Source organism: Amphiura filiformis, unplaced genomic scaffold (assembly GCF_039555335.1).
Source record: "Amphiura filiformis unplaced genomic scaffold, Afil_fr2py scaffold_47, whole genome shotgun sequence".
NCBI lineage: Eukaryota > Metazoa > Echinodermata > Ophiuroidea > Amphilepidida > Amphiuridae > Amphiura > Amphiura filiformis.
In genome coordinates this window covers 424,446-568,624 of record NW_027305511.1, presented here as the reverse complement: position 1 = coordinate 568,624, position 144,179 = coordinate 424,446, and the positions used below count along the sequence as shown (strand labels likewise).

The 144,179-nt window shown below is 36.5% G+C and overlaps 3 protein-coding genes across 6 annotated transcripts in view; 2 read left to right on the top strand and 1 right to left on the bottom strand.

The window, feature by feature from the left end:
- The window catches only part of LOC140144262 (FRAS1-related extracellular matrix protein 2-like), a 17,079-nt gene extending 10,817 nt beyond the window's left edge, over positions 1–6,262 (top strand). The window contains exons 8-11 of the mRNA XM_072166082.1: positions 937–1,050; positions 2,766–3,005; positions 4,172–4,455; positions 5,706–6,262. Coding sequence (XP_072022183.1) covers positions 937–1,050; positions 2,766–3,005; positions 4,172–4,455; positions 5,706–5,756 — 689 coding nt within the window. The 3' untranslated portion in view covers positions 5,757–6,262. The remainder of the gene's footprint in view (positions 1–936; positions 1,051–2,765; positions 3,006–4,171; positions 4,456–5,705) is intronic.
- A 71,555-nt stretch (positions 6,263–77,817) lies between these two features.
- On the top strand, positions 77,818–117,314 carry LOC140144277 (phosphatidylinositol 3-kinase regulatory subunit alpha-like). The gene is made up of 21 exons (XM_072166096.1): positions 77,818–77,951; positions 84,333–84,850; positions 85,747–85,812; positions 89,029–89,174; positions 89,740–89,874; positions 91,595–91,697; positions 92,280–92,396; positions 94,563–94,649; positions 95,124–95,222; positions 97,407–97,616; positions 100,164–100,365; positions 101,490–101,596; positions 103,886–104,000; positions 105,718–105,819; positions 106,933–107,107; positions 107,893–108,012; positions 108,401–108,519; positions 109,122–109,298; positions 109,818–109,886; positions 110,184–110,345; positions 116,027–117,314. Exons 2-21 carry the CDS (start codon positions 84,538–84,540, stop codon positions 116,229–116,231), a joined length of 2,829 nt encoding a protein of 942 aa, XP_072022197.1. The 5' UTR covers positions 77,818–77,951; positions 84,333–84,537; the 3' UTR covers positions 116,232–117,314.
- Positions 117,315–129,343: 12,029 nt separating this feature from the next.
- Positions 129,344–144,179, bottom strand: part of LOC140144282 (mitochondrial ribosome-associated GTPase 1-like) — a 23,296-nt gene continuing 8,460 nt past the window's right edge. For all 4 annotated transcript variants that reach the window (XM_072166102.1, XM_072166104.1, XM_072166100.1 and 1 more), the window contains exons 4-10: positions 143,621–143,710; positions 139,229–139,376; positions 138,745–138,806; positions 138,345–138,441; positions 137,336–137,417; positions 134,785–134,891; positions 129,344–133,015 (exon numbers count right to left, since the gene is read on the bottom strand). In XM_072166102.1, the coding sequence (XP_072022203.1) occupies positions 132,921–133,015; positions 134,785–134,891; positions 137,336–137,417; positions 138,345–138,441; positions 138,745–138,806; positions 139,229–139,376; positions 143,621–143,710 (681 nt within the window). In that variant the 3' untranslated portion in view covers positions 129,344–132,920. The remainder of the gene's footprint in view (positions 133,016–134,784; positions 134,892–137,335; positions 137,418–138,344; positions 138,442–138,744; positions 138,807–139,228; positions 139,377–143,620; positions 143,711–144,179) is intronic.

The window sequence follows — 144,179 nt, the reverse complement described above, 5'->3', positions numbered from 1 at the left end:
TCCGATTCCTGAATTAGAGCGCAGGCTTGGGTACTCTTGGGATTTTTTACTTCAAAACATTTGATTTTGGCCATTGCAATCTATGTGTGTTCTGGGACCGTTTGTCAGAATCTGCACAGATAGATATAACAGGGAGATATAATTTTGCACAGGTAGATATTTGCTAACATAGGAAAGTTTATTCTAATACACTCAGCCTCGTTCCGATGTGCTGCATCGAATGCCCATGCAGCTGTCAACAAAGCTCGATGTATGTGATATCACAGACCCCCGTATGTGAAATCACTAACCCGTCTTTGAAATTACAAGTGCCCCCGAGGTGATATAAGTCTTGTTAATAACAAGCTAGTGTATTCACTCGAAAGTACAGCCGGGAGGTTGAGAGTGCATATACACAATGCCGAAGGCAATGGCAGGTCAGTAACAATGGAGAGATGGTTTACCAGTCTCGGACCAAGACGGCTTACGACCCTTCGCCTCATTCGTGACTAAACAAATCATCTGTGGCGCCCTCAAAATGAAAACAAAAACAAAAACAAAAAACGATCACTCAGTGATTATTTATGAATAGTATGATTAACGACGTACATGGAACTATTTCAATTGGCTGAATTATTTCCTGGAAAAACAGTGGCATGAGAGACTGGAATTATAATAAATAAACATGATTTTTATTTGCGACGACGAACTGCGAACCTTGGTAAAATAAATCATGTAATCTGCAGTGACGCTAACTCCGACCAAAAGCCACATTTCCTGACGGCAATTGAGGCTAAATGGATGGCGGTATATGCAGCAACAACCCCTCCCCAACTCTGAACATGACTATAATGATTAACAGTGGTACATGACAACAATCATAATTACAGGTAGTAACTTGAACTATGATGTTACACCGTTATGTAATTCATTTTTTTAAAACTATGATCTACACAGGTACCTTCTTCATATCTATACCAGAGACTAGCCGAGTGGTCACAGAGGGAGCAGGTGTGACAGTACCAATTACTGTCACTAGACAGACAGATACAGATAGTACTGCAAGTATTTGTAAGTCAAAAGTTGTGACAAACAAATTCGTAACATTGATGTACGCCATACAATATCTCTTCTCGAATGTGCAAGTTAAAGCATTAACAGTGTAAGTTTTTTTAATAATATGGGCTGTAATTTGTAAATCAAGCATAACATTATCATCAGAAGAATTTGTGAAACATTATGTGTACATTGAGGAAAATAAAGCACATTGTTTTTTGGGTTATTTGTTTTTGTTTTTCTTGCTTTTTCTTTTTTGTTTTATTTTACAGTGTGCAAGCTAACGGTGTCATTATATGTGACGTGTCATGTCAAAAGCAGACACTTTTGGGCAGGTGATCAATTTCGAGGTTTTTACATATCTTAAATAAAGAGATATTTAGTTCATAAGCTATGGGATTATAAAATTGGAAATTGAGAGATCGGCGTTTAAAACAGAGTATTGACAATGTTGAGAGTAGGAAGTACCTTGAAAAATGTCTCAAAAATTCAAGATGCCAGTTATATTCCGGTCTAAAACTATCAGACAATATTTTTAACATTAATAACATCACTAATTCGCAACAAACCCAAATTGTTAAAAAATCACCCCGGGCAGATTTTTGGTTATTTCTGCATTTACGATCCTGCCCAACATGGCACGTCACATATAATGACGCATTGCATATTCACCAATGCATTGCATACTGCAGTGAATTCTATATATCTAATTATTTCCACAAAAGTGGTATATTTGAGTGGTGAAGAGGAATCATATTAACTTCTGCGTTGCAGTGTTATCGATAAGTGGCATACAATTGGCAAGCTTAGAATTTAAGCTTAAAAAAAACAAGTTTAATAATTATTATGTAAATTTCATGCAAATTAGCTCATGCATAAACAATGAGCTCATCCCCAGATATGATGAAAAAAAGTGTATGAGTACATCAATGTGGCATCAATGTCTTGTTTATACATAATAAAAAGAAATCTTAAGAGTTAATTTGGAGTATATTAAAAAAGTTTATGGACAATTTTGGACTATTTTGGGGGCAAAATTTGGCCTAAAATGGTTAAAACCTTTTAAACAATTTTATGATGTGTAAATGGTAGTTATATTATGAAAAAAGGTTTTTTGTTGATAGAGAAGTGATAAATTATCAAAACTGTTCTCGTATAAAACCTTATTCGTGTAAATATTTTTACATGCATATTAAGTTATTTTAATGGCGGGGTAATAGAATATGGTCAAGGCTCTATTACAAAATTTGATTATGATTATCTTTTATCAACATTAATCTTTGTATATTACTGTATTTTTATACACTGATAACATTAGCTTTTGTACTTGTATGCATGCATTTTTAAGTTGATGTGTGAAAGCGGGGTGTGCATTTTTTGGGTCTTGTGCCTGTTCGGGTCACATGCACCAAACATTCAGGCTGTATCAAAATGATGTGTACCAACCAGTTTTGGTGTTTATTAAAAAACATGCTTCTTTCAAATGCAACATGGGGTCTTCTTAAATGTATTGTGTTGTGAATGTTTATAACTTCTGTCAACAAATTATGTGGATCCCATGTTGCATTTTGACGTGGCAGTCATGTCCATAATCACTGGAACTATTGGGTACCAATCATGTTGATACAACCTGTTGTATTGTATTTTCTTGTGCAATAAAGGTAATATACATAAAAATGCACAACATTTGTAGTAACCACTGAACGATAGCATGTTCCATTTTGTAACAGGGGTCGAAACTTCAACTCTTGGAACTGGCAGAGGTTTTGCTACACCTGGTGAAGACTACATCCCCTTGTCGAGAATGGTCACCTTCCTACCAGGAGAAACCTCACATTCTATATCTTTGATTATTAATAACGATGACAGACCTGAGATAATAGAACGTTTGATAGTGTCATTGCCTCGGGTGGATTGTAGCATCAATGGTGTCAATTCAGTGGAGATAAATATCCAGGACGACGATGACGGTGAGGGCTTTGACTTATGTTGGTTTCATACTTTCCTATCGCATTGACGTCAATTTTGCTTCACTGCACAGTCGCACCAGAAATGCTAGCGGCGACCACCGGCAAGCCAATATATCGATCACGCCACCGCTTTGGGCAAAGCGGCAGTTCACTAGGAGTTGAATTGTAGTTAATTCGGGAACGGCGCCACTCTGACGTATGACATCGGGGTACGATTTTTGGCCAATGACAACAGTGCAATGCAGAGCGGCAACAATGACTTTCGAAGTCATGCCGCTGCCGCTCAGTGCCGCGCCGTTTCGCGTGCAGAAAAGTGCAAGCGACATGATGAAAAGTCACGACGCTCAGCGGCAAGCGAGAGAAAGTATGAAATAAGCATTTATCCAATAACTGAGATTTATGAGGTTCTATCTGTCTCAGTGCCGTTAAAAAATCATACTCAATACCTTGTATTTTAAATATTTGTATGAATTGTATTATGAAGCCATTATTTCCCAAATTTGCATGGGCGCCCTCACATTATGACGTCATAGCGGCATTATGTGGGGAACGTTTGTACCTTTTTTGGTATCACTGGATGGAAGAGACCCATGGCTATACATCGATACCAAATATAATGGCATAATGACGTTTATATTTGAAAATTAGGGGGGTTGCAACAACCCCCTCTTCGTAGTCCGTGTTACAAAATATGGCTCAGTAGTTCTAGGGTTTAAGGTTCGTGACAATCATATTTTAAAAATAAATGCCAGCATATAGGCCTAAGTTACCATTAATCAAAGGCCCATTCAGTGATCCCAGCGAAAGTGTAAAAAAATAAATTGTTTATAAATTGCCTAAAGGTGAAGGATAAGTCATTAAAATTGGCAAAAAAACCCCGCAGTATTGACAAAAGTTAAAGTAGAGAAATTTCAATTTCATGTAAAATTTCTCTTTTGTCTTAATACATGGCTTTCGGCTTAACCACTAGCAGGCTATATTGGCACATCTATGACACCAACAAAGGTGCCAAAGTCTGTATTTTGATGATTTTTACGATCCTCCGGATGAGCAATCACTGAATGGGTCTTTAATACATAGCTTTGATGCATGATATTTGACAAGTAAGACATATTCCACCACTTGCTATCACGTTACGGAAAACCGTCTTTCCTTCTACTTAACAGGGTTGGGTATTGGCGCTATTTTCATCATCATCGGTTCCCTTCTGGCTGGTCTCATACTTATTGGGGGCGCCCTATTGTGCCTTGTTATTCGTCGAAGAGCTCGAGGCCTTTCCATTGTTACTGAACCCCCGACTGTACCTCAAACAGGACTAGACCAATTCCCACTGGTTCCACTGGGTTATGGAGGGAATGCTTATGGTCTTCCACGTAATGGATTTGGATATCCAAGTACCGAATTTGGACTGCCAAAGGATGGGTTAGTTGGATACAATAACGGGTTTGGGGTAAGTATGGTTTTGAGACATGTTAACGTGCCATTTAGAGAATAAACGATAGAATTTTTATTTTGCCTATCCTCTACCGTGTGATAGACGACAGGCAGGTCCAATATTTTGAGTAGTGGATGCCGGCGCAGCCGGTATCCACTACGATAAAAATATTGGACCTGCCTGTCGTCTATCATAGGTAGAGGATAGGCAAAATAAAAATTCCTATCGTTTATTCTCATTCTTAGTCAGTTAAATATTATTTTAATAACTGTAAACAATTTTGTTAAAGCAAAAACTAAGTTACCGTCATAAAAACTCCCCTCATGATAAAATGAACGAAACTTGTTTACAACTTTACGTATTCTGTTGCGCGTACTGCTAGCGCGTTCGCGTATTCCGCACTAGTCTACGCATCCAGCGAGATACATACGCGCATCTCTACACGCGTTTTACGGATTATCAAGACGCATGATGACGTGGGGTCGTCTACGGCCTGATAGACGGCACCCAAAATCATGCGATTGTCCAATCAGAAATGTGTCTACGAACTAGACCACTCCCACTGACTAAGAATGTGTCTTATTAGTTAATCAGTTAGAAAAGGGGGGTACATGCCCCCTCGGAAATCAATCTAATAGCTCTCTGTCTTGATCAAAAATGGGGACAACAGGGGTCAAATTTCATACAACATGGGTTCAAATTTCAATATTGTTCAGATTTTGTCAACAAAAAAAAATGTCAACATAATGATTTAGTTTAGTATAGTTTTACCTACATGCAACATACTGTTCTTGAGTTAAAAGTAAAATGTTCAAAGCCGAGGATGTGGTCAGGTTTTTTGCCACACATGGATTAGAAACTAAACTGTGTGGCCAAAAAACCTGACCATCCCCCTGCCTTGACCTTGGTTTGTCGCCGATAGAGCAAACTATACTTTGGAATTTGAACCCTGTTGTATCTAATTTGACTCCTGTTGACCCCTTGGGAATCAACTTTTTTGAATTTGTTAACATTATGTTATCATTTTCTATCCCCTTTTCTGATCCAGAGATTAGGAGAGGGTTTCCGAGGGTACAGGGTATCCCTCTCTTCCAACTAAACTAGTTTATATATATTGTGTGTTAAAATTATGTGAATCAAGTTTTGTTTGCGTGACTTCATTTTGAAGTCTAATTCATGCATTTTGTCTCGTGTCAACTGAAAATTAAGTATTATGATTCTTACATAACAATAAGTCAATCTGAATATTGTGTTTTTATTCACAGAATGGTCCAGTCGATAACAGCAACCCCTATTATGGTTTCGGATACCCGTAACTCTATTGAGGATGAATAGTGAACCGTCACTGAAATATATAGTAGAGATAACTGTCGGTGTCAAAATGAGAGAAAAAAGTAGATTAGAAAAAAATATTTACAACATAGCTTGCTGATACACATAAACTAATTTGGTCCTATGTCATATTATACAGATTTCATTTTTTTTTTCGTCTAATTGTTAATGTTTATTCCTATTGGATCAAGCAAAATTATAGTGGTTATTAACAAATGCCGTGAAAGGGTAAATCAAAGTTGAAACTGACTCAACAACATCTGTATATAGTAACTATATTATAGTGGTTATTGGGATTCTAGTATAGTCTGTTCCACACAAATCAATTTGAAGTAATGTATATTGAAGCTTTTATTCATCTATTGTATGGAAAGTAACGCAGCTGTTATAAATACGCCTATAGCTTCAGAAATAATAATTGTTACGACAATATTTCTGCATAGAAAGAAGGATGATTTATTTACGCGCATTTTGATACCCCATTTGCCAAATGTCGTTCAATATTAACAACACTGTAGTGCTTTTGAAGAAAAATGCCCGAATTTAAAGGTTGCAGTTTACAGCGATAAATGGTTATTACGCAAGCATTGGGGCACCTTCTTCGCGCTGACTTCAAATCAATACAAAAAGCTGCAACTTTTTAAATTCGGATAATTCTCTTTAAAAACACTGCTGTGTTGTTAATTTTGGACGAAGTTGGACAAATTGGGTATCAAAATGCGCGTAAATAAATCGTCCGTCTTTCTATGTTGAAATATTGTGAACATAACTATTAGTTCTGGCGCTATGCGTATTTACGAGTATATGAACTGCGTTATTTTTGTGCAGTTATGTTTGTTTCCTTTATTTTTGGCATGTAAAAGTTACATTGAAGAAAATTGTATGTATATGAACATTATAAAGTTTCTTTTTAAGAAAAAGCTTAAAGGGTTAACAACACATCTGGATTTATTCATAAAGTGTTACACAAGCTCAGCATTTTATGGCATAACATAATCCATGATAATAAAAGTGTCCAACTTGCCAAGGTCCTGACCATCTAAAAGAACATTGTGATATGTAAGTAAATCCTAGTATAAACATTTAGTAATTGTTGGTATTTAGTTCATGCATAAACCTGCCAGTTCACCAGGCCAACGATTTTGGACCTTTAAAATATTTACAATTGTACATTTAATTGAATATCACTATGTATACTACCGTGCATATCTTGCCATCAATTAATTTTCAAATGATGAAGCCGGCTAAATCATTTCTTTTATTTTATTGTATGTAAAGGGTACTTTGAAGAAAATATTATGTATTTGTTATTCAGTAGAAGGGTGCTATCAATAAAGGTTGAATTGTGATGGGTAAATTATTCTCAGTATTTTTTTTCTGTGTCAAACCCTGGGCGGGGGCAAATGTCACATATAAAATTAAAATACCTTCCTGTAATTAGAGACCGAATTAAAAAGCTATTAGTTTGCGTTTGACGTTCTGTTAATCAGACCAAAAATGCCGTACTGGGCAGGTTAGCAACCAATCACGCCGCGCATTTGCCCTGACGTCAGACGAAACCTAGTCATTTTAATCTTGTCTTTGATTAATTATCATGTAGTATAGTGGTTAACATCTCCCTCTGAACATTGTGAGCCATATGTTGACCACGTGATCAAAACCGAAACAATCCTAAAACTTTTAATTCAACATATTTTAAATATTGATTGTATTAATGTTACTATTAGATTGAAATGAATGTGTGAGATATTTTGAAAATATGAAAATATTGCTTTTCCAATTAAAGAGTAAACTGAGTAATTAATTGAAATTATTGTATGTTTCAGCTACGGTGACACTTTGTGACGTCACGCTGAACAAATTCCATTAACTGTCAGAGGAGTTTTGTTGATATGAAGGCGATTAAGCAAATGAATCTAAAATCCATACAAAGGTCCGGGTGCATTATTTTTTGGTGGGTATGCTCCGCCGAAATTTTTAGGTGGTTGGTCTTTGATAGATGACGGTGTACCGATAAAAGGGGGTCTTTTGGAGCTGCAAACAGTCAAAATCTAGGGTCTTTCTTGGCTTCCCAGGGGCGTAGCAAGAGCCTCGGGGTCTTATGGACAAAGAGTGTATGTAGCTGGGAGGAAAAGCCGACGATCAATTGAAAATTTTGACCTTTCATATTGAAGATATGGATTTTTTCCCAAAAGACTTATTTTTTGTGTGTTTTGGGAAAAAATCCATATCTTCAATACGAAAGGTCAAAATTTTCAATTGATCGTCGGCTTTTCATCCCACCTACATACACTTTAAGTACAAATCATAAGATTTATAAAGTTTACTTCGAGTACTGTTAAATATCAAAAATATCAGTTTTTAATTATTTGCCATAAAATGTGTATTACATTGCGAATTTCAAAAAATCAAAATTATTTGATATCAGAATGACATTCTTCGTATTCAGAATGCAATTCGATATGTCTGATGTGCTCTAATGTCCAAAATAAATACTTTTCAAACGTTCATACCCCATCCCTTAATGTTTTGGAATATTTGCAAGAAATTGTAATGCAAAGTTTAAATTTACATCTGTTAAAATTTCAACATTAATGTTGCATGGTATCAAAAATCACACGTAGAGCTGTAAGCACTTGATCATTATGTTTTTTGGAAAGTTAAAATACAACATATTTTCACAACCTAAATAATTAAAGTTGGAAAGCTTCCAATTGCAGAAATCAAAGTTTTCTCGGACAAACTGTTATTCATCTTCAGTGAAAGCATGAATAACATAACACCGTCGGATTATAAAATAGATAATGTGGACTAAATTTAATGAGATACACAAACTTTAGGAAGCGGTGAGCGAGTATGAAAAAAGCGCCTGTTGATTAAACTTGGAATGAAATGCATTGATGCGCGCATTATGTGATGCACAATGAAATAGGCTGTGCTGCATTTTACATTTTTGCATTCTAATGTCTATTTCTCGACTTGCGTTAATTTTTATTCACTCAGTATTTTTTTTCTGGGACACCCTGTATTTCGTATTCCCGTGCACTGTCTACCGCAGACGCGACCGGTAGTTTCGGGATAAACGGTCAATAGTCGCTTCCACGCAGCAACGTACTTATAAACTAGCTGTCAGGAACATGGTGCAACCAGAATCTGGTTTGCAAATTCCGCCACTTTTTTAATCATAGGCATAAATCCCCCCCCCCAATATTTTGCCAGGGTGGTGGTCCATACAATCATATACCCAATGCTGACACCTGTATGTGGGTTTCTGACCATTTTAGCCCCTAAAGTGCAAATTTATTCCATTTATGCACCATATTTCAACAGTTTAGCCCCGGGGGCACTCCAACTTTGGAGGTGACGCGTATGTAGGGCTGTTAAGACCCCCTTTTCAGCATCGCTGTCACCCAAAGACCCCATATTTTTTACGAACACATGCTCGCTCCGCGCTCTGTCACCCAAAGACCCCTATTTTTCCATTTGATCTGTCACCCAAAGACCCTTACAAGTTCAATTTGAACAGCAACTTTCTTTCATTTATCACTGATTTTGTTACTTATTTTGAAAAAATAAAGAAATTTGAAGCCATTTAGAACTAGAAATTCGATTTTCGAGGTTTTTGTGGCGCTGTTTTGGTTCTCACCCAAAGATTCCATTTAAAAAAGGTCATGTTCTCACCCAATGACCCCACATTTTTACATTTTGCTCTCACCGAATGCCAAAAATCATGCTCTCACCCAATGACCCCATATTTTTTACATGTTGCTCTCACCGAATGCCCCTTAGTGCGAAAGCGCCAGCCCTACACCTATATCCATTTCAAATTGAAGTGCCCCCCCGGGAGTTTAGCTTCAAAATGGCAAATTTTTGCGTGCGCTTCGCGTGCATTAGGTCGCCATAAGATGCTGAATTCACTATACTTCAAGAAATGTTTTCCAACCCCATCCCCCATGTCAAAAGGAAATCTACGCTACTGTTTTTTAACATATTCGTCAACCCAGACAGCTGACGAATGACGGCAGCAGTCTACTGCCACAATGTGTCTTGACATACAAAAATCTCCAATGTTTTAAAATAAATAAATAAATAAAAGTCTTTATGTACAGCTGACCAAGCTTCAGTCTAGCGGGCTTTACCGGATTCGTCAATTAGCAGATTAGAGTCTCTAACCAAGGGACATACAGTAGTTCTGATCCATAATACTTGGGATTGAAAATTGACGTTGCATAATATACATTACGAGGTTAAATTGTAAAAGTTCACTCACAAATGTAGGTCAGCAAACTACAAATTTACGGATGAGGCTACCTTGTCTGAAAGTATTTTACTATTAAACAAGAGTAAGATGATGGAAAGATTGCATGCACATTGAAAATAGACATCCTCGAAAAAAAAAGCCAAATTGTCACACATCGTCTGGTTCATCACATAGCGACGTATCGTAAAGAAAACTGGAAAGTGCATGTCGAAGTTTGAAAAAATGCCAATTTGTAATAAGGTTGTGTTGTTGTGTTTCTGCACTAATTTCTGTATGAAAACTGTTCCTAAGTGTTCAAAGCACCTTGTACTATTTTTACTTCACATTTTAGCTTTTAAATGGCAAAACACGATTCCAAAGTCATACGTCAGTATGTGAAACGGAAATATACCACAAACATAAGGAAAATTGTATCACACTATGTGATGCGCTTTTTTCCTATTTACAAAAAAGTGCATCCCAAAATATTTATATTTTCCGGGAAAAAAATATTAGATGATATCTATGAGTTATGCGAGGGTATAGTCCATTAATCAAAGTTAATGGTCTCTATGTCTCTTGCTGTCATGTCTAGCTGAAGTTTAATTTAAATGCAAATGGTAAGTAAACTCAGACATACAATATTGGTTTATTCTAAGTCAATATTTAACAAATATGTAAAGAGAGCGCCAGCCAACACGGCTTGGATGTGTGATGCTGGTAGAATGTCGGTGTCAAGATACAAAAACACATGCAAATAGAGGATTTGCTAAATGCGGTTCAAAAGCACAAACTTCAGCGTATTGTATTATCTATTCAAAACAATTCAATTTAAGAACAATAGTTTCAATTTGCAGTACAAAATTACAAGTTATGTATTATCTAGTTAAGGGGGTACTACACCCCTAGCCAATTTTTTGCTTATTTTTGCGTTTTTCTCAAAAATTATAGGGCATTGGTGACAAGTAAGATATGTATATTATAGGGGCAAGGACTACAACTACTGCAGTGAAAATTCAGTAACTCAAGGCAAGTAGTTATTGATTTATTAATCAAATATTGGTTTTCCCTCATTTTTGACTGTAACTCCACAACTGTTGTCTGTGCTGAAATAAAAATTTCCAGTGTAGCAGTTATAGTCCTTGCCCCTATAATATACATATCTTACTTGTCACCAATGCTCTATAATTTGTGAGAAAAATGCAAAAATAGGCACAAATTGGGTAGGGGTGTAGCACCCGCTTAAAGCCACACATAAAAATAACAGATGTGGAAATGAGAGTATAATCTGACCAGTAGATCACAGTTGTAGTCTAGTTCATGGCATATTGGATGGCCTAGGGGGAAGTTAGCATTTGAAAGACTATATCCAAGCCTAAAAGGTGAAATAAATTTCAAAAGCAAGGGTTCGGGGTCGGACCCTTGAAAATTGGTGAGGACCCTGGTAACCAGGGATATATAACATTCCAAACTTCGCCTTTAAAATACCAATTATTAGAATTATCTGTTGGATTGGGTTTTTAAAAAAAACACGCCACGTATTGTTTAACATTAGTAATTGAATTAGGTTAAAATATTTTTGTTCCAAAAGTCAAACTTGGTATACTTTTGTGTTCAATAGGAAGAGAGAACAATTAAGGCCTCATGGTTATGGTACTTTAGTGCATGAGATCCCGGGTTCAATTCTCGGTGGCGGGATATTGACTTGGGGAAAAGGATGTCAGATATTGATTGGCAACCTCTGTGGATTGAATTCAGTATTCCGATTTCCCCATGATTAATTTAGAATTGGGTTAATGAATCTAGCTCTTGATCAGAGCCCTCGCAGTACCTTAGAAGATCCAGAGATCCCCAAGTAAAATAAACCCAAGCAAGTGACTAGTATTAGTAAAGAAAATGTATATAGATAGGCCAATCCATTCTGTAAAAATTAATACCACTCCCATGCATCACCCAGCAGTACATGTATTTGTACAGAGCTTGCCGAAGGCAAGCTTCACTATAAACAAGTCACCAACAAGTAAAGTAGGACCACTTATAGATCACTGTCTACCTGAGATATTGGTCTACCCCACACACCAACCGCGAAAGTCCAGTGACCTACAGCCGGTCTTTACTATAGTGTCAGAGGGCATATGGCATGGTTTTTTCATTTTTTCTTTCAATTGGATGGAAAATAGGTTGGCTTTGGAGCACAGCTATAATGAATCATGAAAGTACTCCGTCCTTCTGAAAGGGCGTTAAGCCGTCGGTCCCGTGTACAGAGAGCCATACCTGTACATATATCTCGCAGCCAGTCTCGAAAAGAGTAGGGTGTTAACACTGACTGTTCCCAGCCCGAACAAATCAAGTCAAATAAAAAAATGTCCACTCTGTCAGGTTTGATCTTAAATTTGTTGGGCTTTGACCAAATTTAAAACGTGGTAAATAATTGAATATTATTAAAATTCTTATTTCTCTGCATGTAACGAAGAGCCAACATTAAGTGTATTTACCTTTAAGTGTATTCACCTTTTCATACAAGAAGCGGTTAGGACGGTACAACAATATATTCAAATTGTTGTTATCCACTCTTGCTCAATAACTACTTTACTCTTTCAGAGTATAATTACTCTGTTACATTATAATGAGAATGACAAACCCATGTCAGAATATAAGTATTAAGGCATAACCCTTCAATTTACACTATTTTCATCACTGTTCTTAGATTATTTAATTGTGCCTTTTACTTTACAATAAGTATAAGAAAAAAATGAAAAAGTTTAACAAACTAGCGCAAAAAATTGTTCTGGTCGGAGCAACTCGTTAATAGGCAGATTATGCTTAATATCGATTTTTACGGCATAAGGAATTCCGTTTCAATGCTTCATTTAATGTATCATATAATTATTTCGTGTTGATTTTTACACTAAATTTGTCAAGGTATATGTGACGTGTCATGTCAAAAGGAACACTTTTGGACAGGTTATCAATTTTGAGGTTTTAACATATCTTAAATATAGAGATTTTTTGCTCCACAATGCCGTTTTCCCCAATGAAATCGGACATTCCTAAGCAAAGATATTGAGTTCGTAAGTTATGGTATTATAAAAATGGAAATTGAGATATCGGCCTTTAAAAATATTATTGACAGTGTTGAGAGTTAGGAATTACCCCCAGGGGGGGTCACTCCCATTGTGGCCTGTACACCGTCCGCGATAATGAAAACGCGTAAAAAGGGTCGTTTTTCGTGGGTAGGCACGATACGCGCGTATCGCGTTTAGGGTGTCAAAAACATGAAAAATTGGAAAAAAGGGTAGCAAAATTGCAATTTCTAAATACGCGGAAATGAAATTTAGGGTATGAAATTTGATGTTAGGAATGAAATCCATGTTTAGGGTGTCGTTTTAGCCAAGGGTTAAATCCTTGTTTAAGGTGCTTTTCAAAAGTTGATTATCGCGGATGGTGTACAGGCCACAATGGGAGTGACCCCCGGGAATTACCTTGAAAAATGTCTCAAAAAATACAAGATGCCAGTTATATTCCGGTCTGAAACTATCAGACAATATTTTAAACATTAATAACATCACAAATTCGCAGCAAACCCAAGTTGTGAAAAAGTCACCCCGGGCAGATTTTTGACTATTTCTCCATTTACGATCCTGCCCAAAAGTGTCTCCTTTTGAAATGACACGTCACATATAATATTCGTTATTGTCATTTTGTTGTTGTGTCTATAAAATAAGAAGCAAATGTTAAAAAACAAACATATAATAGACTAGAAAATACACGAAATAACAATTAGCACCCTTTCGTATGTAAGTGTACTATGTTGTATTCAATAATTATATTATATTATATTTATTGTTTTACATCTTTGGTGCATTTTCCAAAATAGTTGAGTTGTTCATGGTTGGCCAAAAGCTTGGTAAAAATACAAAAAAAAATATTGACCAGTTTTAAGGCCATATCTATATTATAAATTTTGTAGCTTTAACCATGGACTGTAGGGTTCTACAGTCCATGAATACAGTGACAAACTGTAGAATGATCACCTTGTCCCATGCCTTCGTAGTAGTACTGATTACGTATAACGGTAACGAGATATTCCCTGTGGTGTAATTACTGCTGCTGTTGCCGGTGTTCAACCGGCCATAATCACCCGCTGGGGATGCACTATACACACTATTATAGGTGCCGTAATTAGCCGCACTGTTCTTATTTTCGATTAGTTGATTATTAATCATAATGGTGCGTAGGGATGCCACTTGCAGCACTATGTTTGGTTTAGGATGTCAACATAACTTGACAGTTATTACAAATTGAGACGATGTTAATTAAGATGCATCATCATTCTCATCACGTGATTGAGTATTGAGTTATATTGTTTACAGATATGTTTAATTTGTAGTACATGTAGTTCAACGTACTCGCACAATATTAGAGTGAGTTATTGTAAATTTTTTGGTCTTAATCTATGTTATACAACACATTCCATCCGACATAAAGTTAATTTTTATTACTTCCGTGGTCCTGGTACGCGCTGGTGAATTGCGATTGCGTAGAAGTGACAAGGTCGCCTACTACGCGCCGCGTCGATGACCAATGGGTCAACCGGCTTTCAATAGAATTTACTGCAACTTTCAAATCTTGGGTTACATTGGGTTACATTGATTTAAATGTACGCTGTGACGTCAATATTTAAACAATTGCTACAAATGAGGTGTCAAAATGCGCAGAAACAAATTCTTCTGCTTCCAACGCATTTTACAGATTTCTAATACAATGTCTCATTTTTGAATAATGGCCGTTATCTAAGGGGGTAGTTACTTTTTTTGAGATGTTTATTACGTTTTACATTGAAGGCCCGTGATGGTCTACATACTAATGTAATGTATATATAATCAACGTATACTAATGTGGACTAATGGATTGCTAGTCTCCCTCGTTGCCAGTTGTATTCCGCTTGCCAGTCTCCGCACAAAGATTTAAGACAATAAAGAAAAATATCTGGGAACTTTTTAATGATTTCTATGTATTTATTACGTACAATCCATATACGTATAGCTATTGACCTCTTGAAAGCCTTGTTTCAATCTGTACTTGTTGATGTATTGGACAATTTTTTTAACCAATCAAAACGGGCTCATTGCATGCAGTTTGTGTAGCCTAATGGAATCAAACCGGCTGCGGAGGAAACTAATGGATTGTCTACCAATGTTTATCAATGTCTACTAATGGATTTTAAATATACAATTAAGGTTGATTTTATTAAGCTATCTTACTCGGCTACCGACAAATATCATTCATTTTTGGAATGCTGCAAACAGATGTTATGTTTTATGAAATTATGAATGTCACCAAATTTCAAATCAATTGCTGAAATATCCCGCTGTAAGATTTTAAAGAAACTGTGCAATAAGAGAGCTGAAAACAGTCTTTTAGCATTGCATGCTCAAATAGCCTCCCGCACAATGAAAAATAAATACTATGCCTCTTATTGAATTGTGTTTGGAATTGAGTTCAGATTATTCTAAATTTCAATACATTAACCATGCTCTTTTACATGACGAAGATCGTTATAGCCTTAACTATCGTCATTATTGACAAGTATTACGGGTGCACACCAGTAAATAGCTCCCATTGACTTTCTGTACAAACAGGGTCCAGGAAAACGTCATTTTCTTGACTCCAGAGCGACTCAGTTCTTCAAAACTTACCCTTTCTGCAAGTCAAAGGTCAGATGAAGTCATCTATTGTAGAAATTATATACGGAGTCCAGCATTTTTTTCCAGAAAAATGCCGACTAGATCACCCTATAGCCCATACAGCGTACGCTACCTTACAAATAGCTTGGTGTTTCTGAAATGTAACACATTTTGAAAGTTTAGCCAAATTGTAATAAAAAGTCAGATCCTGCTCATTTTTCACAGACAATCTATTTCCCAGGCCTAAAAGAGGATTAAATATGAATCAGGACCTAATAGTTGGGTTTTAAGCCTTTTCTAATGGATTTAATTCAGTCATATTGCACGTTTCCTCATTTGAAACACTGATTTTTTTCTCCCAGAGTGTAGGAGACTTGTATTTACTGGTGTGCACTCTTACGTCCGTGTAAAACCGGCCATGGAATGATAAAAACCCTTCCCCCACTAACTCAAAGTTCGACTGACCACAGTAAAGTGTCAGTTCGCTAATTTCTCTATTAAAATGAACGGAAAGGATGAACGTACGATTAGCAAAGTCATTTGTGAGCATATTTTAACGGTGTAGTCCACCAGGAAAACATATGTGTATAAACCCTCTACTTTATTTCATCAAAAAACTAATGGGTGTTGCTGATTTTAGTGTTGTTGGAATTTGGCATTACTCCCAGACTGCAAAGGTCAAATGTAAAGTCTGTAGACTTGACTTTTAAAATGTATAGCTAACCACGCTCTAGTCTGGTGGACTTTATCAAATTCCTTTATTAAAGCCTCTTACCTACTGCATGTGCTTAATACCCACATCATATGCATGTAAATGTTTTAACTCATTCGAGATCGGGTATTGACATATTTGTAATAATATATATCATAAGGTTAATTGTAAGTTTATTTGTAAATGTAGGTCATCGAACTACGCCTTTAAAAGCTTGGCTATTTTGTCTTTAAGTATTTTATTAACTAAAATCGCGGAATTCGGAGGTAAAGCGGAAAACGCATTTCTGAGAAAGAAATAAAAAATATAAACAAAAATGACCTAGAAAAATGAAAAAAAAAATGAAATGGGTCTTCAAAATTCATCAAAATAAAGTAAAATCCGTCACAGATTTACCGTACAACGCCTGTCCTACCTCCCATTGCAGCCATGATACCCAATCACCCATCCCAACTTTGCAAATCGCAATGATCGTCACAAGATACTTGTGAAAGTTTATTATGTCCGAAATGTGCTAAAATTACAAAGCGGAGAAAGCGGAATTTAGCATTTGTAAAGCAGAAAATTCTTGGCTTTAAGCTAACCCTGCGATTTACTTGGATTCATCTTACCAATAGCTGCGTAGGAGACAGATGGTAACATGATTATTTATTCCATGTAGCTAAGCGGCTACCCTTTCCCGCCATTTGCTTGTCTTAAGTGCTTGAAAATAACATATATTTTAGCTCAACAAATTGGGGAAACATAAACACTTTGTTACGAGTCGTACTTGACTCAAGGCCAAAATCACCTTTTACCCGAACTCACACGAATGCACAACACAAATACACTGTTTGATTTTTAAGCTAACAAATCTAAGTCTTTAATTGAAAATAGAGTATGCTTGGTACATATAACAACAATTACAATAAAATCACACAATCAGTTTTATTATATCGGTACTTAACCAGCGGTCTTCTTGTTGGTGATTCTAGAGTTCTTGCAATGTTCTGGACGACTGATGTAATATATCCTTATTCACTTGTTCTGCGAAAATCAGCGAAGTCCATCGTACACTTGCATTTATAAATCCTTGCACATAAAATCCTCATACGAAAATGATGATGCTTCCTCCAATCTCCTTTGCGCTGCTATCTCCACAAATATATCTCTGTGCGCTGCTTTCTCCAAAAATGGTGTTTCTTTCACCATTCTCTCTTTCTCCAGGGAACAGGTTTCTTTAACACAGCTCCGCTGTTTTTGACAGATGCGTGGCCTTCACAAACCCAGCAAACTCCAGCAATTTGACAGAAGAACTTTTAATCCTTTGATGAGGAAGAGCACTTTTGTGTGCTCGCTGTCTTCTTCGTTGCTGTATTAAAATTAGCTCAATTATTGGCTATATAAACTGGTTAAAATGTACTTCTTTTTTTTGAAGCACGAAGACCATCACACACATGTGGAGTTTTCAATCTCCCATGGCATTCTGTAAAGTCCCACAAAAGCCTCCAGCTTTTTATATCAGTACTCATGCAAAAAATCCCATCATCTATTAATAAACCATTACTTCAATCACATTTTCACAACATTGCTGCAATCTTGGGATTTCCCAATATTAATTATACACATTCACCTTTCACATTACATCACTTCCTGGGGGTTTTTCCTGATGGTGCAATAATGAACTGGGGCTTTCCAAGTTCCAAACATAGCTCTGACTTTGTTTACAATAATTTGGGGGAATTCCAAAACGACTTTCCACACCATTATCTTGCACGTACAAGGGGGATTCCCATCTCATGAAATACTTTCAGCTTGTAAACAAAGTTAAATAATTAAATTAAATCAAATTACTCAGGGCACATCACACCCTCCCCCTTAAAAGAAGAAAGTTCGAATGTAATGAAAACTTTCTTAAATGTTTTCCTCTTTTATATCAACTTCAACATATTATTAACTCTGAGTATTTAACTCATCATAATACAGTGACTACTTGTCACACACAACTTCCCTTTTAAAGGAAATTTTTGTTTGTCAGTTTTTATGCAATTCTGGACAGGGCATCAGCCATTACATTGTCTTTTCCCTTAATATGTTTGATGTCCAGATTGTACTCTTGCAAGGTCAACCCCCTCACCAGTCTTTGGTTTTTGTTCTTCATCCTGTTGATGAAGGTGAGGGGATTTTGATCTGTGAAAACAAGCACAGGGTATACTGTGGTACCCAAATACACATCAAAATGTAGCAATGCTAATAGCAATGCTAGACACTCCTTCTCAATTGTGGAGTAATTTCTCTGGTGCTTGTTGAACTTCCTTGAAAAGTAACAAATGGGGTGATCTATTTGATCTTCACCTCTTGCATCACAACACCTCCACAGCCTATGTCACTGGCATCAACAGTCAACTTGAACTGCTTCTGAAAATCAGGTGCAGTAAGTACTGGTGAACTCATGAGTATTGATTTGACTTTGTGAAAAGCATTTTCACACTGTTCTGACCAAATGAATTTTGCATCTTTCTTCAACAAATCAGTCAAAGGACTTGCTATCTCTGAAAAGTTTGGACAGAACTTTCTATAATAGCCAACCATTCCTAGAAATCTCATGAGTGCCTTCTTGTTTACAGGTGTGGGGTATTGCTCAATTGCTTCAACTTTGGCTTTGATAGGTTTCACCTGACCTTGACCTACAACATATCCTAAGTATGTGACTGTGGCATGGCAAAACTCACTTTTTACCAGATTGACTGTCAACTGTACTTCAGACAGCTTCTCAAACAATTGATGGAGTTGTTCCATGTGTTGTTCCCAATTTTGACTGTAAACAATCAAATCATCCACATACGCTTCACATCCCTCTATGTCTGCCACAATTTGGTTCACCATTCTCTGAAATGTTGCTGGGGCGTTTTTCAACCCGAATGGCATAACTTTGTATTGGTAAAGACCAAATGAAGTAAAAAAAGCAGAAATCTCTTTGGCACGGTCTGTGAGTGGAACCTGCCAGTACCCTTTCAAAAGATCAAATTTGCTAACAAATTTTGCATTCCCAATTTTGTCTATGCAATCATCAATTCTTGGAATTGGGTACGAGTCTGTCTTTGAATGAACATTTGCAGCTCTCATGTCTGCGACCAATCGGTGTGAACCATCAGGCTTGGGAACAAGTATACATGGTGAACTCCATTCACTACTACTTGGTTCTATGATATCATTGTCTAGCATATAATTGATCTCATTTTTGAGATGTTCCATTTTCAATGGATTGACTCTATAAGGATGCTGCTTGATTGGTTTTGTATCACCTACATCTACATCATGAAATGCAGCATTTGTTCTACTTGGCGTATCAGGAAATATATTGTCAAATTTGTGAATCAAATTTGCAATTTGACTTTGTTGATCTTGAGAAAGATGACCTAACTTTGAGTCCAAATTAGTGAGCACATCAGAATTGTTCAATTTTACATTATACTCTTTGTGCTCCAGCTCTTTATCCTGGTCAAATGTGACATCAGAATTGTCATCTTTACTCTTGTCTACATTGGCGATTTTGTCTACATCGGCATGTTTGTCTACATTATCAGCATGTTTTACTGTACACACAGGTTTTGGAATGCCACTGTCACTTCTTTCAACATACTCTTTTAGCATATTTATGTGGCATAACTGCCTGCTCTTGCGTCTACCAGGAGTCTTGATAATATAATCTACTTCACCCACTTTTGACTCTACCTCACATGGGCCATGATATCTGGCTTGTAATGGGTGTCCTGGAATTGGAAACAGTACTAGAACTTTGTCACCTGGTTTGAACACTCTCTCTTTGGCATGTTTATCATACCATTGTTTCATTTTGGCCTGACCCTGCTTCAAGTCTTCTTTGGCAATATCAGTTACTCTGTTAAGCCTATGCTTAAAATTGGAGACATAATCCAATAAGTTGATATCTGATTTCTCATTGAGCCACTTTTCTTTCAACAACTTTAAGGGCCCGCGCACTGTGTGTCCAAACACTAACTCAAAAGGACTAAATCCCAAAGTTTCCTGAACAGCTTCCCTAGCAGCAAACAACAACAAGTGTACTCCCTCATCCCAGTCCCTCTGAAATTCCAAACAGTATGTCCTGATCATGTTTTTCAATGTTTGGTGGAACCTTTCTAGTGCACCTTGTGATTCTGGATGGTAAGCACTTGAGGTATACTGTTCTATACCTAATTGATACATGACCTGCTGAAATACTCCAGAAGTAAAGTTTGATCCTTGATCTGACTGTATGGACTTGGGGAGCCCCACAAATGTGAAGAACTTGGTTAAAGCTTTCACTATAGTCACTGCTTTAATATTTCTCAAGGGTATGGCTTCAGGAAAGCGTGTTGACGCGCACATAATTGTCAGAAGGTATTGATTACCTGACTTAGTCTTTGGTAGGGGGCCTACACAATCAATAATAACCCTACTAAATGGTTCATCAAAGGCTGGAATTGGCTTCAATGGAGCAGGAGGTATTTTCTGATTTGGCTTCCCTACTACTTGGCATATGTGACATGTTTTGCAATATTTAGAAACATCTTTTCTGAGAGTGGGCCACCAGAAATGTCTCAGAATTCTTTCATGAGTTTTCTTAACACCCAAATGCCCTGCCATGGGACTATCATGTGCTATGTTAATAACTTCAGTGTGGTAGACTTTTGGTACCACAATTTGGTGCACTACCTTCCACTCTTCATCGGCAGGTGCATCAGGGGGGCGCCATTTTCTCATTAGCACATCATCTTGTTTGTAAAAACAGACAGAATTTTGTTCTGCTTCTTCTAGGGTCAATGCCCTTTGATTGATCTCTTTGAGTTCTGGGGTGATCTATTTGATCTTCACCCTCTTGCATCACAACACCTCCACAGCCTATGTCACTGGCATCAACAGTCAACTTGAACTGCTTCTGAAAATCAGGTGCAGTAAGTACTGGTGAACTCATGAGTATTGATTTGACTTTGTGAAAAGCATTTTCACACTGTTCTGACCAAATGAATTTTGCATCTTTCTTCAACAAATCAGTCAAAGGACTTGCTATCTCTGAAAAGTTTGGACAGAACTTTCTATAATAGCCAACCATTCCTAGAAATCTCATGAGTGCCTTCTTGTTTACAGGTGTGGGGTATTGCTCAATTGCTTCAACTTTGGCTTTGATAGGTTTCACCTGACCTTGACCTACAACATATCCTAAGTATGTGACTGTGGCATGGCAAAACTCACTTTTTACCAGATTGACTGTCAACTGTACTTCAGACAGCTTCTCAAACAATTGATGGAGTTGTTCCATGTGTTGTTCCCAATTTTGACTGTAAACAATCAAATCATCCACATACGCTTCACATCCCTCTATGTCTGCCACAATTTGGTTCACCATTCTCTGAAATGTTGCTGGGGCGTTTTTCAACCCGAATGGCATAACTTTGTATTGGTAAAGACCAAATGGTGTACAAAAAGCAGAAATCTCTTTGGCACGGTCTGTGAGTGGAACCTGCCAGTACCCTTTCAAAAGATCAAATTTGCTAACAAATTTTGCATTCCCAATTTTGTCTATGCAATCATCAATTCTTGGAATTGGGTACGAGTCTGTCTTTGAATGAACATTTGCAGCTCTCATGTCTGCGACCAATCGGTATGAACCATCAGGCTTGGGAACAAGTATACATGGTGAACTCCATTCACTACTACTTGGTTCTATGATATCATTGTCTAGCATATAATTGATCTCATTTTTGAGATGTTCCATTTTCAATGGATTGACTCTATAAGGATGCTGCTTGATTGGTTTTGTATCACCAACATCTACATCATGAAATGCAGCATTTGTTCTACTTGGCGTATCAGGAAATATATTGTCAATTTGTGAATCAAATTTGCAATTTGACTTTGTTGATCTTGAGAAAGATGACCTAACTTTGAGTCCAAATTAGTGAGCACATCAGAATTGTTCAATTTTACATTATACTCTTTGTGCTCCAGCTCTTTATCCTGGTCAAATGTGACATCAGAATTCGTCGGCTGTATTCCATAGTGGCGTATAGTGATTTTTGGTCATTTTTTTTGAAAATTGGCACATATGTTTTTAATGATGTTCTCTTTCATTTTTTCTAAGTCTCATCAGTCATAATTAGCTAATTAATTAGTAATTAATTAATTAAATGTGGCGTATAGTTACAAAGTGACATTTTTTGTATTCCATAGTGGCGTATCGACCATACGCCACTTTTTATACACATTTTATAATTATGAAATATCGGCAAAAATTAAAAATATCGTATGTCATAGTGGCGTACGCGTATCGGACCTATACGCCACTATGGAATACGAACGACGAAAAGTAACGCCATAGGGATTACACGGCGACCGAGGTGGCGTATGGTTAACGTAAGGTTAGGGTATTGCGTTTTGTTCGTTTTCCATAGTGACGTATAGTTTTATTGTCAGTTTTCCAGCAATAGTATGTATTTATTTCTTTTGAAAAATATATAACAATAAAATCTATTTAGTTTACTACAGAAATTTCACATCATTTACAAAATATAATGAATGTCTGATTTACACAACTCGATTTTAAATTGGCATTTCTTCAAACCCGATTTTCTCGAAAAGTTGTTTATTCGCGGCGCCCCACTATACGCCACTATGGAATACGGACGACGAATTGTCATCTTTACTCTTGTCTACATTGGCGATTTTGTCTACATCGGCATGTTTGTCTACATTATCAGCATGTTTTACTGTACACACAGGTTTTGGAATGCCACTGTCACTTCTTTCAACATACTCTTTTAGCATATTTATGTGGCATAACTGCCTGCTCTTGCGTCTACCAGGAGACTTGATAATATAATCTACTTCACCCACTTTTGACTCTACCTCACATGGGCCATGATATCTGGCTTGTAATGGGTGTCCTGGAATTGGAAACAGTACTAGAACTTTGTCACCTGGTTTGAACACTCTCTCTTTGGCATGTTTATCATACCATTGTTTCATTTTGGCCTGACCCTGCTTTAAGTTTTCTTTGGCGATATCAGTTACTCTGTTAAGCCTATGCTTAAAATTGGAGACATAATCCAATAAGTTGATATCTGATTTCTCATTGAGCCACTTTTCTTTCAACAACTTTAAGGGCCCGCGCACTGTGTGTCCAAACACTAACTCAGAAGGACTAAATCCCAAAGTTTCCTGAACAGCTTCCCTAGCAGCAAACAACAACAAGTGTACTCCCTCATCCCAGTCCCTCTGAAATTCCAAACAGTATGTCCTGATCATGTTTTTCAATGTTTGGTGGAACCTTTCTAGTGCACCTTGTGATTCTGGATGGTAAGCACTTGAGGTATACTGTTCTATACCTAATTGATACATGACCTGCTGAAATACTCCAGAAGTAAAGTTTGATCCTTGATCTGACTGTATGGACTTGGGGAGCCCCACAAATGTGAAGAACTTGGTTAAAGCTTTCACTATAGTCACTGCTTTAATATTTCTCAAGGGTATGGCTTCAGGAAAGCGTGTTGACGCGCACATAATTGTCAGAAGGTATTGATTACCTGACTTAGTCTTTGGTAGGGGGCCTACACAATCAATAATAACCCTACTAAATGGTTCATCAAAGGCTGGAATTGGCTTCAATGGAGCAGGAGGTATTTTCTGATTTGGCTTCCCTACTACTTGGCATATGTGACATGTTTTGCAATATTCAGAAACATCTTTTCTGAGAGTGGGCCACCAGAAATGTCTCAGAATTCTTTCATGAGTTTTCTTAACACCCAAATGCCCTGCCATGGGACTATCATGTGCTATGTTAATAACTTCAGTGTGGTAGACTTTTGGTACCACAATTTGGTGCACTACCTTCTACTCTTCATCGGCAGGTGCATCAGGGGGCGCCATTTTCTCATTAGCACATCATCTTGTTTGTAAAAACAGACAGAATTTTGTTCTGCTTCTTCTAGGGTCAATGCCCTTTGATTGATCTCTTTGAGTTCTGGGTCATTTTGTTGCTCCAGAATTAGCTTGTCATGACTTAATGGGTCTTTCATGGTTTCTCCAATTTGTTCATGCTCAGAGGCTGTGTCATCTTTAGGGGTATTTTTATCCCCAGGAGAAGGAAGTTTATCTTCTTTCTCATTCAACTTTGACACAAATGTGTCTTCCAAATTGTAGCCTAAGTCATCAATTTGGTTGTCCTCAATTGTTTCTAATGAGGCTCTCTTACTCATTGCCCGTGTCACTGCACATGCAGGAAATATCTCCTCTTCCTCACTATTATCATCCTGTATACAGGGCTTATCTGTGACTATTGGGTCAGGAAAAACCTTCCCCCCTGCCAGATCATTTCCTAGCAACATGGACACTCCCTTGACTGGCAATTCATTCCTAACTCCTATGGTTACAGGACCAGAAACTAAGTCAGATTTCAAGTTAATTTTGTGGAGAGGTACATTAAGTATTTCCATCCCAATACCCTGGATCAAAGCATTACCTGCTGAACTATCCTCATTAAAGGGCAAAGTTCCTTCCAGAATCATAGACCGTGCACAACACGTATCTCGCACAATCTTAATGGGCTTTGGACTACCATTATCACCAAGTGATACTACTCCCTCTAACACAAATGGTTCGAATTCTTCACACACCTTGTCTGTCTCACCTCCCTTTTGTGGGAATTCTTGTTTCTTGATTTGACTGACTTTTTTCTTTGACTCAAGTGACACTGCACATCCCACAGTATTACTAGCAGTTTGCAGCTGTTTTTGTGCGTCTTGTCTGCCTTTTAAGAAATAACACTGGGTCATCGTATGCCCTGGTCTCTTACAATGAGTACAAGTTACTTTGGCTTTAAATTCAGTCCCAAATTTTGCTTTGTTACCTGAACTCCCTGGGGTCCCTCTACCACCAGCACTATGCTGTGAATTAGACTGAGATCTCCCTTCTTGTGTACCACCATGATTTGCTCTAGGTTGGTTATGGCTGAACCTGTTTGAATAACTTCTGTTATGACTAAATTTACTCCCATTCAATTTGTGAGTTAAGCCATAGTCGTCCGCCATTGTCGCCGCTTCATTTAGCGTCTTAATTTTGCTAGCGCTTTCATCCAAATGGGTTTTAATGTCAACGTGGACACATTTCTTGAACTCTTCTATAAGAACTAATTGCTTAAGTTGACCGAAATCATCTTTGACTTCTTTTGACCCAAGCCACCTGTCAAACATTTGTTCTTTTACTCTAGCAAATTCTACATGGGTTTGATCTGCTTGCTTTCTTGAATCTCTGAACTTTTGTCTGTATGCTTCAGGCACCAGTTCATATGCCTTGAGGACTGCCTGTTTGACTTCTTCATAATCATTACACTTCTCTATTGGTAGAGCTGAGTAAGTTTCCCTGGCCTTCCCCACAAAACTACTTTGTAACAGTAGGGTCCAATGCTCTGGAGGCCATTTCAAATTTGTAGCTACCTTTTCAAAATGTTGAAAGTACTCGTCAACTTCTTTCTCTTTGAATTTAGGCACAAGCTTTACATACTTTGTAACATCAAACCCTGACTTTGACTTTGAGGAGAAACTTGATGAGTATTTGTCACCTAGTTTTGCTAACTTCTCTTGTTCAAACTCAATTTCTTTTTCTTTCAAATGTGCTTCCATTTGAATCTTAGCTAGTTTTTCCTTTTCTTCCATTTCCAATTTTTGGTGTTCAAGCGCCATCTTTTCATGGCGTGCTTTGTTTTCCATTTCTAGTTTCTGTTGTTTTTCTTTATTTTCATTCTCTAACTTGATTATTTCCAGTTTTTATTTTTGGTCCATTTCTATTTTCTTCTGGTCCATTTCCATTTTCTTCATTTCTAATTGAATTTCCAGTTCTTTCAATTTAAATGCCGAATCCCCTCCAATTTCAGTTTCTACTGCACGTTTCTCTTCCAAATAGGAATCATCAAAAATATCTTCCCCGACCAAAACATCAATCAAGGCATTTTTGATTATTTGCTTTCTTGTAGCTTGCTTTACTTTCAAGTCATAATGTTTAGCAAATGCTAATAAATCAGGCTTCTTCAACTTATCAAACTTCTCCCAATTTATAGTTTCAAGAAACTCTTCTGCTTTGAACTCTGCCATACTGTACTTTCACTTTTAAGACTCAGTAAATTAATGTCAACTTTTTTTTTACAGTGTATTCCCGGACGAGCCCCCAATTTTTGTTACGAGTCGTACTTGACTCAAGGCCAAAATCACCTTTTACCCGAACTCACCAGATGCACAACACAAATACACTGTTTGATTTTTAAGCTAACAAATCTAAGTCTTTAATTGAAAATAGAGTATGCTTGGTACATATAACAACAATTACAATAAAATCACACAATCAGTTTTATTATATCGGTACTTAACCAGCGGTCTTCTTGTTGGTGATTCTAGAGTTCTTGCAATGTTCTGGACGACTGATGTAATATATCCTTATTCACTTGTTCTGCGAAAATCAGCGAAGTCCATCGTACACTTGCATTTATAAATCCTTGCACATAAAATCCTCATACGAAAATGATGATGCTTCCTCCAATCTCCTTTGCGCTGCTATCTCCACAAATATATCTCTGTGCGCTGCTTTCTCCAAAAATGGTGTTTCTTTCACCATTCTCTCTTTCTCCAGGGAACAGGTTTCTTTAACACAGCTCCGCTGTTTTTTGACAGATGCGTGGCCTTCACAAACCCAGCAAACTCCAGCAATTTGACAGAAGAACTTTTAATCCTTTGATGAGGAAGAGCACTTTTGTGTGCTCGCTGTCTTCTTCGTTGCTGTATTAAAATTAGCTCAATTATTGGCTATATAAACTGGTTAAAATGTACTTCTTTTTTTGAAGCACGAAGACCATCACACACATGTGGAGTTTTCAATCTCCCATGGCATTCTGTAAAGTCCCACAAAAGCCTCCAGCTTTTTATATCAGTACTCATGCAAAAAATCCCATCATCTATTAATAAACCATTACTTCAATCACATTTTCACAACATTGCTGCAATCTTGGGATTTCCCAATATTAATTATTAAGTCTTGAAACAAACGCCCTTAAAAAGGGATGACCAATTTATTTTGTAGTTGTGGTTGTTCTGCAAATGAAATGCAGAAATCATAGTTCAATTGCCAGTAATGAGCGCCAATAAACTATTATACTTTTTAGTGTTCCATGAAGTAGAGACCAATTCTATTAGGGCATGATCAGCTAATTAATGATAGAAAATAAAATATCAATTCAGTTTCACACTCAACGGTATCCTAAATGTTAGCGATCGAAAGAGGAAAATATTATGAAAACTAGCGACAAGATATTCAAACCAGCTGGCTTTATATAACTCATACAAAGTTTCTTGTCATTTGATTGGCCAACTACTATTGATTATTTCTGCTATTTTTAGCGGCCATATGCAAAAGGACTATTACACTCCGCGTCCGTGCAATATTTATTTTTCCATTGCACGGACGCGGAGCTACCATAGCAACGCTAACAGACGCGCGAGCGTATAGCGCGAGGTTTCAACCTCGACTCGACAATTATAGGTGCGGGTGTTGCTTCTAAAAATTATGCATTTAGATATCTTTTAATTTATTTTATTTTCCTGGTGATTTATAAAAATTAACTGGAAGCATGGGAACTTATTTATGAGTTATATTATACAAATAATGAATGTTTATGAGTGCAATGGTAAGAATATTTTCATGAGTTGAAAAATGGAATGTTCTATTCAACGAAGCGAAGCTGAGTTGAATGGAACATTCCATTTTTCAACGAATGAAAATATTCTTTCCATTGCACGAATGAAAAAACATTCATTATTTGTTTTATATAACATCTAAGTAGATCTTTGTTATATGATTGGTTGATTATAATGGCTTTGCAGGAGTTAAAATATTGTACGAATCGTAAACAAATATGGCTTTTTTTAGCAATACATCCTTGTATCACCCAAAAATAAGCCATTCAAAAGTATTATTATAAGGGTCTATTATTATTTATACCTGAGACCATAATACCTAAATTAGGTATTATGGTCTCAGATTTATACCAGGCATTTGCTACGCAGTAAAATAGAATTTAAGCTTACCTAGCCACCGGGCCTAACCAATGCGTATTGTAAGCTTACCTTTTCACTTTCTTGTTTTCTACTTTTTCGTTCCCCAGAAGAAAAAAATCGGAATATGGCTATTCGCGACTTTATACTTGTAGATGTGGAATGTATTTCTTCAAAAATATTCATCCAGAATTGCCGCAAATTAAGTTTGTTGTTTTAAATATCCCGTAACACGGTAGGGCCTATGTTATACTGTTCGCCGATCGGACTGAAAAAAACATGCAATCTAGCCGTGCAATAGAACGTACGGAATATAACAAAAATGCACGGTGAATATAACGAAAATGCACGGCGCATATAACCAAATTCCACGGTAGTGACGTAGGCCGTAAAATAGTTTATTTATTGAATGACATGTGACCAACAATCAGCCAATCAAATGACAAGGATCTACGTAGGTGTTATATAAAAAACAAATATTGAATGTTTTTATTCGTTCAATGGAAAGAATATTTCCATTCGGTGAAATACGAACTGTTCCATTTCACTCGGCAAAGCCTCGTTGAATTTAACAGTCCGTATTTCACCCCGTGAAAATATTCTTACCATTGTACTCATAAACATTCAACAGAGAGAATATCATTTGTCAATCTACAAGAAACTCTTTAGTCTTCTCGCACACTCCGTCGGCAAATACGTTTGGGTTCAGTTGTATGTTTATGCAACAATTGCTGTGCAATTGTACTTCCGCTTTTCGTTTGTTGTTTTTATCTTTTTCTCATCACTTTCCTTACGAAATAAATACCCTGTTGAATTTGAATGATTCTCTATCAGTTATGTGAGGGTATAGTCAGGCCTAGAAATAAGAAGTAAAATCCAAGGGTCCTCTGGACCCCTGCCTTTGAAATATCAAGGGTCCTTACCAATTTTCAAGGGTCCGACGCCGGACCCATGCCTTTGAAATTTCAAGAGAGAGAATTAGCTACGGTCCGCCGTGGCGATCAAGGTATGTAGATTGTAAAAAAATGAAAACCCGGGTTGAGAACTTGATGGGAAAATAAAAGGGAGCTGGACCCATTATGTGAACCAGATTTTCCAATGGAACAACAAAACTAGGATTTTCTGATCTTTGCTTGGTTCAATTTTTACGGGTCACGCGGACCCGTACTGTAGGAAATTTGCGGGTCCGCGCCTACTTTGACGGGTCTTTGACGCAAGGACGCGCCTTATTTCGAGCGCTGGGTATAGTCCATTAATTAAAAGTTACTGGTCTTTCTATCTCTTGCTGTCATGTCTAGCTGAAGTTTAATTTAAATGCAAATGGTAAGTAAACGCAGGAATAATAGACAAAGGGATAGGCATCCTAGACTACTGCCCTCTGTTGAAATATGTATCCTAGGTCTAGACAATAGGCGGATTAGCGGCCATTTTGTCTTCGACATGATTTTATTCACGTGTCCTTATACATTAGTACACAAATATATAAGTTAACAGGTTTACAATATTAAAATTATATTTTGAATATGCAATATATTCTGTAGTAAATCGATCAAACGACGGTGATTGTTCAGGTATTTAAAATGCTTGATAAAATTAAACTGTCTGACCAGCTAGTATTCTCCTCCGCCGTCAGTGTGATTCCAGACACTCCACGTACCGTGTTGCGAAGGTGGAGGAGACTAAAAGCTGTATTGACAAACACGCATGCGTTAAAAAATATGTAGCCTAGGTCGAACAATAGCGTGATGTAGTTTCCGGCATCGTTCCTATGCACTTTCACCCTCCTGGTAAACGCATAGTTATAAATAGGTTTACTCAAAATCAATATTTAACTAAATATGTAAAGAGACCGAGAGCTCAATCGGCATAGATGTTTGATGCATTTAGACACATCAAAAATGAAATCCCCACTGAGTGGCCATAACTTTGAACACAATTAACTTAAGGGCTCGGATAGCGACGTTTGCACAGTATTTATGTGGGACCTTGCAGCACATCAGACACACCAAATTGCATTTTGAATACGAGGAATGTCCTTCAGATATCTTTTTTTTTAAATTCGCGATATAATACAAATTTTATGGCAAATTATTTAAAATTGATATTTTTGATATTTAACAGGCCTCGTAGTAACTTTATAAATCTAATGATATGTACTTTAAGTCAATGTAGCTGAGAAGAAAAGCCGTCCATCATTTGAAAATTTCGACCTTTCTTATTGAAGATATACATTTTCCCCCTGAAGACCTAAGAAATTCACCTGTGTCTGCCATTACCTGCAATTAAATGCAACGTAAAATTCGATTTGATAAAGAAGAAGAGTTCTTCTTGTTAAAGTTAATAATACAATTATTTTAATACGATGGGAAATAAGTGTGTTGATTTATGAAATATGGAATAAGACTAATAATTGTATTAATTTGTAAGAACGCCTGCTAAAATGCATTGATTTCTATTGGAGCCGTTCTCTCCTTACTAAAAGTGTAAACCACATGAACTACCTTCGATGGAATTCATAAAACAGGCACACTAAGGCATACATAATACGTATCATCCAAACGCTGTGTCTCACATTATCCCATTAAATGCGACCATAATGTCTCGCACACCCTACGACTATGAACGTAAATGTTACGGTATAACATTTGCAATAATTGTACACAATACATCCAAAGCTCATTCAATGAGTGTAAACTATATTGGGGTTACGGAACTTTGTACTTGACGACCAGCATGTTTTAGCCCATTTATCATTCATGTCATACTGGATTGATTCAATAAACAATCCCTGGCAGAGTTCTATTTTGACACATATTGTTACGTTCCACAACATTTTATTCAAAGAGACGCTATCGGAATCCTACACAAGAAGCTCAAATAAGCACTTATAATTGAATATAGAATTAAAAAGACTAGTGTGCATTATGACATCCTGCCAAGCAGACCAAAAAATGCCGTACTGTGCATGACGTCAGACGCAAAATAATCTTTTTAATTCGGTCTTGAATTATAAATAAGCGCACAAATACTAAGACGAATAGTAAGTCAATTTCTTGCGCTTATTGTCGCAATTTTTAATAAGAAGTGGTTGGTGAAACTTTGACGGTGGTTGTCGATCCCTGCGTTTTTAGTTTTGCTTTTAAAAGCTTATTGAAAGTGATATTTTAATATCACTTTCATAAAAGAGTTCAAATTTGATACTTATATAAGTGATTTTCATTCATACTTAGTCTGCAATCCAATGCAAGTCGAATGTTTGTTCCACCTTTAGGCGATTTTTGCCTGTTTTGTAAAAAGCCAGATATTCACAATTTTTGAAGGACGCACTCATTACCACATTATAACAGAGCGTGTTGGTACTTATTTTGACATCACTGGATAGAAAAAAACCAACCATTCACTATATTTTGGTACCAACTATAACAGCAAAATGTCTTTGTATAGAAATCCCCTCTGGTGAAACGTATAACCCAACCTATACGGCAGTTAGATAGTGTAAGTCCACCAAGCCGCGTAAAGCATATCATAATACAAGCACGCGGGTAAGTCTGCGTCTGAAGCTGAATTTATACTTCATCGCTGAGCGACGAGCGTTTAGTATTTGACCAATCAGGCAGCGCGATTTTCCCAACAGAGCAAAACGTGCACTACATTATTGGCTAAAAACCTATCGCTATTACTCATCGCTGTAACTATAAATTCAGCTTTATGCATCGCAAATATTCAGCTCCATAATGAAATAAGTGCATTATATTGATCGAATTGTGTCACAGCCGTCGATATTTAGAGCGCGGTGCATGCTGGGCTTTCAACTCAAGAATCACTGATCCACTACTGAGTTGGACATACTTGAGCTGGTATTAATACAGTTATCAAGATTTCAATTATTAAGTGATGTACGAAAGGTATCATTATAGAAATTTTGCGACATGTTAAGTTGTATCGTCAGTTGCTAGTGGAGACGGTCAAAGGGTTAACATTGATATGCTTTTAACGTGCTCTCTCATACACAAACCCAAAAACAGCGCACAGTCGTACTGCAACTGGCTTTAACACAACGTATGTTACTAGCTTGTTGACTTGCTGTTCAGTGCGGGTGAACATTGAGTCACATTATATATCATTATACAGGAATGTACTACTAGTGTTGTCGTATGAATAAAATGCGATCTGTCTACGCAGTTGGTGGTTGACATCCTGATTTGAATAATCATGGATTTGAATGCAAATTAGGTCATTTATATTATTGGAAACGTTTCCAACATCATGGAATTTACTAAGGTGGAGAAGTTGGGCATATCCAAATGATGTTCTGTAGTTGATTACTTAATAACAAGACCGTTGGCAAGAGTGTGTTAAAACATATGTTTAGGATATACTTCAATTGCCTTCAACTAAATGCGAACATTACTTGGCACATACTTCATATTAGGAGATGAAACAGGTTTACATTACGACTGATGCGGCGTAAAAATTAACCTATGACGGACTATCAGCACTAATATTACACGCTTATGATGCATATGCTACATATACGAGAGATATTTACCACTGGTACTAGAGAGAAGGCCGTAGAACATAAAACTTTCTTTGTGGGTGTCCGTTTACAGGAAAAACTACACTACTAGCAACGCTTGTCTATTTATTTTGGGGACCATCAGAAATGCCTTTGCCACGTGGAGTGTGTGCAGATTATTTATGTTGTAAGGCACAGTAGCACGTTGCTGTCGGTGAACGATGTGCATTATATCAAAATGAGCATTGAAATGTCTGTGTTGGAATTTGTATTTTGTTTAATTCTATAACAACCATTAGAACATTACAACCGAGTAAGTTCTATCGCTTCATTAATGTGTGAGCATGTTCAGCTACATATACTACACTGCATTAAAACAATATCATTTAGCCGTCAGTCGCGTGATGAGAATGATGATGAGTCTTAATTAACATCGTTCTCAATTTCTAATAACTGTCAAGTTATGTTGACATCCTAAACCAAACATAGTGCTGCAAGTGGCATCTCTACGCACCATTATGATTAATAATCAACTAATCGAAAATGAGAACAGTGTGGTAGGTAGTAGCACCTATAATAGCATGTATAGTGCAACCCCAGCGGGTGATTATGGCGGGATGAACACCGGCAATAGCAGTAATTACACCACAGGGAATATTTCATTGCATTCAGTACGTAGTCAGTACTACTACGAAGACACAGGACAAGGTGATCCACTAGTCTATATACTTGCCGTCTTGTCTTTTTATATTGTCAGTATCACCGTGCTTCTTTTGAAAAATGTGCGAGCCCAAAGACAAGAAGCAATTGACACCTACTATTATAATGCGTTTGTTAAACGTGAAGGTCTTAACCTTGAACACCCCGATACTGACAGAGTATTGATGGAAATACCTGGAACGAGTGGACAAAGTGGCGGAAAGAAACATAACGATAAAGCAACGGGTGGTGTAACGACTGTTTGATAACATTATTAACACATGTATTGCCCACCGTCTTTTAAGAGGAGTGTCAGTTATTATTATCCTTGGAAGAGTAAGAAATTGCTTCACACATTTCACTTTTCAAAAAAATGCAATTTTTTATTCGCCTTAAAAATTTTTCCTTTCTGAAACGTTATGTAAGCAACACTGTTTAAAAAAGCACGCAGTTTACTAACAGCTGTTTAGCGGATTTCTGATACACGTTGTAAAGAACTTTTTGACAATGAAACAACATGTTCAGCTTATTTTATTTTAACACAACAGATGCTTATTATTAGTGTGCCAGATGTTTCCTATGCTTCTTTGTGTTGCATGGATTTGGTTGATTAGCAGTTTGACACACGTGTTCACCTTGAATAACAGTGTAACGCAAGTAGGGGAAAGGAAATGTATGCCATTATCATTGTTGTCTGATCATGATATTAAAATATTCTAAACGAGTGAATATCGAAGATTCTGCTGGTGCATATGTTAAGAAATGTTAAAGGAGGTGTACATTAACAAAACCTATGCAATCCATTTCAAGAACCTTTCCAAATGTCAAATGATCGAAAATATAAATTTCCTGCAATTTTTATCCAAATTCAAAATTTCTACCAATGTTAGCAAATATATATTTTATGCAACAATATTTTCACCTTTAATTGAAGCTTTGGCGAGGACATTGGTATAATTTAGCACCCTGCGAAGACACTTGCATCATCTGTAACGTCAGTTCCACTTAGCTACATATACATTATCCATAATCTGCATGAATGTGTTCTCCTATGGATTGCACCACGCCATACATAAATTCGCCTAGCCCCATTTTCCTAAAATGATTTTTTTTTCTAGTTTGACAGAGAAGGGGCTCGAGCCCACACACACTTTACACAAAAATTCCTCATAGTGCCCAAAGTTCATTTCAGAATGTATAATATTAGATTACCATGAATCTAAAACAGTAATATGGTACTATGGAATCTTTAAATATATATTTAACGATATTTTCAGGTTTCATCTTTATTGAAGTAAATTTCCGCGATTGTGTATCACAGTTAATATTCATATATTATATTATGCATAGGATGCTTTAGTTTTTATAATTATATATCATTGGAAACCCTCCCACTCGGCTATTTTGAAAACGTAATCAGGCTTGTACCTGCATTAAATTAGCGTTAATTTACACTTCTAGAAACATTTCAATTTGGCGTATACTGCGGTGTTTATGGAACATTACTCAATAGGTTGTCCTATGGTTCAGAGACGTCATTCCTTTGTTAAAGTGCAAGTAATTAAATGTGAAGTCTTGATTTTGGCTTGGATATTTTTTCTTACCGTTCACCTCCTCGTTGTAACAAAGTATACCTTGAATAGATATAAGTATATTATAGTAGTACTTTTGTAAATAAATTATTCATTATTTTTTTGCATTGTATATTATGTTTTATACAGAACTATGTACATTACTAATAAACCAAAGACAGCAATATTTGTATATAAAGCCATAATATACGATTACATTTATATCATGTTAATCATAGCCAAAGCTATTGAATAATATTATTAATAACTTTCAAGAATACTTTATGGCCACTTAAAGCCGAAACAATGAGGTAAAATGAAATAAGTCCACTTACTATATTGGTCGCTTAACTATGGTGTTCTATAAACAAAACCAATTTGACTGATCGAAATTGAAGTAAGAAGGGACATGTGTAAACAATTAAAAGGTAAATATGCCAACAAATCAGGCGTGATAACAAAAACATTTTAAAATATCATACATGATGGCTTTAATGAGGTGATGTGTCAGTGGGTGTTCAGTTTGTCAATGTTTTCAAGTTGAACCTATAAATATATTTATATATAGATTGGTGAAATTATAAATATATTTATATATAGATTGGTGAAATTATAAATATATTATACATAGATGACATTTATAGGTTGGCTTTTATTTAAACCCAGTGAACTGTAAAAAAAATTAATATGATATTTACTGTGGGTATAATTTTAGTTTAAATTATTGAATGCAACACGTGTGCTGATATTATCAGCGCATATCACTTTAAGCTATATTGTGGAATGCGACATATTTATCAGACCAAGTCAAGCTAATTCCGTGTATTTTTCTAGTCTATTGTGTGTTTCGTTCAGCATTTGCGTCTTATTGTATAGACACAACAATAACATTGCAATAACAAATATAATTAACCTTGACAAAATGGAGTGTAAAAAGTCAACACGAAATTATACCATGTATTAATGTAGCAGTGGGAAACGGAATTCCGGACTAACAAGAGCAGTGAAACAAATAGTGTAATTTGAAGGATTCTGGTTTAATCATTTTTTCTGACATGGACAATGCAGTCTCTTAAAGTAAAATGCTAATTTTGCTCTGCAAGAAAAACAAACACAGGAACCATAGTATCAAGTTACAGGGCAAGAGTGGCGAACAATTGATACACATTGTTGTACCTCCCAACCGTTCGTTCTACGGAAGAGTGAATCCACACTCAAAAGAGTGAATGTTGTTTCTTCGTTATATGTAGAGAAATAAAACATTTAATAATACCGGAATGTATTAATATATCACATTTAAATTTTTAATCTTAAAACTATACCAGAGTGCATTGGGTCAGCGAACGGTTAGCATCATTCAATTTTCACACTACCAACCTCCCCTCCCCATCCACCCACCCGGATTTTTGGATGCACAAAAAACGCCCAAAAATGATTCATGAATCGTACGTCCATCATGTGTGCTGATTTTAGAGATAGTTATCATCTTACCCCTGCCTGTGGTAGAGTGGGTAATATAAAATTGGGATGGTTTGAATTCAATACACAAATTATTGGTCGAGCTAGGAGTTTTTAAATTGCCAATTATAGCAAAGAAGATTCAGAGAACATAAGATACAAAATCGGATCTATTGAGTCCATATGTATTGGTCGAGCTATGAGTTTTGAAGTATTGGGCGAGATATAGTCGAGCCCGATGTTTTAAAACGCATAACGAGACCAATAAATATTGGACAAAGTATCCAATGATCTTTAGTGATCATTATCATGTTTTGATGAATCAAGGTGTGTGAAATTATTGGATCCAAAATATAATAATAATCAGTTTAAGTTTTATTTAACAAAAATCATATAAATCAAAACATACGCTATACAGTGGAGGTATGACCAAAAAAGAGCACAAGGCTCGTACATCGTACAAGTTTGGCCACCCTGATAGCATTGGATGCTGTTCGCCCAATATATTTTTGGGCTCGCTATGAATTTTAAAATATTGGAAGCGACTACATTAAGTCCAATATTTTAAAACTCAATATTTTAAGACCAATAAATATGGGTTCAATCGAACTTGGAGGATAAAGGGTTGTTGGGGCCCAACAATATTGAGTTCAAACTTGATAAAGGAGATATGTAGCTATCATCCTAATGGTGCATTTTTCCAGAGGATTCAAAGCGCTGTAATTTCGCTGCCACTGTGAATCATCAGAATCAGATCACATCAACTAGACCTGTAAATTGCCTCCGAACCTGGCGCAACCTATTTGCGCTTAGATACATCCACCAATTATCAGTTATCTCCCCCAAATTCCATTGGTTGAAGGATTTTGAAAGTAGGGGGAAACCGGAGATGTCGAGGAAATCTGCAAGCAATTGCCACCATCATCATCATCCTCCTCTCATATATCATCATAACGTATTCATTCATAACCTAAATTACTATTTTCATGATTATGTTCCCCATACTACATCTAATATTTATTGCCCTTGTTCAACCGTACTTCATACGAGCCAAACTGGTGATCTCATTTACAATGCATACTTGAAATTACCTCTGCTACACATTCAAAGGTCATGCAATGAATGTATATAGAAATACATTGGGGTGAAAGAACTGTGCCTTGACAGACGGTGATACCATCTGCTTGATTCTCACCAGACGAATGCTGCTTGGAGTACCTGGTATTGGCTTACCGCGGTCGATATTGACTAATATAATTTATATGTTATCAGATACTTTTCCTGCTGTCGCTCGAGATTGCAGTAGACGAAATCCTGTTTATGCATAACCAGAAACAAGTCGGGTACTTAGTAATTCAAATAATACACATTGAGTTATTTTATCATCATATATTATCTGTTTCAACTCCAGTTAGACCTCTTGCATATTGTCCTGGGTAGGACCAATGTTTCACGGGGGGAGGGGGGCATGATTATTAGCACTACGATTTTTCAAAGCAAAATACTAATACCTATTTCAATGCATGCAAAGGTCCAGGGAAGTTAAAGAGGTGTCTTTGGACATGAGAAAGATGATAGTATGCTAAAAGATACAAAACGTACTGTGTTTAAATCACAAAATGTACAGAATCATAATGAAATATAATGTTTGCCCTTTATTCCATTTACTTGTATCTTAGTAATCCTCTTTGCTAATTAGTAATTATAGGTAAAGCATAATAATGCCTGTTTTTATCATTTCATAACGTCACATTTCTTTGATCATTATATTTTGTTCTCCCGTGCATCATATTATTAAAACTACCCTTCAGCGTTGTTATCTAAGTCATTGGTCACGTATTAAAATGAATGGAAGTATTTTAAATTAAACTTCAACGCTACTTGTTTAGTTCGCTTACCGGGAGCGCTTTCGAGGAACTTCCTCGTCATCAGCTGATGTTGTTAGCTCTGATGGTTTTTTTTTATGGAAACGGCTAGAGACCATCCTGATCAGGAGACATCACACTCGATGACCTGTCTTTGACGTCGACTTAATTTGAAGTAGATATTCCAACACTTCGTGATCATTGTCATAGTCGGCTACGATGAAAAATGGCGGACACACTTCGTCGCGGCGCGGTTTCTCTAAACCACTGCGGGTTAAAACTTTAAACCAATCCGTAAATTTGCAGAAAATCAGAATACAAAGTTCATTTTTCAAAACCTATTAGATGTTTCACTGACGTCATGGGCGACGTTTTTCTTCAGAGTGTTGAGCTATGTCCACACACTTTCCCCGACGAATTTCGGCCTGCAGAGGGCGCACTACTCGCAGAGATGATGGGGTCATAGATGTGACTTAGAAAATGGGCCCCCTCGTCTCTGTTCATGACAAAGAAGCTTTTTGACCATGGACAATACCATCATGTCAAACGGCTACTGCATAATCATAACTCATGTAAGCAGCTGCCCTAAGTACTTACGCACCGCTATTGCTTAGATATCACAAACACTTCCTGTCACCCCACACGCACCCCCTACACCCCACACCCCTACATCCCCACATACTTACATACACGAGTGGTGGGTGGATGTTTTGTTTGTTTTCTGTTTTACAAAATTGTCATGATGATTTGATGAGAATATAAAGCCAAATATTTCGGGGTGCATATCTTTCCAACGACATATTACCGACATTACATCATATATTTACGCCAAGCGGACGTGGGCTATTGACATAGAGCCAACCTATGTTGTATGTCTGCGTTTACTCACCATTTGCATTTAAATTAAATTTCAGCTAGACATGAGAGCAAGAGATAGAGAGCCCATTAACTTTGAATTAATGGACTATACCGTCGCATAACTGATAGAGAATCATTTAATCAACCAGTTACTTATTTTAAAGGAAAATTATGAGAAAGTACTAAAAATATAGTATTGTATAGGCTACTACTATAATTGTACGCACCAGTCAGCGATTGTTAAGATTAAGAACATGATAAGCGACATTCACTAGACGAAATTGTGGATGAGAAAACGGACATTTTGGTGAGAAACGGCAAAAATGGAAAGAATTTATACTTTCTCATTCTTTTGGATGAGAAAATAATAATGTTTGTTTTGAGCTCATCGGGGATTACCAATTCTCACCAGTTTAATAAGACAATAATGATTGACACACATACCATGAAGTTTCTCATCCAAAAAAATGAGAAAATTTGAATTCTTTCCATTTTGGCCGTTTCTCAAAATGTCCGTTTTATCATTCAAAACTTTAGTGATTGGAATTACAAATTGTGGTAAGTATTGTGGTAGTTTTGGTACACGTTGAGCTCAGACCTGTCATGAAAATTGCTTTTTAAAGCTTTAGTCATTTATCATTGTAAAAGTTTTATCATTAAAATATTTAAAATAATTCAATTGTGACATAACCATGTTTTTAATTTTTTTCAATTCCAGTAAAACATTTTAAACAATATTTTGCACGCTTAAAAAAATCGGTAGGTCAGAGTTCAACGTGTATCAAATCTGCAAAAACTACCGCACAATGCATTGCGAATTTGAATGCCGATTTGGCGTATTATAAATAAATACATACACAAAATACTAAGCCGAAACATACTTGCCTGCTCGAGTATGCGAGAAGACTAATGGTCTCTTGTAGATTGATAAGCTGACAGGCTTTCTGGCAATTAACTAGCAAGTAGACAGAAACAAGTGATGTGAATTGACGCTGGTATTCCTTTTCGCCGGTCATCATAATCTTTCACTCTTTTGTTCGCTAACATTGATCGAGGAGCCTTTTAACTTTTAAAACTGAATTGCTTTATTTGAATGATTTGTTTATTTTTTATCGTCGCCGATCATGGCCCAATTAAATTTTACGGGACGCCAAAAGAGTATAATAGTTTATTAATGAAGTTAAACACAATCTATGCACTTCTGTACAGAGCAACCAGATCTCATGTGCGACAAATTGCTCACCCTTTTGCATTCAAAGGGCGTTTATTTCTAATTTGTATGCAATCTTTTCACCGTAGACAAAATGTAAGATTTTGTATTAAAACTTCAAATTTTAATATCGCCCAAATTTTTGAGACAAAGTGCATGTTGTCTTCAAGCACTCAAGAAAAGCAAGTGGAGGAAAAGAGTAGCCACTAGTTACACGGAATCAATGATCACTTTACCATCTGTCTCCTACACAGCTATTGGTAAGATGAATCCAAGTAAACCGCAGGGTCAGCTATCCTTTCAACAAGCACTTATCATCTTTCTTTAGCTACCAATAGATGTTTGCTAACCTATTATCGTGAGTGAACTTTGCAATGATGGTATATGTATAAGCGAGGCTCTGACCTTATACACAGATACCAATTTTGGGCGCAGGAGTTTCAACCGTCAGCCTGATGTGCTATGATCGTAAGTGCCCAATCTGGACAAAGTTCTCCTTCTATATATTTTTATATGCACATTATGGTACAGAACAGAACTACGCCGTGGGTAAGAGGCTCTAATCTCAGTGCTAAATGAAGAATCTGGTACTCTCGCTAGACTGGCTCCGAGCTTGGTTAGCTATACATAAAGACTTGACATTTGACCTTTTCATTCTAGGAATATTGTAAAAACAACACTGTAAAAACAACAACAACAACAACAACAACAACAACAACAATCATTCAATAAATAAACAAAATTAAATCTCACTTATCACATTAATTAAGCCACAATGTTAAGGTTGCTCAAGTTAAAATGTTTGATGTGGCCATGGTGACGTACTGCACTCATGGTATGGACAGCAGCTTCTGCCCAGCAGCTTCAGCATCTACAATTCCAGGACACAAGTTGGGTAATAATTATTTCATTAATAATGTGCCCTCATGTCCGGTTTTTGCACGTACGTAATGCTTGTCCATATACTAATCACATTATGAAGATAGCAGGTCTCCTATTCAGCATGACTAATTTAATACGGATTCTGAACTAGATTAAACACAATTTAATAAGAGGTATAGCATCCACGTTATATCGTTTATTTTCTATTAAATTACTCGGTATACGCCTTAATTAAAATGCTATCTGTGCAAACAAGGCAATATTTTCACATCTGATTTTTTTAGTAGCATTAATAAAATGTAGCTTTACAAGGTGGTCCAAAAACAACTTTACCCAATTTCAAAGTTTCATATCTCAAAATTGAAAAGTCTGTTTCAATTTGTTGTTGCAAATTCTTAACAAATATCTTTCTTATTTTTCTTTCTTTTCTATTTTTCATTCAATATTCCACCAAATACTTTTAGAAAGATGTTTTTTTTTCAGAATATGGAACAAAAACTTGAAACAGAATTTTTAACTCTGATAAATCAACCTTTGAAATTGGGTGAAATTATTTTTGGACCACACTGTACATCATATTTAAAGCCTTAAGCTTTAAAGCGATCTTTTTAAATTTTTAGAGTTTTCTTTTCTTTCTTTCTAAATGATATATGCAATCATTATGAAAGTTCCCAATACATTTGGATGCTAAACAAAGAAACAACATCATAAACTTCACCTCTATCACTCGTAATATATCGCACTTTTTGGATTATGACGCCAGGTGTGGCCTTAGAATTAGTCTCCTACGTAGCCAGTTTGATTATGCTCCCTCCACATGTGTAGAGAGAGCGTAACCAAACTGGCTTCATAGGAGATTAAGATTTGCGATCGTTCCGACATATTATCATAATCTGAAAAATTATGATAATATGTTGGACCAACAGAAAATCATCCTGTAACCAAACTGGCTTCATAGGAGATTAAGATTTGCGATCGTTCCGACATATTATCATAATCTGAAAAATTATGATAATATGTTGGACCAACAGAAAATCATCCTGTTTTACTACATATAGGGCGAATTTGACAGTTTGCTCATAGATTTAAGTTGGAACACGTTTTGAAAAAAATAAAGGTATATTCTGAAAAAAGATCGTACATTAAGGCTTTAATATCCATTAGATTTTGCCATGCCTTATATTAGCATGTAGACCATCACTGCTCTTCCAAGATAAATGTGTATGTAAACAAAAACAAAGTAAATACTGCCTGTTTTGTTTAAAGCCTATTCAGTGATTCCAGAGAAGGCGTAAAAAATAGAATTGTTTATAAATGAACTATGAGGGAAGGTGAAAAGTCATTAAAATTGTCAATAGGTATTTTTTATATGAAAAATTGTCCAAAAAAAGCGAGGATACCAGCAGTATTGACAAAGCTGAAGCCCAATGAAAAAACATGGTGTTAACTTCTAGAAATTACAGATTAGTGTAAAATGTCTCATTTTGGCTTTGATATGACACTAAGAAAGGTGCCAAAATTTTAACTTTGATGATTTTTACGATCATCCGGATGAGCAAATCACTGAATATGTCTTTAATTCAATCAGTCTCTTTCCAAAGTAAAAAAATATTTGTATCTAAAAATAACTAACATAACAGGTACTGTGTTTTGGTTTGGAATACAGATCTGCTCGTAAACAGTATGATTCGACTATATTTATAAATACGTTTTTTATAAATACGCACGTGACCACCTCCGCGCTGCCATAACAGCATGTAGACAGTACGTCTCGAAGTGACCTTCTACATAAAAAGGCGCAGTGATTTATAGTGCGTAACACAGACACAACGCCCAGACGTTGATCCACAATTAAGCCTCAGCGCACTTTACATAACGGGTGGTCTTCCTATGCATTTGAATGCAAAGGTGGAACAACATAAAACTACTGTGTAGACAAATTTTCCGTCGTTGGATATTTTTCCGTCGTCAAACATTTTCAAAATGTTGTTTTTGATAACATATTACTAATTTGGAATCCCCCATGTGTAATAATTTTGCTATTCAATTAATACTTATATTTGATGATATTTATCTACAGAGTTCCTATCCTTTTCTGCATAGTCAATGCATGAGGATTTGGTCACGCTTGCTGGTCTTGGTGTGTTCAGTTTCAGTTTATTTCACCTTTAAAATTTGTTTGATTTGATCATTTATTAATTATTCTAACAAAACATTATTATAATGTTAAATTTTAGGCCTGAATAACACCAACAGCTATCACAATAATAAACTGCATATTTTGTGGCAATTTTTAACATTTTCGTATCTAATTCAAATTATTCATCTTTTCCTGCTTTTTTTGTGGTAATTTTAATTGTACAAACTGTACATTTGTGTGCAAATTGAGGGCGCTATTTACCCATATTTTCAATTTGAATTAGCCAAATAATATGTGTTATACTTTTCAGTTCATGATAAAAAGTTTTTTGAAGATTCCCTTGTCATTTACTGGTCTTTTTGCTGATGTTCTAATAACATTTTACAACTGTCTAACCTTGTAAAGATGCAAACTAGATTTTAGATAAATAGCGCCATCATTGTTCAAAGTTTCTTAAAAATGACTCAGTTTTACATACCATCAAACAGCCGTGAGGTCACGTGCATATTTATAAATACGTTTGCTAAAGTAAAATGCAGTATTTGGGTGTAATTAATAAACCCAGATACAGGACAGGTCAGTAACTCAATGGCGAACTTCAATAGAAATGCGGTTCAGGCGAACATTTCTATCAAATTATTGTAATGCAGATAGACCAGTGCTAATATAGCCTACCCTCCCTGACACTAACCAGTTACGCTACAGTCTCATCCTTGATTGCCACGCTCTGTGTCTCGCGATCCGAGGAACTGACCCAGTTCTAATGCAAAAACAATATGAAGAATAAAATGAATTGACAAGCTGTTAATGTTAGCATTCAGATTTGACAAATTTTGTTTTTGATTTAGTTGAAACACCGTTGAAAAATGCAAATGTTATTATTGAATCTGTATAAATGACCAGGTTTCGATTTCTAACCCAGTGGTTACACCGTCAAACTACATCTACATGTATTCTTATATGACGTAATTTGAAATAGTTAGCCGGCCTAAAAACGAAGGCGTGAGGGATCGCTACATCGTTTCTGCTTAGAAAGCAATGCTTCCCAGTGGGCCCGCACTTTCCTTAATAAATAGTATAAACAATATTAACTTCCTGTGATGGAATTTAGATGGAACAGTCGCAATCATACATCTATAATATCATCCCATCGTTGTGTTTTCCATTACCCCATGAAAGGCGACCCTACTGCTTGCAGACAATCACTTGAAAACAAAAACTTTTGCGACACTTCTTTAATTCAATGTTGAACAATGTTCTTTTCAAGTTCTTGCGCATTAATATTATCATGATAATATCTGCCACTGCCACTAACTAATTAAAATGCGACAATTCACGTCGCATACAATACTTTAGAACCATTGTGATTTAAAAAAGTATAACGCTGCATAGAGTTCTTTTAATTAAACCTAACGTTAAAATTACTTTAAATTCTAATAAAATGGGAATAAGATGTGTTGATTTCTGGAATATTGTTTAGGGTTAATAATTATAATAATTATAACATTTATTCATCTCTTAATAATATAACCCACTGTTGTGGAGGATGAGTTTTGCACACAACATATCTAAAGGCCATTTATTGAGTGTAAACTCATATTGGAGACAAGAAACTGTGTAGGGGAGACCGGGGCGTTTCCGCACTATTTTCTTCAATCTCGCCTGGAGAGGGCAATTCTCATGTTAGAAGGCTATAGTTTTTACACTTTAAAGCTGTATACTGTAGCTAAATACTACCACATTTGTAAGAACATTGAGCTTTCAGTAACGGCAGGAGCAGGGGGGGAAGCACGATGCAAGGGTAGGGATGACGTTAGCTATGACGTGTGCCAGCTAATTACATCATCATTATACTTTTCCAGCAGTCACGAGATCAAAAACACGGGGTGGGCGGACTTGCCCCGAGGGCGGACTTGCCCCAGTCTCCCTTACTTATCGGTTGGCATGTTTTAGGCAGTTTATCATTCATGTCAGACTGGAGTGATTCCACACATATTAGCTGATAGCTTTGTGTTTTGACAAATATTGTAATATCGAACCGCATTTTATTCAAGAGATGCAGCTATCGGCATATTATTTGGCAGCAAGACGTGTCATAATACAACAACGATGGCAATTGCACAACGGTGCACTATGTGACATATATTCAGCTCCATTAAGGTCCATAATGAATTAAGTGGATTTTATATATTGAATTTGTGTCACCGATGTGATTATTTAGAACGCGGTGCTAAGCCTTCAACACGTGTTTATAAAAACTATCGACTTTTTGACATTTGTTTAATTTACAAAGGTCACTTCAGCGGATATTATTATTATAGTTTTAAGATTTCAAAGATATAGTAATGTATAAAAGGAATAATTATAAAAATATTGCGATATTGTAGAGCTTAAGTATGTATGGAAGTATTCTCAACGCTGACACCGCCACGTCAATGGATTGCAAATGTAATCATTCCTCTACCAAAGAAAGGTGACCTCTCTCTCATGACAAACTACCGTGGTATTTCGCTTATGTCCATTGCCGCAAAAGTATAAAACAAGATCCTTCTGAACAGGATCCGACCTCACATTGATCCTTTACTGAGAAGCAACCAGGCTGGCTTTAGATCGGGTCGCAGCTGTGCTCAGCAAATACACATTTTGAGGAGGATCATGGAAGGCTTCAAGGAGTACCAACTTCCCTTAACAGTCACTTTTGTGGACATCAAAAAAGCCTTCGGCTCCATCAACAGGTCCGTCATGTTTTCAGTGCTGCGGCATTATGGAATACCAAAGGTTGTAGTCAATGCCATCCAGGTGCTCTACAAAGACTCCAATAGTGCCGTTATGGTAGATGGCAGTATCTCAGAGCCTTTCCAAGTAACAACTGGAGTGCTTCAGGGTGATGTGTTGGCACCATTCCTGTTCATTATATTGGTAGACTACCTTCTGAAGAAATCAACTTCTGGAATTGACGCTGGAATTGTTACCTACCCACGTCGGTCAAGCAGATATCCTGCCAAGATGCTGAATGACCTGGATTTTGCTGATGATATTGCCCTGCTGGAATCTTCCATAGCCCGGGCCCAGTCACAGCTTACTATGACTGCAACTGCAGCAGCAGATCTAGGCTTTGTCATCAGCGCACCTAAGACAGAATATATGACTGCAAACTGTAACGCCCAACCAGCACTTGAAGTCTATGGCAGTACCATCAATCATGTCACAGACTTCAAGTATTTGGGTTCCAAGATGGGCTCTAGTGTTGGAGACCTAAAAAGAAGAAAAGCACTAGCCTGGGCAGCTTTCTGGAAACTGGAACGCCTTTGGAGAAGCCCGTCCCTGCCAATCGAAACAAAAATCAAGCTGTTTCAGACAACGTGTGTTACTGTCTTTCTGTACGGGTGCGAGACATGGGTAATGACCAAGGACATGGAAAACAAGATCAATGCATTTGCAACATCTTGCTACAGAGTCATGTTAAACATCAAGCGTGTGGATCGGATTCCAAATGAAACCATCTACAACCTGACCAACACCACTCCACTGGTTGCCAAAGTCAAGATTCATCAACTCAAATTTCTCGGCCATATACTGCGTCTTGAAGGTGGCGAGCCTGTGAAAGAATATGCGCTTTATATTCCACCACATGGGAAGAGGAAACCGGGACGGCCGCGCACACTGTACTTACAGTATGTCCAGCACCTCCTGGGAGATACTGAAGGGATGCTGCAGCCAAACAAAATTGTTTCGCTTGCCCAAGATCGCATTAGTTGGAGAAAGCTTGTAGTCGCCTGCTCCGCAGCCGACTGATGATGATGATTGTAGAGCTTATCTCTCATACACAAATGAGCTTCAACCATAGACCCTATGCCCATCGTATATTATAAAAAAGGGACCTTTGCGCTATGTTTGCCTGACAAGAGGTAATAGGTTGGATTTGAGGTGCATTTTGCTTGGTTTAAAATGGTATTTAGAATATATCAAATGAAAGTTCATACTAGCACCTATGGGCATCTGCAAACATTTCGTACATGCTTCACATCTAACTCGTGTATTTACACACTCCACGCAAGAAGCATGTTGGAAAGGATAGCATCGGGCGACGGCGATAGCGGTGGTAGATGCAAGTATGAATACAACATCATTCAAGTGTTTAATCCCTGATAATCTTTAGGTCCGAGAAGTGTGAAAGTTTGTAAATGATGTTCTCTATACGTCAGTGGAGAATTATTGTATACAGCTTCATCCGCAGTAGGCATATTTATGATGCAATGCCATTAAATACTCGGACTATAATCCAGAATCCACAGTTTTTTGATAGCAATGGTTGAGTAAACATTATCTAAACAACACTAGATATTGATAGCTTTGTACTACAGACCTTTGGTTTAGGCCACGCACACAGAATATTCTGTCACTTCCCGGCGTAAGTATCACAAAAGCTGGCGTGTAGGGCCTATCAAACACAAATCCCAAAAGTAATAACACTTTTATTCATTATTCAATATACGCCTCTTGCAAACTGGAATGTGTATGTAGAAAATTGTAATTTTAATAACCAATGCTAAGGAAACAAACAGGTATGACTATAAAATTAATCAAAGTCAAGAATAATATCAAACAAATCCTCCTACTCGCACATACACTTGGTTTAGGCCTGCATCATGATTATAGGCCTACAGTAAACAAGAAACTTTTCGTGCTTGGCTGATCCTCACTGGCTGAAGGTCATATTGATTTATGGCCTACAAAAATGCCTCCTCTCCAGACCAATGGTACGTTCATATCGATCGGTGGACGTCCAAAAGTCCCGTAAACGTATAGTCGACTTGCTGTTCAGTGCTGGTGAACATAGAGTCACATTATAAACAGGAATGCATATTCGTGTTGTCATGTCGTATATGAATGATATCCTCATTCGAATAATCATGGATTTAAATGAAAATTGAGTCACTTGCGTATTGATGAAAACGTTTCCGACATCACTATTGAATTGACTGTAGAATCTAAAGGGTGTTTCACAGTTGTTTTTTAATGATATGACCGCATGTTCACGAAAACTAATTACCTGTTTTATTAACGATAAATGACACATACGACTATCAGCCAACTTATGATGCACATAGGCTACACATAGGAAGTATATGTCACGGGCATTAAAGGATGTCTCCGGCAATCACAACATTATGTCTTATAATGTTAGAAAATTAATTATCAAGCACGAATCACGTGGTTTTAATTTTAAACAAACTCATATTGACCATAAAAACGAATTAAAACAGCCGTCTCTCAACACGCGATATTCAAAATTTCCGGGCGCCGAGATTGTCAAGAGCAATGACGTCCCAGTAATACAATGACGGCTGACAACAATTGAGCACAAATAACCATGACGTCATTGCACTGGATAATTTCGGCGCGGGAATTTTGAATATCGCGTGTTGAGAGCCGGCTGTTTTTATTCATTTTATGGTCAATATGAGTTTGTTTTAAATAAAACCACGTGATTCGTGCTTGATAATTAATTTTCTAACATTATAAGACATAATGTTGTGATTGCCGGAGTCATCCTTTAAATAGAAGGCCGTAAAGAAACAGAAAACTTTGTCCGACAAGGCCCGCAGAGCTATCATAGTATTTGCTCGCGGGCAACTCAATCCAAACCTCCACGTGGTGTCGGATGGATAACGCAAACTTGGGCTCTGGGGAACGGGCTTGGATGCGAGGATCGTGCAACGTTTTTGACCACGGGGGTGACACTAAATTCACTAAATTCACGGTTGTTCTATTAGCAACGCAAAACCTATGAAAAATTCCGCTGGTTTACTAGCTAGAAAGTGAGGTCAGTTATCGATCCGTTATGAATAATTCGTGTTCGACCCCTTGGATCATGTTAATTGATATTGGCCAATAACAACGTTGTTAGTTTTGCGAACTTTGCCTGTTCAATGAGAGTATAGCGCGCCCCCAATACATCTGGGCACAAACCAGGCGAAAACGATCCAGTTTAATGAAATGGCGGACGGGTATTCCCATCAGGCACCAGTGATATGTTTTATCAAAGAAAGTCTACTAATTTGATATGAAATGACATTTTGCAATAGCAAAGTCAAAATTAGGACTTGAGGTCAATAATATGAAGGAAATACGTGACTGGGGCAAGGTGTGAAACACAAGTAGTATTTGAAGTTAAAATAACCTTTGATACCCGACCTGACCTTCCATAGCTTTCCATCATGGCGCATTATTCGTCTTTATGTATTTCTATTATGCTCTCAAGTAAAATAAAATACCAATCTGCACTAAGCAGACAGAATGTTACTTGGCTCCCAGCATGAATTATTGATTTTATACGGAGGTAAAGAAATACACAGTTGCCTGCAAGCCGTGCACCATACTCCAAATACTTACGGTAAATCTGAATAATGGTCACATGTTGACATATCATGTGTTCGGGAAATCACGTGGCAACATTTTAAGATTTCAGACTTGTTTACTAGTTAAATTGTCATTTGTATTATTGATTATTTATCTTTGTTAATTAATATATCTTTTAAATGCTGATAAATCGTGGTTGGCTGCCCATATTATATGTTAAATTCAATGTTTTATGAATATAATTCTACCACGCAGAGGGGTCACACAGCATAATTTCACACTACACGATTTAGCTAGATTTGGAGCTCTGCACTTCAAATTCACGTCAATTTCAAAGTTTATACACTTAATATATTTAACATAATACTTATTTTTTGTTATAACAAACTGGAACACGAAATATACTAGCTTATTACCTATACAGAAAGGGGATTTATACACATTCACTCAGCAATTTGACATGCTTTCATTCTTTGTCTGGATAACATGACTGTCGCCCTCAATACGTCTGGGCACAAATTTAAATAACAATACGCTATTTACATATGAATGCGGCCTCATGCTAATTTCTAGTGACGCTTCCATGTATTGTTCTATGAGATACCGTTTGGGTTTTTTTTTAATTCATCGTACGAGCATATACATCAGGGATATACAACGAGCTAGGCATGAAGAAGATAGAAATAACAAGATGCAGTGAAGCAGATAATTACGTATTGTGACTGAATGAGGATAATCAGGTGCAATTTGACAAAGGAGTGAGTCAGAGAGTAGTTATTCTTGAGAGGGCACTCACCTCATTTGCATGGCAAAATTACCCGTCTCCTCTGCAGCCAATTTGGTTTCGCTCCATCGAAATCAAGCTGGTCACGGAGGAGACTACTTTCCTTTGTGTTTGTTCATTTGTGTATGGAGAGCCCTTCTTGGAGTCCGTTTGGACTCAGGCTACGCTCTCAGCTAGAGTCCGACGCTGCATTGTACTAGAAACACCTTCTCTGTGAACTCACTAGAGCAAGGAAAATAAAACTGGTTTCATTACTATCTGTTTTTGAGCTTTTTGCAGGTCTGCGACCATGGTGTTACCACAACTGTCTTTGCGTCATTAACATGTGCTGGAGTCTAGCACAGGTCAACCAAAGTCCCGGATTTTAATAAGACAATAATGATTGACACACACACCAGGAAGTTTCTCATCCAAAAGAATGAGAAAATTTAAATTCTCACCATTTTGGCCGTTTCTCATCAAAATGTCCGTTTTCTCATCCAAAACTTCCTTTAGTGTATTAAGTTAGCTTAGGCCTATTGATCCTAAATTTGCTGGTAGGGTAAAACTCGTTTTAGGGGGTGTTTAAAAAGTTGGCCACACATGCGTATAGGCCTACATTATCATACTTGAGTGCCCTCCCCTCCCCGGTGAAATTTGAGACTCATTTGGTCACCGTCCTAAGCGTCCTTGCCCACACGAGTCGCCCAGGAGTAGGCCCTACCCGGCATTATTAATTATTAGTGGTTAGCCTCCCTAAATACAGTCGCGTATCGTGTTGTCAATTATCGTTACTTGTGTCCATGGATATGACCCCATGTATAAGTAGTCTTCATAGAATTCACACAGTCTATGCCATGTCATTTACGGATACAAAGAGGATAATAATGTTGAGGGCGCCCACAAAATCTTACACCGTCTTACACAATGTTCCAAGGCAAAGTTCAGTTTAATATTTACTCATCGTACAAATACAGACGTTTTATTATGTGATGATGTTGTCTGGATGGGTGGACAGTTGTCACACTGTGGAAAAACAACAACCGGGAATCCGCATTCATTTACAAATAGCATTAAATTAGTATCACATAGTGGCCTCCGTGCAGTGGAAAACCTTAATTCTTTCATCAAAAGAAATGAAAATGACAAAAAAACCGGATCCACCTGTACGCCTATAAAATGGGCACAGAAATTTGTCTCAAATATGAATGAATTTTAAGAAACATACGGGATATGATGAACCAATGACCTGACGCCATGATAGTAGGATATATTAGTCGTTTTATATACAATGTATATACCGTGTTGTCATAATACCAATATTTGACATAATATATAACGAGTAATATTTAGTATTGTAAATATGCAGTTCATATGCACAAACGAACACTGATCTTTATGATATTCAGGTTGTTGTACATCTCATATAACATGTCATATAGGAGGTCATATGTGTTGACCTTCTCCTATTGTATTTGTTCATCTGTGTATGGAGAGGATTAGCGCCATTAAAACTCCATCAGTATTTGGGCGTAGTTCAGTGAACTCACCAGATTGCTATTCCAAGTACTTTGATAAATACAGATAATATGTATTAATGGGTCGAGGCGATTGCATTGAAAAACTAATAAATTATTCATAACAGTTACGTAATCAATCGATAGTGCGGACACTTTTCATTTACAAACCACCAAAATTCGTAATCTTTTAGGGTTGGAAAAGAAACCACGTGAATAGAGTGTCATAGCCCTGGAATGAGTACTGGTGCAAATAACCTCAGTAGTTGAAAGCACCATACAAATCTACCAAAAAAAAACAAAAACAAAAAAGAAAACTTTTGGTATGGGTGTCCATTTACAGGAAAACACACCATAGAATGGACTAAGGGAGAGAAGCCAGAGCTCTTTGGAGACGTCCATCAATCTGCACCACAACCAAATTCCTTCTGCTGTTTTCTCTGCCATTATTCTTAATTCTATTCTGTCCCTTTTCTTTCATTCTTTCTTTCTTTAGTCTTTAGTATTTCCCACAATCTATGTAAATGTTACTTTAACTTGAAACTAAATGTGCGGTAATTGTAGTGTGAATAATACATACCACATAAATATGTATTTCAAATCACTGTTAATGTTTAAATGTCTAAATGATATATCACCACATCAACATGTTTTCTTATGTGCATGAAAAGCATAATGTTAACACCAGACAAGCTGCGTCCAATTTATTGGCTCTACCGGGGTTGAGGATTGGAATAAGCTGAGTAATGATGTAAGAAGTTCAACAAATGTGCAGACTTTCCGGGAGACTTTCAAGCAAAGATTCAAGTCTTAAAATTTGAGAATGTACTTGTTAATGATGTGTTTTATATTACTTTGAAAATTGTATACATTTCTGTATTTTAATTTCGTATCTAATAGTTGTATATTTTATATAAATTGCATGTTGATAAATGTTGCCTTTGAATGTTATGTATATGTATTGCAGGGCCCCATGTTAGACCAGCTATTAGCTGAATTGGGCTACCCTGGATAAATTTAACATGCAGAAATTAAATTAATTAAACATGCAATAAGTGTGTAATAGATGACTTTCCACCATGCTTGGTTCTCTGCACGCACACACTTAAATTGGTTGAGCTTTGCCAATGGCTCAAGAAATCATTGAAGTGTAAGTAGATTGTCGCGTGCCGGTCACGGTTGTTTGATGGGATCATTTATTAGTTTTTCAAACAAAACATCATGCACAACCAAATTTTAGGCTTAAACAGCTAAATGTGATAGCATGCTACTTTTGAGTCATTCTCAGCTTTAATTTCCCTGTTTTACAAAATTATTCACTTTTATAGCATTTTTTAAAGCTTTTTCGGATATAAAATGTATCTATTAACGACAAAATTGGTGGCGCTATTTAGTAACTGGATATTACTCTTTCAAGATTTTAATACAAATAATTCCTTTTATTGCTTGATAAAATGTGTTTATAAAATTTCCTTATTGCTTGTTTCAACTATTTATTCCAGCTGTTTTAATGGCAATATTAATCACCCACCCCTTGCAAATAAAGAAATATGATTTAGGATAAATAGCGCCATCTATAGTTTGCATTAGTTAATAATGAAGCCAATTCTATATATATACATCAAGCAACCGTGCAGTGTGAAGATATTCCTAAGAATTAGCGCACATCAGCTAATAGAGAGATTGCGGAGAGGCGTTCACTGCAAACGCCATACGGGTTACGGATTTCTGCATTTTGCGGTAGAACGTTATAGTCCCGTTCACATCCAAACTAGCCTCCTACACAGCCAGTTTGTGTCGGTCCTAACGCTCGTCGTTCCTAGTATGTTCGTGATAGCCGCATAGAGTCTGAACCAAGACTACGTATAAACGCAATTGCAATCATGATGGCGCTATGCCGAGACAAATAATCTAAAGGTAATAGGAAGCACCTATTGATTCACCTTGGGTGCATTGAACCAGAGAAGATTATCTTCTTTCATCGAACTACTTTCCTCGGTATTGATATGCAAATACGACTAGCTGTATCTATAATGCTCTAAGCATTCAGTCCAGATTAGCGATATTTGAGTTCTGCGGGCTATTGGAAAATGAGTATAGGCCTATGTTCACACGTGTATGCTATTTGTCTATATAATCTAAACCGAGTTTGGTGTTGGATGCCTAGGAAGTCTTGGTGTATATTATTCGAATAACAAGAAACAAACTCCATTATCATATAAATAATACCCTGTTTACTTTCTAAAGCAAAATGAAAATAGATTATCTAATATTCCTAGTTCGATTACTACCCATCAATCACAAACATATTACAGAAAACGTTAAATGGCGGGTTAAAGGTTATGAGAGGGTCAAGGGCATTAAAAGTTTGAATAACATTTAAAAAACCTATTGTTCAAAACTTGCTGATAAACGTTCTAACACAATAGACACTTAAATATGTTTGCCAAATGATATTTTACTATAGCATTTCGAATTGTGGCTTAAAATGTTGTTGTATTATTTTTCAGTATAACACGAGTTTTCATGATTTTTATATAAACATACATCGATATGTTATCAAAATGTTTTAACTAAAACCAAAAACACATGTATTATCAGGTTTTAAAAACATTTTGGAGTTTGCTGAATAGTATCCATAAGCAAAATACTTTGACAGCTGTTTAATGCAACGAAAAAGCAAGGCGAAAAATAGCGTTGCACGAACTTCTGTTCCCCGTCCCAAACAGACAATTATACCGCATTTATGCCGTAACACGACACAATCTTGCCTAAACGGCTCTTCGCAAGCTGATTTTTGGACGGCATTTTCCACACACAAATGAATAGGCAATCTGCCCGTTCGAATTCGCGTCGAAAAAAAATCGAAATTTGTTCACTTCTTCTTGTCTATACGAGATCAAATTTTAAACCCCAAAATGGATTTTGTTACATGTCGGACTCTACTTGTTCTATTAGGATACTTTGATTCGCTTCATAACATGATAAACATAACATTTTCTGCATTTTGAAAATGCGTTTTTTGTCATTTTGGAACGGCATTTTTGCTACCAACCGCAACGTAATCGCCTTACGGTAATTTCACGATTGACCAATTCACAATAGATTTCACCCTCTAGAGGGCATAATAACCGATTTTCGACTAATGTAGCTTGCCGTTGGCGTTCCCGTGTCACGTTTCACGTAAATTTCGCAATCTCTCTCATGATTGAAAAAGGTCGTCATTTTAATATTAAGCCTGATGATAGGATTGTGATAGTAAAGATGTTGAAGATGAGTTTTAAAAGGTTGATCCAAAAAAGGCTCGCGGGCAGATTTGAAGCCTATCAAAATCGAAAATCTTACATGAAATGACTGAATTTCACGCCTAAGTTTAACACTAGGATTTGAGGAAAACAGTACAGTATCAAGCATTACAGTTTTTTCCTGTCATTTACTGGAAAAATGACAATATTTTTTTTTGGCCGAGAAAATTAATTTTACATTGCTGATTTCAACACCAAATTCGATCGTTTGTATTGCCTCATTAAATGACTGAGTGAGCCTTGTACAACAATAGACCCATTGTTCAGAGTGTAATGCCTCTAGTCCTAAACGTTGGGCATTTTGAGTAAAATGTCATCGTACTTTACACAGGGTCAAACTTAACAACTTGCGTTAAAAGTACCAATGTATTTTTCTAGTCATATGGATTCAGAAAAGTTTAACCTATCTTGGATGTACCGTTTTTGATTTATTTTTAAAAGGTCAAAAATATGTCAAGGTCAATATGCCTCAATGGCACTTGACCTACTTTCTTGTGTTATCCATGTAACGAAACAACCCAGATTTAGAGAATAAACGATAGGAATTTTTATTTTGACTATCCTCTACCGTGTGATAGACGACAGGCAGGTCCAATATTTTGAGTAGTGGATGCCGGCGCATTCTTAGTCAATTAAATATTATTTTAATAACTGTAAAACTATTTTTTAAAGCAAACATTAAGTTACCGTCATAAAAACTCCCCTTTTTCTAAAATGAACGAAACTTGTTTACAACTTCACATCTTTTGTTTCGCGTACTGCTAGCGCGTGCGAGTATTCCGCACTGCGTCTACGCATACAACGCGATACATACGCGCACCTCTATGAGCGTGCTACGCGTTATCAACACTCATGATGACGACACCCAAAATCATGCGATTGTCCAATCAGATTATGTGTCTACGTAATAGACCACTCCCAGTAAAGTCTCCCACTGACTAAGAATGTGCAATCCTATCTTCATTAGAATTGGCACCTCTTATGTAAAAATCAGAGCACATATATTTAGTTCAAAATCATATTGTAGTTCTAAAATATTTAAATGGATTTCAGAAAATATATAGTTTGACGTATTTACGGCTTATTGTTTTGGGGTTATGAGCAAAATGGTCGAAGGTCAACATTTGGACATACATGGGTCAAACAGACAGTGTTCTCCGATTTTGATGAGAATATGGTCTGAAGTTTTTCGTTTTATAATAGCGATCAAGATTCAAAAAAGAAATAGTTTGCACCACCTAGGCATTGGGTTTACAATGGTTGATCCTGTCTATTGATTCTATCTTAGCGCTATACGCTGAGGATGTACATTAGAAAATTATGTTTTGAATTTTTCAAGACCATCATCATCATCATCATCATCATCATCATCATCATCATCATCATCATCATCATCATCATCATCATCATCCTCTCATATACCATCATAACGTATTCATTCATTACCTAAAAACCATTATGCCATTGCTTTCATTGTCATGCTTCCTATGTTATATCCAATACTAAATCTAATTTGATTACATACATGTAGATTAATTGAATCGATGAGGTATCGTGGAGCACGTCAGGCACTTATAAATCAGAAGACAAAGTTTGAATTGGATGCGGTTGCTAATCGGAAGCCAATGAAGATTGTTCATGAGAGGTTTTGGATCAGTACGTCTAGGAACGGAGAAAATTAGCTTGGATGCTTTGTGTTGAAGGGATTGAAGGCGGCGAAGATCTTGAGACTTGAGTCCATAGAGAAGGCTGTTACCATAGTCAGTGGACTTCGGTTGTATATATAAATGCGCATATATAAATGCGCACGTGACATCTACAAGTCGCCATACCGTATTAAACGATATAAGGTACCCGGATGTACATAAACTCCCCGTGCAAAAGTATAGGGAAAATGACAGGTCGCAAGGAAAATTGCTTTTGCAAAATAGTGGCATTGATTGCAAAGGGTAAAATAACTTGACCCGAAAGATAAACTCTTTATTAACGTTTTCCATCACGGAAAAAAAATTAACTACGGAAAAGCTAGATATAGCTGATTTACAAACTTATATTTCATAATTTCCGTGCTAAATATCTATGACGACGGTAGTGCTGGTTTCATACTATCATGCTGCTTGCCGCCGAGCGGCGTGACACACGCGCATTGTAGACAAACAGACACAATCAAGACTTGTGAATGGCTGATAAGTCATGCCTCTTGTCGCAACGGCATGAAAGTATGAAAGGGGACATGATTGGCTTTAAGGTCAGAACTGTGCAGGCGGCGGATGACATGATCGAGCCGGCAACTTGTGAAACCGCCCGGCCGTATGGCATTTTCCAATATAGTCGGTTAATTTTGTGGGGTTCATTATCGAACCCCAACGGTTTTAACTTGTATTTATATTATTTATCAACATAGGCCTATTTGTTTGTGATATTTCAAGCGTTTTAAAATTTCAAAATAATCCCATTCAATTACACGGTTGACGATGAAAATTTACTGAATTTAGAGAATGCAATGCGGCCACCACCTGGAACTGTGGTCGCAATTTCAGTGATTGACAGTGAGGTAACACGAACATGGCACTGGCCATCTGGTCACGTGCGCATTTATATATGCGCATTTATATATACAACCGAAGTCCACTGATAGTCCAAACGCGAAAGTATAAGGGCCCGGACAACATGATGTTTAGTGTCCGTATCCAAATGATACTGTATTCTTCTGGTGTTGCGAAGCTGGAGGTTGACAGAGGAAACGATGGAGTTCACCTGTTTTGTCATAGACATATGACTGTTAAAAATCACCCCGAGGTTACGAACATTTGGAGATGGTTTTATAATGCTTTGGCCAACTTGAGTTCAAGATTCGGAAGCTTTTGAAGGCGATAATGGGATCCAGCAATGAAAAATTCCGTTTTGTCACTGTTCAGTTTGAGTTTATTTATATTCATCCAGTTTTGCAGTTCGTGGATACAGGCTTCAAGTGTTTGTAACGCCTTCTCAGCAGCACCCGGGATGTTAGGACAAAAGGAAACATACAATTGTGTATCGTCTGCATATATATGAAATGAGACAATATGTTTACGAATTATGTCCCCCACTGGCAAGGTGGAACACCAAATACAAAAGGACTTGAATTGGAAACACAACAATCAATGAATACACGACTACTTCTAAAATTAAGATATGTATACGAACCCATTGCAATACATTACCAGACAAACCAATTCTATCCTGTAAACGTTTAAGCATGATACCGTGGTCGATGGTATCGAATGCCGCAGACAGGTCTAAAAGTGCAAGAAGGACAACTTCCCCTCTGTCTGCGGCATTCGACACATCACTTTTTACCTTTAAGAGAGCGGTTTCAGTACTTGTGTTGGCTTTGTAAGCCGATTGATAGATTTCACCTAAATTACAGTCATTGATATGATTTGTTATTTGCTGAGTTACAACCTTTTCAATGAGTTTGGATATAAAAGACACATTTGATACTGGCCTGTAATTTTTAAGTTCATCATGATCAAGAGAAGATTTCTTAATGATAGGAGATATAACAGCTTTGCCAAGAGGTTCTGGGAAAATACCAGATGAGAGAGACACATAAATGATATGAGTAATTGATGGAATAAAACGCTCAATGTGGTCTTTCATCAACCAAGTAGGGATTGGATCAAGGATACAAGTACTGGTGGAGGAAGCACTGACAAGTTTGCAAACATCTTCCTCAGAGGCCAACATGAAATCACTGAACACATATTCAGTGCGGTAGTCAACAAATTGAGATTGGGTACCAGAATGCAAATCAAGACATTCTCTGATTGTGGTGACCTTATCATTAAAGAAAGTGGCAAACTGGTTGCATAAACTCACAGTGGAGTCTGAGGAAGGTAGGATATGCGTATTTTGGTTGAGAAGGGTTTTTACATTGTTGTTTGTTTTAATAGAATATAGCTTTCTCAGAATCAATAAGATTATTAACAGCATTTTTTTGATCAAGATAAGCTCGCTTAATATCCTCATCAGATCCGGTCTTGCGCCATTTACGTTCTAACTTTCTACGCCTTTCTTGCCTTTCTTCTTTCAAATTGATAGTAGGCCTACTATTATACCATGGAAAGCGGGTTCTTACCGTGCGCATTTTAACAACCTCTGGGGCGTGGTCACCAAGAATATCCCGGACCTTGCTATCAAATAAAACACTACTAAATTCTTGGGGATCCTAATTGATGATAATTTAAGTTGGAAGTCCCACACCACTCACGTTTGTAACATCATCTCTAAATATAATGGCATCATCAGAAAAGTTCGGCAATTTCTCCCAATTGAGTCATTACCAACCCTGTTTAACTCTTTGGTTTATCCTTACCTAAACTATTGTGCCATTATCTGGGCTGATAAGAACAATTCTCACCGTGACTCTGTTCTCCTGTTGCAAAAGAAGCTTGTCAGAACCTGCACTAACTCGCTCTGGTTAGCACATTCTGACCCACTTTTTTCATCACTGAAAACATTAAAAATACATGATTTGTACATTCTCCAACTTGTGATTTTTATGTATCAATTTTATCATGGTCTCCTTCCCAACGACCTACTTGATCATAATTACTTTATTGTTAACAGTGGTGTGCATAATTATAACACTCGTCATGCAGGTGATATCCATATTGATCAAACCAACACGTGCTTGCATATAACACCATTAGAATCCAAGGTGCATTACTTTGGCATAATTTACCATCAACTCTGAAAAATGCACCCTCGGTTGCTGTTTTCAAACAGCACATGAAAAAATATCTTCTTGGAAAATATATGCCAAGTGATTCGTAATTTCCCATCATGTTTCACAATTTACTACTATTCATTTGGGTCTCTAACGTATTTTGCTATCATGTAAGCGTATTTTGTTGTCGGCACCCTCATTTTTTGGTACATTATTCAGTATAGGGCCTATTATAGGCCCACTATTTCTACATTTCCACTGAGCAGCATTTTGGCTTGAACTTTTTGCTTTTCACTATTTTGTACATTATGCTGAGTGCATGATTTTTGTAAGTTTGTACCACTCTGAATTTTTACCTTGTATAATTTATTATTATTTGTAATTCTTTGTTTCCAGTTGTAACTTTAGATCGAGGGCACTGCACCTCACGCTCTGCGTTTAGCAGTGTCCTCATCCATCATCTTGCCCATGTAAGTTTTTCATTGATATTTACCTTTTTCAATGTATACTGTGTATATTTATATTTATAATTTTCATAATTGTACAATTCATTGTATATTGTAGCTTGATGAATATTGTTGCTTGTTGCTTGATGAATGGATAAATAAAATTGATTGATTGATTGATTGAATAAGATAACCAAATTGTCAATAGGATCATTAAGTTCAGTAAAGTATTCCAGTTCAGTAATAAGATCACTTCTAAATTGCTCGTTATCAATGAGTTTATAATTCCTTACTCTACTGGGTTTCTTGGTTTGAGATGGCCTTTTCCGATTCAGGTAACAATGAACCATGCTATGATCTGGCAGGAAAATGCCTTGAGAAAGACAATTGTGAACAAGATTATCTTCAGGTCTTGAAATAATCAAATCTAAAATGTTACCAGACCTGTGAGTGGGTTGGTTACCGTGTTGGTGAAACCCAGAGACCTCAAGGCACGTCAAACATCGTCTGACATCAGATTTCAATGGTTTATTAACATGCACATTGAAATCCCCGAGTAACACAACCTTATTAGGGAACAAGGCTATCTCACCCATGAAATCCTCAAACTCATTAAGAAAGGTAGATGTTAATAATCCATTCTTTTTGGAATGAGGGGGTCTGTAGATAACAATATATTGAATGTCATAAGCCGGGTCAATTACAGGTGGTAACACTATGTTGAAGCTGAACAGTGTGCAGTTTTAAAGAACTTTTTTAGAGATAATTGCATGCCACCATGATCACTTGTACCTCTGGGTACATTAACAAACGAATACTCTGGAGGGCTACATTCACCAATTACAACATTATCATTCTGATGAACTTTGAACTTGTTCAACCGTATTCCACTTGAATCTCACTTCCAATGGCATAGTTCAATATCAGGTATAGCTTCCCAGCAAACACAAAAACGTTTTTAAAACGTTTTAAATAAGTTATATTTTGGGTTTTCGTTTAGGTAAAAACGTTTTAACAACATTAAAATGTCGGGTTATATAAAGGTCATGAAATCGTTTTAAAATGTTTTGTATGAAAACACACTACAACAATATTTTTAAAATGTTTTCGAAATGTCATTGTAAACTATTTTTGCAAACATTTTTGGCCAAATATTTTGTCAACACTTAAATGACATTATGTTAAAATATTTGCACCCAGCAAACACAGAAATGTTCTTTAAATGTTTTTTACAAAACGTTTTAATAACATTTAAATGTCGGGTTATATAAAGGTCGTAAAAACATATTAAAAACGTTATTGTAAATATTTTGGGCAAACATTTTTTGCAAAATATTTTTTCAACCCCAAAATAACATTCTGATTAGCATGATTTGTACCAAGTTTTCAAAAACGTTTTTGGAATGTTATTGAAACGTTTTTATACCCTTTATATAACCCGATATTTAAATGTTTTCTGTAAAACATTTGTGTTTACCAACAAATGTTATTTAATGTTATGAAAACGTTTTATACCATTAATGTACCCTTTATATAACCCGACATTTAAACGTTTTCTGGCAGCCTTTTATAACCTTTTGCGAATGATGTCGAAAACGTTTTGTGTTTCCTGGGTTAGCATATGACCTCACGTTGTGGAGTATGTGTTTTTGTCAGCAACATTATTCGAAAGTTATGCAATGAATGTACAAGTACATTGGGGTGAAAGAACTGTGCCTTTACAACGGTGATACCATCTGCTTGGTTCTCATTAGACGAATGATGTATAGAGTACCTGGTATTGGCTTACCGCGGTCGATATTGACTAATATAATTTATACGTTACCAGATACTTTCCCTGTCATCGTTCGAGATTGCAGCAGACGAAAACGATACATGTTTGTCCATAACCAGAAACATATCGTGCAATTGAAATGATCCACATTGAGATATTGTACAGTATTATATAAATTCAAAGTATAGACCTCTGGAAAAGGCAACCGTTACTACTAGTTTCACGGCATACCCTATACATGTATATGCATTTGTGTTAAGTTGAAACCATGACAAATTATCCGTCTGATGATCGGTATACCCAATCACAGTGTGATACCCAATGATCGTAAGTGAGGGTATGCCGTGAAACTAGTAGTAACGGTTGCCTTTTCCAGAGGTCTATAGTTTGAATTTGTTTCTACGCTCACTTGTAATGGGTTTGAGCACTTTTTATTCCAAAGTTACACAGTGTCGACACCCTGTATTATAAATATTTTTCCCTGTAACTTAATACTCCGTTGGTGAGCGACGGGCAATTGGTATTTCACCGAACGCAAGAAAAGGGGTCATATATGATTGGCTAGAAATCGATCGCTAGATCGCTCAGTGGTGACGTACAAACTCAAAATGTAGAGATGTATTCAATTCTATTCAAATCAATATTCTATTATTGACGCAGATAAAGAAAGTTGCACAGTGTCTCGATATGTGCATTGTATTATAGACCTGTGATTTAATATTCTATACAGCAGGTGGATATGATTTCAATTCTCAAACAGTTGAATATTTCACATTTTTAATGTATGATTTAAAAATCGTTATGTATAAAATGCAGTAAATATATATCCACAGCAATCAGCAATCGCCGCTGATTAGTGTATTGAATTTCCAGTTAGTGTATTGAAAACAAAACCTGGGTTTTACCTGACAATAAATCGAATTTTCTTGTAATTGCAATATCATATGGGGTACTGAGCATGCGCAAATCGTAAAAACGTGTAGAATAGAAACTCTGTGATATCTCATATCGTGTAAATGGTATGCTTAGCCTGAGTCGCTCGGCCTATCTCGAACAAAATCGCCATGAGTAGCTGTTGAAAACGAGAGGATTCGCCGTACTATCACGGCAATTTTGACACGAAGATATAGGGATGATGACGCTGTGAGTTAGTCACCTGAAAAATACTACTTGTTATATGTGATGTTGTACGTATTATAGTAATAAGCTATGTAACCCACCCTCCAAGACTGGGTTAGAATAACTTAATTGTTTTAGCATGGTATGAGAACCTTTGTTAGGAACCTTTGTTAATGTTGTTTTTCTTTTGTTTAATTACCTATTTGTAATTTTGTCTTAATCAATGTTCACTAGTGGAAAATTCAAAATGAGAATTCTTTCAAAACGATGAGAATTGGACAAAAGTATGAGAATTTAAAATTTTCTCATTCATATAAAATTTTCTCATCAAAATGAATGAGAAATATTAATTACCGTGTCAACAACCTGTCACAAGTGGTTAATTTTCACATTTAAAACAATGTAACAGGTGGTTGACACGTTAATTGGTATTTCTCAAATTTTTACATGAATGAGAAAATTTTAAATTCTCATACTTTTGTCCAATTCTCATCGTTTTGAAAGAATTCTCATTTTGAATTTTCCACTAGTGGTTGTAGCTCTGTTTATCATTGATTTCTAAGTTACATACTGATCCATCACCAGCCATGTTAATTCCATCATTAGTCAGGTAAGTTGGATTTGAGGATTCAGATAGTATCTTTTTGTATTTCCATCAGGTGTAAAAACCACACCCTCTTAAGTAGGCATTGACTTCCAATTTTAACATGTTTAAAGAGCTACTTATGATTTATCTGTGCATGTAGGTTTAAGATTTAAAATGCCAGATGTACAAGATGAAGTGACATTTCCAAGTAGAATCACTTGGTAATAATATTAGTCCACAGCCCATTAAGATTCTGCGAGACACGTGTTGTGCACGGTCTATGATTCTGGAAGGAACTTTGCCCTTCAATGAGGATAGTTCAGTAGGTAATGCTTTGATCCAGCGTATTGGGATGGAAATAATTAGTGTGCCTCTGCACAAATTAACTTGGCATCTGACTTGATTTCTGCTCCTGTGTGTAACCATAGGAGTTAGACATGAATGCAGATGATACACAACTGTATAATGCGTTTGATCCTTGCGTTCCTGGAAGTTCCGATCTATATAGCTTTATCCAGATTGTCTGCATGTCATATCTCAGATATCAAGAAGTTGATGACATTCAATAAACTAAAGTTGAATGATCAAAAAACGGAATTCTTTGCTGCTGCATCCCCATTGTGCCATTTACTCCATCTCCAATGTTAAGTTTCATTTGGGCAGCTCAGTCATCATCGAGCCCTGCAAGTCTATCCGGAATCTGGAAATCATTATTTGATCATACCATGTCTATGCGTGACCACCACCCTTGCTAAATCTATCAAGTTCCATTTTCGTAATATTTACCGCATCTGTAAATTCATTGACCAGGATACCTGAAGCTGCAAAATCGTGCTGTGCGTTTGATATTCTCTGTTCCTCGCTCAACTGGCACCTTCTCACCCAATTGCAGTGGCTTCCTATCCAGGGCCGAATTCTTTTTAAACTTCTGCTTTATGTTTTCAAGCGCTCTCAGGGCCATGCCCCTAATTATCTTTGTGAGCTTCTTCCAGCCTATGCTCCAGGAAGAGAAGGATTGAGATCTTCTTCCGAAGACCTTACTTAGTCAGCCTAGGGCACATAGAGCAGCTGGTTTCCGGAATACTGAATACAACAACTACAACAGAAATTTGTAGTCAACAAGATAAAAAGACTTTAAAAAACATTGTATAATGTTCAATTTTAGACCTTGACCATACCAACAGTTGTCACACTATTACACAAATATTCTATAACTATTTGTAACACAGATTCCAAATCCCAAACGGTTCAAATTCCTCACACACCTTGTCTGTGTCACCTCCCGTTTGTGGGAATTCTTATTTCTTGATTTCACTGACTATCTGCTTCCTTGACCAAGTGAAACTGCACATCCCACCGTATTACAAGTAGATGGTTGCTGCCAGGCCTAGAAATAAGAAGTAAAATCCAAGGGTCCTCTGGACCCCTGCCTTTGAAATATCAAGGGTCCTTACCAATTTTCAAGGGTCCGACGCCGGACCCATGCCTTTGAAATTTCAAGAGAGAGAATTAGCTACGGTCCGCCGTGGCGATCAAGGTATGTAGATTGTAAAAAAATGAAAACCCGGGTTGAGAACTTGATGGGAAAATAAAAGGGAGCTGGACCTATTATGTGAACCAGATTTTCCAGTGGAACAACAAAACTAGGATTTTCTGATCTTTGCTTGGTTCAATTATTACGGGTCACGCGGACCCGTACTGTAGGAAATTTGCGGGTCCGCGCCTACTTTGACGGGTCTTTGACGCAAGGACGCGCCTTATTTCGAGCGCTGGTTGCTGCTTTTTGTGAGCCTCGTTTGCATTTGATGAAATAACACTCAGGCATTGTTATGTCCTGGTGTCCTACAGTAGTTGCAAGTTATTTTGGATTTAAATTCAGTCCCATCTTTTGGTTTGTTATCTGGACTCCCTGGGGTCTCTACCGCCAGTACGTACTATGCCGTGAATTAGACTGGGTTTTCCCTTCTTGTGTGCCACCCTGATTTACGTTAGGTTGATTATGGCTGAACTTGTTTGACTTCTTCATATCATTGCACTTTGTGAAAGTATAGGGTCCAATGCTCTTTAGGCAATTTAAAATTTGTAGCTACCTTTTCAAAATGTTGAAAATACTCGTCAACTTCTTTTTCTTTGAATTTAGGCACAAGCTTTACATATTTTGTAGCATCAAACCCAGACTTTAAGGAGAAACTTGATAAGTATTTGTCACCTAGCTTTGCTAACTTCTCTTGTTCACACGTACTTTTCATTCTAATGACGCTAGTATATGGACAATTATAATATGTGACGTGTCATGTCAACAGGAGACACTTTTGGGCAGGATCGTAAATGGAGAAATAGCCAAAAATCTGCTGGTGGGTGATTTTTTCACAATTTGGGTTTGTTGCTAATTTGTGATGTTATTAATGTTAAAAATATTGTCTGATAGTTTCAGACCGGAATGTAACTGGCATCTTGTATTTTTTGAGACATTTTTCAAGTTAATTCCCACTCTCAACATTGTCAATAATATTTTTAAAGGCCGATATTTCAATTTCCAATTTTATAATACCATAACTTCCGAACTCAATATCTTTGCTTAGGAATGTCCAAATTCATTTTGGAAAACGGCGTTGTGAAGCAAAACATCTCTATATTTAAGATATGTAAAAACCTTAAAATTCATAACCTGCCCAAAAGTGTCTCCTTTTGACATGACACGTCACATATAAGTGTGCTTTTTGAAAAATTTTGTAAGGAACACTTGAGGTTTTGACATTTAAAACCTACCTTTTGGTCAAAAAATGTGCTTGGACAGATAGTTTTCAACAGATATATTACATTGCCTTGCTATAACATTGAATTGCATTATTGTTGACCTAATGACGAAAAGTGTATTAGGGGGAAGTGTTAGCTTTCGTTTGATTTAAAAAAAATCTGATTGGATGAAAGGAACACGTGAGGTTTCAACAAAAACCAATCACAGAGGCCCATTTCCAGCTCCACGGCTTTTACGATGCTATGCACTCAACCGTGTAGTGTAATCAAAGACGGTGTGGAGACAATTCACTGCTTGCTTGGCAGCTCTTGGACGAAAATGTGTGCGCTGGTGTATCGAGATGGAAACTGTGCATATATGGTTTAAAGAGAATCGTTTTTGTATAGAAACCATTCCATATGTTACAGTGTATTTCCCGGACGAGTCCCCCCCCCCCAATTGTGTTAAGAGCCGTAATGACTCAAGGCCAAAATAATTTTACCGAATTCACACGAATGCACAAGAGAAATACACTGTTTGATTAAGTTAACAAAATCTAAGTCTTTAATTAAAAGTAAAATATGATTGGTTCCTGAAAAATAGATGCACATACAATATAATTAATCACACTTTTTAAAGGCCATTTCGTGATCCACAGCCTTTCAAAAAAGTTGAGATTTTTATACCACTGGAAACCTCTGGCTTCATAATGTTCAGTGTACCAAATATTTCTTGCAAATTAATTCGTTGAATTTCGTTCTGGTATACCAGAACGTAATTACAACAGTGGCCTATGGAGCAGTGTAATACACATTACGTGCATAACTCGCAAACACAAAATCGGAATCAACTGAAATTTTGGGAATAAGCTTTTTTCGTGGATATCTACCGAAAATGTCATAAAAAGAGAATGCTAGGATCACGAAATCCTCCTTTAAATTATCACTACTTAACCAGCAGTCTTCTTATTGATGATTACAGTGTTCTGGTACAATGTTCTGGCTGGCTGATGTATATAATCCTTGTTTGCTTAATTGCTTGCTTATCCTGCAAAAAACACTGTTCAGCGAAGTCCATTGTACACTTGCATTTATACTATCCTTTGCATATAAAATCAACGCACAGAAATGGTTCTGCTTTCTCCAAACACTTTACTCCTTGCGCAGTTCTCCAAACATGTAACTCCTTGCGCAGATGTCAATCTTCAGTCGTTGCTGTATTATTATTGGCTATGCAAACTGGTTCAAATATACCTCATTTTAAGCACAACGACGACTAACACATTATAGAGCTTATAAACCCTCTTCTTATTCTGCCAAGAGCAAACTAAATTGCCTTTCACCTTTATACTCACAATCAATTAATAGACCATTCTGTCACATTCAGCTTTTTTTAGATATGGGAATTTCCAACTTAGATCAGCAATCTGGAAATTCCCAATACTAATTAATAAATATTAACCTTTCTCATTACACCACTTTCCGGGGTTTTCCCAAAATGATGTCATATCCACTTTACATTATCGGGGATTCCCCTAACAATCCAAAAATTAGATATGATTCAATTGGTTTTGATCAACTTGATGAATAAGAAGGATCCCCTATGTCAATACTCATGAAATATCTCTTAATTTTGTAAACAGAGATAAATAATCAAATTAAATTACTCAGGGCACATCACATAGGCCTAACTGTAATAATAAAGGATTCTTTAACCTTGAACCGCCTAATAATAATAATAATAATAATAATAATAATAATAATAATAATAATAATAATAATAATAATAATAATAATAATAATATACGATAATAATAATAACAATAATAATAATAACTAGCGGGACACCCGCGCTACGCGCGGGTCCCCGCTAGATGAGTAAATGGGAGCGTTCACTAAAACAGGAGGAATTACTGAACAGGTAGAATCATTGAAAAGGTAAATTTTATTTATCTGAACCTGACCCTCTTTAAGCCTACGTTTCCATTTTAACTTCTTTCTTTCTTTTTAGTTTTTTCTACATGGGCCAATTTTGTTCCATTTAAAAAAAAAATTCTGCTGCTAAGCTTCCGATTTTCCGTTACCATGCATGTTTTTTTTATTTATTCAACCCCGTTCCCGTTATTTTCTAAATCTGTCCTTTCTTACATTTCCATTTTAGCTTCTATTTTATTTGCTGCATAGCTTGTGATTTCCCGTTTTCATGTTATTTATTTAATTCTGTCCTCAGTTTAATAGCTTTTTTATTTAAACTTCCTGATTTTATTATAGCTTTTTTTCCCCTTACATTTCCTGAAGAGTTTCTTTCTTTCCATCTTTAGCCTATTTTATTCCCGGTTTCATTTTGTGACTAAGTATACTCGTACAGCCTGTTTGTCCTCATTTTGTTTTCTTTTTTATTTATAGTAGGCCTACCTCTTCATGTTGTTTGTACTTTTTTAACACACATCTGTTTCCCGTATTTATTACGCTACGGTCGTTCACCCGTAATATCATTCATTACGTGACTCTGCGTCGTTTACGCGTGCCATGGCGTAGTGCTGCGTTACCCGCGCGGTATCGCTGCGCTACGCGAGCGGCTTGGCATTAGATACGCCCGTGCGACGCGCAGGCCTAGCTTAGTAACTGACTGCTTTTTTTGTTTACCTTGGATAGTGACGGACCACATTTTCACCACGCGTAGGCTTCATAACAAAATAACCCGTTTTTACCCATATTTTCACTGTTTTTGCAGCCAATTCTTGACCGTTTTCAACCAAATAAAGTTTAAACACGTCCCCGTATATTCATCGATCTCCCGTATGAATTTGGCGACATTTGGATCGAAACTGACGGAGCCTTTATAGGCATACATAGATACATAGATAGATAGATAGATAGATACAACATTTCCCTATTTATAGTAAGACTAGCGGTCACCCGTCTTTCGCGGTTCGTAAATAAATAAAATTTTACAAATGCATCACCAGCCTCCAAGTTTTAATTTTATTGCGAACAACTCCCTTATTTATTACCGATTGATAAGTCGTTTTATTGAATTCATTTTAATCAACTTCTTCTTTGTTTCCCCCCGTGTTGTCCCCTATCCTCCCGTTCTTTCTACTGTTCCCCCCTTTAGCTCACATCCCTCTTCTCCCTCTTATCCGCTCTGCCTCTTATCTGTCCGTAGTATCATGGTTTTAGTACTTCTTCCTAATATCGCCAACCCATGGCACCCATGCACTCTGAGTTTTTATTGCGAACAATTTTACCAACTCTCTAATTTATTACCGATTGATAAGTCATTTTATTTAATTCATTTAAATCAACTTCCCCCCCCCCCCGTGTTGTCCCATACCGTTCATCGGTATCCTCCCGTTCTTTCCACTGTTCCCCCTTTAGCTCAAATCCCTCTTCTCCCTTTTATCCGCTCTGCCTCCTATCTGTTCATAGTATCATTGTTTTATTATTTCTCCTAGTCGACTGCTAAAAACTGTGAATGTAAAAGTTTATAATTATAACGGCTAATTTGCATCGCGGATTGTTAAATAATATCGTCAACCCATGGCACCCATTCACTCTCCTCACTCATTTTGATTTTCCTCGTGTTTATCATTCCTACTTGCTTCAGAGGCAGCGTGTTGATACGTGATGTCGCGAGATGACGCGAACTAAAGGATACGCGTTTTCTTGTTTGACGCGCCGTGTTGATACGCGAAGACGCAAGATTTTTTGTTTGACGCGATGTAGTTGTTAGCGGACATAGTAACTGAAGCTCACTATTTTGAGGTCCCTGGATATTTTTTAAAGCAGTTTTTGCTCATTTTTAGACTTTACTCACTAAGTTTGAAAAAAATGAGGTGAATATGCAGCGTAACTCGGTGAATGATTAGGTTTGCAAAAGTGAAATTTGCAGTTGCATCACCACCGTTCGAGTTTTTATCACGAAAAGTTTTGCAACTCGGTAATTTGTTATAGATTTTGCTTAGCTTGTGATTTTCCGTTTCCATGTTATTTATTTATTTAACCTCGTTCCCATTATTTTCTAAATCTGTTCTTTCTTACATTTCCTTTAGCTTCTTTGTTTATTTGCTGCTCATAGCGTGTCTGCGGACGTGTTCACCCGTTATCATAATCCCGTGACCCGTCCATGTACCTTTTTGTCCTTTATTTTTCCTTCTTTCCGTATTATCGTGTCCACTGGTCTCTGGCTCGCAGTCGTGTGGCTCTGCGCCGTTTACGCGCCCATTGGCGTAGTGCGCATTACGCACGAGGCGCCGACGCGCTGCCGGCCAGCTGCAGTGACGCGTATGCTGACAACCGATTTTCATAACAAAAACCCGTTTTACCCATATTTTCACTGTTTTTGCAGCCAATTCTTGACCGTTTTCAACCAAATAAAGATTAAACACGTTCCCGTATATTCATCGATCTCCCGTATGAATTTGGCGACATTTGGATCGAAACTGACGGAGCCTTTCCATGATACATACATAGATACATAGATACATAGATACATACATACAACATTCCCCTATTTATAGTAAGACTAGCGGGACACCCGCGCTTCGCGCGGGTCCCCGCTAGGTGAGTAAATGGAAGCGTTCACTCAAACAGGAGTAATAATACTGTACAGGTAGACTCATTGAAAATTCCTCATTCCTTCCGAATCATCTTGGTAATCTAGTAACCCCATCCCGTACCCTAAACCACAGCCCCGTACCCGTAGGACCTATAATCCATCCAAAGTAGGCCTACCATTTTGTGTCCTTCTTTTTCTTTTTCCCTCCCGTACCCTTACGATATTTGTCTTCGTAGGCCTAATCCCGTTATCCCATTATCCCGTATCACCATAACCCCGTGCGCAAGTTGGCTATGCGCACGCCGCACCCGTGCGTGCAAGTCAAGCGGCGCGCGTCGTGTACGCCGACGCGCTAACGGCGCGATTATGCTAGACATGTGGACGCGTTGGTTGGCATTGGCCGTAAACAAACTACCGCTATAAATTTGCCCGAAAAACTCACTTTTTTACTTATTTTGAGGCCAATACTTGACCGTTTTCAACCAAATAAACTTTAAACACATTGTCGTCTATTCCTCGATTTCCCGTGTGAATTTGGCGACATTTGGATCGAAACTGACGGAGCCTTTATAGGCATACATAGATACATAGATACATACATACAACATTCCCCTATTTATAGTAAGACTAGCGGGATACCCGCGCTTCGCGCGGGTCTCCGCTAGATGGGAGCGTTCACCATAACTAATTACTGAACAGGTAGAATCATTGAAAAGGTACCTTTTATTTTTCTAAACCGGTCTCTTCTTACACTTTCTTTTTTAGTTTTATTTGCTTAGCTTGTGATTTTCCGTTTCCATGTTATTTATTTATTTAACCTCGTTCCTATTATTTTCTAAATCTGTTCTTTCTTACATTTCCCTTTAGCTTCTTTGTTTATTTGCTGCTTGTTATTTGCCGTTTCCATGTTTTTTATTTAATTCTGTTCTCATTATTTTAGCTCCTTTTTTTTTACATTTCCTGATTAGTTTCTTTCCTTCTTTGTTTCGTTCCTGTTTCATTTAGTTACTTTAACCCGTTGGCCTATTACTCGTACTTTTTTGTCCTCATTTTAATTTTATTTTTCTTTATAGTACCGCTTCATGTTGTTTAAACAACAAACATCTTTTTCCCGTATTTATTACGTCATCTCATATATCGTGTCTGCGGACGTGTTCACCCGTTATCATAATCCCGTGACCCGTCCATGTACCTTTTTGTCCTTTATTTTTCCTTCTTTCCGTATTATCATGTCCACTGGTCTCTGGCTCGCAGTCGCGTGGCTCTGCGCCGTTTACGCGCCCATTGGCGTAGTGCGCATTACGCACGAGGCGCCGACGCGCTGCCGGCCAGCTGCAGTGACGCGTAGTCTGGCAAAGGATTTTCATAACAAAAAACCCGTTTTTACCCATATTTTCACTGTTTTTGCAGCCAATTCTTGACCGTTTTCAACCAAATAAAGTTTAAACACGTTCCCGTATATTCATCGATCTCCCGTGTGAATTTGGCGACATTTGGATCGAAACTGACGGAGCCTTTATAGCATACATAGATACCCAATTTCTCACTGGATGTACTCTGGAGCTACTCCGGATTACCCCCAGGGCTACTCTGTAGCGGTGTACCGTAACGCGAGTCAAAAATCCGTGGACTACTCTTATCCGGTTTTCCACGGTGTAGGCCTACCTCCCGTAGAGACAGATTATAGCGGAGTACCTCCAGAGGTACTCCGTAAAAAAATGCGTGATGATCTGTTGCCAGATTTAATGCTATTTTCTCAATTTAGCTTTATTGTATGCTTTTATTAGGATATATTAGGGATTTTTGTTCTTTCTTTCTTTCTTTCTTTTATTATTTTTCAAATATATGTTAATAATATAATAATAGAAAATAATAAACAAGTAAATAGGCCTACATAAATACATAAACAAGTTCAGAAATAAGCAAGTAAGTAAAATTAATGATGTAAATAATTCACTAAATAAATTTATCAATGAATAAACAAGTAAATAAATAGGTAATTAAATTAACAAGTAAAAACTACACAAATAAGAAAGTAAACATGTGCATTATTTAGGCCTAAATAAAAAAAAATGAATAGTACTCGTAGGCCTAGGCCTATGTAAAATAATCAATAATATAATGATAATGATTGTCATTAACTTGGTTGTTATTTAGCTTTTTAATTTGATTACCTGTTTGCTTACTTGTTTTTTCATTTGTTTGAGTAGGCCTGCATTTTGTATGTTTTTAAGCATTTTTCGTTGCATATTATACTTGAATGATTGGTCATTTTATAGCTAATATTTATTTTAGGACCCCACTTTTATTCAGTTATTTTTACGCTTTTATTAAATTTATTATTAATTTTATATTTATTATTTCTTTATATGTATTATATTTTACTTATTTACTATTTAATTGTTTAGTAAGTTATTTAAATATTTACTTTTTAATAAGTGACCAATCATTCAAGTATAATAAGCAAAGAAAAAATGTTTAAAAAACAAACAAAATACGGCCTACTCAAACAAACGAAAAACACATATCAAATAGGTAAGTCAAAGTAAAAGATAAATAACAACCAAGTAAAAAAAAAATGAAAACTGCGAATAACATCAATGAAAGATGAAAGACTAGTAGGGCCTAGCCAAAACATGTAAAATATCAAAACTGTATTGCAAGTAGGCATATTATAGGCCTAGGCCTACGACTTGCAACAGTAAAGTAATGTGGTGCAAAATGTTAGGAAAACGGCGTGAAAACAAGAAATTCAAGAAGTATAAATTATGAATAAATTTTAACTGTGGGCCAAATAATAAACTTGGGTAATAAACAAACAACATGGGAGAGTAGAACCACGAACCGCAGTATGCACACTTTCTTTAAAATACAGAAAAACAATGTCACACAAACATCTCAAGTTTAGCAAAACTAAAAACATAACAAGAAACACAAAATTAAATAATGATTAAAAATAATTTTAAAAACAAATTGAGAAGAAGTCGTTCTGTCCTTAAACAAAAGAACAAGTTTCTACAAAGGAAACAACCACTAAATAGAAACAAAATGCCTCCGTGACATCGACAACGGTGATTCTTGCTCCGTGTGGCTGGAAACGATTCATGACGCCCTAACGTGCAAACATGGTCAATCAATTAATCAAAACAACAAACGTTCGACCTCGCTTTGCTAAAAATAGCTAGGTACGCGCACTAGTACGCGGCCGATTACGCGTTCGGCGAGTTGTTTACCGCTGCCGGTCAATGACCCGTTTGGCTGCGGTTGTACACCGGAGCTGACTTCGGTGTTACTCCAGGGTTGGCTCGTGGCTGACAGCTATCAGATGTACTTCAGAGTAGCTTCTTAAGAGTAGGCCTACCTTTGGAGTAGCTCCGATATGGCGTATCCAGAAGTTGGCACTAGTGTAGCACCGGAGTTGGCTTCTAGACAAACAATGGATGGAGTAACAGCGAAGTAGCTCTGATATGGTGTATCCACTATGGGGTTTTCTAAGGTGTAGCTACTTCGGAGTAGCTTCAGAGTAGCTCTATTAAGGTGTAGCTTCAGGGCTACACCAGGTGTAGCCGCGAAGGTAATCTGCCGCGGGGGTAAACCGTGAATGAGAATCTGGATACATGCAACATTCCCCTATTTATACACATCCAATTTCTCACTGGATGTACTCTGGAGCTACTCTGGATTACCCCCAGGGCTACTCTGTAGCGGTGTACCGTAACGCGAGTCAAAAATCCGTGGACTACTCCTATCCGGTTTTCCACGGTGTACCTCCCGTAGAGACAGACTATAGCGGAGTACCTCTAGAGGTACTCCGTAAAAAAAATGCGTAATAATCTGTTGCCAGATTTAATGCTATTTTCTCAATTTAGCTTTATTTTATGCTTTTATTAGGATATATTAGGGATTTTTGTTCTTTCTTTCTTTCTTTCTTTTATTATTTTTCAAATGTTAATAATATAATAATAGAAAATAATAAACAAGTAGGCCTAAATAGGCCTACATAAATACATAAACAAGTTCAGAAATAAGCAAGTAAGTAAAATTAATGATGTAAATAATTGACTAAATAAATTTATCAATGAATAAACAAGTAAAGAAAATTAACAAGTAAAAACTACACAAATAAGAAAGTAAATAAGTAAACATGTGCATTATTTAGGCCTAAATAAAAAAATGAATAGTACTCGTAGGCCTAGGCCTATGTAAAATAATAATAGAATGATAATGATTGTCATTAACTTGGTTGTTATTTAGCTTTTTAATTTGAATACCTGTTTGCTTGTTTTTTCATTTGTTTGAGTAGGCCTGCATTTTGTATGTTTTTAAGCATTTTTCTTTGCATATTATACTTGAATGATTGGTCATTTTATAGCTAATAGGCCTATTTATTTTAGGACCCCACTTTTATTCAGTTATTTTTCACGCTTTTATTACATTTATTATTAATTTTATATTTATTATTTCTTTATGTATTATATTTTACTTATTTACTATTTAATTGTTTAGTAAGTTATTTATATATTTACTTTTTAATAAGTGACCAATCATTCAAGTATAATAAGCAAAGAAAAAATGTTTAAAAACAAACAAAATACGGCCTACTCAAACAAACGAAAAAACACATATCAAATAGGTAAGTCAAAGTAAAAGATGAATAACAACCAAGTAAAAAAATATGAAAACTCCATCAATGAAAGATGAAAGACTAGTAGGGCCTAACTAAAACATATAAAATATCAAAACTGTATTGCAAGTAGGCATATTATAGGCCTAGGCCTACGACTTGCCAGTAAAGTAATGTGGTGCAAAATGTTAGGAAAACGGCGTGAAAACAAGAAATTCAAGAAGTATAAATTATGAATAAATTTTAACCGTGGGCCTAGTAATAAACTTGGGTAATAAACAAACAACATGGGAAAGTAAAACCGCGAACCGCAGTATGCACACTTTCTTTAAAATACAGAATAACAACGTCACGCAAACATCTTAAGTTTAGCAAAACTAAAAACATAACAAATTAACAAGAAACACAAAATTAAATAATGATTAAAAATGATTTTAAAAACAAATTGAGAAGAAGTCGTACTGTCGTTAAACAAAAGAACAAGTTTTTACAAAGGAAAAAACCACTAAATAGAAACAAAATGTCTCCGTGACATCGACAACAGTGATTCTCGCTCCGTGTGGCTGAAAACGATTCATGACGCCCTATGCAAACGTGCAAACATGGTCAATCAATTAATCAAAACAACAAACGTTCGCTTTGCTTAAAATAGCTAGGTACGCGCACTAGTACGCGGCCGATTACGCGTTCGGCGAGTTGTTTACCGCTGCCGGTCAATGACCCGTTTGGCTGCGGTTGTACACCGGAGCTGACTTCGGTGTTACTCCAGGGTTGGCTCGTGGCTGACAGCTATCAGATGTACTTCAGAGTAGCTTCTTAAGAGTACCTTTGGAGTAGCTCCGATATGGCGTATCCAGAAGTTGGCACTAGTGTAGCACCGGAGTTGGCTTCTAGACAGACAATGGATGGAGTAGCGGCGAAGTAGCTCTGATATGGTGTATCCGCTATGGGCTTTGCTAAGGTGTAGCTACTTCGGAGTAGCTTCAGAGTAGCTCTATTAAGGTGTAGCTTCAGGGCTACACCAGGTGTAGCCGCGAAGGTAATCTGCCGCGGGGGTAAACCGTGAATGAGAATCTGGATGTGTAGTAAGCTACACATCCAGATTCTCATTCACGGTTTACCCCCGCGGCAGATTACCTTCGCGGCTACATTATTATTAATATTATTTATTTCATTTTATTTTAATTTTATTAATTTTGTAGCCCCACGCTTTTTGACTGCTTTGCAAAATAGCAAAACTATTTGTGGTCACATGATACTCGTTTAACCAATTAATGAAAGAGAATATATTAATGAAGGATATAATATAAAATATGGAGATGGGGCTGGTTGAAATAATTTGCCTATTTTTGCTCATTTAGCTAGCATTTCTGTGATGGGATAAAAACATTAGTGGTACCTCTATTATTATTATGGCTATACCTGACAAAGTAAGATCAGTTATTTCCGGTAATTTTGGGGAGCGAACGTTTTAAATAAAAGGACCTATCACAATCCTGAATCGATTAATGCTATCGTCCAGGACCACAAATAAAGGTCAGAAGCTAAAAGAAGCACTTTCCAAAGAACCCAATAATCAATAATCAATTAATCTGCGCAGTAACCTTTGACCTGAGTACCGAAAGTTCTTCCTGTTCATTGCTTCCTGCTTCACCCTGCCGTCTCATCATTCACATGATTTAGGAGAGGAATTGGAGGTGAAATTAGCCTTGATTGTCAATGTATATATATTGTTTGCAATGCTACGATGCTTATGAATACAGTAAGTGATAATTTTTGGTTGTAAAGTGTTGCATATATAGGCGCAGAGCTGTTTGCAAAATGTAGGTTGGCCCGGGCCCAGTCGATCGAATCGAGTCCCGAACTTACTGGCCGGCCGAAGCGTAGTCCATAGAGTTTTATAAGCTTACAAAAAAATTTAGTCTTCTCCTTCTTCCTATTATGCCTATACTTGGTACTTGGTGGTTGTACTGGCCAACACTCCTGGCTGGAGTCAGACGGTCAGGGTAGTGTCTGCGCTTGTAGTTTTGCTTGGCGTGAGTGGTCTTGAAAGTTGAAGTGCCGATTTGAAGTAGGTATGCTAGGTGAATTCAAATTTGCCATCAAACTGCATCATTTCATATATCAAATTAAAGCCCTTGAGTAAACAAAGCCAAAACTGAAAACCATTTTTTCATAGCACTTTCCGTAGCAAAGTTACATCTTGTCAAAGATTGACTTTCATCAAAAAGTTTCAGCTAGCAAAATTCCCCAAACGGCATTTCGGGGGTGTTTCTAGATCTTAAGTCTCATTATGATAGCAGCTTTTTTTTAATGGAACTGCTATCCAAATCCCTCTAAAATTCCATGTGCGGGTGACTTATCACCATAAAAAATCACATATTTGGGTCAAGTGAAGTATAGAAAACATATTTATGTAGGTTTCTTTCTTCGGGCACTTGTTTTAAATTTCTATGTAAAAATGCATTGACATTGTCGTGAATTTGGCTGACTAGCAAATGTGTTAACTAAGGTTTGCCTGGGTTACCTATTTGAAGGCTGCTGGTTTTATGATATTATGTGATGGGTTCTGACAATGAGTTCCAGTCAGATATCGTGTTGGGTGCGTATGAATGTTTATAGCAGTCTTTATGAGTTTGTAATTTGGAGTATGAATTTGAATGTTGGTGCCGTGACAGACGCTGGACAGGCATGACCATGACAGGCGCAGGCTGCAGGAGATTTCCGATGGGCAGGGGTGACCTTGTCTAGCTTGTTGGAAGATGCATTGACGCCTGATTCTTCTCCTCGCTGACAGCTCCTCGAGTGAAAGGTCTTTAAGCATTTGTGTGATACATCCCGGCTCCCTGTTTGAGTATTAAATCACCTACTATAAAACGTGCAGCTCATCTTTGCACAGATTCCAGCTGGTTGATGTTTTTCTTGGTATACTATAGGTAGGTATGCTAGGTGAATTCAAATTTGCCATCAAACTGCATCATTTTACATATCAAATTAAAGCCCTTGAGTAAAGAAAGCCAAAACTGAAAACATTTTTGTCACAGCACTTTCCGTAACAAAGTTACATCTTGTCAAAGATTGACTTTCATCAAAAAGATTCTGCTAGCAAAATTCCCCAAAACGGTTTCTAGATCTTAGTCTCATGGCGATAGCAGCTTTTTTATGGAACTGCTATCAAAATCCCTCTAAAATTCCATGTGCGACTTGATTATCACCATAAAAAATCATATATTTGGGGCAAGTGAAGTAGGCCCCTATAGAAAACATATTTATGTAGGTTTCCTTCACCGACCTATTCTGTAAATATGCATTGTGTTTGGGCCCCGGCTCGGCGTAATTTAAGCTGTCTAGCAAATGTGTTAACTAAGGTTTGCCTGGGATACCTACTATAGGGATCCCAGACTGAAGAGGCGTACTCTGTCAATGGATGAACTGAACAAGTGATCTATATGCTAGGAGCTTTGTGGTCTGATTACATGAATACAAGTTGCGTTTGATAAAACCAAGGGTACGGTTTGCTTTAGCACATGTTTCCTGAATATGGTTATTCCAGCTAAGGTTGTTAGTAATACTAACTCCTAGATAAGAATGACTGTTGGTAGTTGATAAAATGTCACCACTGAGGGTATAGGAAAATTCCTTGGGGGATCTACATGTAGCATGGGAGATACGCATGACAAAACATTTCTGTGATTTAAATTTCATCAGCCACTTTTTCTCCCAGAGACTAAGGGTGTTCAAATCATCTTGAAGCATTTGGGCATCATGTTCGTTTCTTATTTCGCGATAGATGACACAATCGTCAGCGAACAAGCGCACAGATGAATTAATTTTGTCAGGGAGATCGTTGATATAGGCCAGGAACAGCAGCGGTCCCAGCACCGTACCCTGAGGGACGCCAGATGCACACATTTGACTATAGATGCAAATTTGAAATCTCTAGCCTTTGAACATGTTGAAAGTGATTCTTTTTGCGCACAAAATTGAGGCCTGCCCTATTCTATCGGTCTGACTTGTTCGAAATATTCTCTAACCAGGGTCTCAGTCAGGCGCAGGATTTCAAAGTTACCTGTCCATTTTTTCCATATCAAGGTCTGATTTGATTTCCCGTGAACAACTGCGATGTAGCTATTTTTTTCTTACGTTGCACGAAAAATTTTGGGCCAAAAAACCTGTTTTTTGGGATTTTCTCCAAAAATTAGCATTTTGGCCCAAATTGGACCTCACAGATGAATTCATCAAGTCATTTCCATTCTAAAATGTATAGCCTACTTTTATATTCTTTAGACTAATAATTTAGCAGTTATGAGGCCCGAAAGTTTTCATAATTCCAGGGCACTTCAGACTAACCTTAAGTAAACGAAGACGCAGGGTGGTGCAATTGGGATACGGCACCATGTAAAGTCTATGGGAGAAATGAGCACTCGGCTCATCAAGGTTTTTCTATACAACAATGAATAAAGTCTTTAGATACTGCCTAAAGACCTAGAATGTACTCTTTAATCCGTGTATAAATAAAATTGATATGAAATGAAATGAAATTCCAAATTTGATGTTCTGAGATTTGAAATAAAAAAGATTTAATTTGTAAACGAAGACCCCAGGTTGTGCAAAATTGGGATACGGCACCATGTAAAGTCTATGGGAGAAACAAGCACTCATCAGTTCATCATGGTTTTCTACATTCAGTGAATGAAGTCTTTAAATCTCTACTTTTATACTAAAGATCTATTTGTTTTGTGGTAATTAAATTATGCATCACATGCACAAATTGACCATCGCTTTCCAAAAGCAGTGATGGCTGAATTTGAAAAGAGCCATTCGCCCATAACTTGACTATTTTTTACCTACATTGTACCAGTTGTGAGTGTGATCGGAAATTGGGTAACATTTGGTGAAAAAATAGGATTTATTCAAATTTCCATAAAAAATGGTTAAATAATTTGGTGGAAAGGATTATATTTTAATAATCTAAAAGAAAAAAGAAAAATTTGTCGCAAATTTTGTGTTTTCCGTGCCGCTAAAGTTGTGTGCATTATTTGTAGCGTGAGGGACGGACACTATGTTGCATTATTATGAAAATACTTCTCTTAGGAAGAGATTATAATATGCTATTGTCAATTTTTGTTTACAGATTATTAGTGTAACCCTTGCTACAGGAAATATCAATGAGATACTTATTTGGATGTCTTCCAGAAGATAGGAGGGGTCATGGAAGGTGAACCCTAGAAATTTTGTCCGTCCCTCACAGATAAAAATCCAAAAAAGTTTTTTCTCTGAGAAACATTTCAAGGAATTAAATTAGCATACACCCTATCTATCAATATTAGTGCTCACCTTACTAGAGATAAAGAAACTAAAATTCCCAATCTTTAAATCTATAAGAGTTATTAGTCCTTAATTAATGTGAGGGACGGACATGTCCGTCCCTCACACTAACTTATTTTGGATGTACATATGTACCAATGTATGTTGAGTGAAAATATTGTTGTTTACATATCAATAGTGCAACCCCTGCCACATGAAATATCAATGAGATTTTTAATTAGATGTCTTTCAGAAGAGAGTTGGAGGTCATGGAAGGTGAATGCTAGAAATTGTGTCCATCCCTCACGGATAAAAATCCAAAAAAGTTATTTTTCTGAGAAATATTCTAAGAAATTAAAATAGCATACACTCTATCTATCAATATTAGTGCTCACCTTACCAGAGATAAAGAAACTAAAATTACCAATCTTTAAATCTATGAGTTATTAGTCCTTAATTAAGGGACTGACATGTCCGTCCCTCACACCAACTTATTTTGTACAGGTACCAATGTATGTTCAGTGAAAATATTTGGCCACTAAATATTAAACCCATTTCTTCTACCCAGTCAGAGAGTCTGTCTAAATCAAATTCAGGCCAATCCCAGAAGGTCATGCTCCCAAATATTTGGAATTGAAGGTCCTGTTGCTATAAAAGAGGGTCTGTCCATCCCTAACACCAACTTATTGAAATTAATATTATTGTAAATTACTGCTTCTTTATCAGTAAAACTACAATTGGGTATTGAAAACAAACAGCATTAAGTAAAACTTCTGTGTAATTTGAAATTAAAAGTGAAATACACACTGAATAAGATATTTAGGCCATCATATAATAATAATAATAATAATAATAGCGACAAGGCACATATCCACTCAATTAAGAGCGCTCAAGGCACTAAAACAAAACAAACAAACAAAAACTAACAAGAAAACTGGAACTAAATTAAGAAACATATAACTTAAGAATTACAGAATGTCTCTGACATAAGATGAGTTTTTAACAACTTTTTAAACACAGTTACATTTTTAGCAGTTCTGATATAAATAGGCAGTTCATTCCATAGACGTGGAGCTGCGATTGCAAATGATCTGTCACCCCATGTGCGGTTGGATTTTCTTTCTTGAAGAAGTTGCATGTTTCCAGATCGAAGCGTACGGGTGGGAACATAATTGTAAAAGGAGTTCAGATAAATATAACGGAGCAATATCATTAATACATTTATATACAATCAACATAAGTTTAAAAACAATTCTTTGTGTGACAGGAAGCCAATGCAGTTCCTTTAGGATTGGCGTGATATGGCAATATTTTCTGGTGAAAGTAAGAATTCGAGCGGCAGTGTTTTGAATTTTCTGAAGGCGATAGAGTTGGTTTGCTGGTAATCCATAAAGAAGTGCATTGTTGTTATCCAAACAAGAAGAGATGAATGAGTGAATAATTTGTTCAGTAGCATCGCGACTTAGGTATTTGCGGATCCGGCTGATGTTACGTAGTTGAAACGCTGAACAACGAATGACAATTAGAGATATGAGGTTGCATGGTCATGTGAGTGTCAAAAAATGCACCTAAATTGCGTGCTTTGGAAGATAAGGCAATTGCAGAGTCACCGATGCAAACATTGTCAATGTTGATTTTAGAGAGCTGTTGGTGGGATCCAAACAGAAGAAATTCTGTTTTATCATCATTTAATTTCAAGAAGTTTGATTTCATCCAATTACGGATTTCACTGATACAAATTTCAAGAGAAGCAATTGCAGAATTAGCACTATGTTGAGAAGATTCAAATGATAAATAAAGTTATGTCGTCTCGCATAAACATGATAATTCAATTGATGGCGAAGAATGATATTCCGTTACAGGGTAGGTGTAAATGGTAAACCACTGAGGTCCAAGTACAGAGCCTTGAGGCACAGAATAATCAAGAATGGTAGAATGAGAAGTAGCATTGCCAATGCGAACATATTGCGGCCTATTTGTCCTATCATATGTCCGTCCCTCACAGACAAGCTGTCCGTCCCTCACACAAGTATTTAGGGGGGTATAATCATATGATATTTCCACTGAACTTGAATTATTTTGACAACTGCATTTCATTTAGATGTCAAGGATAGCATTAGTGGTGGATTTGGAGAAATCTTGCCAAATTTGAAATTTTGTAACATTTTGTCCGTCCCTCACATAGAAAATGTCCGTCCCTCACATAAACTTTGGACCCGCTTCATAGGCGCCTTGAAAACAAACTGAGTCAAATTTCTTAATTTTTGGAGAGATGGAACATTACTCTTTCATGAAAAGTGTATATTGATTAAACATGTGTATAAGTTTCAATAGAAAACTTGAAGATGTAACTAATGGTGATGATTGCTTATTCTATTGATTTCCGTCCCTCACACATGAACATTTTGTATAGTGAAATAATTGATGCACATGTGGCAACATTTTCATGCATGAAATAACTATTGGTTGAAGGGTTATATATTAACCTAACTTAAAGGAATACATTTTAACAAGGGTTAATTAAACACAGCAATTAATCTATTGATGTCCGTCCCTCACGTGAGGGACGGATTCCGATCACACTCTTGTAGTAAATACAGTTTCAATTATTGGAACTCACATTGTACTGACATTGTTGATCCATCATTTTTAAGTTAAAAATAATCACCTTTTTAAACAAAATAATTTCCATGTAAAATATATTTTTTGCAGCATCTAAATTTCTTGTTCTGGTGAAATTAACCGTGGAAATTGTAAAGGATAAAAAAACTTGCAAAAATGTCCTTCATTAATGGCTTTTTTTTTTCATTAAAAAAAATTGTCTTCTTTTTTTTAGTTTTCAAAACCATGGAGTTAGCATCCACATATATTTGATAGATCTGCACAAGACCTTGTCTACCCATGACAAACACGGCTCTCATCCAACTTATCAATCCATCAGCACTAGCAGGAGCTGAACCAGGGACCTCCATGTGAGGCTTCTCAGACTATGTAAACTTCAATTTATACATTCTAGGTGTTATCAATCTTACTGTAACAACATGGGTGAGTTAGTGCGATACAGAGCCAAGTTTAACTGGGAGAAGTGCAATGAGGGTGACATTGACATCCATGCGGGAGACATGCTGTGCGTAACCATGGAGCAACAGCAACAATTTATAGGGACGGTAGAAAATCCCAAAGGTTGGCTAGTTGGACGGAATGAGAACACGAGGGAGAACGGGACTTTCCCAGGAACATATGTGGAATTTGTGGAGAAGGTTGAGGTACCGCCCAGACCGGGACCAAGACCCCATGGCGGCGCTAGACCGGTGCCAGGACCAAGAAGAGGGCAACAACAAGCACCTTCAAATGGTACGTCATTTTGTTACAGTGTCCCTGATTAGTTGAGTACATGATATACGAGGGGGTATCCAAAAGTTTTTGACATCACACAGAAGTAAAAGAGCTATACCAATGAAATTTTGTCAGTGTAATCACTGGTCCTTATGTACATTGGTCCAAAAATGGTCTCATAAGTATGTTTACTTTCTTTACAGGTGGCGCTAGATGGGCAGTAGGCGCATAACCTGCAAGATGGTGAAAATTGAGGCATGCAGCGTGATTAATTAAGTTCCTGCATTTGAAGGGTTAGGCCTACAATGCTCAGAAAATCTATGATGTAATGAAAGCAATCTCGGTGATGATTGCCCATCATATGGCACTATTGCTTTTTGAAAAAGGAATTTCCAAACTGGCCACATGTCCCTCACAGATGAGCCAAGAAGTGGGCGTCCATCACTTACGGATGATCTTGCGGACTCAGTGAAAAAACTTCGAGAAAGTGGGCGATCTTAACATGAAAAGGTTATGCACCTACTTCCCATCTAGCGCCACCTGTGAAGAAAGTAAACATACTTATGAGACCATTTTTGGACCATAATGTACATAAGGACCAGTGATTACACTGACAAAATTTCATCGGTATAGCTCTTTTACTTCTAGGTGATGTCAAAAACTTTTGGATACCCCCTCGTATATAATCATCTGAGTGAGCAACCAATGTAGAGCATTTACAACTGACCTCCCAGGGACTCTCTGTGTGTTAGCCAAGCCAAATGGTGCCTGGTGGTCCAATAAATTTCAGCATTGTAAAATTTAAAGTAATATGTCATGGCTGGACAAACCATTATGAACAAAGGATGTTGCAGTTTTTAATCTATGGTTAAAATTTGCTTTTGTGTTTGTTTCTATATTTTATTTATTTTCAGACACGTCCACTGGTGATCATAATTTAGTAGATTACGCCCTGGTTACTCCTGAATTATGCCAACATTGTAAGTATATCACTGTCAGATAATTAAAAATAAGTGTTCCATTTACGGCTGATGCCCATAAACAGCACACAGTGAATTTTCATCAGATTGCAAAACAAGAAATATTTGCTATTTAAGAAAAAAACAAATTCATAGCCTAATTACACTTACAGTGAAAAAAGTATTTGTCTAAAGTCATGTAAAATCAGAAATGTCAAGAAAATTTTCCAAAATACAGAAGTTACGCCAAATTAAAGGTCATTAAAATTTTGACCCTATAATGAAAGATGTTCGAATGTGCAAACAGGACTCACAGATGAAACCTCATGCCTGGTCTACATACCTGTCAAGTTTCATAAGCCTCTGTTGCCATGGAGAGAAAATGAGTTACTAATTGAAAAACAACATTTACATTGGCATATTTTATCGCACCCCAGCCTTGTTCAGACTGGCTTCGAGATACCTCTTAGGTATATTAGGGTGCATCAAACGCCCCCTATGTCAACCGATTTTCTTCTTATTTGGTCAAAGTGTGCCACTTGCTAAAATATTAATCTACACCAAATTTAAATTCAATCGGATGTCGTCTTCTGGGTCCACCGGGAGTTTGGACGGATCTTTGCAGCTAATATTACGATTATACATAAGGCAGCTTTTTATATTTCCATTATTTGCACATAAAACTCATGGCTCCCACATGCTTTTTGTATCTAATTATGCTTAAAGAGTGCAAATGGAATGTTTTGTGGTTTCACATCATTTTTTAGTGATTGACAAGTGTTGTACAATAACTATTCCTTAAGAAATTAATAGCTGCCATATACCAACATGTTATTTTAATACATTTGCTGTAAATCCCATGCAATTTACCTGTTTAGTTTTACAGTCTAGTACAAAGCTACACCGATGTTCATTAAAAAGCTATTTTGGGTGCTATTCACCTTGTCATTGTTAAAATCCAGTCTTATGGTAACCAGGTCCTACAAAATCAAGTCGCCAATTCCATCATAGTTGCAGTTTGTGCTTTTGCAGATTTGGATTTTTTCTTCTGTCTTGTTCCACAACTTGTAAGACGTTTTTCCTCAGATTGGGCTGCTGATAATAAAAAGTCTGAGCTGAGCTTGACACCACACTCTGCAGCATCATTTACCACATTGATGGCACGAACATTGACTATCGAGGTCTGGAAAGCTGGGGATTGAGGCCAAGTGTCAACGTTTTCTGCGAGAAATCCATGGTCAAGCTGAAGAATGTGCATGGTGTCCTTGCCTGCTAAGTCAGCTAGTACTGTTACTTCAGTGATGTTATCTGGAACATGGCTTTTTTAAAACCTGTGGCACAGCGATTACTTGGTGTGATCATTTCCACATCTGGTTTGACTGCTAGGAGCTTAGAAGCCAGAGCTTGTTTCTCTGTTGCTGGTACTTTTTCACTGAAGAGCGCAGGTGGGATCTAAGAGCGCAACTAAGCTCCTAGCATTCAAACCAGATGTTTCCAGATAATATCATCATTGAAGCAACAACACTAGCTGACTTTTTAATAGCAGGCAAGGACTTGTGGTTCACCATGCACATTCTGCAGCTTGACCATAGATTTCTTGCAGATAACGTTGACACTTGGCTTCAATCTCCAGCTTTCCAGACCTCGATAGTCAATGTTCGTGCCATCAATGTGGTAAATGATGCTGCAGAGCGTGGTGTCAAGCTCAGCTCAGACTTCTTATCAGCAGCCCAATCTGAGGAACATTATGAAAACGTCTTACGGGTTTTAGAACAAGACAGAAGAAAGAAGCCAAAGCTGCAGAAGCGCAAACTGCAACTTTAATGGAATTGGCGACTTGATTTTGTAGGACCTAGTTACCATAAGACTGGATTTTCATTAACAATGACAAGGTGAATAGTTTCATTTATGAGGACAGTCATGTTCATGTTCCCAAAAAAGCTTTTTAATGAACATCGGTGTAGCTTTGTACTAGACTGAAATAGGTAAATTGCATGGGATTTACAGCAAATGTATTAAAATAACATGTTGGTATATGGCAGCTATTAATTTTTTAAGGAATAGTTATTGTACAACACTTGTCAATCACTAAAAAATGATGTGAAACCACAAAACATTCCATTTCCAATCTTTAAGTGTAATTAGATACACAATGCATGTGGGAGCTATGATTTTTATGAGCAAATAAGGGAAATATAAAAAGCTGCCTCATGTGTAATTGTGATATTTGCTACAAAGATCCGTCCAAACTTTGAGCTTCCGGTGGACCCAGAAGACGACATCCGATTGAATTTAAATTTGGTGTACATTAATATTTTAGCAAGTGGCACACTTTGTCCAAATAAGAAGAAAATCGGTTGACATAGGGGGCGTTTGATGCACCCTAAGGTACATGTAGCTTAGAGGTACTGTGCCCTTTTGAACCAGTATCTTAACACAAAGAATTTACCTCAGAGATTTTGTGGTAGCTAGCTATACCACTAAGCGATCATTCAGTGTTAACTCTAGCAATGCTATTTTATCATGGTATAGTGTTAAGCTCAGTGGGAAGGGACTGTGTGAACAAGTATAGTGTTAAAGGATGACCTTGCACTACCTCTGTATTTCACTAACACAGAGGCATGCACCCATGTGATCATGGCTCCCAATGGTTTTAGAATAACATTTGCTTTAGCAACACTTGCCACATTATGGGGTACTACACCCTGTGGTAAATTTGTGACTGACTTTGCATTTTCTCAAAAATAATAACACACTGGTAACAAAAGTTATGTATATTATTGGGGCAAGGAATCCAATTACTACACTGAAATTTCAGTGACTCAAGACAAGCGGTTCAGTATATATGATAGGAAATGAGGTATATCCTAGTGGTACCTTATTTCTTATCATAAATAACAAACCGCTTGTCTTGGGTCACTGAAATTCCAGTGTAGTAATTGGATTCCTTGCCCCTATAATATACATAACTTTTGTTACCACTGTGTTATTAGTTTATGAGAAAAATGCAAAAATAGACACAAATTTATCGAGGGGTGTAGTACCCCCTTAAGAATTGTTTGTGAAGATTTCATGATAACATGTCAATGGCAACATCGAAAATGGCGATATATCGCATACGACCCCCAAGGTAGATCAAATTATAACTGGACTAAAAGATAAAATTAAAACTGCTAGTGCTACCTCCAGTCCAGTGCTATGGCCATTAAAAGTGAACAATTTTGTTTTTTTGTGCAGGTGATGAGTATGTTTGGGGTAGTAGTAAGATAGCCAAGCGATGTATGGATTGCAACTTTCTGTTTCACCAGATGTGCGTATCTTATGCTGCCAAGCTTGACTGCCAAAGTAGTCGTGGTGGTTACGTTGACACCAGCAGGGATACGGTAAGTGACCCCTAGATTGCATGCCCTTTGGTCCTGATTTGGTAAAATGATCTAACTTGAAAATCGCTGTTTTGAGAAAAAGAGCTTTAAAGTTAAACTCTTTACGTTTTTCTTTTTTCATCAAATAAATTAATAAACACATATCTTAGAAAATATAAAAATCTTACTACATGCAAAAATTGGGCTAATTTGGTTGAGTAATTTTGAAATAACAACCATTTTTAGGTAGTTAGATTGTTTTACATTGATTTACTTCGTAACCAAAAATAAACACAACACGACTCATTAATATGGTCAAATGATCTGTCTTGAGATAGATTGTTTTGCCATGTTATCATTAATGTGTTAGGGTTTAGCCAGGAATTATTTGGGGATGGGGAGGTTTTTAAAGATTTACTTTATGGGAGGATTTTTGAAAACGGTCACTGCATAAAGTGAGCCCTATATAGTGCAAATGCAAGAATTTTCATTTCGTACAAAGCATGGGAACTTTGCCTATCGTGTACACAACTCATTTTTTTCTTTTCACCTTTCCTATTCTTGTTGGGGTAATGTCACCATACAGCCGGTTTCAAACTGGCTCGTTAAAGATGTACAGAACTGGATGTCTGTGACGGGACTGAGTCGTTACGCCGAGGTGTTCAATTATCGCAAAGTGAACGGCGAGATGCTGCAGCAACTTCAGGATAAAGAGCTACAGGTAAGTTATTCGGAATTGACTTTTTCAGTAAATCTCGTCATTTGACATCATGCCGACTTGCAATGCGCATAAACGATATTCGCTAAACAATGTGCACATCGGTGTGACGTCAAATGACAACATTTTGGGTCTAGAGCCGCAATGAATTGTGGGATATACCGAAAACTGTCATGTGACTGGGGTCATCTGAGGTTAAATGTGTAAAGATTATTCTAGGGGATTTTCTTGGTATAACGCTTCTACTTTAAAAAAATATGGGAATTTTTTTTCAAGATCATAAAGAGTCATCTGAGTCCAAAATAATAAATATTGTTGGATTTTCATAAAACTTCTGCTTCAAAAAAAATATGAAAATTGCTTTCTGCCAAAGTTCATCACATGAGCAGTCGATCAACAAAACAGGCGAGATTCGTTGTTCATGACACTGTAACCAATTACCTACTTCTCACGTTTCTACTGTCAGTGCATTGCACGGCAACTGACCCTCAGTAGAAACATTGTTTTATATGTGACCAGCTCCAACAAAACCTGGAACAAGTCACCAGACATGACTGAAGAGGTTCATCAGGTCTGTTGATTAAACAGCTAATAAAAGTTCTTTGGCAAAGAACTTTTATTAGCCAGACATGTTTTGAGTTATAGGTCTTTAAAGATGACATTCCCATAAAAAATGAAATTCTAGAATTCTTAATTTTATGGTATTTGACTGTGGGAGTGATTGGACTTTCAAATCCTTGAAAGTACTTATTAAAAAGAGGTTTACTTTCTGGAATGAGCGTTTTGAGCGTTTCGACAGTATTTTTTGTGGGACATGAGAGCACAGCAGACATATCGAATTGCATTCTGAATACGAAGAATGTCTTTCTGATATCAAATGATTTTCATTTTTTGAAATTCATGATATAATACAAATTTTATGACTAATTATTAAAATTTGATATTTGTCACATATTTGATATAATAACAGTCCTCGAAGTAAATTTTATAAATCTAATGATATATTCTTAAAGTGTATGTAGCTGGGAGGAAAAGCCGACGATCAATTGAAAATTTTGACCTTTCATATTGAAGATATGGATTTTTCCCCAAAAGACCTACTTTTTGTTGGTGTTTTGGGAAAAAATCCATATCTTCACTCTGAAAGTCAAAATTTTCAATTGATCGTCGGCTTTCATCCCACCTACATACACTTTAAGTATAAATCATCAGATTTATAAAGTTTACTTCAAGTACTATTAAATATCAAAAATATCAATTTTAATGATTTGCCATAAAATGTGTATTACATTGCGAATTTCAAAAATCAAAATTATTTGATATCAGAAGGACATTCTTCAGTATTCAGAATGAAATTCGATATGTCTGATGTGCTCTAATGTCCCACAATAAATACTGTCCAAACGTTCATACCCCATCCCTTAATCAATAAATATAAGCGAATTATGATAATCCCTATTCAATCCTGTGTAAGACCGGAAACTAAATGGCCAATAACTCAGAATAGCAATTTGGCAAAAATATCAAGGTATCATTTACAAAAAATCCATATCTTGAAAAGTATATATAATTTTGTTATCATAAAGCTTACTGTCCAGTGCTTACATATTTATTCAAATCTTGAAATGACGAAAATGTGACTTGTTCATGGTTTTGTCAGAACGGGTCACATTATATATCAATCAATGTGTGATCCTATGCTGAATTATGTCATATGTTTCAGGCATTTGGCATCCATGATGATTTCAAGAGGCAATGCATTCTGCGTACAAGAGACGAGCTAATAAATGGTGGCTCAGGGGTAGCCGATAAAACATTGAATGATGGTAAGTATATTGACTTTTTAAGTAATAAAGTGTGATGCATAATTCTATATGAATGAATAAAATGCTATTCCAGTTGAAATCCATACACTCCCTGTGGAAAGCATGACCATAATCTTCTACACATGTAGTGTGAATTTCAAGCGGGGTTACCTAATGAACACCATTTGAAATCTACACCCCTGTGTGGGAGATTAAGATCATGCCTTCCATAACAGGTGTATATGGAAAATTTGAGGTGCCATATTCGTTCCACTAAAAGTCCATTCCCCTACAAGCACCCACCTTGCTGCTTTACTACACATGATTCTCCATCATCATGTGCAGGCAGGATTCAACTACCCAGGATTTTCCATCATTATATGTGCAGGATCCAACTGCTCGTTTATCAAACACAGAACCATCTACACATAAAATCTGTTTTGGGGGCATTTTACGTATGCAATTATAATTATGAAAGCAATATAAAATAATAAGCGCCCACCCAAAATGACTTTTTAATGGAACAAATTTGGTATGTCTAATATTGAGATTTTACAGTTAAAAGTAGTATATCATTCCTAATATTGTTGTCATATTTTTCAGCTTCCTGCTCAGAAGCAGATCATGAACTTAAGGAATTCACTTTCTCCTCACTGCAGTACTGTGATAAATGTAAACACTTTATGTATGGGCTATTACACCAGGGGTACAGGTGTAGGGGTAAGTGTTATCAAATAAATACTTTGTGTTACAATGTAAACACTTAATATATGGGCTATTACACCAGGGGTACAGGTGTAGGGGTAAGTGTTATCAAATAAATACTTTGTGTTACAATGTAAACACTTAATATATGGGCTATTACACCAGGGGTACAGGTGTAGGGGTAAGTGTTATCAAATAAATACTTTGTGTTACAATGTAAACACTTAATATATGGGCTATTACACCAGGGGTACAGGTGTAGGGGTAAGTGTTATCAAATAAATACTTTGTGTTACAATGTAAACACTTAATATATGGGCTATTACACCAGGGGTACAGGTGTAGGGGTAAGTGTTATCAAATAAATACTTTGTGTTACAATGTAAACACTTAAAAGGGCATTTTGTGATCCACAGCCTCATCCCTCCAAATTACAACGCATTGTCTATGGAGCAGTGTAATACACATAATTAGAGAATAAGCGATAAAATTTTTATTTTGCCTATCCTCTATCGTGGGATAGACGACAGGCAGGTCCATTATTTTGAGTAGTGGATGCCGGCAAAATATTGGACCTGCCTGTCGTCTATCATAGGTAGAGGATAGGCAAAATAAAAATTCCTATCGTTTATTCTCATTCTTAGTCAGTTAAATATTATTTTAATAACTGTAAACAAATTTTTTAAGCAAAAACTAAGTTACCGTCATAAAACTCCCCTCATTATAAAATGAACGAAACTTGTTTACAACTTCACGTATTCTGTTGCGCGATTGTATTGCTAAGCGTTCACAGCGTATTCCGCACTAGTCTACGCATCCAGCGCGATACATACGCTGCGCACCTCTACACGCATATTACGCATTATCAAGACGCATGATGGCGTGGGGTGCGTCTACGGCCTGATAGACGGCATCCCGAAATCATGCGATTGTCCAATCAGAAATGTGTCTACAAACTAGACCACTCCCACTGACTAAGAATCATGCATAACTCGCGAATCGCAAAATCGGAATCAACTGAAATTTTGGGAATAGCTTTTTTTCGTGGATATCTAATGAAAAATGACATAAATAGAGGATGCTAGGATCACGAAATACTCCTTTAATATATGGGCTAGTACATCAGGATACAGATATAAGGGCAAGAGTTGTAAAATTAACTAACATGTTGTGTTGTGTTAACATGTTTGGGCTATTACATCAGGGAAACAGATATAGGGGTAAGTGTTATCAAATAAACACTTTGTGTTAACATTTATACTTGTTATGTATGGGCTAATAGTAATACATCAGGTAAACGGATGTAGTGGTAAGTTATAAAATAAACACTTAGTGTAATGTAAATTGACTGCTCATGGGGGATATGATGGAAATTATTATAGGCCTACTTTTTAAGCAAATTAGTATACAATTATAGACTGCTATGAAGGGCTTGGTTTAAATTATAAGCCCAAGGTGATCTTGAAATCATACTATGACTCAATGTTTGACCATAACAAATGTGTGCAGAGCTCACAGAAATTTAGTGCAATTTGGTGCTTACCAGTAACCAAACTTACACTATTTGAGCTAAAAATTCAAGTGGTTTTAAGGCCACCTTAATAAAAACCTACAACTGCTGCACATGTTAGTACCTTCCTCCTTGAAAATCATGAAATTCTTTTTTTTTTTTTTTTCAAAAAGGAAAAATTAAAATTCAATATTCCTATTTGATTTCAAGTTTTTGGAGTTTTTCACAAATTTGATGTTTCACTATTTTCAATTTTTCATTCAGTGTTGAATATGGGTAAAAAAGGTAGCATAGAGAAGAATTATTTTGTAGCATGACTTTATTTGTCTACTATTCAAACATTGCACAAAATGCTTGACAAGCCTGTACTGACACATAAAAAAGAAAATAATAATAGTAATAAAAAAAAAGGATTTCGCATTAGGTTTTTAATTTCTGACCACCTTTGAAACAGGATTATTAAGGTGGCCTTACCGTAAAAAAGACAATTTGTAGGGCAATTAGATTTGTCCCCAGTGGATGGAACTGGTCAGCCTGGTAAGGACCATTTGGGGTGAGGTGGGGGTGGGGGTTACTCATCAACCCTGATATGCTCATGCCAGCATGTTGCAGGTTAATACATGATATTAATATTGGATTGTTAATATGTTAACTTTCATTTTCTTACCCAGTTTGTGGAATTAGCTGTCACAGAACATGTGCAAGAACCGGCTTACCAAAGTGTGAACAGAGTCAACATAGAACTAGTCAACTGAATGGTAAGATTGACCTGTCGATTGATCAATCATTCAATTAATCACCAATCGATCAGTCAATTAGCTGTCACTGATTGTGTGTAAGAAGTCTAAAAAGTCAGAGCAGAGTCAACACAGCCATGGATAGAGATACATTGTATTTCAATCAATCAATCAATTAATCAATCAAACGGATAGCTATCACAGAATATGTGCAAGAAATGGCATATATTCAAGTGAATGGGAGATCTATCAGTCAATCTGAGAGGCTGGCTACCCTGATATTTAAAATATTACGCCATATTTTACTTTTTAGCCCATTTTTGACCAGCTTCCCCCTTGCAGGTTGCCTTGTTTGCATTTTCCTCTTTGGAAAAGTCTTGGGAATTGGATAAAGGGGGATTGGACCAAGTGGGATTGGACCAAGTAGCAAGTCAGGACTCAATAACACAAGTAACCATTGTATTTTGTTATTTTCCCCCTATTTTTTTGTTTTAGTCAATAATGTATTCAGTGTTGACATCATAGACCTTGAAGCATTCCAAAATTCTGTACCAATGGTAGTTGTCAAATGTGTGGAGGCTATAGAAAAAACAGGTAAGGTTATGAGCTTTTTGTAGATTCTGCCCCATTAACATGCTCCTGGACCATATAGCTAGATCACTTACATGAAAGAGCAGCTATTTGTTATTAAAAAAAGCAAAAAATTCAATTGCACAAAAGTCTGATTCCTAGTCTATAGAATCACTTCTTGAATAAGTTCATCAGGACTGTTAGGTATCAATTATTGGCAGACTCTCTGGGTGCAAAATCAATATGTCAAAGTCTGAGGCTATTCACATTGGAAGGTTGAAAGGGAATGATTTAAAGCCATTTAGTGATAAAGGTTTTGTTTGGAAAAATAATTCTTTCAAAACACTTGGGGTTCATTTTTCATTAAATTTGAATGCATTGTATGAGATTAATTTTCTCCCCAAACTTACTCAAATTCAACGAACTCTAAATTGTTGGCGTTCAAGGAATCTGTCTTTAGTTGGAAAGTTGCAGTGATTAAGAGTTTGTTATTACCACAGCTTATTTATTTATTTTCAGTTTTATGTATTCCAATTCCAAAGGTTTCTTTAAAAAATTGATTCTTTGTTTTAAATTTATTTGGAATGGTGGAAATGACCGGGTAAAACTAAACTACCTTTTGAACGATTACAGCAATGGAGGGTTACGCATGATTGATGTTGAGGCCTTTTCCCAAGCTCAAAAATTAGTGTGGGCAAAGCATTTGCTGGATCCCAATTGTGATGATTTTTGGAAACATTTGGAAACAAATGTACTTTCAAATTTCCATACTGACACATCAGCTTTATGGAAATCAGATGCTCCAAATTGTGTTCTTGCTATGTTAAAAAATACTCAACTGGCTGAAACTCTTAGGGTTTGGTATTTGTATAAGAAGAAAATAAAAGAGAATCTTGGTTATAATAATTATTTCCTTCAGGATTCCATTTGGTGGAATTGCAATATTTGTTTGAAAAACAAGAAATTCTTCTTTTATCAAGATTGGTTTGATCGTGGTATACATACTCTTGAGGATCTTAATAGGGGGTATAATTTTGTTAAATCTTTCGAAGATCTTGTTCTCGAATTTGATATATCTATTAAAGACAGAAGAAAGTACAACTATCTTATGAAAGGAATTTCAATTGACTGGACCAGGTTTTATAACCCTCCTAATGTTCAAGAAAATGTTTTTGACAAGATTGTTGAAAGCTTATTTGAAAATGGCAAAATTACCAAGCATTCATACACTATTTTGAAAAAGGAGGGACCTATCAAAACTGAGAGTTTTTGGATTGATGTGTTAAATATGGATCAGGATACGGATTGAAATGAAGTTCATAATAATAATTTTTCTTGCAGTATTGAAACTCAACTTAGGGCTTTTTACTTTAAATTATTTCACAGAGCAATTTGCACAAACAAATTCCTTCATAAAATTGGTAGAACTGATTCCCCACTTTGTTGTTTTTGTAATAATTCTGAGGAATCTTTGGTGCATTTATTTTGTGATTGTGATAAAATCAAATGCTTGTGGAATAGTCTGACCCAATTTATTGAAAACAAAACTGGTGATAATATTACAATTTCTAACTACCAAAAAATGTTTGGGTTTATGACTCTGAGCACAGAACTGTAATCAACTTTCTTGTATTATGTTTGAAGTTTTATATTCATAAACTGATGTAAATTTCAAAAGACCTCTCCCAGTTTCCAAGCTTTTACATGTATGAACTTTGTGAGAATGAAACTTAATACTGAGTATAGGATCGCAGAAAGTAAAGGTAAATTGGGCAAACATTTTAAGAAATTTTCGTTTGACTTTAATGAGGATTGAGGTCAATTTGCCTGCCAACCTAATTTTTTTTTTTTTTTTTTTGCATTTCTTCGCCCTTAAACCTATTGGTTTTTTTTTCACATTCTGTGCACGTCTAACGAAAATAACATGGGAAACTTGTCCTTTTGTCTGTTTTATTGTTGTCTGTGTTCGTTTTGCTGTCTTTTCTGATGTTTAAGAAATTGTATATCATAAAATCAGCCGTCATTTATATTTTGTAATTTGTTAATAAATCACAGACAGTAACACCATGGCTGTCCAAAGAAAAAAAAAGATATCAATTATTGGTAAATTGTGCTTTACAAATCCACTTGATTACTCACGTTTTTACTCACAATTTACCAATAATTTATAGAATCGCTTATTTTGTTAAATGTGTCCTTATCCCACAGGTTTAACTAAGCCACAACTGTACAAGCAATCCAGCTCAACAAATGACATCAACCACATCAAGGATCAGTTAAATCAACATGTAGACTCAGTAGATTTATCTAGTTGCCAGGATGTACATATCATATGCGGTGTATTAAAATGGTACCTCAGAGAACTGCCTAATCCTGTCATAGCCGTGGAGAATTACACAGACTTTATACAAGCAATAGGTAAGTCATGATGTAGGAGGTAGCATTGAGGCTTCAAACTAATAAGAGGACTGGCTCCTGTTAGTGTTAGGCTAATGGTACCTACAGGAGTGTCCCTAATCCTGTCAGCCGTGGAGAATTACACAGACTTTATATAAGTAGGGATGACCAATGAACCATCAACTTGATTAGAACGCTCCCATAGACATGCAGGGAGCTCAACTGTGCACTGCTTGCACAGACATTTCTAAATTGATCTCATTCTTTTATTTTTCAATATTTTTCTGTAAAAATTGAAGAAGTGACTGCCAATTATATTTTGTAACTATCTTACAAATTACAGCAACACAACTGATTTCATTTTCCTGTAAGTGCGAGTCAAAATTGGTCCATCGCCACAGTGCGTTTAATTGCCAGTGGCTGAGTTCAGCACTGCTCAAGAATGGCACAAAATATTCATGTCAATAATTTCAGGTGAAAATGTGGCCTACTGAGCTGTAATTTGGCAGAGTTGTCAGTAATACCTCTATCATACCCTCTGTAAAAAGGAAAAAAAAATGAACAAGTAGATCTCGAGTTACAAATTAAATCACCAACTTCCCTTTGGAATTTTCATACTCCTTTTGAATCATGCTAAGAAGACACCTTTCTGAACATAAATGTGAAGTTTCGTGCTCATTTGATGTATTTTTCACCTGATTTCAACCCTAAACGATTTCTTATATTTAGACCTATACCATCTACAACTTGCTGCTGGCTATACCTTGTTTAGAACTTTCAAAAGAAGTACCTGAATGTGCAACCATAACTGTTTCAAAATAGCCCGCGAAAGTCATGCAGGTGACTCCGAGGTCATGCATTGAATTGGTTTGAAGGAAGAATACTACCGGAACCAGCACCTTTTGTTAGAAGTCACACATGAGCATGATGAGTGAAGTGGATTTACCTCTATTGTTGTGAATGAGTCAATGACCTTCAATGACACTTAAGATTTTGTTTGCATACACCTGCTAATTGGTCATATTAAACCCAATAACATTGAAATTTTGGTTGTGAAAAAAGTTCACCTGGACTTAGTGCAATTTTGATTTTGTGCCATATCGGCCATCTTGGATGATTTTGGCAAATGTTCTCTAAATGCATGATTTCAATGCCTCGGTTTGAAAAAATAATTTATGCCATTGACTAGTAAAGTGCCATTTCATAAGAAACCCTTTGATACTTTCACAATATGCTTTTTCATGTTTGCATATATGTTAAAATAAAGAAATATATAAAGGTAAATATATGCTTATGCCAATTTTGCTCCCAATTGCTATTTTTAGACCTTGTCATTTTATTTATTTCCAATGACCGCACAGAATGGGAAACTTTGAAAATTCATAATTCAAAAGATTTTGACCGATTTTGACCATTTAACCACCAAAATACTTCTGTTGATGAGTTCTATCCAGAAAACAATCTTTTGTAGCAATAGGGGCAACATGAAATGTTGATGGTTATCCCTAATATAAGCAATAGGTAAGTCATGATGTAGGAGGTAGCATTGAGGCTTCAAACTAATAAGAGGACTGGCTCCTGTTAGTGTTAGGCTAATGGTACCTACAGGAGTGTCCCTAATCCTGTCATAGCCGTGGAGAATTACACAGACTTTATACAAGCAATAGGTAAGTCATGATGTAGGAGGAAGCATTGAGGCTTCAAACTAATAAGAGGACTGGCTCCTGTTAGTGTTAGGCTAATGGTACCTACAGGAGTGTCCCTAATCCTGTCATAGCCGTGGAGAATTACACAGACTTTATACAAGCAATAGGTAAGTCATGATGTAGGAGGAAGCATTGAGGCTTCAAACTAATAAGAGGACTGGCTCCTGTTAGTGTTAGGCTAATGGTACCTACAGGAGTGTCCCTAATCCTGTCATAGCCGTGGAGAATTACACAGACTTTATACAAGCAATAGGTAAGTCATGGTGTAGGAGGAAGCATTGAGGCTTCAAACTAATAAGAGCACTGGCTCCTGTTAGTGTTCTAAGGCTAATGGTACCTACAGGAGTGTCATTAATCCTGTCAGCCGTGGAGAATTACACAGACTCCATACAAATAATCAGGAAATCGTGATGTAGGAGTTGGCATTGAGGCCTGCATAAATAAGAGGACTAGCCCCATGTGGCTAATGGCGCCTACAAGAATGTCCCTAATATCCACTCATAGCCTTGGAGAACTACAGGCTCTATACAAGCAATCGGTGAGAGAGATTAGATATTATGTATCCTGTTACCTGGTGTACATACTAAGTAGCTTCTCTGTCAAATGTTGTTATCCTGCCATTTTTATTCCTGTATGTTGTTAAACAGCTGTTACCATGGTTAGTAGTCCAGATGTCAATGCTTCCATCAAAGCTTGATGGTGACTATGACTAACATATTTCTCACTTATTATTTCAATTGTATTCACTCTGGGTAGAATATGATTTATGTTTTCAGGGCACTATATACTCGTCCCAGGTTTCACTGACCATATCTTTTCATTTTAACATAACATAATATTACCATATTTTCCATTTTTCCAGCGATTTCAAATGAACAAGAAAAAGTATCACAGTTACTAGCAGCAGTAACCAAACTTGAAGAGCACCACCGTCGTACACTGGAGTATTTGATGGCACACTTTTGTCGTATATGTGTGCAGAGAGATACCAATAAGGCATCACCAAGAGAACTAGCAGCAGTTTTTGGTCATATATTATTAAGGCCTCCTCATAACCAAATGATGTGAGTATTCAAAATGTATTCAAAAGGTATTCAATGTGTCTTTATACCCAGGGATGTGATTGTCAGGATTTTTCTGGATTTCCCGGATTTTTTAATATTTCCCTGGAGTTTTAATTTCTCTGGATTATTAACAATTATAACATCAAAATTCAGATAAAATCAAAATAGTGTCTGTGTACCTCTGTTTAGAACTGGAATGATATTAAATGACGATCTGGTGTTTTTCCCGTGTCGATGATGCACGGTTTGTCTGGTAGTATTTTCCATCCAAACCATTCGTCCGAAGTGACATTTAATTTGATAAAAATCATATGGAATTAAGAGAAGATACATCATGGCTACCATAAATGGTAATTTTATCGAGTGACATTCACATTTATGCAAGGAAATAGAAGTTTATAATCTTCAATTATTTCCGATGAAATATGCACGAATAGCCATTGTATTTGTAGTTTGGTAGGTAAATTTTCCAAGTTATACAATGCCCTCTAAATGTGCCACAAACCAGGAGCTTAGCTTCTGGGGCCTTTCCCCTGGGCCCTCACCCGGGGTCCTAGGGCGAGCCCCTCGACCGATTGCCATTGTTTGTATTGTCTCCGGGTAATTTCCGGATTCCCTGTATACCTTGTGTCAGTTCAAGTTTGGTAGTGGCGTCAATGAGTCCCTGTATAGGAGAGAGTGTTCCGATTTTGCCGCATTTGCACACAAGCATATTATTGCTGTGATTCCAAGAACGATGGGCACTACTATGCAACCTTATGTCTTACGTCTATCCTAGTCGGTAGGAATCTCATCATAAGAAGCAACATCACCAACTTTAACCTATAACAGACAGGGACATCACTATAGTCTGGTCACTCTATCTAAAAAGTTTTGGGTCAAAATCACTAATTGCCCACTTATTGATAATTGCACCTCCTGGCCATATTCACGCCTTGAGTAATCTCTGGCACATTGTTATGATCAATTAGATGTTCTGCTGCACAGTTAACTTTTGCCTTATATGTCAAATGAGAACTGTAAATTGGTAAGGGCATATGAGCACTTTGGATTGTAACATTTTTGTACTGTACTGTTAGCAGTAATTGTATCACTAACTTTTTGTTTCTCTGATTCTTTTCTAGTCATGTGGTGAGAAATGGGGAGGCTCATAAACAAATTGTCAGTACATTAATAGAGAAAGGGGACTGGGGTGTCCCTCTTGTAGACGCACCACCATCTCCAGCACCAGGTATGTATAGGTATCTGTATGGGGGTGAGGAATAAGGAGGCTCATACACAAATTATTAGTACATCAATATAGAATGGTGACTGTGGAGTGTCCCCCTCATAGATGCACCACCATCTCCAGCTCCAGGTATGCAGGAGTATATGTGTGGGTGGGTGTGTGGGTGGGGGGGGGTGTAGTGAGGAATAGGGAAGATCACAAACTAATTGTTAGTATATGAATAGTGAAAGGTGACTGAAGTGTCCCGCTTATAGACGCACCAGATATGGGTATATGTGGGGTGTGTAACGAGGAATAGGGAGACCCATAAATAAATTGTTAGTACACCAATTTAGAATGGTGACTGGGGTGTCCGTCCTGCTCATAGACACATCACCATCTCCAGCACTAGATATGTATAGGTATTTGTGTGTATGGGGGTGGGGTGAGGAATAGGGAGGATTATACACAAATTCCTAGTACATCAATATAGAATGGTGACTGAGGTGTCCCTCTCATGAAACTTTTACTCCAACATGATGTTTCCCAAAAGACCTTAAATTGTTATGTCTTTTGGGAAATTTCATGTATATCTTCAATACAAAAGGTCAAAATTTTCATATGATAGTCAGTTTTTCCTCCCAGCTATTTACACTTTAAGAACATATCATTAGATTTATAAAGTTTACTTTGAGGATAAATGTCAAAAATGTCAGTTTTAATAATTTGCCATGTAATTTATTATATCGCGAATTTCAAAAATTATTTGCTATCAAAAAGGAAATTCCTCGTATATTCAGAATGCAATTTGGTGTGTCTGATGTGCTTTCAGGTCCCACAAAAATACTATGCAAAGGTGGGTGACTGATCCCTTAACCAGAACCATTCTTAATAAATGACTGACCCATAAGTTTTTAGTCAATTATCATGAAAAAATATATTTGTTCCTGTTATTTTTTACAAACTAACAGCAATAAGATATTTTATATCCTAGTTTTTCTGCATTTCCATATTGTGTGATTTTTTTTCAAACATCACAACCAGTTATTTTCATTTATCTACAATATAGGCCTATATTTGTTCCCAAAATAATTTATATCAATAGAGTCTAATAATTAATATCAAAATTGGTTTTCATGCCTCATGGTCTATTTGACTCACATTGACCTTAGCTGTAACTGTGTGTATTTTATTTGGTAATCGAAATATCAGTTGCCTCATTGAACACACAGGTTTTGTCACTAATTTAATGGTTCAGTGCATTACTGCCAAAGTGCAAATCTTTGTGAGATTTATTTTTCACGATGTCTATTGTGAATTGTTTCCCTTGATTTTAAATTTGCAATTCTTCATTCCCTTACATTCACCTATATACAAAAGGAATATATTTGAGCTTTTGTTATTTTGTTGGTAATTACTTGGAACGTGAAAAATTCAAAAATAAATGTTGCGTGAAAATTTTAAATTTTACATTGATTTGTGGACTTCGGTCATCAGCTGTATTTATGACCCAGAAAATTGATTGTTTGAAGGGTTGCCAAACCCTGCGATATTGTAGCCCAATTGGATGACTTTTGAACTTTGAAAGATATTCCCAATTCCTTTCCAATCAAAACCAATGGTTATGAAAAAAATGGGTGACTTTTAATTAGCTCCCACAACGTCAGTAATTTCTTTTGGCATAGAATCCAATGGTTCAGAGAAAAAATTGGGTGACTTTGTAATGATTTAATTGACTCGCAATACAGGTGGACCAACTAGGCAACTCTGATTGTTTGCAAAGCTTCCTACTGTGCAGTAATTTCTTTACATAATATGTTTCAACCAACACAGTTTGGTGTATCACCTATGTGATTAATGGTGTTTGATTATATTATCTCATATACTATGTTGCCGCCATCAAAGTTATGCATCGTCGAGGTGATTATTAACATTGGTCTTGTTTGATTGATATCTATATAGTATTTGTTTGATTGTGTGTAGTGGTATGTAAGCAGGGTTGTATTGGGGTGAGTGTGCGTTTTCCCCAGGACTTAATCTGCAACCTATAGTGTAAACACCATGGGGAAATGTGACCCTAATCTTCAACACAGGGAGTATGAAGTTACCTAAATTGATCATTCCTTTTGAAATTCAGACTCCCTGTGTGGAAGATTAAGGTCATGTCTTCCACAAGGCGTGTATGGATATCAACTGGAATAGTCCATTGTTGGTGTATATATATCCAAGTATTGATACAAGTATTCTAACATATCTTGTTTCATATTCGTCATTCCTGAATCATATTGTTGTATTGTTATTTCTTCACCAAAGTACTTCCCCCTAGACCACCAAGCAGACCACCAAGGGGCCAACCCCCTCCACCGCATCATATGAATGGACCAGAATCAGTGGATAAAGCTGAGTGGTACTGGGGAGACATCTCAAGGTGAGAATGACCTAATAGTAGTGCCATAGTTCAATAACCCCAATTGTAACACGTGTAATTCAAAATTTGATCTCCAGTTGCGGAGTAGTGAGTTTTATTATCTAGCATGTTAAACAGTCATGCTAGAATGTACAAACATATATGTGTACATCCATATCAAAATGATGCACTTGTCGGCTGCTACATGTGTCTTATTTCACATAATAAACTGCTCCAAAAAAGAAACTTACCAGGTAAGAAATTTGTCTGTCAAATTCAAACGACAAATTGTGTTACACTAAATGGGATATGAGTGGAAGCAGTGTTAATTGGCGCGAATTTTTACACCTCATTTGTTGCAAACGGATGAGTATTTTTGAAGTTATGCTTATTTAACCGAACCTATCCACTGGAATGAAAGTTGCACTCATACCACTTGAGATGGTTGGCAGTATACAGGTGTAATCAGTGCTCTCCTCTTCTTCTTTGCATGACTAACTTTCCTATTGCTATTGTGTGAATTCATTGGGGCGGACCTGCAACTTTCAAATTTGATAGTAGGCTTGTTCAAATGAGCATAACTTCAAAAGTTTTGATCTGTTTGCGACAAATGAGGTGTCAAACTCAGCGTAAATGTACACCGCTTCCACTCATATGCTATTCAGTATAATACGATTTGTCGTTTGAACTTGACAGACGAATTTCTTACCTGGTAAGTTACTTTTTGGGACCAGTTTAGTTAGGAATAAATACCAGACTCATCTCAAGTGGAGGTTGACATGGGGATGATTTGATGTGACCTCCACTTGAGATGAGTCTGGTATTTATTCCTAACTATTATGTGAAATACGACACATGTAGCTGCCGACAAGTGCATCGTTTTGATATGGATGTACACATTTTCAGGGTGTATCAAAATGATTGGTATTGTTGTGTAATAAAATGTCTGTTTCTTCCAAATTCAACATTAGATCCTCTTGAAATGACTACAATATAGTTTTATGAGCTTTTATAACATAAATCTACAAATAGAGTTGTTGCTTGATTGCATTTTGATACACCCTGTAGAGGTTAAACAAGTTCAGTCTTTTCATGACTGTTTTCTGTCTTACATTGAGCCTACCAATTAAAACAATGTGTTCTAAATTTTGAATTTAGAATTGAATATTTTTGAAAGATAAAGTTAGCTTAGTTTCCAAGAAAATTGCCAAATTTCCTAAAACATTTTGTGCTGAACCTCAGGTTTTGAAAAAGCATTTTCATATTTTGAAATTTGTTTATGATAAATTTATCCATGCTTAATAAAAGCATACTTGGGGCACACCGATCTTAAGTTAAAACTAATGTCATGCAATTGGTGAGAGCCTAGGAATCAAGTTGTTACATTTCCTTTAGTCAGAGCCACCAAAAATGCCAGCATCATGTTGATGTCAGGATTTGAATTATTCCAACATGTCTACATCGGAAACCAATCTTGACAACATCACATGAATTGGCTACGGACAAATTTTAGATAAATAGAGTGAAGGTCTTGATTTTATAAATAAAAAATGTGCCTTTGTGAAAAGTGTGCTACAAAATAATAGGGTATTGGCCAGACTCTACTCTACAGTGGTCATTCCGCTATTAGCTGGGCAAATAATTTGTATGGTGATCATAAGTGTAATTTTCTGTATAAAGAGTTGTATAATTAGAAGGGTTTTGATGTTATAATAATACTCTGTGTCAATTGTTTCAGAGAGGAGTGTAATGAGAAACTGCGAGATATGCCTGATGGTACCTTCCTAGTAAGAGACGCTTCTAATAAGCAGACCAGCGGTGATTACACGTTAACCGTCAGGTTAGTATATTGAGCGATTCCAGTTGAAATCTGTACACCCCCTGTAGAAGACATGACCTTAATCATCTGTACAGGGGGTGTTAGTTTCAAATGGAGCCACCCATTCAAGTAACTCTGTTTGAAATTCATACTCACTGTGTGGGAGATTAAGGTCATGTCTTTCATAGGGGTGTATGAATTTCAACTGGAATATCCCAGTAGATATGAATGAGAGAGAAAAAATTTGTCCAGCATTTAAGCTTTACTGATGCTTGTGGAATAGGTAACCGGTTCAATTTCTGGTGGAGGCAAATGTTAAACAGTGTTATCTGACCCCTCTGTTATGCAGAAAATGACAAAGACCTTGACCTTGCAGCCAGTTCTGCTACTTCTTCAATGATACTGCTTAACTTCCTTTTCGAGAAAACACAAGCAGGGTCTGATCAGGGTAAGGCTAAAAAAAAACTGTTTGTTTGTCCTCGTCCGACCAACTGTCTCGGCAGTAACGACCGTAGAACTTTTTTTTTTCAATTTATTTTATTTATTTTTTTCCCCCCAAAAACTGGAGATATAATTAAAGAAATGTTGTAAAATACCATATCCTGCATGTTTCCCCCGTCCAGTCGTACCTGGCTGAAGGTTCCAATATTTCATATTATCATCCTTAGCCTGCACAACTAAAACATTGTTGAACTTAAAAAGGCGGTATGGTATTTTATGTCTACCAGACATGTACATGTCAAATAAAGTAGGGTTTACCTTGAATTTGTTTTTAGTAGAAATTTTGTGGTCAGTGAGTGTTTAACAAGTACTTCACATATACTTTTGGTACTTGGAAAAAAAAGATAAAAGGAAAATAAAACTCTGACTGACCGAACCGACTTCTGAAAGTTATCTATGGACAAGCAAACAATTTATTTTTTTGGCCTAGCATCATGTGAGAACAGTCAGTGTCTGACATGATTCAAGATTAAATAAGAAATATAACTTCAAAAAATTGAAAAGTTTCTCATGACTAACTTTATGACATAGAACCTATGCACATATAAAAAAAATTACAAGGGTTTATAGAAGTACACCAGGTTTAATGTATTAAAATTCTGACTCATGTTCTCTTTGATCCGTTATTTACAGGAAAGGTGGTAGTAATAAGCTAATCAAGATCTTCCATCGAGATGGTCTGTATGGGTTCTCAGAACCACTTCAATTCACTTCGGTAGTGGAACTCATTAATTACTACACACGAAGCAGTCTGGCACAGTACAACCAAAAGCTAGATGTCATACTCACCACCCCTGTGCGCAAACATGTAAGTAGATATCTAGTGTCCTACAATTGCTTAAATTCACATTGCAGTCAAGTTAGCTCAATCGATACGGTGTTCGACTATGGTGCGAGAGATTGCGGGTTCGAACCCTGGCGGTGGTTAGTACACTCTCGTGTAAAGATTTTGAGTTAGCTTGAAATTCCCCTGGACAAGGAACTTACTGCTAATCGTCATGTAAGAATCTGCCTGGAAGACGTACAATTGTGGAGTGTCTAGGGTGTACGTTTCTTAGCTGTAAGTCCCTGTGTTGTTTATATTATTTCTGGAATGATGTGGGGCCATAGTGGTCAGCGACAACCTGTAAAGTGGGGCTTGTGGATTAACGTCTAGTCATTGTGTCTGTGCATAGCCCACTACAAATCACTGTAGTGAACTGATCAATTACTACACATGGTGCATCTTGGCAGAGTACACCCAAAAGCTTGACCTCACAATTACCAACCCTGTGCACAAACATGCAAGTACATAATAGTGTACCAGAACCGCTTCAATTGACATTGTGCAGCGTGCAATGATTCTCAATGTAATCTAGCGATATCGCATGCTAGACAACAAACTGGGAACCAGTGCCCGGTGTCATAATTTAACCATCTCATTATACTTTACATTCTGCATAGGGCTGCACACAGAAAACATAACCTCCATTTTGTGTGGCAAGCATACATTTTTTCGAAATTCAGACTTTATTAGTGTAGAAATCATCAAACACCAAATATTTTATAAATAACCTGTTAAAACCAAGTGTATTTTATCTTTTTTCCCCACAGCAAATGGTTGATGAGAAAATAGAGGTGGTCATTATAAAATTAAAAGAGAAAAACAAGGAGTACCTTGACAAGACAAAAACCTATGATGAGCTCTATGAGAAATACAGTAAATCTTTACAGGTAAGTGACACCCCCTATGGAAGACACAACCTTAATCTCCTACACAGGGAGTGTGAATTTCAAATGGAGTCACCCATTCAGTGTCTGCTGCTCCAAAAATGGGCTATTCCAGCTGAAATGTTGACCCGTGACCCAGTTGGAGTGACGTCACAGGAGAGTCGTTGAGGAACTATGAGCTAATTCTTTATATCCTGACAGCTCTTTGTTTTCTGATCCTGGCTGCAAATGTCGATTGTGGAATATCTAGGGTGTGCGCTTCTTAGCTGCAAGTCCCTGTGTTGTTTAATGGATTGCAGAATGATTTGGGCCGTAGTGATCAGCGACAACCTGTAAAGTGTACTGAGGCTTGTACTAAATCACTGCCCTTTTTTGTGTGTGTGTTTTCTAGGAGATTCAACAGAAACGACAGGCGCTGGATGCTTTCAATGAGACTGTAAAGATTTTTGAAGAGCAGTTAGAATTACACCAACAACATCACAACGATTGTCCTCCACAACAAAAAGATCAGTAAGTTTTTCTGTTCATTTGTTTTGCATGCATCTTAAATCTTGTATCCAGAGGTTTGACTTCTCAGGATTTTTGTGTTTTCAGGATCATTTTTGTCACTTCATGACTGTACAATAAGCAATACAATGTATAGAAAAAAGATAATTTTCAGGACTTTCTCACTATTCACACTCTAGTGATAGTTTATGGCCCTTTCATATATTCAGGTTATTTGGTGGTGTGATTTTACCACATTTGCTTAGATAAAACAACCAATTAGTGCTGAAAAAGATTATTTTCAGGATTTTCTCGCTATTCACACTCTATTGATAGTTTATGGCCCTTTCATATATTCAGGTATGGTGGTGCTATGTCTCACAGCCCATGGCAGTTTGAGGGATTTTTTTTAAAGATTTTTTTTTAAAGATTAACATCATTCATGTCGGTGGTAGATCGGGTAAAGCAGAAGTGTGATATGGGAAATCAGCAATGGGCTATTCCAGTTAATTCCAGTTCTTTGACATTGGGGGGGGGGGGAGGATTATTACCAGCCATGGTATTATGGGAGTGATTACAGTAGTATTAATATTTCATTTACCTTTGATTTTATTGTCACCCAACAGACTTATGAATAATTACCAGTTATTGCAATCACGTCTGAGTGAAATCACCGAGAATAAAGCAGCTTTAGAGGAGGACCTCAAGAAAGAAGTGGATGAGAACCGGGAGAGAGACAGGACAATGAACAGTATCAAACCACTCATCTTAGATCTTAGGAAACTAAGAGATCAATATATTATGTAAGGAGCAATATTTTGTGGACTCTATAGCAGGGCATTTTCAGGGAAGGTTTTTACTTGTTTTAAATTTCAGACACACAAATTTAAGAGGTTGTGAAAATAATTTGAACAAATAGGAATTCATGTTTAAGCCTGTAAAAACATTCTATGGTCCATAGATTATATTATGTTAGTTAAGATTCGGGTAACAGGTATTAGAATTTGGGTTAAGTTTTTAGAGCAAGGCTGGCTACAGGACAAAATAGTTCATGGATAAACTGAGTGAGGGAAAGCAGCAAGATAGAAAAGATAAACAGACAGAAATCTCAATTGTATATACAAGGGGCCAAATACATTTTAAACGTATATGCTTCAGGTCCAAATACACCCCACTTTATAATGTTTTCCTCAAGGGTTGTCAGACCGGATTTGTCCTGGTGGGCCATGTAATTAGAACTCCGTGTATAGATGTTTTGCCATCTTGTTGCAAAGTACTATTTCAAACTCATCACTTGTTTTGATTTTGTTTCTTTCTTGTAGGTGGCTTGGCTCCACAGGAGTTAAACAAGATAAGATTAACTCTTGGCTAAGTGAAGAAAATCTCAATAGGTAAGTATAGTTTTCAATAAAAAAATGTGATTGGAACTGGCTGGGAGATCTTTGTTATTCACCGCATCTGCCCTAGAATTAAAACGCAGTAATGGACAGAGCGGATAATAAATTTGTGACATTTGCCTCTGTCCGGATTTGATCCAGGGACTTCTTGCACCCTAGACTCAAAGACCTTAACTGCTAAGCCATGCTGCACACTTTTGAAGAAAGAACCACCTTACATTAACTCCTCAATATGTTCCAGTCACTGACATCATTCTTGATCTCATCATTTTCTGTTTGTTTTGATTCCAGGGAGCTCATTCCAGATACCGACTCATTACCCCACCACAATGAATCACTATGGTTGCTAGGCAACATGACAAGGGTGGATGCAGAAAAGGCATTATGGGGCAAAGACAAAGGCACATTCCTGATTAGACCTAGTGCTCAGGGAGACTGGGCCTGCTCTATTGTGTAAGTATTGTATGATTCATCAAGGGCAGTGATGCCAACGCCGCACCTTAGGCGTACAATTGGGCTACTTGGCGATCACTTGCTGCTACTCAAAAAAGCATGCTGCTAGTTGCCTAAAATTGGGCTACTTTTGCTACTGTCAGGCCACGGCAGTAATTTGACGCAGTTTCCTTTCAATTTAGCCGATTTATAAAGGTTGAAGATCAAAATTGCAATTACAATGGGTTTTGTGACCATTTATTGGTCGGTCCTTAACTTCCAATTAAGTACCAGAAGTTTTGAAGTCAAGTGCTTTTTGCCCAATTGGGTGATTTGCGTTCGAAATTTGGGTAAATCCACCTAAATATCTGGTATTGGGCGCTTTTTTAGGAAGTTTAAAAATTGGGCTACTCATTTACAGCAGCTTGGTGAGCTAATGTGCACGCCTTGGAGCTGAAAAGTTTTGTGCAACGCTGATCAAGGGGAGGGTTGTTAGGTTTCAGTCACAGTTTCCCATGCTCTATATTGTGCGGTTAATACTGTGCTCCTATCATTTTAATTGTGGATCGGAACTAATTCACTGTCAATATTTAAGAAACACATTTGTGACCATCCTCCACAACTGAGCCCGGATGTCGCCAGTGCCACTTTTGATATATGCTCCATTGAACTTAACAATAAACAATAGGAAACAAAGGATTTATTGACTGTTTTATTGATTTTTCACTACTTAAATGTCAAGTACTATAGACATGATATATATCATTTTAAAGCTAATTTCAAGCAAAATATTTTGGTTGAATATCTCAAAAATGATGATTGGCGACTTCAGGGCTCAGTTGTGCTGAGGGGTCACATTTATCAATAATTTATTAAAATCACAGTAATGTATTGGAAAGGTATTAATATTCCAAAATTCTCTCCCCAAATTAAAGGTTCCCATGAAATTACTGTACTGACACAGGTATAAGTTCACCTATGTTTCTTTCTCCCGGACTGACCTCCCTCTCTGCTTATATTTGCTCTTCTCTACAATACTCACATTCCTCTCCACCCCTCCATGAATTAGCATCTCCTTTCCTCTCCTCACTTCCCCTCCAGTTACCTTCCCTTCTCCCTGCTATACTAGTACTAGAGTACCCCTATAATTTTCTCTGTTTTGTTGTGAAGTACTTTTCCCTTAAATTTTGTTTTCTATAATTTGCATGTTTGTGTTTTCCTTTACAGAATAAATAGGAAAAAAATAATAAATAGGAAAGAGTGAGCAAGAGGAACATAAAACTCAGGTCCTAAAATTCAATAGTAGCTTTTCAGATGATGAATGGAATATATACTCTTTGTTTCCATTTAAATGTACAATGGATGCGAAACTACGTTGGTTTCAGTATAGAATTTTAAATGGAAATCTTACCACGAATACATTTATGTTTGAAATTAGCAAAAGAAATGATAATATAATGTACTTTTTGAGAATTTAATTCTCATTTTAACTAAGTTTTATATATATACAGAAAAAGATGTCAAAATTCACCCCTTTCTTTTATTCCTCTTCAGAAGGAAATAGAATGTTATCATAAATTGGAAAGGTTCATTCGTTTTAAAAGATTCAAAATACCGAATTTATCAATATAAATAGCAGGTTTGGAAGGGACTTTTTAACTAAATATTTTGTTCTTATTGTAAAAGCTAGACAATTCAAATGCTATGTAAATATGTATGTGAGTGTTGGTACTGTTTTTGTATTGTTTAATATTTAGAAAAAAACTGGTGTATAAAACTCAATATCGTATTTATCTGAGTTAACTATGATTGTAAAATGTACACCAAATAAATAAAAAAATAAAATAAAAAAAAATAAAACTGGTCCTACAAAAGAAAAGTTTAAAAGTCTACTCTTTTCTACTTTACTTTTTTCTACTTTACTCTGCTATACTCTTTTCTATTCTACTCTTTCCTATTCTAATCTCTTTTCTACTTTCCTCCTTCATCTCATCTCTTTCCTCTCTTCTCCCCCCCCCCCTCTCCATTCCACAGTATCCAATGTACTTAAATCTTATATTTCTTGTTGTTTGTTTCCCTTAAGTTTTGTTTTCTATCATAGGCATGTTCTCCTTTTCCTTTACAGAATAAATAGGAAAACAAATGAGCAAGTGGAACATAAAACTGGTCCTACAAATGAGCAGTTTAAAACTGTTCACTGCATAATCTATGAAACACCAAATGGCTTTGGTTTTGCCGAACCGTACAATATCTATGCCTCATTGAAAGAACTTGTACTAGCATACCAACAGAACTCACTAGCACAGCACAATGAGGAGCTTGATACTACTTTAGCATGGCCTGTGTACGGCCCAGCACCCCCATTTAGGCCTGGATTAAGATCCATGACATTATAATCATGCTATAGTCCATGTCGTCATCCTGCTACCATAATTGCCTAAGTCATTTTTTGTAATTTGGAGAAAAAGTGCAAAAAATGGTTCAAGCATGCATTTAAATACATTTATTCACCAATCTTTGCACAAGAACAAATGATATGGGTCTACTTTTCCTGATGCATGGAAGAAGGCTAAAGTAACTCCAATATTTAAATCGGGTGATAAAACTAATGTTAGTAACTATAGACCTATCTCTGTATTACCAATTGTATCAAAGATCATTGAAAGAGCTGTCCATGATCAATTATATGAATATATGAGTAATGTAGGACTGTTATCAAATGCTCAATCAGGATTTCGTCCGAATCATTCCACAACAACCACCCTTCTAGATGTGCAAGATTACATTTTAAAGAATATGGATACAGGTTATGCTACAGGCGTTTTATTTATAGACTTAAAGAAAGCATTTGATACTGTAAATCATGATATTCTGATTTGGAAACTTAAACAATATGGGGTATATGGGGATGAATTATTATGGTTTAAATCATACTTAAACAACAGAGAACAAACTGTTAATGTTAACTCAACTCTTTCTGACTTTAGGCCAATTGATATTGGTATTCCTCAGGGCTCAATTTTGGGTCCTTTACTGTTTATCATTTTTGTTAACTGTTTACCTAATGCTGTGTCTGAATGTAAAACTGTAATGTATGCTGATGATACCTCTTTAATGTGTAAAGCTAAAAATGAATCTGATCTTAAAATTCAAATGGAGTCATGTTTAAGTAGGGTAGCTGAATGGTTCAAAGTAAACAAACTCACTTTAAATGTTGAAAAGACTAAGTTTATGATCTTTGGTACAAACAAAATGCTTGAAAAGTTCAACAATGTCCATTTATTATATAACAACAATGATATTGAAAGAGTAGATGAGTTTAAATATCTAGGTGTAAAATTTGATAGCAAGATGTCTTGGTCAGCTCACGTTGATAATGTTAGTAAAACTATTTCCAAAAGAACTGGTATAATAAAACGTATAAAATATTTCCTTCCATATAAAACCACTGTAATGTTATCCAATGCTCTTGTTATTCCCCACTTTAATTATGGCAGCATGGTCTGGTCAAATTTTAGTGTAGAGTACCATAATAGGCTTCAGGTACTTCATAATAATTTAGCTAGAATAATTCTCTCAGCAGATATAAGGACACCAACTAATGATTTAATGAATACTTTGCAGTGGGTTAAACTTGATCAAAGATGGCATAATACTCTATTAATGACTGTTTTCAAATGTTTAAAGAATGAATACCCATCATACTTATCTTCTCAATTTGATTTTGTTCATGATAACCATAATCATATAACTAGAAATCATACTTCTAATACATTGATTGTTCCAAAATTTAAATCAAATTCAGGTCAACGTGCTTTTCACGTCAGGGCAGCCTATGCATGGAATTCTTTGCCACCGACAGTAAGAGCGCAGATGGAAAATATGACTTTAGGCCAATTTCAGTCAAAAATTAAAGAAATTTAGGCCTGTCTTTATCTACATTTTGTTCATTTGCTTGCTTATTTTTGTATAAATATAATTATTGTATTTCTGTATTTTGAATCATGGTATTTATAATTTTCTTGTATTTGATGATACCATATACTTATTTGTAATACTAGTATATTATGTATGCTATTTTTGTAAATATTGTGTATCGTAATATATTTTGTTGCTATAACATGTATGCAATGAGGGCCTGCTTGAAAAGCAGTGCTTGTCACTGAAGCAGTATTACCCTCAATAAAGAAAGAATTAATAATAATAATAATAATAAATAATAATAATAATAATAATAATAATAATAATAATAATGATAATGATAATGAGACAAAATGTATGATTATGTACATGCTTGAGCCATATTATGTGCTCGTTCTCAAAATTACAATTTCATCCCAATTTGCAATATAGTCACCTGTTCCTTGATTACTTCAGCTCATCTGACAATGCAGTTTCCATTTGGCTCTTCCAGTTGAAATCCATACACCCCCTATGGAAGACATCACCTTAATCTCCCCCTCAGGGGGTGTAGATTTCAAATGGAGTTTCCCATGCAGGTCACTCCAATTCAAATTCACACTCACTCTGTGGAAGATTAAGGTCATATCTTTTATAGGGTGTGTATGGATTTTAACTGAATAGCCCATTTATGTCATATTTTAATTTAGTACGGTACTAGAAAAATGAACTCATTTTTATGGTAAATTTTTCGAGTACATGTAGAACATATAAAACAGAAAAAAATGGTATATTATGAAAAAAGGCAAGCCCATTTTTCACAACAATTGGCCATGTTCTTTCAATTAAAATACTGAAAGAGCATTGAGTACCTAATTTTCTTCAAATATTTTACAGTTTAATTGCATTGTCTGATGTACAGAAATGTATACTATTTGGCCATTTGCTTCTTCCCTCTTGACTGGAAAAAATCATGTGTGTATTTTATTTTTAGAAAATGGGAAAGAATACACAATTTTACATTTGAAAACCATTGAACATTAGGTTTCGGTACCTGAAGAGAATTGATCAAAAATCGAATTCTCTCCTGAGGTTGGTATCTGTAAATGAGTTGACCAGATCACCAGGCTGTCATTATGGGGGGGGGGCAGTATATGACACAAATGAGTCAATGAATTGCATAAATATGACCTTGCGTGGTATTGAGTTCCCCGAAGTGAGTTTTGCCTGAGGCAATTTATGGTCAAATGTTGATCCCTCACTACAAGAGTTATTACCGTCGATTTGGTTGAAAAAGGAGGTGAGACATGATCAATTCGGTCAAAAAAGAAAAAGATTGATTGCTTGTCCTCCACCGACCGACCCTAATCTGCAAAAAAGTTTTTTTTTTGTTTTTCTGTATAAATGAATACGGACCCTAATTTTGGAAATTCCAGAAAAAGTTGTTTTTTTCTTTCAACATATTTGACATCCTGAAAAGTTTTCTAACAGTTTCTACACACTTCTAAACTGTTTTAAAACATGAATGAAGTGGTATACAGCAGAGGTATATCCCAATTCACAACTATTTGGGTTATTTATTAAGCTAATTAAAGGCATACAGTGACCTTTAAAAAAAATCCTGACTGACCAACCCAATTCTGAAAAAGTTGTGGAGGACAAGCAAACAATCTTTTTTTTGTCTTATATTCAGGCAGTGAAACCCATTGATTTTGGTGTGTAAATATCATGCATTGTTCATCATTTTCATCTCCACTCAGTCATTTCACACCATTATCTTCATATTTTCTACCATCATACAGAGCCAATGAGGAAGGTGAAGTCAGGCATTGCAAGATTAACCATACACCAACCGGGTTTGGATTTGCTGAGCCCTACAACTTGTATGCGACACTCAAAGAACTTGTGCTCGCGTACCAGCAGAACTCACTCGCGCAACATAACGAAGAACTTGATACAACACTAGCTTGGCCCGTTTTCGGACCACCACCGCCACAAATGACGTAACGGAAGTTTGGTAATGTGAAGAATTTTGTATGTGAAGTTTTTAACGATTGTTTAATCATGAATTTATTATTATCCTTTGCTAGGATTGAAAATTAACATGAATTTCTCAGTACCACTTTTTTAAGTTAAATATATATTATATATATACATGTATGTGTTTGTGATATATGTTGACAATCATGTCATTGAGTCACTTGTTAAAGCAGAATCTCAGTTTTGTCAAAATATAAAACCTTTCACCACAGAAGCAGATATTTTTCTAGTCCCATTTCTTAGACTTGGGCTTCAAAAAAAATTGTTTCCTGTAGGTGACCACAACACCAAAATGTGATTTTTTTTTAATGGTAACATCATAAATACTTGTAGTCAAATCAGTGCAGATAGATACAATATCCCTGACTAAAGTCAGCAATAAAGAAATTGATATATGTGATGTGATTAAGCAAAATTAGTCAGAAGTCTGAAATATTGATTTTGAGATGTAGCCAAACAAATTGGAAGTATTTCCTTAATCTTTTGAACTGGTTGTCCAAATTCAATGTGGTTTTCTGCAAAATGTAGCTTTGCAAATGCTGTTCACAATCCTATAAGAAACTGAAAATTGAATATGTCCGACTTCAGATTGATTTTGCTTGATCACATCAGATATGGGCAAAAATTAGAACCAAAAATACAATGAAGAGAGGAAAATGGACTTACAGAAACTTTGCAACTGAGTATGTCAGGGACCTCAATACATTACTAATGGTATAATAATGAAATTGTCAAAGTTCTGACTTTAAGGTGGTACTACACCCCTGGCCAATTTTGTGCCTATTTTTGCATTTTTCTTCAAAATTAAAGCGCATTGGTGACAAGTAAGATATGTATATTATAGGGGGCAAGGACTACAACTACTGCACTGAAAATTTTATTTCAAACAGACAACAGTTGTGGAGTTACAGTCAAAAATGAGGGAAAACCAATATTTGATCAATAAATCAATAACTACTTGTCTTGAGTCACTGAAATTTCAGTGTAGTAACTGGATTCCTTGCACCTATATACATAACTTTTGTTACCAGTGTTTTATTAGGTTTTGAGAAAAATAGTCACAAATTTATCAAGGGGTGTAGTACCAACACAGGACTCCAAGTTGAAGAGGTGGAGCGAATGCACTACGGATGAATGCCTGGAATATTGCAATATTTCGATGGGTTTTGGGTATTTTGCAGGTCAACATAAATAAATAATGAGAAATCAAGCATCGGGCCCTTGGCGCAACTCGCATGTAATCAAAGATCATAAAAGATTACCTGATAACAATAGCCATCAAGAAGCCTTTTCCAGTCTCTTCATACACAGTCTCTGATCCACTGCACTTCTTCAGTTCTGTTGCTAAAGCTGGAGTAAGGTTTTAATGTTATACTGTATAACAGGCTATTTTTGAGGATTTCTGGTTTATTTTATATCGGTTAAACAAATATTTTTGCGGAGCTTTAAATTTGTGGTTGCCTGGAGCTGTTTAACCTCAAAAATTTCCAGTTATACAGTAATATAGGATCCACAACTTATAAATTCCCCCTAATGATTTTTGAGCATGAAACAATATTTTATGAAACATAAAAATGTAAAGAAATATCTTTAGCCGTGTTTGTCTTACACCTGTGGACCTATTTATAGCATCACTCATCATTGCCATTGGTCACAATGTTTCATTTTGTAAAAAAGAGGCTGTTTTAATAGTTGCACTCGAGTCTATATGAGTCTACGTTCCTTATCAAACACATGAATAAATAGAGGCCTGGCCTACTGTTTTGTTTCAGAGATGACTCTTCCAGACTCAGATGCACTTTTTAAAACAGCCGCTTTCTTAGAATGAACCACTGTGATATAAAATTGGATCGGTTGAGCCCATATTTATTGGTCGAGCAATGAGTTTTAAAATACAACTCATAGCGAGACTAATAAATATTGGGCGTAAAGCATCCAATTTTATCATTATTATGTTTTGGATTCAATATTATCACAACTTGGATCCATCAAAACATAATAATATCCAAACACGGTCATGTGTGATACTATGTGTAAAAGTAATAAGGCTACAGATAAATTTTTACATTATTATATTTAGTAAAATATTTGTTTCAATAAGCATTAGGAGGATCTTAAAAGTTGTGTAGCCTATAGACCTCTAATCAGGGCCTAGATTTCGTCTTGGTTTGCGAGAATCAAAATCTATCAAAGTCACTGCACTTACTGTATGATACAATGAGAGAAATTGATTCTTGCAACCAAATCATTACGAGAATTGATTCTGTGATTCTTGTCGAAATCTAGGCCCTGCCTGTAATGTCTTTCGTACATGTAAGGAAAGTAGTTGTATAATATGAAGAAGTATATATAGATATCATGCGTATTAATGAAGAAATTAGCTGTATATGTATGGGCCTTATTTTTGTTACCTAATACTAAAAATCTGATTTGCTATTTTTTCTTTATTATGTTTTTCTAGAATGTATATGTGGCTATGTAGGCATTGTGTGTAGATTATTACACAAAGCCAAAAGTGTACTGCAGAAACATGGTTAGGAAACATTAGGAATGGCTAAAAAGAAGAGTGTAACAGTGAGACATTTTTGTGTGTTCAATTAGTTCACGCTTCACCAATTTTTAACTGGCTCGATTTTTTTTTATACTCAGGCAGTATAAATATTTCTCAAATGTGTCTAGTATGATCTCACTTCTTTTGCGCAATGCAAAGATATATGATTAGAACAGATATTTATATGTACCCATTTTGATTGAAACAGATATATTCATACAGATTTTGTTGCAGTGAAACATTTAGATCGCTTGTAGCCAACTCATAATTAGACAGTAGAAAATAGTCAACTCATTTACGCAGGGGATATATTGTTGAGTAAATGTAACACCCGGCCCGTTTTGAATAGGCAAGGAAGAATTCATGTTCTTCAAATTTGGGAAGGAATGGAAGGTAATCCAATGGTTCATTGACGCTGTTATCAACACATGCAATGTTGTCTTCAAGGATGGCAGAGCTATATTTGTCCAAACTACAGTGTACCTCGTTGATATTATACCAGGAAATAAGTCAAGGAAGCCAATAATTAGGGGTTCATTCATAAGATTGAGGGCATGATCGTTGTTGGTAACATAAACAGCGATCATGCCCGAAATCCTATGAATGAACCCCGTTCATACATACCCAACATTCTTAGCAATTCAATACAGATGAAAATAATAAGGGTTTACAAGTTTAAATAACATTTCCATACCGTTTTCCTTCATAAATTGGAAAAAAATGAGTAGGCCTACTTGCAGGAAGCAGTTCGGCTCATGAGGTCAACGGCAGGGAGTCAAATGCGTTATCTTTTGCGCTCTGCATGAGATGGGCGCGGTGACATGCGCGTGTACGCAACACTAGCAAATCGTGGATCGTGTTAATTGGGTTCCAACGTTGCATGACGCAGCTTGTTTATGCCCTGCGTACTGGTCATAAACGGAATTTATGACCAGCAAAAAAGGGCCCAAATCCAATCAGAAACGTTGTATATCGTGAGTATGTATGAACCGCATTTATGTACACAGAGGTTTCCAGCGGTATAGCTTTTTTTTTTAGAAAAGTGGGGAGATGAGGCTGTGGATCATGAATTGCCCCTTAATATTAAGCTATGCCCCCCTGGGTATCGCCTTGATGTGAACATAGAGTTAGCCTAGTATCAAGACATGGATTATACATGTAATAAAACTGTCTAAACTCCCAATGAAAGCTTGATAATAGGCTAATATTGTGTATGCTTACATCATGGATAGACCTGTCCCTGACAAGAATGTCACCCTTAAATTATTCAACATCTTCAACTTTGTATATCCCTGCATTTAGAGTGTGCCAAATACAAATGTTTGTGAACTATTTATTATGTAGACTTTTTTTATTTGACGTAAAAGCTGATGAATATTAACAATTTTTGATGGCAAAATTTTTTCGCAGAATTGACAAAATTCTGCATTTCTGTTGCTTTGAAGGCGAATCTGTAAAATTCCAGAATTTGCATATTTGGTTAGTTCACCTAAAGGGGAAAAAAATATGTTGTCTCCGACAGACGCCTAAGCAGTGTAACATTTGTTGAGGGTTATTGTTATGTGCTTTTAATGAACTAACATGACCCACAAAAATCAAATCTTAGGTGCTGTATTTGTGACAAAATATTGGGTTTTTTAAATAAAATTATCAGACTCAAGTTTCAATAATTCATATGATTGAAATATTGCTTATTGCCCAATGTCTTGTTCATGTGCATCTACAGCACATTCATATCACATTGACTTAATGATGGACTGACTGATAAATACATTGGCGATGCAGGCACTGGTATCAAAATAACGAATTTCTTTTGTTAATATGGTAGACAATATCAGTTTCAAGCAGCTTTCTTTGGTTGGTTTTGTAACAACTAAAAATATAGCAGTAATATTAAAAATAGATTTACAATGATGTATTTGAATGAAATATTTCATAACTTTACCAAGATGTTGATCTGGGAGGAATAGCATATAAGTAGGTTTGGGTTAAATTTTCAATGACTTATTTGTCCATTTGAAATCCATATACCCCTTATGGGAGACATGACATGAATTGTCCATGCAGTGGGTGTAGATTTCAAATACAATACAATACAATACAATACAATACAACTGAAATTTATATAGCGCCTAAAACCAAACAATTGTACTAAGGTGCTGATAAACACTTAAACCAAATAAAATTACAGTCCATAGGCAACATTAAACAAATGGCATTTCAAGAGTCTTTTGAAAATGAGAAGAGAGTTTGCATTTCTGATATGTTTCGGTAGCCGGTTTTATATACCTCATATAGAGATTCCTGTCATCTGATTGGTTGAAAGTGCAGTCATTGAATTAACCATGCCCGCAAAATGAACTATGGACCGGTCCATGGAAATGAACTATGGACCGGTCACGTGCGTTCCGATCAAACTGCGCAATCGCAACATCCACGTGTCCATTCGGTATATAAAACAAATATTGACTGCTATATTGGGACATGGTTAAGATTATAGGCCAGCGGTGATCTCAAAACCATGCTATGACCCTTGGCTGCGCCTTGGGTCATAGCATGGTTTTGAGATCACCTTGGGCCTATAATCTTAACCATGCCCCTCATAGCAGTCAATATTTGTATACCATTGACGAGGTGCGTAGCATGTAAAAGCACGGTCTGCAAATGTTCGGTGGTGAGTTCTGGGTTCGAATAATAGTGGTGCAGAGGAGGAACGTAACGGCCTGCGGTCAGTCTGTATCTGGAGCATGCTTGAAAGATATTCAGGAGCCTGTTGGTGGAGAGATTTGTATGTAAGAACCATGATCTTAAAGTCAATTCTTTGCTTAACAGGCAACCAATGCAAGTTGATGAGATCGTCAGAGATGGGGTCGATTTTTTAGCTTTCTGGTGATGAACCTAGCTGCAGTGCGTTGAATGTTCTGGAGTCTTTTGAGGAGATTGTTGTTGATACCTGCTAACAAACTGTTACAGTAATCGAGTCTAGATGTGACTAAGGTGTGAACAGCTAATTTGGCGGAGTCTGTGGTTAACATTTTCCTCGCCCTACCAATATTGACAAGTTGGAAATTGGCGGACTTAGTAATACTTGCAACTTGAGCAGCCATTGTCAAACCCGGTCAAACATAACTCCAAGGTTCTTCACTGGGTCAGATTTGACAGCTATATCAACACCTCGATGTTAACATTCGGAAGATGGATCTTGGCCAGTTGGGATCTGTAACCAAGCATAATGACCTCAGTTTTATCAGCGTTCAACTTGAGATAATTCTCAGACATCCATATATTTATGTCATTCACACACTGCTCAAGTTTGGACACAGCAAGATTCACACCACTTGAAGATGTAGGGCAAACAGACACATAAACTTGGGTATCATCAGCGTAGATGTGAAGTTTCATCCCGTGTCTCACGAATAATGTCACCAAGAGGAAGGATGTAAATCGAAAACAACAAGGGCCCAAGCACAGACCCTGTGGCACTCCATACTGCAGATGTTGTGGAGCAGAGAACTTCCCGCTTATATGCACACATTGATTCCGATCCGAAAGATATGATGAAAACCAGTCCAAGATGGTAGCCTTTATTCCAAGATGATGTTGTAATCTGGCAAGTAACACAGCGTGATCGATAGTGTCAAATGCACTGCTGAGGTCCAACAAAACAAGCAAGGTAACACCTTGGTTTTCCATTGCACATAAAATATCATTGTGCACTGACAACAAAGCAGACTCAGTGCTGTGGAATTGCTTATATGCCGATTGGAAAGGTTCGTTGAGATTGTGATCAGACATATAATGCTTGAGCTGCTTAGCGACAACGCGTTCAAGGACTTTTGACAGGAAGGAAAGGTTGCTGACAGGGCGATAGTTTTTTAAGTTGTTAGCATCCAAGTTCTGTTTCTTGAGCAAAGGCTTAATCACAGCAGATTTCATTGAAGATGGAAAATCTCCTTCTTTAAGGGACATATTCACGATGGATGTGATAATACGCAGCAGCGAATCAAGTAATTTCTTGATTAACCATGTGGGCATGGGATCAAGAAGCCCAGAGGCACTAAAAGACTCCATAATAATGTCCTTAACATCTGTTTCAGAAACCGTATAAACTCCGTCCCAAGACAACTCCGAAGTTGTTTGATTTTCGGAAGGCAAAGGATCACTTGACGCGAGACTGAACCTGATTGTCTGTATCTTAGACGAAAAATAAGATGCAAAGCGATTTGCCAACTCATACGAACAGTTGTGATCAGGCAGTTTAGAAGATTTCTTATTCTGAAGGATGTCGCCAATGACAGCAAACATCGACTTAAAGTCATTACCACAATCAAGGATCTTCTGATTGAAGAATTCACATTTTGCATTGTACAGAGAAGTATTATATTTGTTTTAAGCTCTTTGAAATGCTCAAAATCAACTGTCAGTCCACTCGAGATCCATTTTCGCTCTGCCTTACGGATCGATCACGCTTAGCTTGATGTAAAGCGTCACTGTACCATGGTTGTTTAACACGAGGGACCACGGTTATAGTACATGATGATGATCCAATAAATCTGACAGTACCTTATTGTACTGATCAGCAGCAGCACTAAGATTTTCAGGCAGCGAAGTGGTTAGCTCACTTGCCACAATATCGCTATTAAGATTATCAGAGTCAATGGATCTGTATTTCGGCGAGGTGATTGTGGTTTTTGGAACAGGAGGCTTACCGACCTTAAGTGTGCACTCAACAAGTGCATGATCTGAAATAAGGTCATGAACACAAGTGTTCTCTACAAGACTGTCGTCTTCGCGTGCTATGACAACGTCCAGCGTGTGGCCACAGCGATGTGTTGGTCCAGTAACAGACTGACTGAGACCGAGCATGTTCATAAGTTCACTGAATTTGCGAGTACCGGGATCATTAAGGATATCTAGATGAAGATTCAGGTCGCCAACTACAACTAAATCACCTTGAGCAATGGATAAATCCTGCATGAATTGAGAAAATTCCTCAAGGAACAGTCCTTCGTTGAGGCCATTCTTGGGTGATGGATAAGGTCTATAAATAGTGACAACCGTGAAACATTTTGATCCGCAGGTAAAAACTATAGAACAGTACTCAAAGCTCCTGAACCGATGATCCGTGTTGTCAATCTTGGAAACAATCTTAAAGGACTTCTGATACAACACAGCAATTCCACCATGAGCATCTCCACCTCCACGCTGAACATTGACCACATCGTAGCCAGGTGGTGTCATTGATCGAAGACAGAAATCATCAGATTGATTTCCAGCGAACCAAGTCTCTGTGAGGCAAAATATTTGTATCCGATGTTCAACAATCAAGTCAGTTATTATCCCGTTCTTGGACTTATCTTTGGCACCTTGGCAGTACAGAGAAGAGGGAAACATCAGACCCAACACGTCTATTTGTGTTAACCTGTTGTAGTTTTAGTCTAAGTTTTCGACCTCCTTTCTTTCCTCTCCTAGTTGGTTTGTATCTTGAAATTCCCAAGGAGCAAATAGTGTCAAAAACATCCTTGGATACATTATATTTTCCAATATCATTGATTGCAAGGAGATGATCTCTAGAGTTAATCGGTACTTGAGTTGGTGATTCCATCAATAAGTGATCAATCAATATGTGATTAGATGGTAATAATATTGTTGACCACAAGAATATGGCAGTCCAAATCTCAATGTAAATCAACACATGCATGGCTAGCAATGGTGGTAAAGCTGAGCATACAGAACACAAAATCCAAAACAAGAATCATGAATTTTCGAAGCATAGTCCATCCAAAGACTCAATAAGATGAATCATAAAACTCCCTGATGTTAGCCAAGTAGAATGGTAGCAGTTTTATTTGGTAAAAGTGCTTGGTGCCAGCAAAATTGATGTTGGTTTGCAGAGCACCAAGGGGTGCAGCCTCACAGCGCCACTCCCTTAGCACAATATGGAGTCACCCATTCAGGTAACCCCACTTGAAATTCACACCCCCTGTGTGCAAGAGTATTAAAGTTAATGTCTACCATAGGGGATGTATGTATTTTGATTGGAATAGCACATTTCTAGTGTGAGCAGGTTCCATTGTTATACACTCATCCATGTCTCACATTCATACAATCATACCCACTCAGATATCAAAAATCTTCAAGAGCCATCAATTTTCATGGGCCCAAACTTCAAATGTGCAATTTTAATGTTGCATGATTTGAGACACTTGATAGATTGAACTAAATGCTTTGGATTGATGATGAAGTCGGCATCGAGTCTGTCGTACGTCAGTGACATAATTTCACAGGCCCAAAAGGTAGCAAATCGGCGGTCCTAAAATAAATTTCACAGGCTTTTAGCCAGAGTGCTAGCCTTATTTGGAGCACTCTATACACTAATGTAGTAGTAAAGAGTTAGTATATGTACATGTATTTACAGATTTATTTTTATACTGATAATAGAGTCACTAGCTGACGAACTAATTGTATCTTTGAGTTGACCATGTAAAACAACATTTCACTGTAAATATTTGAAAAACTGGTAATTTGACAAGGTTTATTTAAATCAAAAATTCAGGGGCAAAAAGACGTATCTCCATCAGCTGCCATATGAAAAAATTATCGTAGATTGGCTTGGCCTCTGTGGCACAAAGAAATGTAGGCAATAGCTGCTGTATATTTGTGGCTCAGAGGCACAAAGACGTATCTCCAGTAGCCATTTTGTGGCACTTTGGGTAAAAAGTGGCTCTTGGCTCAGACATCCTTATTTTCACCTTTGTATGGTTGTTAATGGACATGCATCTTCCTGCTGGTGAATCATAACGTCAATTATAATTAACTAAAAAGAACATATGTGACACGATCTGGTCCATGGCGGCAAATTTGAAACTGAGATAAAGGTAAAAATATGGAGTGAAAAACAATAAAATACATAAGAAAATAGACATCAAAAAGCTTCATAACTTTAGAACCAAGTATGCTAGACCTTTGGTGTTTTCAGTAAATGATAGCCTATTGTCAGTATAATGTAATAATCACAGTAACTCAATTTTCAAAAATGCCTCCTTTGGCCTCCATGGACCAGATCGTGTCACATATTAGCGATTTAAGAGACATAAAGAAATTGATTGTTGGGAGCCTACACATTTTTGACTGAGGACAGCCTTGATGAAATTAGTATAAAATTTGCTTTATGTATTTATTACTTAAACTGAGTAATACACAGAATATAAACATTCAAATGCAGAACTGTGGTAAGCCTATGGGTTGCTATAAGGAACATGGTGTATTACTATTGAGTTTCATGTAATTAAATTTGATAAATGTCACATTATGTTGGTCACATCACGTACAGAACTATAAGTTTAATACCATTTTAAACAATCGTTTCACATACAGAGCTATAACTTCAATACCATACACCTATGAAAGATTGGCATGTTGAACTCATCAAAATTAAAACTTTCAAGTGTCTTCATAAAAATATCTGAGAGATAAAAACAATTTATCGCGTCTGATGTCGCTGTCAATTACGATCCTTGATTGGTTTACACAGGTTAATTAGCGCGTAAAAGGAAGACTGATCTATCTGGTGCTGATCGGACAAAAAGGAATAGCAACAAATGGCGAAAAATTTTGTACTTTTATAAGGCAAAAAGCAGCTTTTCTAGGCATTGTGGACATGGTGCCTTCACCAAAGAAAGTTTCCTACTATAAAGACCTAACTTTTGAGATGGTTTGCATGTCGAAAGGTGCAAAATTAACAATACGGCGCCCGGTTATAATCAGCGTTCAGCAAGTCATCATCACGACACTTTGTAAACAAACCGTGCTTGAGTTTGATTGACAGGTGACGTCAGACGCGATAAATTGTCTTTATCTTTGTCTTGATCATTATAGTAAGTTTGAGGCTGGATATAAAACTAGTACTGTATATCTCTGTATGTGAAACACTTTTGTCCGTTTTCGTGTAGAACAGTGTGTGATGTGATCGACATTTACCACACATAGTTATTATTTACAAATTTAAATCTATATTTGTAATATACTGTGTCTGGGTTTTTTTTCAGTACCAAAAAGTTAACCCCTGAGAACTACAACCTTTCTTTCAGCGTTCCTGATTGGTTAAATACATGATGTATTCATCTGAGTGACCAATCAACATACAGCTTTTGGACATTTAAGCTCAATCATTTTCAGCCCCACCACTATTCATACCATATTGCTGATAGGCTCAAAAAATCACAATTATTGCCTTTTAACCAATCAGCAGGTAGTACTGATGGGTTAATATGAAAACAGTGGGCTAAACAAATGATTGTTTTCTGTAGTTGTATCAACAACCACGATGGAAGATGCAAATTGTTTTAAATATATTGTTTCAAATCGTTTTTTCTATTCTAAAATGTGTTTCAAATCCCAAATAAAGGGGCCACCAGTTCCAAGCTCCCCAAGAGTTTTTAAAATAAGTTATTATTTTTTAAAAGAAAGTACACAATTGTACAAATAAATGGATTAACCCAATGTGCACATCCTACAGGAAACAAACATTTGTTTAGCCTTATATGGTATATACTTGTTTAGTCTTTAAGACTTATATGGTATATATAGAAATGTGCAATGACTCCCAATATAATCATATATAGGTACCAGTAGATCAGGTTTATGTTGGTAAGAATTTTTTCAAATACGGTATATATTATATATGTATTGATTTACATGTTCTGATGGGGTGCGTCATATGACATGAAGTAGTTGATACTACTGTTGTTTAAATGTATCGGCAAAATAATTGACCTAAGGTAAGATGTATGTAGGGTTAAATCGCCAAGCGAATTGACAAGGGTCATACGTCAAATAATTGGTCCTGTGGTCCCAATCTATACCCAGCCATCAATAATCCCCAAAAGAGAAACAAGCTGTATGAGGTATTCTTAAACACTTGAAAACCCTCCATCTAATTGGTTCTTACATGTACCTGTCTGATATGACATGATATAACACGGTTCAGCGTGTGTGTATCAAGGCGATACCCATACTTGCTATTTGAACCAATAGGATGCACATAGCAACAATGGGACTGATCAATTTTAAGCCCTTGTAAAATCATAGGATTTAATTAGATTAAATTGTGGTATAATTACGATATTTTAAATTCAATTAAAGTGTTTAAGAATGCGAATAAAGGTGTTTTTAGCCGCTGTCATGCATCTATCGTCTCATCATGGGCGACATCATTTATTTTTGGTATAAAACAATGAGGCGAAAATAATGATGTCGCCCATGTTATATGAGATGATAGATGCATGACAGCGGCTAAAAACAATACCTTTATTCTCTAATTGCAGTGGAAACTTGTTAACTCAAAATGTGCCTTTATTTTATAATGACCTGGCAACATGCAATCCGGATAATAAAAACTAATATCCATGGTTCAGGCAATTTGGTGTTAATGAGGTTTCACTGTTTATAAAAAGCCGGTCCTTAGTTCTGGAAATGGTGAACCATCCCTGTGAGGACAAGGAGCTGCAGATGTTCTGGCATTGGCACTATAAAGTTTGTTCGGCTTATACATGTATAAGGCGAAAATTATTAGGCTTTTGTTACTGCACGCATCAATAAAGTCCCAACTCGCGCTCACATGAATTTACATAAGCATACGCACAAGTCACGCATTACGCAACACACAGCTAGCATGAGCAATGCGCCAAACTGCATGTATGCATGCCATTCTATATTAATACATGAGGCTTATTTTTTCCATCTTTTATGAGCTTAACAAACTTTAGTTGAGTGTGTATTTGTTGGAAAACGTTTTTTCAATGGGGAATGAGGTTTGCCGTTTGAATCATGTAGCATCATCTCCCTCTTTGTTCCGTATTGAATGAAAGGTTTTCCTCACAAATACGAAATGAAGCCTCGTAGTATTTCAGGTTCCAGATCACTGCAGGGAGTTAATTTTACCATAGCCCTAGGAATGATTAATATTTGTATACTATTATGATGGGTTTAAATCATAAATGCATTGTGTATATTAAGCTTGGGTTATAATCCTATAATTTTTTTATTACAAGGAAAAAGAAGAAAAAAAAAATCTACATCTGCACTTTAACAGTAATAATTAAGATTGACTGCCATTAATAAGATTTTGTGAACCAAAGGAAATGCAATGTCAGAAAATTTAAAATCATGTGAAATTGTGTGGACATGTCTGTTCATTGCAGAAGAAATTATCGAGTCAAATTGCTTGTATTGTCGGAGACTTGGTTCAATACCGACATTCAACAAGTATAGCTCTAAAATTGACCTCACATTGTGGAGTATGAGTTTTGTACCCAATACAGTCAAAGGTGACTTGATGAGTGTACAGGTATATGGAGGTTAAAGAACTGTGTCACAACAGATGAGCATGTTTAGTGAATTGTTAGAGAATGCTTGAGACTTGGTAACCATGGTAACTTGTACCATCTTTAACGCAATTAATATATTATTGATGTTAACTATGTAATATTTTTTTTATATCATTGAGTTTATATTTTGATATTTTGTATTATAATTTTGTTAAGTGCTGCTTTGACTCTCATGTGTAGCTAAGTGCATGGAAAGCTCCTGTAAAGAAAAGTATATTCGTTGGTTCACCTCAAGCTCAGTAGTGACGTAGGTGCATATTTTGCTGGTTGCAGTATCAAATCACATGCATAAAGTATAATCGTGCAGAGCAGACAAGTACATGTACAAGGGCGGTTTATTGGCACGCTTGCAGCACAATCAGGAAAAAGCTTTGATGTCACTACCGAACTTGAGGTGAACCAAAGAATAGTTTGTAATAACTTGGCTGTTACGTCCAACAATGGTTATGAGTTTGGCAGAAAAGCGATTTGTCTTTGTTAAATGCAGGTTTCGCATGAATTCTCTTGAAATTGACCTTTTTGGTAAATCCCATAAGCCTTTGCGAGTAGACCTGAGATGTCGTCATTTGACGTAACCTTGATGCGCACATCGTTTAGTGAATATCGTTTCTGCGCATTTCAAAGCTGTGAAGTGCGCAGTAAAGATGTGCACATCGGCCTGACAACATCACAGGTCTACCTGCAAAGGCTTATGGGATTTACTGAAAAGTCAATAAGTGCAAGGGATCAATGGTAGAGGGCAGCATATCAGTTATATGTAACTGTGATTCAGCATAATAAATGAGTAAAAGAGGGCAACATACAGGGTTAGTTAAGTGCAGTGGCACGCCACATGATCCCATCTATAATTCAAGATAATTCATAACATCAGAGATGCCAGTTTTCAGGTTTTAACCTGAATTCAGGTTTTTTGTGAGTTCAAATTCCTGCGTTTTTATTTATTTTCAGCCTGTTTTTGGGCTTTTCAGGTTTTTTGAGTGAAACTGACTGGCATCTCGGTATAACATGAAAGATCTATTTTCGGCATTCTGCCAAACTCATAGCGATATACAATTTTGTCTATATTTTGACTTTCCAAAATGTTAAATTACATTGCGGTTTTATACTTGCTAACACCCAAAAGTTATCTACCACTTAAGGTTTGTTTATGAGTAGAATTACAAATGTACTCACTTTCTGTCCATGCAGACTATGTGCTGAATTTTATATTTCAATGATTTGCTTTGGTTTTTTTCTATCTAAAAATAGCATATGTACATAATGAATGTGGAAAAACTGCTTTGTCTCTTCCTATAAATCTCCCCCATGAATAATAATACTGCTCTTGACTTTCTATGATGTAATCTGTCAACTGGACCAATTCATTAATGCTAAGAGGGGTGCTAAATTGGTACCATGTGTAATAGTATGTAGACCTAACATGATTTTTGTAGTATATGTATACTTATGATTTTGTACTGTATATCATGAAATGCTAGATTTTTTTATTTGTTGCACTTTTTAAGATTTAAAAGTGAAAGTTGAAAATAAAACGTGGCTAATATTATGGGCTTGTATGCCTCATAAGTCCAGTTATAATGGGTGCGATATTAAAATATACAAAACTCTATATATATGTGTCGTTTATTAAAGATGTCAAAATACACCCCATAAGTCCCTTATCCGGCCATCATGTGACCCAGCATCGGCAGTACCAAGTGGACAGTTAATTGTCACTTGAATATATACCAGGGGTGCATATTACAGAAAGAATAGGGTGCTGTTTGAAGCACCTTTGTTTCATTCAGATGGACATTTTATTGTGAAATGACCCCGTATTTCACCGTACAAGCAATACATTGAAAAAATAAAGACCCCAATGAAAAGTATTTTAAAATTATCTTTGTAATCACTCAAAACGCATTTTTGTGTGAATTTTACATGAAATTAAATTTCATTCAATTTTAATGGGCCTTTTTGTCTTGCATGTGAAGTCTATGGGGCTGGGGTGAGGATTACAGAAATGGTCAGCAATATTGAAAAACCCTCAAGTTATACACTAAAATGCCCATAAAAAGAATAAAATATAAATTTCATTCAGGGGCTATAGCAAACACAAAAAATGTCCTATACCTCAATGGTTATGTGATAACAAAGGTTGGATGGTGCTATTAGGTAGAATATGGTAAGTCAATGTCCTTCATGTCAGAAATCAGGATTAGTTAATAAAATCTGGGACTACATTCCCAATGCACTTCAGTAGCTGGGAAAACACTTGCAATACATGTATATATCTTTTATTTCAATTTTATAAATTCTTGTTTATATGCACTTCTAGTGGCAGTGCCAGCTAGGAGACAAGGGCAGCATTTTCCCCCACCCCAATTTTTTTTTGCTCCTCCAGTCAGAACAATTTTTACAGAAAATGGCTATATTTTGAACGAAATGGCCATATTTTGGGTGAAATGGTCACATTTTGGCGTAAATCACCCTTATATTGGACGAAATCACCCATTTGGGGCGAAAAACCACCTACTAATTAGGGTGAAAATTACCCATTTTTAGACAATTGTCCAGAGTTTTCTCCCTCTAGAAGAAAAAAATTCCTGGTGCCACCACTGTGCACTTCAGTAGGCTCTTGATTATCCTATCTTATAATCAATATCAAAAGAGTGCAATCATTATTCCAGTTAAAATCCATACACCCCATTTGGAAGAGAAGATCTAATTCTCCCATATAGAGGCCCTGCATCCAAACAAATTGGCTCCAAACAGGATTTGAACCGGTGTCCTTCACCATAGTTATGGCGGAGTGCAGTCCATTCAATCAAATGTTGTCATCAACCTATTTGCTCGTAGTGCAGGGTTAGACGAACTGTCACGGTAGATTGCAATCATGCTTTTGTTGAATGCATTTGAGTAGTCCGCCATATTTACGGGATGATACGTCACATGCAAGGCCTCTATTGGGTCTAGATTTCAAATGGAGTCATCCATTCAAGTAATAACCCCATTTGAAATTCACACACCATGTGTGGAACATTAAGGTCATGTCTTCATTAGGGGTGTATGGATTTCAACTGGAATAGCCCAATCTTTCCTCATCTGATATTTTTCACAATATTTGACCCAGCCCTTTTTACATAAGTGTTCTCATCATCCGAGTTGGAAATTAGGCAGAACCTCTTGCCAAAAACCCATACAATTTAAGGAGGGCCTATAGATATGTCATATACTGCAAGGGACCAACAGGCCCTTAAAGGAGTATTTCGTGATCCTAGCATCCTCTTTTTATGACATTTTTCAGTACATATCCACGAAAAAAGCATATTCCCAAAATTTCAGTTGATTCCGATATTGCGCTTATGCGAGTTATGCATGATTATGTGTATTACACTGCTCCATAGACAATACGTTGTAATTTCGTTCTGGTGCACCAGAACGAAATTCAAATTTCATGATATCTTTGCTAAACAAAATAATCTGCAAGAAATATTTTGTACATAAACATTATGTAGCCAGAGGTTTCCAGTGATATAAAAATCTCAACTTTTTTTGAGAAAAGTGGGGGATGAGGCTGTGGATCACGAAATGCCCCTTTAAGCTCCCTTGTGTCCATCTGTCTCTTATGTAGTCTCGCATGAATGTCACTGCAACACTGTTAGTTGTCCATCTCTGAAGTCTCGGATGAATTTCACTGCAGCGCTGGTAATTAATGTTCCATCTAACTAATTATTATCATAGTAATGTTAAAGTTCCCAGTTGTCCATCTCTAAAATCTCTAATGAATTTCACTGCAGCACTGTTGATGTTCCACCTTACTGACATGCTTCCTGGATATAATAATAATTAAGAAGAAAACAATAAAACAATATTAAATTAATAATTTAATTTATAGACCATCAAATCAAAACAATACTAAACTTCCTGGCAAAAAGAAGAATGTTAGCATTTGGTTACATTTTTAGCGCATACACAGCATAAACATATTAAAGGGGCATTTCGTGATCCACAGCCTCATCCCCCCACTTTTCTCAAAAAAAGTTGAGATTTTTATATCACTGGAAACCTCTGGGTACATAATGTTTATGTACAAAATATTTCTTGCAGATTAATTCGTTTAGCAAAGATATCCTGAAATTTGAATTTCGCTCTGGTGCACCAGAACGAAATTACAACGCATTGTCTATGGAGCAGTGTAATACACATAATCATGCATAACTCGTAAATGCAAAATCGGATTCAACTGAAATTTTGGGAATAGGCTTTTTTTGTGGATATGTACTGAAAAATGCCATAAAAAGAGGATGCCAGGATCACAAAACACTCCTTTAAGAGGGCCCTGATTAACTGAAGGAATCGCATCATCAAAATCAACACCTCATTCACTACAAATTGTTAAACAAGCCACAGAGCACCGCAGGGTCCTCGCGTGACCCAGTTTGCTTTACGCAGGGATGCGTGTTGATCAGTGCAAGATAGTGTTGTTCTTCTCTGCCAGCAGTTTAGATTATGTCATCGTCGAATTTTGATAAAAATGTTATTATTAATCATGATGAATGTATTCCGTTGAACTCAAAATTATACTGGTGTTTATTAAAATTAAAGTGTTCAATAGTAAAATGGCCATAAAGAGTTTATATTATAATTAGATGATTACTTGATTAGTGACAATAAAAGTTATTTATTGAATGCAATATATCTTGCATAATTATAATGGCTCACTCAATACTGAACAATTCTGATTTTGGAGTCTACCAGTTTATTGATTATTATTGATTTATTATTTAAGCCAGAGTAAAAAAACAACAACTTGGGCCTCTGAAACACACTGTCAATCATTTTCGGCATATTTTCAGACAATCAAGTCACATAAATCAAAGTCTTGGAACAAGTCTAAGCATTAAATTTTTACTTTTTTCTGTTACTTTAATTAAATGATAAGCAAGCAGACAAGCGGCACTCTGTACAAATTGCCTATATCGATTCCGAGGACAAGACCTGTGTAACAGTAGCATCCCCTGCTTTGTACGTGTTTACCCAGGTCACGGTCTGTCTATGTGACAACAGTCAGGGTCAGAGGACAGCGCAATCTGTCTGCTGCCATGTCGATGTCGTAATATATCTATCAGTCACCTTTTTGTACCGTTCGCAGAGTGTGACGTCTGCACAACAACAGCCTAATATGGGCATAATGGCTCCGCTCAATGAACCACATACATCTAATAACACTGCCTTTTCGAAACTACGTCACATTATAGCTCATTCATATCATTACATATTCACAATCGCCTTTCGGCATTTGCGGCGTGACGAACAGACTCTTACACAGCTACTGAGCTCACACTGTCCTCACTTTAGCGATCGAAGTAGCGCCTCTCTTAATTTAGTACTCTCAGGTTATAAGAATGAAACATGTCTTTTCCAAAAATTAGAATGCTTCAACTGAAATTAGTCTCAGTACAAGTCTTTGGGCTTGATTGTCACAGCATACGAAAAACACAGCGATGTTATAAGGCCTGCCGATTACGAGCTGATCAAAGTATAACCTCGATATTATTTTTCCTTTCATCTTTAATACTTCTAATTTCTTTGATCTTACCTTGATATGTCTTAACTCGGATCGTTTTCTGTTCTTTCTTGGCAATGTGAGCTAAAAATACAAATATGTCATCACACGGGCCATCTAAATCATACACTTTGCAGTATCTGTGTAGAAAGACAGACCGATGTAAAAGAAACATCATTATCACACTTATATTTGCTGAAGGTATCCTACATAAGCATACATGAACATTAGCCTCTTGTCAAGACTTCATTGATGGATTAGACAGCTTTATTCCGTAATCCCTGTCTTGATAAGGGTAACTTGGTGGAGGCTTACAGGTAATGGGCTATTCCAGTTGAATTCCATACACCTCTATAGAAGACATAGCCTCATCTCCCACACAAGATTGTGAATTTCAAATGGGGTTACCTGAACAGGTGACTCCATTTGAAATCTACACCCAAGGCCATGTCTTCCATAGGGGGTATATGGATTTCAACTGGAATATCCCAATACCATACTAAATTACACAAACCATCAACATTGCTTTCAGAATGTTTAATAGAAGGGATACCCCTGAAACGTCACTGCCACATCGTACACAAACTGCCCTTTTACTCTCGTCTGCAATTTTTGTGCGGAACACACAGATCAAAAAATTGCAGTGTTATGGAATCAGCAAATACAGTATTGATTGGTTCAGTAGTTATCTTTCAAACAGAACCCAAGCTACATCTGTTAATGGTTCTCTTTCTGATTTTGATCTTATTAGTTACGGAGTGCCTCAAGGTTCAATACTTGGACCTCTCCTTTTTATTGTTTTCATTAATGATTTACCAAACTGTCTTAAATTTACTAAGATCAGCATGTATGCTGATGATACCATTATTTACTGTGCTGACAAAAACCCAGCTGATATTGTACAAAACCTTAATAATGACCTTTCTTCAATGAAACAGTGGCTTGACAATAATAAGCTAAGTTTGAATGTAAATAAGACTAAATTTATTATGCTTGGAACACCACAAAGATTGGCTAAAATTAATGATGATGTTTTGAATGTTCATATTAATGGTGATATTATTGAAAGAGTTTTCTCTTGCACCCACTTGGGTATAATAATTGATAGTAATTTAAATTGGCATGATCATATTGATTATTTGTTGAAGAAGTCTGCCAGGAGTATTTCTATGATTAGGAGGGCTAAGTCATTAGTTCCCATGAGTGCTCTCAAGCTTATATACAACTCTATTGTTGCACCACATTTCAATTATTGTGATATAATTTGGGGTAATTGTACCAAAACAGATTCAATTAAGTTGCAAATCTAATGCAGGCAAGAGCTGCTAGATATATTTGCAATGTTCCTTGGGACACATCAGGGTCTGAAGTTCTTAATCAACTTAGCTGGTTGACACTTGCTGAAATAAGAAACATCCATTTGGCAGAGTTCATGTTCAGGGTTACAAACAACATACTTCCTGATAATATTTGCATGTTAAAAGAAAAAAAGGAATATAATTATAATCTCAGGCGTAATCCAAATAATGTTGATGTTCCTTTTCCTTCAAATAACTTTAAGAAACGAGTCTTTCGTACAGGGGTGCTCATCTATGGAACGATCTCTCAGCTGAAGCACAGTTGTGCGATAGATCTGCTAAGCGTTCAGGAGATTGCTTTACTGTAATTATGAATTGAACTTTGCCTAAATGTTTGCTTTTGGTTACCGTATTATTTTGTCAATTGTACTTGCTTTGTATGTTTAATTTATATTTTATCACTTTGTCATATATAGTTTTTATACTTGTTTTGTATTTCCATTTACTTTTAATATCCTTGATTAATGATGTCATGTAACATGTAAATTTATGTAGCAACACGGCCTCAGGGAAGACCAGCTCAAGGGCTGATCTGGGCTTTTCCGTATAAATAAAATTGAAATGAAATGAAACCAATAAAAAAAAAGGTGTGCTTCAAATTTGAAGGAGAAAATGGTGCGCTTTAAATTTGAAAGATTTGCTAGCATATCTTCATTCATGACCGTTTTACAATCCGCTAACCTTGAGTCAATATTTATAATGATATGCACAGGGTTATATTGGAGTCAAGGCTCAAGTCTATATACGTGACCCAATCCAGTCAACTCAGGCTAAACATTTTAAAAGGTCAATGACCTTTAAATGACCTTTAATTTGGCATTTGTTGTATTTTGGTCAATTTTCTTTAAATTTCTGAAAAAAAAATCATGCGAATTAAGCTAGAAAAAAACTTTTAAAAACTTTAAAAAAAAGACATCATGGAGAGACGTCATCCACAGAGACATCTCAAGGCTGGCCCTAGGGTGGACTGTAAAGGAGGCTGAGGTTGCAGCTCTGGACTGTAGGACTTGGAAGCATCTCTTAAGCCAGGCAGCATGTGCCGAATTGCATGAAGCTGACTAGTAGGTAGGTAGGTAAAGATAAAATTCCTGGCTATATACATTGTACACCACAGATCAAAATCTCAATTGGCTCAAAAATCCCCCCGGCTATAAAATAACTTTGTGTTTGCCGACAGTAGCCTGAGTGGACTAAATCGGGTCACATACACACATAAATATACTTACTTCAATTTGTTATATTGGTTAAGTGTATACAATAAATAGTCTGCAATGATTTCATCTCCCACCATGTAATCTAACAACGTACCTGAAAACAAGAAAGGGATAATCAGAACTGTCAAAGTCAATATTTTTATAAACTATACAATGTATACTATACATGTATATATATGTGAACTGCTACCACGGAATGAGCGCAAGAGCTCAAGTTGGTAGTTTCAAGACATCCTGGTTGCTGAGTTGATGTTCTTTGTTTGCCGCGGATCTGTACAAGCCAGTAATATCATTCATCTCTTCTCGTTTGGATAACAACAATGCACTTCTTTATGGATTACCAGCAAACCAACTCTATCGCCTTCAGAAAATTCAAAACACTGCCGCTCAATTCTTACTTTCACCAGAAAATATTGCCATATCACGCCAATCCTAAAGGAACTGCATTGGCTTCCTGTCACATTGTTTTTAAACTTATGTTGATTGTATATAAATGTATTAATGATATTGCTCCGTCATATTTATCTGTACTCCTTTCACATTATGTTCCCACCCGTACGCTTCGATCTGGAAACATGCAACTTCTTCAAGAAAGAAAATCCAACCGCACATGGGGTGACAGATCATTTGCAATCGCAGCTCCACGTTATATGGAATGAACTGCCTATTTATATTAGAACTGCTAGAAATGTAACTGTGTTTAAAAAGTTGTTAAAAACTCATCTTATGTCAGAGACATTCTGTAATTCTTAAGTTATGTTTCTTAATTTAGTTCCAGTTTTCTTTGTCTTGTTAGTTTTTGTTTTAGTGCCTTGAGTGCTCTTAATTGAGTGGATATGTGCCTTGTCGCTAATATTATTATTATTATTATTATATCATGTGGAAATGTATTCAATTGATGAATGGGATCATAAGAGAGAAACTTAAGATGCATGTCTGGGAGTTTTTACATGGTTAATATTAAAATTCAAGGGCATGATTGTGCCTAAAATGTTATTTTCTTCTTCATACATTAACTTACCACACACAGCCAAATTCATGCCAGTCTCTACATCCTTCACATAGGGTGTGAGTATACCAGGCGTATCTAGTAACCACATTGGTGGCGAGGCGGAGACCTGTATAATGACAAGGAAAAGAACTGTATTATAAATGAAGACACATATGTTCAAAATTCGTCTATAGTATCGTCTCAAGTTGAGAGTTACTCCATGTTTGATTTTTGCATTGGCAGGTTCTAATCAAAGCAATATGTAGTTGTTTCACCACTGACATCACCTGCTGTACAAAAGTCTCCTAGACTTTTAGTGGCAAAGATTTGAAGGATTCTTAATTCTGCTGCCTTAAACTTTTCACTTTTTTTTTAATGGTTGATACTATTGTGAATATATATCTCATATAATTAGGCAAAAAATACTTACCAATATTCTATTCATGACTGATCTTGTTACCCCCGGCATCTTGCCAACTCTGGCTGCTTTACCTGAATTAAAGGGTGATCATTAATTAATTAAAAAAGTAACACTTTACACAAATTGGAAGCAGTCTTCTATTTTGTGGCTAAGAATACCAAATAATCTGTCATTGAATACATTTTAAATAAAATAGTTTGAGGCAATTTGAATTTGGGACTTGAAGACTCTGGTATATAAAATTTGATACCAAAACAATATTACATAATCAATTAAAATTAGACACAAAATTTTAATTCCTTTATTTGAAAAATGTGAACATGTTTTTAAGTCATTCCGAAAACAGGGTCTTTTCAAATTGAGATATCATGAAAGAAAAGTCTTTTCGAATTGTTAGAACCAAAGAGGTTTTATACCTAAAGTATTCAAAATCCTCACTAATGGACATACATTTGTACATCTTTGTGCCACTAAGCCATTGATGTTTTCTTACCTTTTTTAATATTCAGTCTCCTCATTGCATTTATAAGTGATGATTTGCCAACATTTGGCACACCAGTCACCATAATCGTATAATGATGCTCCTCACTTCGATTAAACCTCGCCTCCTCTTTAAGAATTTTCTCAATTTTAGGAATAACCTGTAAAAAAACCCAGAATTCATTATTTTGGCATGAATTCCTTGAACAAGCTAAACTACAGTCGCGGTTTTTAAAGGACATCCTGAGTGAGATTTTGCATTGGGACAGAAACAGTGGCTATATTATGCAGCATGGGATAAGATTATGCTCTAGGAAACATTGAGAATGACAAAAAAAGCCAGAACAAAGTTAAAGGCCTATTCATTGATTTGCTCATCTGATGGATCGTTAAAATCATCCAAATTCAGAATTTGGCACCTCCTGCTAACATAGCCTGCTAGTGGTTAAGCCAAAAGATAATGAAGAGTTTTGATGATTTTCTAAGTGTAGTATCTTCTCTTCCCGGTAAACCACTTATAATGGGTGATTTGAATGTTCACGTTAACAAACCATCTAAACCTGATGTTTCAAGGTACCTCACATCCCTTACAGAGCATGATTTGAAGCAATATGTTGATAAACCAACGCATATCAGTGGTAACATACTTGATCATGTTATTTGTCGTCCGGAGGATAATCTTCTTTCGTCTTGCACTGTTTTGCCATTTAGGTATGGATCCGACCATCATATGATCCAATGTAGAATTAACAGGTTAAAAGCGCCTCCTCAAAGAAGAGTATTTACCTCCAGGTCATATAAAGACTTGGACTTGATATCTTTTACTTCTGATCTTGGCAACGCAACGCAGTGTATTCTCTCTATGGATGATCCGAACGCTCAAGCTGAATTATACAACCGCTCAATTCGCGAGGTTCTTGATAAACATTGTCATGAAAAAACGCGGTCGCAGAAACAGATTAGTAATCCAAAATGGTATACTGATGATGTAAGAAATGCACGTCGCGAACGAAGAGCCCTTGAACGCATGTGGAGGAAGACTAGATCAAATGAAGATCGCGATAAATTTGTTGCACAGAACTCTAAAATTAACCAAATGATTATGAATAGTAAGACTGTTTATTTCAAAGAAACTTTAGATAATGCAAATGCTAAAACCATGTATAGAACTCTAAACACACTTCTCAATTCATCACCTCATAAACTACCTGCGTGTAGTTCCAATGTAGCTCTTAGCAATCAATTTGCTCATTATTTTAGCGATAAAGTGTCTAATATCAGGTCTGAGCTTGATGGACAGTGTAATTTGCAAAGTATTGACGATGTAAGTGATATATCTAGTTCAAACGAATTGATGGTTTGTAATATTTCTGATTCTATGAACATGGTGGAGGATGCTTCTTCTGAAATTGATTGTCAAATTGCCAATGAACTGCTGAATGTAAATAATGGGTTGTGCAGTATTTCTTATGAAAATAAGAGTAACTGTGTACAGGTTTTAGAAAGTTTTGCTAATGTGGGTGAGGATGAGGTTAGAAAAATAATTTCTAAGCTTCCCAACAAGACCAGTCCTCTTGATCCAATCCCCACCTGGTTATTGAAACGTTATGTTGATACATTGTTGCCAATCATCACGTCCATTATCAACAATTCTTTCAGAGTTGGTTCATTCCCTCTTTTTCTTCATCAAGCACTTATCACACCTTTGATTAAAAAATCCACTCTCAATCCTGATTTATTTAAAAATTACCGCCCTGTCTCCAACCTCCCTACTCTAGGTAAAATCATAGAGTATCCGGCTGTTTCTAGATTCAATAATCATCTCCAGGACAACAATCTCACTGAAACATATCAGTCAGCATACAAAGCTGCCCATAGTACAGAAACTGCTCTCCTTAGGGTGAAAAACGACATGTTGAATGAACTTGACAAAGGTAAAGCAATAATGTTGGTCCTTTTGGACCTTTCCTCTGCATTCGATACAATAGATCATGATATTCTTGTTGATCGAATGCAGAGGGAGTTTGGCATAACAGGCTCTGCCAAGAATTGGTTTAATAGTTACCTTAGGGATCGTAGTAACAGGGTTTGTGTTCTTGGAGACTATTCTGAAAATCATCCGTTAAAGTATGGTGTTCCACAAGGGTCAGTCGCAGGTCCACCGATTTTCACAGCGTATGCGCAACCGGATCGCTAATATTATCAGGCGTTTTCAGGTGGCTTATCACATTTATGCTGATGATACGCAGCTCTACATTAGTTTCAATCCTAAATCTGAGGAAGATACAGCTGCTGCACGTTGTAGGCTTACCAACTGCATTGCAGAAATACGATCGTGGATGCTTGCAAACAAGCTAAAGTTAAACGATTCGAAGACAGAGCTTTTCTTGATTGCATCTGCTAGGCACGCAAATACTGTATCTCACCTTGATTTGAAAATCGGTGGATCTGTGATTGCCCCATCTGCTTCCATTAAAAATCTTGGCATTGTTTTTGATAATAGCCTTGCAATGAAAAATCAAGTTAGCTCTTTGTGTAGAAGTGTAAACTTTCATTTGAGAAATTTAAATAGGATTCGTCGTTATATTGATCGTTCTACTTGTGCACATGCAGTGAGATCTTTGATTCTTTCTCGGCTGGACTATAGCAACTCTTTGCTTGGGGGTTTGTCCGCTTCTGATGTTCAGCGTCTGCAAAAGCTGCAAAATCGTGCGGCACGTCTTATTTATCAGGTCAGCAAACGCACCAGCGCGACCCCACTCATTCGTGAGTTGCATTGGTTGCCAGTCCAGCAGAGAATTGAATACCTGAGTGGAAGAAGGGCCCAACTCCAGCAAAACGGTTTTTGAGATATTAAGAAAAAACTTAATATTTGGAAAAGTTTTATAGACAGAACGTTTTTATCTTCAGGGGACCTGTAATACATGAACATACAATAGTACATACATTCGAAATTATATATGATGTTTCCATGGCAACGGTAGAGGTCTTAATACGAGCTGAAGTTGGGCCCTTCTTCCACTAATATACTGCAAGTGCCAGTTCTGTGTTATAAATAGCTACAGAAATTAGGTAATCACCATTAATTGCACAAGTAGAACTCATGTAATATGTTAGCAAGAAAGTTTATTGTAGTGAAAAGCAGATTTCATGGATGAACAAAATACCTCTTTAACCCTATATTTGTGGAAGAAGGGCCCAACTCCATGGAGTTGGGCCTTTCTTCCATGAAAACCATGATTAAGTGTACGTGGAAGACTATTTAGAGAGTGGATTTTGGCTCATCTTTCATACACAAGGAAGAACAGTCTGTTGACAATAAAATGCTGGGTCTAACTCATTTTTGTAAAAAATTGGAGTTGGGCCCTTCTTCCACTCAGGTATTCAATTGAATTCAAGATCTTAGTGCATGTGTACAATTGTGTTTATGGTTCTGCACCTACTTATTTACAAGATGTCTTAACTAAATACAACTCAGGCCGTCAAGGGCTCAGATCTAACCAAGATCAAACTTGTCTTGCCATACCCCGTACTAAACGTTCCTTTGGGGACAAGTCATTTTCTGTTTTAGGGCCCAGACTATGGAACAACTTGCCTGTGCACGTACGCGCCGCTCAGAATGTGCAATGTTTTAAAAAGTTTTTAAAAACGCTTTCTTTTCCCAAAGGTTTAAGCCGTAGTCATTTGTTTTAATTTTGGCTACTTTTATGTATGTTGGTTTTAATGATGTTTCATATAAATACAATGGTTTTAATATTATAATAATTTATTCTTTTGAATTTCCATGCAGATATGTTTATGTATATTTTTGTTGTTGAAGTTGGTAATATTGCCATTTTTATATAAGGCTTTTGATATGTATTTTTGTAGCTTGTAGTTGTACTTTGTATGTATTTTTATTATGTAAAGCGCATTGGACATTGTGGAAATGCGCTCAATAAATCCTTGTAATAATAATAATAATAATAAAAAAGATATGCATTAAAGACATTTAATTAGACATTTTACATAAATGTGTAATTTTCTATTGAAGTACAGAAATTAGCTACATGCATTTGAATGGGGCTTCAACTTGAATTAACCCACGGCACCCCCACTGCCGTAATGCCCTCAAAATATGTCCTTTACCCAAGGCAGTCACTTGCCGTGCCCTCTAATGAAGTTGCCGTCGGTGCCCCAGCCCTGCCCCTTCATTATAAAATCATCTATCTATGTTTGTGTGTGTTTTCTTCACTTTTGAGAAATTGCCTTGGTGTCCTTCTCAAATTTTCAACAGTTGGCATGATGCCCTCTTGAAATATTACAAACTGCCGTGCTGCCTTGCCTTTTCAGTGAAAATCCAAGGCAATTATCAACTTGCCCTAAAAAAGTTGCCGTGCCCATTTTTTGGGATGTAATTTCTCACCTTTTTTGCAGTGTCGCTATGTTGTTTGACACAGTTTGTGTAGAGGACATTCTTGATACCTTCTTCTTCTAATAACCTTGTTTTTACTGCCTGCAAATAAGGAGACATAAATGGATTACAGTTACAAACAAATGGCTATTCCAGTTGAAATCCATACACCCTAGGGAAGACATGACGTTAATTTCCATACAGGGAGTGTGAATTTCAAATGGGGTTACTTGAATGAGTGACTCTGTTTGAAATTTTTACACCATATACAGGACATTAAAGGAATGTGAGGAATAAAGCTATGCTTGTATAGATTAGAAGCAAATTAAATTTTTAAATTTTTTAAAACTTCATATGAATATTACATTTATTAGGTGTATTTGTCAATTGCACATTGATATTAACTTCTTAAATGCAATAAACATGTATCTATTCGTAATAATACCAGTGGGCTATATCGAAGCCAAAATGACTTTTTTGGTTATTTTTGTTTGTAAACAGGTTTTTTTTTGTTCTATATAATCTATCTCAACATGAGATGACAAAATTCTTATTGAGCACAAGTAGGTGT

Bases quoted from the DNA above. Each gene is read 5' to 3' on its own strand.
- LOC140144277 (XM_072166096.1), top strand. From the start codon at position 84,538: ATGGGTGAGTTAGTGCGATACAGAGCCAAGTTTAACTGGGAGAAGTGC. The intron at 104,001-105,717 runs GTGAGAATGACC...CAATTGTTTCAG, and splicing joins TACTGGGGAGACATCTCAAG to AGAGGAGTGTAATGAGAAAC. The intron at 110,346-116,026 runs GTAAGTATTGTA...ACCATCATACAG, and splicing joins GACTGGGCCTGCTCTATTGT to AGCCAATGAGGAAGGTGAAG.